Source organism: Hyaloscypha bicolor, assembly GCF_002865645.1.
Source record: "Hyaloscypha bicolor E unplaced genomic scaffold K444scaffold_183, whole genome shotgun sequence".
Taxonomy (NCBI): Eukaryota; Fungi; Ascomycota; class Leotiomycetes; order Helotiales; family Hyaloscyphaceae; genus Hyaloscypha; species Hyaloscypha bicolor.
The window spans coordinates 1-140,900 of record NW_020194685.1 but is presented as its reverse complement, the minus strand read 5'-3'; the positions used below and the strand labels follow the sequence as shown (position 1 = coordinate 140,900).

Here is a 140,900-nt window from a genome sequence, read left to right as displayed (position 1 = left end):
AAAATAAAGAAAAATATTACTTAATATTAATAAATTACTTTTATTAATAAAATAATTTAGAATTAAAAATAAGAATTTATTAAAATAAATATAAATATTATATAAAACTTAATAAACTTTTATTATTTTATAATTTATATTATTTTATAATTTATATTTTAATATGATTATTTATAATTTACCTATCATTTTATAATATAATATTTTAGAATCTTATAATTATTTTATAATTTATATTATTTTATAATTTATACATACTATCCACTAAATTAAAATTTTATATTCAAGTTTTTTTAACTTATTTATTTTTATTTAAAGTATTTATATTATAAAATTTAATATTATTAGACTTATATTATTAAGTTTTAATAATTATAAATTTTTATATATTTTATAATAATATTTTAAATTTAATATTTAAAAGAATTATATTAATATTATATATTTAATTAAAATATAAATAAAAAATAAAGAAAAAGCTAAAAAGCTTTATAAAAATAATATTATTTCTTATTATAATAAAAAGACTTTTTATAAATTTTACTTAATTTTTTTATATAATTTATATTAGAAATAAAAAATAAAAATAAACTAAATTTAATATATTAAATATAAGTTTTTATATATATAAATAATTAACATATATAATTAATAATTTTAATAAGTTAAAGAACTTATATTAAGTTTAAAGTTTAAGAATTTATAAGATTATTTATTTCAAAATATAATATAATATAAAAAAGAGTTTTATAAATTAAATTAATAAAAGAAAGTTTATTATAACTTAATAAGGTAATATTATATATAAGAAATATAAGAAATTAAATTCTTTTATTAAAAGTAAATTATATTAAGTTAAATTTTATTAATTTATAAAAATATTATTTAATTATATAATAAATATTAAAATTCTTATTAAAATAAGTAATATATCTTTAAATATTTTTATTTAAAAAAGATTTTAAAAGCAATTTATATTTTTAATATATTTAATAATATAAAGTTTTTAAAAAGCTTTTTTAATTAAAGTCTTTTATATTTAAAGACTTTTTTTTAAAATAAACTTATATAAATATTAAAAGATTTATTAAAAGATTTTTTTTATATTTAATATTAATAAATTGCTTCTAAAAATAAATAAAAAATAAAAATAAAAATATTATATAATATTTAATAAACTTTTACTTTTTTTTAAATAATTTATATATATTAAATTAATATTTTTAAAACTTATTTAAAATACTTATATTATTAAAATTTAATAATAATTATATATATATTAATTTTAAATCTTAGTTATTAAAATATAAATTAAAAGAATAGTTTTAGCTTATTTATAAATAATTTTATATATTTATAAGCTATTTTCTTTCTTATATAATTTATTAAAAGTTTATAAAAAGTTTATTACTAAAAAATATTATTTAAAGAGCTACTCGGGACGAGTTTAGGGCAAAATTATTGCTAGCCCCGGAGCTTGCATAAGGCCGCTAGCGATAATTTTAGTAAAGCGGCCCTAAACTCGTTATTTCTTAATATTTAATTAATTATGCTTTTATATATTATATATTATTTATATTTTATTATTTATACTTTTAATCTTATTATTTTACTATTAAGTTATATTTTATATTCTAGTATATTTTATATAGGTTTTTGTTTTATTATAGTTTCTTTCTTATATATTTTATAATAAATAATATAAGGAGTTCGAAACTTTATAATTAAGGTAATATTCTTATAAAATTCTAAAGGATTTCTATAATACGGATTATTAGCTTAGTAAATTTGGGAAAAAAAAGGCTATTATAATACCTTAAACCTAAGGCCAAAATATTAAAGATATATAAGTATTAATCTTAGTATCTTATATTAATTTCTAATATATTTAGTAATTTGAAAATAAATTAGCTATAAGATATAATTACTAGTATAATATATAAAAATAATAAAAATAGAAGCTAATTATAGAAGAAAAAGAAATAGAGAAAATAAAATAGGAAATATAATATTAAAATAATATAAGTTAGATCTTAATTAGGAATAAATTTTAATATATAGAAATAAAATTATATTATTAATTTATATATTATTTTTAGTTATAATAAAAACCAGAATAGAAATAATATTAGTTTTAGTAAAAAAGCTTATTTCTAAATCCGGAAAAAATAATTAAAAGAAAAAATATTTTTAATTTAAAGCAAAATAGTAAATAGAAAACAGAAATAAGAATTAAAAAGAAAACAGAAATAAGAAATGAGAAATTATATAAATAATTTAGAGAAGCTCCTAGAAAAAATAAAAAATACTAAATAGAAATAAAAAAGAAAATTTAGAAAAGTTAGAGAAATTAGTAAAATTATATTTATTATTTTTATTATTATTTTTAATAATACTATTAAATATATCTAGTTTAGTAAAACTAAGAAAAGATATTATAAATATTAAGCTAATAGAATAGAAAAAAGAATATAAATAATAGAAATAAAACTAGAAAAGCTATTATCTTATTATTACTAATATTAAAACTCGAATTTAGACTATATTTATTATTATTAACTAATTTCTTTTAAATTCCGGGTTTTAAACTAAAAGATATATTTAAATAGAAAATTAGTCTTTTAAAAACCTTATTAGTAGAAGTTTTAAATATAGAAATTTTATAATTAATTATAAAAGAAATTATTAAGATTAATATAATTAAAAATAAATATATATTAATACTAGGTTTAAATCTACTATTTATAAGAGCTTCTAAAGTATTATAGTTTTAGGAAAGTAATATTTTTATATTTTTAAAATAATATATAAATATATATAAAAACTATTATATTTCTAATAATATTAAAAGAAAGAAAATTACCTATTATATCTTTTCTATTTATAAGAATTAGATTAAGGTTATACCGGAATACTATATTAAGAATCTAGGAAATTACTAGAAAACTAAATTCTTTAAGGCTTTATTAAAGAAATTCCGAAAATATAACTAGGAAATATTTAAAATTAGCTATAACTTTCTTAATTAGATTATTATATAAGCCCAGAATAAAGAAATCTCTTCTAAGTTTTATATTAATATATTTAATAAAGTATTAAAAAAATTACTAAAAAGAAAAGAAATAAAAGAAATTATTTAGTATTAAGAATTTATAAAAGAATTATTTATTCTAGTAAGAAATTATATTTTTAAAAATATAAACTTTAAATTTATAAACTTTAAATTTATAAATATTTCTATTTATAAATATAATAAAATATATAAGAAAGTAATAATATTTTATTAATATAAAAAGAAGAAATACTATTTTAATATTACTAATAATTCAGATATATCTAGATTTAGATAAGAATACTTAAATATAATAATCTATAATATAGTTTCTAAATCAGAAAATAATTACTTTTTACTAGTTCCTTCTATTATATTTTCTAAAGCTATTATAAATATGAATAAGAAAAGAATCTAGTTTATAGCTAATTATATAAAACCTATTAAAAGTAGTAAATTTAAGAGAAATAATATTAACTAGCTAATAAAAAGTCTAGAAAAACTATTTATTATTATTATAATTTAAAAAAACCTATAAAAATAACTTAATATAATTACTATTATAATTCGGAAAGATATTTATAGCCTGTTTATATAATTTAGCTAATTATAATAGATATAATAGTATTAATAGCCTAGTAAATATAATTCGAGTTTTTGGAAGAAATATACTAGAAGCTATAATAGAGGTTATAAAGAATATTATAATAGCTATAATAATTGAGCTAGAATAGATAAAGAGTCTAGATAATAATATTTTAGAAAAAGTTAGTTTTAAATATAATTAGAAAATACTATTTAAGTTAATATAATTTATAATATAGATCTAGAATTAAGGAAACGAATTTGCTATAGATATTATAATAGAAATAAAGATAATAATATTAATTCAGAATATATTTATATTTCTTAATTCTATTATTTAGTAATAGAAGAGCTTATAAATTATAGATATATTTACTAATTTAATAGAAGATAATATAAAGAAGTATTTAAGCCTAAATAAGAAAGTATTTCCTTTTTCTTTACTAATAAATAGTAGTAGTTTAACTAAATTATTTCTCAAGTTTAAAAAGAAGAATTTAATTATAATTTAAATATTTAATTTAAAAATATCTAGAAATTAATAAGGAATATCTAGTTTATTAAATAAAAAAGAAAAAAGAAAACTAGCTAACCGGGATTTATATATAAAAGTAAATAAATTATATTAGAATTACTAATATTTCGGGTTCTGGAATTAATAAATAATATTAAGATTTGGCTATAAATAGTATTTCTATTAATATTATAATAGGTTTTTTATTAAAGAAAAAGGAAAAAAAAATAGCTAAAAAGGTATTCTAAAAATAAACTAGAATAGAAGAAAAGCTATTTTATATAAGAAATTAGAAAAATACTATTCTAAGAAGTAATAAATAAAGAAATGGCCTAGCTAAGAATATAAATATTAATACTTCCGGAAATAAATAGAATAAATTAGAAATTTAGTATATTCTTAATTATAATAAATATAGAACTCTTAAAATTAATAATATTCTAATAAGGCTATTAAAGAAAATAACTATTTTATTTCTAAAGATTTAAAAAAGAAATAAGAATATTTATTAATACTTTAAAAATACTAGATCTAGTTACTATATTTTCGAATTAATAAATTAAGAATAATACTTTCTATTTTACTATTTTATAAATAGGAAATACTATTATATTAAATATAATTAGATATACTAGAAGATTTATAAAGCTAGTAGCTATAGCTTATATAATAAATAGAATATTTAAGAAATTAAAAATACTAGCTTAAATATCTAATACTAATAGAATTATTTAATTTAAAAATAATAGTATTAATATTCGAATATTACTAGCTTGTAAATATATTATATAATTCCTATATTTCCGATTTGTATTTTAAGGACCTTAAAAGAATATTAAATATAAAGAAATAATTAATATTAGAGCTAAAATTAATATTTTTTCTAAAAACGTTTCCAAAAATATTAATAAAATAATATATAATATTATAAATTATTAAATATCTATTATTACTAGAACTAAATTTGGATTTATAGAAATAATAAAGCTTAGAACTAAAATTATAAATAAAATAGAATATAAAAATATATTTTTCCTAGTTAAAAGAACTTTAAAAATCCTATTTAGTTAATTATTTTTAATAAAAATAAAAATAAATATTATATATAGAAATAATAGTTTATATAATAGAAGATTTATTAATCCTGAAAATAACTAGAATACTTATATTATTATAATTATTTTATCTTTAAAAAATACTAGAAAATAAAAGAAAGTAATAATTTAAAAATATTAAGTTCCTAGAATTAAGGAATTAAGTAATATAAAAGAAAAAACTAAAAAAAAAAAGAAAAAATAGAATCTAATATTATAACTAGTAATAATATTAAAAGAAATAGAAAAATACCAGGATTTTTTACTAATTCTTTTATTTTAGATTTAGAAATTTAGGAAATTAATAATATTTTTAAAGAAACTAAAGCAGAAACGATTCTAGTTAGAGTATTATTAAAAATAGTTCCGGATTTAATAGGAAAAAAAATAAAAAGAATATTAAATAAAGATATTTCTAAAAAAAGAAAGAAAATAGTATTTTCTAATAATAAAGAAATATATTTCTAAAGCTATAAAATATAGAACCTAAAACTAGAAAGAATTCTAAAATATATAAAAGCTTAAGAAAGATATATTAGAATATTAAATAAAAAAATACTTTTTATATTTAAATAAAAAGAAATTAAATAGTAAAGTTATAAATTCTAGAAATTAAATAAAAAGAATATTAGAAAAAATAGTTATAGCTTTAAAAAAAATAAAAAAATATAGTTTATTTCTAGTTACGGGAATATATGAAATAAAGAATAAGAAGATTTAACTAGTAAATACTAATAATAGAACCGAAAAAGGGTCTAATAAATATTCGTACTAGTTTAAGAAATCTAAAACTAGAAAATATAAGAATTATCTTTTATTAAAAATATTAGCTATTTTAAGAGATTTATAACTTATTTTAGAATATCTTAAATAATTAAATATTAGAAACTAGCTTTAGAAAAAAAACTAATTATATTTCAAGAATTAATAATTAATTAAAAAGAAATAGAAAAAGTTTATAAAAATATTAGTTTACTTATTCTAATTAAAACTATTAAATATAAAGCCTAATAAGAGAAGAATTTTTTAGATATAATTAACTTATATTAAATACTTATAATAGAGATTTAATTATATTTATAATATTTTTAGAATTATTAAAAATAATTATATTATTTTAGAAAGCTATTAATTCTATTATATAGTTTATATGAATTATTATAATTATTCTAGAAAATGTATTTTCTAAAATTACTATATTATTTATTAATAATATTAGAATTAAGGAACTTTATATAAACTATAATAGATAGTTTATTTTATCTAGTATTTGGTATTTTATATTTAAATACTTTTGAAATCTAGATATAATCTTAAATAGAGTTAACTAAGCCAGAGCTAATATTAAAGAAAAATTATAATTCTATTATAATAATATAATTATTATTAGCTTTATTTATAAAGTATTTAGAAGAAGTTCTTTAAACTTAAGAACTATTAAGATTTTAAAATAGGAATATTATAATAATATAACTAAAAATAAGGCATTTATTAAAATTATTATTTATTACTATATTTGGATTAAAGGCTTTATAATTATTACTAAATCCACTTATTACTTAATAAGAAAAGATATAATATAGAAATAAAATAATAAATAAATATAAGTTATGTAAATTCTTTAAAAAAAGCTTACTATTATTTTAATATTTTATAAGTTATATTATAATCTATTAGAAGATTAAGAAATAATTATATTAGTAATAAATACTAGTCTAGTTAAATAGAATAGAATTCTTAGCTAATATAATAATAGAAGAAAAAAGATAATTATATAATATAAGTTTGAGATCTGAAATAATATTAAATAGAAATATAATACTATTAAAAAAGAATATAAAGAACTAGTAAAATATTTATAGAAAGTATAATTTTGACTATATAAAGTTTATTTTATCCTTAAACTAAATATTAATATACTTATTATATAGCTAAATAAAGTAGTTATAGATTTTTCTAAAGCTCTAGTTATTTACTAGTTAATATAAATTTAATTATTTAATTTTAAAGTTAAATATATTAAAGGAATTAAGTATATTACTATTAATAGATTATTGAAATACTTATAGTAAAAAGGCAATATTAAAAATAATAAAGATATTAATAAATAATTAGTAATAAAGCTTAATACTATTAGAATAGTATTTATTAGACAGAAAGTTTAGTTAAAGAAAGCAGTTCCGATTTAGTTATATAATATTATTTTAAGGAATTAGATTTCTAAACTCTTTACTAGATATTTAAATAATAGTATCTAGTTACTAGAGATTAATAATTAAAATTTTATTATATCTAAAAGCAAATTAGTAATATTAAAAAATAATAATATTCGGAAATTATATAATAAAGGCTATTGCCTTTTATATATAACTTCTAGTAAAATAATAAATAATAATACTAACTTCTATATTTTATTTAATAATCTAATATTTTTATTAGATTTTTTTAAATAATAGCTATTTTAAATAATACTAGAATATTATATAATATCTAGAGTCGAGTTTCGAAAATTAAATAGAGAAGCTTTAAATTATAGTATAAAAAATTAATTATTATAAAGAATTATATTTGAAATATATCTATTTTAATTTATTATTAATAACTAAGAATAAAAGACAATTATTATTAAAGAGCTATATAATAAAATTAGATATATTAGAAAAGAAAATTCTTTTTATATAATAGCTAGCTATTATTATTAAAAAGGCTACTATAATTATATATAAAAATATATTAGTATTTATAAAGTCTATTAGTATAAGAATAAAAGAAAATAAAAAAAAGCTTTATATTTAATAAAAGCTATATTTCTTTTCTATTACCTTAAGATTAATATAATTAAACTACTAGACTATAAAGAATATAACTTATTAATTATTACTAAAAATAATTTCTCAGAATAGATTAAAGCTAGATCTTTAAAAAATCTAATTAGTAAAAACATTACTAAATTTATTTAGGACGAAATTATTTATAAATATAATTTATTTAAATAGCTTAAAATAAATAGTAAATCGAAATTCAAAAAAATAGTAATTTAGAAACTTAATAAGCTAGGAATTAATAGAATTATTATTTCGGCCTATAATTCTAGAGAAAATAATATAATTAAAAAAAGATATTAATTAATTATTTAAGTATTTATTATATTTATAATAAATAAAAAGAAACCTTAAGTAAATTTACTATTATATATTCAATTTACTAATTAAATTACTATATATAAACTAACTAGGTTTATTTCCTTTTATATAATTTATAATAAGAACGCCATATTACTTATAGAAATATATTTTCTAACCTGAAAAATATTTAAATAAAATAAAATCTATAATAGAGAAATACTTCTAGAAATATATATAAAGTAAATATAAATAAGAAATAAAAATATTAAAGAAACCAGAATAAAAAAAAATAAAAGATATTAAAAGAAAAAAGAATAATTTAATACTATTTACTAGATTCATTTAAAACCTATTTCAGAAAAGAATTTAGTTCTTATATATAATATTAAATTAATAAATTAAAATAAATTAAGAAATATAAAACTATTATATTACTAGTTTAACTTATATAAAATAAGGTATATAAATTAACTAAAGAAATACTATATATTAGAAGAGCTTAATAGTATTATATTCCGAAAAATATATACCGGAAATTAATTTAAATAGTTTATTAAAAGAAATAAATTCTGGTATTTTTCTAAAAATAAAGTTAATAATAAATATTTCAAAATAAATATAGAATTAGAAAAAGAAATAATTATAGAATACTATAAGTAAAATAGTATTTAGGAAATCGAGAAAGTTATTAGTATTATTATATATATTTCGGAATTACTAGAATTAGAAAAAATAAAATATATCTCTTTTATAAAGAATTAAAAAAGGTATTTAATAATAGAAGCTTTTCTTAATCTAAAATAAAGCTTATTATTTTTAATTCTTTATATATCTTTTATTTTTTTATTTTAATTATTATTTATAGCTTTTAAAAAATATTATTATTAAATTACTATTCTGGAAATCGGATAAGCTTTATTATTATTTATTTCTTATTATTATCTAATTATTATTACTGGATAATATTTTTAATATAAAATATCTTTTTTAGTATAAAAATAAATAGGGAATTAAGAAGTTATTTTATAGATTCTTGATTCCGAATTATAATACTTCCCAGAAAGTTCTTATAATATAAATAGTTACTATATATAAAAAAGAAAAAAGAAGGCCTTTTATATATTTTTAGAAAAATAAAAATACTATACTAGAAGCCTTTTAGAAACTTTATTTATTCTTTTAGCTAATTATTCTTGCTGCTTATATTAGTTTAAAGCTTAATTATAATATTTATAGATCTCGATTTTAATTTAAACTACTATTACAAGTTTGCTTATAATATTCAAATAAACTTTCTAATTAGAAGTTATATATAAACAAAAAAGCCAAACTAGAAGTCTTATAAAAGAAAAGAGAAACCTTATTAAATCTAATAATTATTTCCGAAAGTACTTAATAATATATAATTCTAAAAATCCTTTAAATATTAAATAAACTAAATCTATTTATTTAAAGCCTATTTTATATCTAGCCTATCTTATATTAAGAACCCTATTTTCTTTTCTATATAATTATAGCTGTATTTAAAACCTATACCGAAATTTAATTAGTATATTATAAGTTCTTATTTCTATATAAAAAGAATTTCTTTTATATAAAATCCATTTTCTAATTATAATATTATTTTATTATTAGGAATTAATTACTCTTTTAAAAAAGCTAGTATAATTTATTAATTCTTATTATTAATCTATTTTTTACTATTAGATATTATCTAAATAATTAAAAAGATATTTTTAATTTTATATTTTTAATATTAATTCAAAATACTTAATTTTTCTATATTTTATATTAACTTTAATATTAACTATTTTAAACTTAATAATAGTACTATAAACTCTATTTATATTATTTTATAATTCTTTTTTCTATAATTCCCGAAGCCTTTAATATTACTTTTATAAATATAAATATTACTTTAAAGTTCTAACTAACTAAATAGTTTTATATTATATAAAGTCGATTTTAATAAATACTAAATAAATATAATTAGCTTTTAAAAGAAATACAAATTAGTTTTATAAAAAATTATTCTAAATTATTCTTTAATTTGATTATTCTAATTTCTTTTCTATTAATATTTCTTTTATATTTTTCTAATATTTTTAATATATTTATAGACTTTTTTTTTATATATTTTTTATATTATTTTTTTTTATATATTTTTTTTAAATTAATAGAAATATTTTCAAATAAATAGGAAATCGAAATATATTTATATTATAAAATATTTATTATTTTCTTCTATATTTCAATAGTTTAAATATTATTATTATATTTATATTTCTATTATATTACCTTTTTATTTTCTTATTATTATTATTTAGTTCAATTTACCTTAATTATTTCCTAGATTATATTTCTTTAGATATATATTTATATTCTTTTCTATAATAGAAGTCTAATTTTATATTTTATTTTCTATAATTATTTTTAATTTATAATTATATTATTTTAAATATATCTAATTATTATATTTATTTTTCCTATAATATATACTATTATTTTAGCTTTATTTTCTTATAAAAAAGAAAGAAAAAACTCGAATATATATAATACTTTTATATAATTTAAATCTATTCTAATTTATTCTTTGTTTTAAAAAATAATTAAAAGAAATTCTTATAATTTTAAGAATTTTCAATTCTATAACCTATAATTATTATACTAATAATATTTATATAACTTCTTTAAAAATAATAAAATGGCTAAAGAATAGATTTCTCAAACTAGTAAAATATAATAACTAGTTCTTATAAGCTATAGTATTATTAAAAGCCTATAAATTAATAGTATTAAAGTTTAGAATATTAAAGAAGCTTAGATAGTTATAAAACGCTTACTAATATTAGTAAAAATAGTTATAATTATCGAATTTAATACGAATATTTTAGGTAAGCTAAATAGTATATATAATAAGCTCTTAAAGTAGAAAACCTTTATTAGAAACGGAACTAGACTAGAATTAACTAAAGAAGAGCTAAAGAACTATTAAGCTAATAATAGAGAATTCGAGAATATTATTAAAAGCATTTCTAAAAATAAATAAGAAAAGCTTAATAAAATTAAAACTATAATAAATAGTTTTAAAATCGTGAACTAGAATAGAATTATATAATATAATAAAGCCTTTAGCTAATATATTAATAATATCTATAATAACCTTAATAAAAATATTTATAAAAAGTTATATTTTCTCTTTAAAATAAAAGCTTTAATATATAAAGCTATTTAATTAATTAATAAAGCTATTTTAGAATATATTAAAAATAAGAAATATTAGAATACTAGTATATTTACTAAATTAGATATTACTAAAGTATTTAAGTATATTAAAGCTATTTTAGAACCTAGAGAATTAGTTTTTAAGCTATTATTAGCTAATATTCTTAAAACTAGATAATATATCTTTAAAGCTTTCGGAATTCTAATTAAAGAAGTTTATAATAATAAGTCTTTTCCTGTTTTCCGAAATGAGCCTAAAAAATAGACCCCTATTATAATTTTAGCTTTAACTTAATCGGATTTAGCTAATAAGAATAGAACTAATTTAATATAGCCTAATAATAATTCTACTAGTAAAATTAGTAGAACTAATATAACTAGATAAGAAGAACCTAATAAGAATAGAGAATAAGCTAAACCTAAAACTTCTAATAAATAATAAAAATCGGAGTACTAGTCTAAATATAAGGCTAGTAAAATAAAGGAAAATAAAAAAGAAATAAGTAAAAAGAAATCCTTTATTCTAAAGAGAAAAATACTATTTAGAAAGACTTTTATATTTATATCCAGAATTAAAAAGCAAAAGACTAAAGATATTAAATTCGGGAAAATTAAAAGTAATAAATATACTTATAAAATACTAGTTAAATAGAAATTAATACTTATTTAATAAAATAAATATACTTTTAAGGAAATATATAATAGTATTTTAGAATTTATTTATAAATAAAAATGTTATAGAATTACTAATAAATTCTTTAAAGCTCTCTATAAAGTATATATTTAATAGCTTATTAATACTTTCTCTATTAATATAAGAAATATTTATATTATCGAGAATACTTTAAAGCTAGTTACTAAGATTTATAAAATTACTAAAAATAAAAAGTATATTTCTAGTATTTAAATAAATAAAAAATACAGAATTTCTTTTTAGAAAACTAGGAAATTAAAGAATATAAATATAAGTATTATATTTCTAATTAATTTTACCCAAATCTATAGCTTTAATTTAATATTATAATTTTTATTCCTGAATCTAGTATTACTAATCTGAATATAAATAGTTATATTTATAAAAAAGATTACCTAAAATAGATTAAAAAGCTTAGTATTTAAAAGCTTTTAATATAGGAAATAGAAATATTATAATTCTATTTCTGAAAAAATAATATAATAAAATATAGAGATTTAGATAATAGCTATTTTATTTTAATCTCTTAATTCTTAATAGCAGATCTATTAATATAGCTCGCATTTTATAAGATATTAAATAAGTATCTTATTTATCTAGTTATTTATTATTAATTAGCTAAATATTATATTTCTAGAAATATTAATTATAATTAATATAAAAGTAATATTAAAGATTTGGCTACTATTAAAGCTTTAAATAGTAAATTTTACTTTAATAAAAAGTATTAGAATATTAGCTATATTTTTCTTATAAACTATAAAAGAACTATTACCTTTAATAAAAAGTTCTTTAAGAACATTAATTATTTCTCTATTTCCGATAATTTTAAGCTAGAAATAGCTAAGGAAATAGATAAATATTTACTAAAAATAATAAAAAAAAGATTCCGAATATAGTTTATTTAACTAGATAAATAAATACTTTTAGCTAGGTAATTTATAAGTCTAGAATTATAGGCAAGTAATAATTCTCGAATAATATAGAAACTAAAAAATAGCTTAATAATAATTTGCTACTTAATAGGCCTTTTATTATAACTCTAATAAATCTAGTTATTATTAAGAATAGAATATATAAAAATAGAATTTCTTATAAGGTTATTAAAACCTTTTATCTAGAGCTTTCCTCTTTTATTAAAGATTAATTTAAGAATACTATAAATAATACGAAATTCGAAAAAGCTATTTATTTAAAGTATATTAATATAATTTATAATATAATTTACTATAATAAGCCTTTTTAATATCTAGTAATAAAGGCGGAAATTAAATAATAATTAAAGGCAAATACTAATTAATATAAAGAACTATATCGGATTTAATATAAGAATATAGCTAAGCGGATTCGAATTACTTTTAAATAAGTTCGGGAATATAAAATAAGACTATTTAAAGATAATAGATTTTATTTTAGGTATATTAAAAAGAAATTAAATTAGTTAATAAAAAAAAATCCTAATTATTTTATTATTTCGAATTCTAAATAGGATTTTTCTATTAGTTTTCATATTTAGGAAATAAGTATAAATAAATAAAAAGTTAGATATAGTATAATAAACCGTATTTTTTAAAAATTATATTATTTTAGCGGTTTTAAGATTTTAGTTATATAGTAAAAACTATAGCCTTTTATATATAACTTATAAGAATTATATAAAAAGGCTAGTCTTTCTATAATTCTGAAAAATAATTACTTTTTAATATTTAATTAATTAAGCTTTTATATATTATATATTATTTGTATTTTATTATTTATATTTTTAATCTTATTATTTTACTATTTAGTTATATTTTATGTTTTAGTATATTTTATATAAGCTTTTATTTTATTATAGTTTCCCTCTTATATTAAATCTTTTCGGGACTAGTATATTATAAAATATATTTATTTCCTTATAACCTTTTATATTCTAGTTTTTTTCTTCTTAGCTTTAAATCGTTTTTATAAGAAATCTTTTATTTTACTTTCTAAGCCCTAAATACTATACTCGTAATAGTATTTAAAGCTTATTTCCTTTAATTCTATAAAGAATTCAAATAAACTAATTTAGAACTATTAGAAATATAAGTATTACTAAGATAATAGAACCTTAGAAATACAAGTAATAGATTTTAGAATAATAAAAGTAAAAAGCTTTAGAATTTTTAAAAGAATTAGATATTTATATTTTTATAAATATATATTAATAATATATTAGAAACTTTTCTAAAAATCCCGAAAATTAAAGAACCTTATATAAAGGCTATTCTTTAACTAAGTTCTAGAATAATAGGTATTTATAAACTAATAATTTAATTACTATTCTTAAGTCTTATTCTATAACTTTATAAGCCTTATATATATACTAATAATAAGACTATCAGAAAGAATATAATAGAGAAAAAGTATAATAAATTAATTTCCTAGAATATTATATAATTAGGAATTATATTAACTTCTATTAAGGCTTCTAGTAAAGCTTTTACTAATTTAGATTATTCTATTAATAGCTCTTTTCAAATTAAATATTTTATTAGTATTTCTAGAAAGTTTATAAATAAGTTTATAAAAATAAAATTCTTTACTTTTATTTTAAAGCTTCTAGAAACTAATAATTATATTACTACTAGAAAGTTATATAAATAAACTAAAAAGCCTAATATTCTACTTTTAGATATTAATATTATTATAAAGAGTTATTAGAAAAATATCTATAAAACTATTTTATATAAGAATATTTATAATTATAATAAAGCTATTTTTGAAAATATTAAACTTTATAATATTAAATTCGAAAATAATATTAAATACTATATAGCTATAATAAATTAATTTATAATAGCTCTAGTTATTTCTATTTCGTTTATTTCTATTATTTCTATAATTCCGACTATTCTAAATTCTTTTCTAAAGAATTCCGAACTATTTCTTATTTATTTCTATTTAGGATTCTTTATATCTTATATTTACTTTAGAAATACTAGAATTACTAAGCTTCTAGATCTAATTCTCTTTATTAGAGATTATATTATCTTTAATAACTAGCTAGTTTAGATTAAGAATAAGCTATAAAGAAATACTAATTTATATTTCTTAGAAAATCTCAGAATTATTTATATTTCTAGTAAACTTATAAATAATACTTTTATTTTAATTAATTCTTATATAAATAAAAATAGTTCAAATTAGTACTATTAGCTTTTAGAGCTATATTTCTATCCAAAAAAGCTATATTCTAACTCTAATAAAATATAAAATATTTACTATAACTTTAATAAGCTTTAAATATATTTTAATTAAATATTTTAGGAATTCTATATTTTCTTTTTATAATTATTTATAAAAGGCAATATTAGTTTTTAAAATATTAAATATAAACTAAATAAAAAGCTTTTACTAAAGCTTTAGGAATTAGTATATATATATTATAAAAATTCTTTTATTAATATTATATATTTTATTTAATATTATATTACTAATAATTAATAAATTAAAGCTATATATAAGAAAACTAAAAAGTATAAAGAAATAAAAGCTATTTTAGTTAAGTTTATTTCTAAGAAATATATTTCTAAAAAGAAACTCAAGAAACCTATATTAATTACTTTTATTAAATATATATTTTTTTTATAAATATAAGTAATATTTTATAAAGATTAAAGATTATAAGATTATTAAATACTATAATTATAATAAATTCGGCTATTATATTAAATACTATCTAGTTAAATATAGTAAAAAAACCAAGATAACTTTTTTTGGAATTAAACCAGGCTTAGTTTCTATTTTATTAGAATATCTAGTTTCTATTCTAGTAAAATATTTAGAGAATTCAAGTTCTAATTCTAGTATAGAACTATAAAACGAATATTTCTAAAGAAAGTTTCTATTTTAGGAGCTTATAATATAGATTTAGTAGAGATTAATTTAACTTGTCTAACAAAAGGAAATACTTTTATAATATCTTATATTATTAGTATAAATAAATTAGGAATTAAATCTTTTTCTTTTATTAATACTAGAGTTAATAATTACACTTTTATTAATATAAAGCTTATTTAATTTATAAAGTAATTCTTAGAAATAGAACTATAATCTCTTTTCTTATTTTATATTATATATGATTTTAATAAAAAGCTAGCTAAATTTACTAAGAAATATATAAAAGTCTTATTTCTAATTAATAAATAAAGTATTAATATATCTATAATTATCCTAAATTTTAGAAATTATAATATTATTTTTAATAGAAAATAGGCTATATATATTAATATTCTAGTTAATTATAAAACATATAGGCTTATATAGCTAAAGAATAAGCCTAAATCCATATAATTTAGTTATATTATTAGTATTTCCTAATAATAGCTAGAGAGATAACCTAATAAGAAGTATTAAAAAGATACTAATTAGTAAGATTCTATTATAAGCTATTTCTAGAAACTTATTATTCTTAGATAGTTTTTCTTTTTTTAGACTAATTAGAGAGAATTATATAAAACTATAAAAAAAGCTTTTATAGTCTAATTAAAATATAATATTTAAATAAAAGCCAAAGAAATAAAAAGAAATCCTTAATAAAAAGTAAATATTAAATCTAGCTATTTTTATTTTTATAATATTTAATTATATAACTAAAAAAAATAAAATATTATTAGTTAAATCTCTATTTATAAGATTAATAAAAAGCTTAAAACTCAAGAGAAAGAAGCTATTTCTGGCCCAGAAAATTAATAACTAGAAGAAATAAAGATTTAATAGCTTTAAAAAATATTACTTCTAGAATTTAAAAAATACGTTTTTATTTTTTTTAAAAAGAAATCTAATATTCTTTCTTTTTATAAACTATATAATACAAGATTTAGATTAAAGGCCTAAAGAGAACTAAAAATATTAGATACTAATCTCTTTAGTAATAGTTTATTTAAGAGCTTCTAGAAATTAAATATTTCTTAGAAAATAATCTATCTAAAAGCTTTATTAAAACTAGTTAAACTCTTTTTATTTTACTAGTTCTATTTATAAAAAAAGTAAATAAAGATTTATATTTTTATATTAATTTATACTATTTAAATAATATTATCCGGAAGAATTAATATTTCCTTTTACTTATTAATAAGACTTTAAGTTAATTATCTAAAACCAAGATCTATATTAAATTAGATATTTATTAAGCTTTTTATTATATAGCTATAAACTTAGATTTTTAGAAGCTAATAATATTCCGTATTTATTATAGAATATATAAATATAATATTCTTTAGAAAGGTCTTATAAATAATCTAGCTATATATTAATATTATATAAATAATATATTTTTTAAATATCTAAATAACTTTTATATAATATATTTTAATAATATTCTTATTTATTTAGAAAACCTAATAAAATATAAATAGTATATATAGAAAGTACTAGACTACTTATATTTTACTAGCCTCTAAATAAATATTAAGAAATCGGAATTTAAGATTATATATATAAAGTATTTAGGCTTTATTATTTCTATATCTAATATTAAAATAAATTCTAATAAAATCGAAATAATATATAACTAATAATTTCTAAAAATAATTAAAGATATATAATTCTTTTTTAGCTTTTATAACTTCTATAAATGCTTTATTAAAGAGTATAAACGAATTACTAGATCTTTTATCTTATTTATAAAAAAGAATATTTCTTTTAAATAGTCTAAGTAATATTAAAAGGCTTTTAATTATCTAAAACAAGCTATAATTTCTATTCTAGTTCTATAATATTATAATCCAGATCTTCTTATAATAATAGAAACAGATATATTTAAAGAAGTAATTACTAGCCTACTTTTTTAATAGAACCCGGAAATAGGCCTTTAGTATTTTATAGCTTATTTTTCTAAAACTATATTTCTAGTAAAGCTTAATTATAATATATATAATAAAAAAATATTTATTATAATATAAGTATTAAAGAAATAGAAAGCTAAGTTAAAGAACTTTTAGAATACTTTTTTTAAAATCTATTCTAATTATTATATCTTAGAATATTTTATAATTACTAAAAAGCTCTTTTTTTAATAAGCTAGATAGGCTAAGATTTTATTTTATTATTATTTTAAACTTATATATTATTCTGGAAAATTAAATAAAAAAATAAATACTTTATTATAAAAATAAAATAAAATAAATATTTAGGGCCAGATTAAGGAAAAACTATAAACTCAAGTATTTTTTTTTCTAGAAATAAGATTAATCTAGAGATTATTTATAACTTATAGCTTATAGTAATACTTTATAAGATTAGTTTATTTAATTCGAAATTCGGTTCTAAAAACCAAATATATACTAAAGACTTTCCTAAAATATATATTCTTATTAAAAGTATAATTCCCCTAGAAAAAGATATTTTCCTAGAAGCTTTATTAATAGCCTTTATTATAATTGCCCTTATAAAAGTATTATTAGAAGCTCTTATTAAATATAATAGCTTATAACTAGTAAATAAGATTTTATAAGATAATTATATATTATTAGATCTAGAAAAGCTATATATAATAGCCTAAGCTAAAAGTAATATCTGGATATTATAAAACGGCTTTCTTTTATATTATAGAAAATGAAATAATTCCCGAATTACTTTTATATATTATTCTAATTTATAAAACATATAATAAACTTCTTTCTAGATATTCTAAATATATAAAGCTCTATTAGCTATTTAAGAAGTAATATTACTACTTATTTATAGGCAAAAATATTAATTAATACTATAGTAATTATTATATTTATAGGAAATTATATATATCTAGAAATAAAAAGCCTAATTTATTTTATTTTCTTCTAATTCCTAATTACTTCTAGTAATATATTATTATAAACTTTAAAAGCTATTTAGAAAATAAAGCAGGCTATAATATAGTTATTATATTCGTAAATTACTTATTTAGGTACCTGATTATAATTCTCGTATAAGATATAATTATAGCCAAATAACTAGTATTTCTATTTTTATTTTATATAATATATTAAATAAGTATTTCAGAAATAATTATATTAGATTAGAAACCCTAATTTATATCCGATTTTTAAAGCGAATTCTATATAAGAATTAGTATAAAGCTTAAGCTTTTAATAACTAATTATTTTTAAATAGACAAATAAATAGAGATTATTATTACGCTTTACTGCTTCACTGGTAAATTTAGCGTCACGTGACCGCGATGACGCATGCGGCTGGCTAGTATTTAGAATACCAAAGCTCCTGTATTTACGAGCTTCCTTCCTTAGTTTAGAATCCTCGGATTAAGAGCCACTCTACCTTGCTTTCCAAGCCCAGAGACCCGGTTTCGTGACAATTATTAATTAGTATTTTAATTAGAAATTATATTTATGTATTAACTATTATTAGAATAACTAGAATAAATAAATTACTATAATTAATTATTAATAAGCTTTCTTTTAATATAAAACTATTAGCTAGTTTCTATTTATAACTAAAAAGAGCTATAAGTCTTATATTTCTCTAGACTAGAATTCCTCTATTAAAGCTAGTTTACCTAAAAAGAAATTAAATAAAAATAAAGCTAAAGTATTAGTAAATTAATTATATGAATTATAATAACTTACTTAAGGTTATATAAAGTAAATATAGAAATAATATATAATATAAGCTAATAAATACTACTATTTAATTAATTTCAAAGTCGGGAATAAAATATAAATTATTATAAAATACTAGAAATCTAATTATTTGAACTAGAAGCTAGAGAACTAAATAAAGAGTCTATTTGAGATTCTAGAATAGTATAGCTATTTATTTCTTCTAAAATTACTAGAAATTATAAAGATATATCTAGTTTTTTATATAAAGAATTTATAAAAGAATTCTTAGAATTCCCTATTAGATTAAGTAAACCCGAAACCGCTACTATTAGTATTAGAGAATAGTAAATAAAAATATAGTATTAAACGGATTATTATAGTTAAGCTAATAAGTAATAAGCTAAAGTATAGAATCTAGTAAATTAGTTAGAATAAGAATCTAGTATAATATCTAGCTTTAATATTAAATAATAGCCCCCTGGTTTTATAGAGCTTCTATAATAATAATATTAATATACTAGAACTTTTCTAAAATCTATAATACTAGCTAAATTATATAAAAAATAATATTTATTTAGAATTATATAAAAATAATAATAAATTCTTCTAAATTATATATTAAAGACACCTGCCTTTTATATATAATATCTATATTCGAGATATTAGTTTTATTTTAAGAAAAGAAATAGTATAAAATTAGATAAATTAATAGCTTTTATAAAGCTCGGAAACAAGCTTATTTTAAAGAAGGAAATAATATTATAATTTCCAAATATCTAATATTTAAGATATCTGGCCAGATATCTAGATATTTCCTAGATATATATAATATAGCTACTTTACTAGAAAAGTATACTTGAAATATACTAGAAATATTTAGAAGGCTAAGTTCTTTCGGAACTAGTATATTATAGGATATATATATTCTAGTTTTCTTTTCTTTAGTTTTAAATTATTTTTATAAGAAACTTTCTATCTTACTTTTCAAGTCCTAAATATTCTACCCGTAATAATAATTTCTTTATTTTAACTAAATAAACTGCCTTTTAGAAACTCTTATACTATTCCAAAAGCTTTATATAAGAATTAGTTTTATTCTTTCGAATTAGGACCTTTTAAATATTTATTAGACTAGCTAAAAAAAAACTTTTATATTTCTTTTTTTATTTCTTTTTATTAAATAAAAGAATAAAACAACCGAGACTTATATATAATTTATTATTTATAGGCTAAAAGTTAGTAATTTATTTATTTTATTTATTTTATTTTATATTAAGGTTTTTAATAATAAAACAAATAACTTTAATCTCGAATTATAAATTTATATATCTTATAAATAAAGCTATTATATATCTAAAATTATATTTGAGCTAAAAATCTTAGAAATTATATAAAAAGAATACGAGATTTATAATAGCTATTAATATTTATATTAAATACTACTATTTCTCTAATTATATCTAGTATTATTTTATTAAAAGCCTTTATTTATTTAGAAGTAATTAGTATATACTAGAAATTATATTAATTATTTTATATAATATATATCTAATATTAATAAAAGTTTATATAAAATACTTTTTATTAACTATTATTAATATAAAAAGAAAAAAGTCTAATTATATTTTTTTGAAATTATTTCTAAGCTTATTAATCTAATTCTATTTATATATATTTCTAATAGCGACTTTTATTAAAAGCTAGTTTTTTCTCGAATTAGATAAATTTAAATTCTTTTTATTCTTATTTCTATTTTTATTCGAAATATTAATATTCTTTTTCCGAGCTATTTTTATTTTTTTTAGAGCTATTTTTAATATTTTTATATTTTTTGCTTTTATTTTTAGCTATTTCTTTTATTTTTTTCTTCTTTTTTTACTAGTTTAGAAAAAGAAACTTAAATATAGCTTTATTTAATAATTATATATAAAATAGTTATTTTAATTATACTAAAAATAAAATCTTTTTCTTTTTTATTAATTAATTTTATTTCAAGAAGCCTAATTAAAAATATTCTTTAATTATTATCTTATATTACTTATAATAAACTCCTATTCTATTAGCTAGATAAAAAAAGTAGTTTTAGATAAAAAAAGGCTTTTAGGCCTCTTATTTAACTAGTTTAAATAATAGACTTTTATATTTTTAATTTTGGCTAGCTAATTATTAATTATTTATAACTAGAAATAGTATTTCTTATATAACTTTTTTTCTTTTATTTCTATTATTTCTTTTATTTCTATTATAAACTTAATTATAATAGTAGCTTTAAGATACTTTTTTTAATCTTATTTTACTATTTCTATCTTTTTATTTCTAGAATTAAATAGTTAAAATTATTTAAGAATTTGCCTAAGAAATTAACTTTTATTAAATTCGATTTAACTTTTCTAAAGCCTTTTATTATTTCTATAAATTATAAAAGACTAGATTTATTTATTTAAATAGTTCTTTAACTATAAACTTTTCTTTCTTTTAAATATATTCTAGCTATAAATATATTTAGCTTATTTATAATAGCGCTAGCTAGGGGCTAAAGGAGAGTAGCTATTATATAACTAGTTTTACCTAGCTAGCCGGTATTTTAGTAGTTTTAGCTAGTATTTCCCTTCTTTTATTTCCTTTCTTTCCCTCTCTTTCCTTCTTCTCTTTAGCTTAGTATTCTTAATATATGGGATTTTCCTGGATCTTTGAGCCTTTATATTATTACCTTAATCCCGCCGTTATATTATACTAAGCTCACTTGACTTAACCTATAAAGGTAATATAATACTACTAGCAAAGGACCTGTACTTATCCTTAGGAAGTAAAGGCAGAATACCGCTCCTGATATTCGGATTCTTCCGAACTTAAAGAAGGCAGAAAGACCTATATCCTCCAAGATCCAGTTAACCTTGGAGTCTGGCCCTTAACTAGAGCAAATGATATCCCTGTCCTCTATAACCTAGTTAATCTCGGAGTTTGGCCCTTGACTAGAATAGACGATAACCTAATAGTCGGTCCTCTACCGACTTAAAAGAAGAAAGATTCCTGCCCTCTATGACCCAGTTAACCTTGGAGTCTGGCCCTTAACTAGAGCAGACGGTACACTTTCCTTAATATTAACGAGAGCAAAAGAACTAGTACCCCCTTCCAAGAATCGGCGATCCTCCGGTTTAAAACAAGAGATATGCTAATCGGTTTCGGGTTCCCGATTTAAAACGGAAGAAACCCGGTAATCGGTTCTAGTTTACTGATTTAAAACAGAAGCAATTATCTCACGTTCGCCCTTTCCTCGTTCGCCCCTTCCTCGTTCGCCCCTTCCTCGTTCGCCTCTCCCTCGTTCGCCCCTCCCTCGTTCGCCTCTCGTACGGCCGCCCCTTATACGATATTACTCCTCTAATTCGGACGATTCGGATAATTCTGCCCCAGAGGCTTATATACGGCGTTCTCTTACCGGCAAGTTATCCTCTTCTAATAACGGAAGAACGGAAGAGTCTGGCTCTGCAGACGATTTGGGTTCTGCGAATAGTTCTATAGATAATTCTAGCTCTGTAGACAGTTCTATAGACGATTTCCTGGACGAGCTCGGCTCTCTAGACGGCTTCCTAGACGAGCTTGGTTCTCTGGACGGTTTCCTGGACGAGCTTGGTTCTGCGAATGGTTCTGGGGACGATTTGGACTCTGTAGATGATTTGGGCTCTATGAACGGTTCTGCGGACGGTTCTGTGGACGATTTTGGGTCTGAGGCTAGTTCTGAGGCCTCAGGTAGAGGTAGTGGCTATTAGTCAGACAGTGACTATTAAAAGCTGGCCGTTTTAGGGGTTTCGTTAAAACCCTATTTTCTTTATATACCTGAATGAGGGCATTCAGATTTGGTTTCCGGGGGGGTAATGTGACGGCACTGGCTGGGGGCCAAAGGGGGGTAGCTGTCACATGACTGGTTTTACCTAGCTAGCCGGCGTTTTAGTGATTTTAGCTAGTATTTCCCTTCTTTTATCCCCTTTCCTTCCCTCTCTCTCCTTCTTCTCTTTAGCTTAGTATTCTTAATATATGGGATTTTCCTGGATCTTTGAGCCTTTATACTATTACCTTAATCCCGCCGTTATATTATTACTTTTTTAGATAAATATTCGAATTTATATTAAAAATTCTTTCTTTCTTTTTACTAATTATCTTTTTATTAATTTCTAGCTTTACTTATAAGAGTTTTTTAAACTAGAAATACAAAATCAAGTTATCTCTATTAAATTTATTAGAGTTTAAAAAACAGGCTTTTGGTTACTTTATAAAAGAAGATTAAGGAAATATATAAAATAAAATAAATATTTATATTTATAAAGAATTCGGGATTATTATATATTTATTAATTAATTTAATTTATATAGCCAGATTTATTATTAAGTTTGCCTGCTATATTACTAGCTCTAATAGCTATTAGAACTATATTATAAAGGCTTTCTATAGTTATTAGAGAACTTTATTTATTATTTTGGCTTTATATAGCTATTTATTTATTTAACTAATATAATACGGCAGGCTATACTCGTTAAAAATTATATTGTTTTGGCGGTTTTAAGGTTTAGGTTATATAGTAAAGGCTATAGCCTTTTATATATAACTTGTAGAAATTATATAAGAGAGCTAGTTTTTCTATAGACTTAGAAAATAATTCTTTATAAGTATTTAATTAATTAAGCTTTTATATACTATATACTATTTATACTTTATTATTTATACTTTTAATTTATTATTTTACTATTAAGTTATATTTTATACTCTAGTATACTTTATATGGGTTTTTGTCTTATTATAATTTCCCTTTCATATATTTTATAATAAGTAATATAGGGAGAATAGAAACTTTATAATTAAGATAATACTTTTATAAAGTTCTAAGAAATATTTATAAGGCAAATTATTAGCTTAGTAAGTTAGAGAAGAAAAAAGGCTATTATAATACCTTAAGCCTAAGGCCAAAATATTAAAGATATATAAGTATTAATTTTAGTATCTTATATTAATTTCTAATATATCTAGTAACTTAGATATAAGTTAGCTATAAGATATAATTACTAGTATAGTATATAGAAATAATAGAAATAAAGGCTAATTATAAAAGAAAAAGAAATAGAGAAAATAAAATAAGAAATATTATACTAAAATAATATAAATTAGATCTTAGTTAGAAATAGACTTTAGTATTCGGAAATAAAGTTATATTATTAATTTATATATTATTTTTAGTTATAGTAAAGACCGGAATAAAGGTAATATTAGTTTTAGTAAAAAAGCTTATTTCTAAATCCGAAAAAGATATCTAAAAAAGAAAATATCCTTAATTTTAAATAAAATAATAAATAGAAATCAGAAATAAGAAATTATATAAATAAACTAGAGAAGCTTTTAGAGAAAGAAATAGATATTAAGTAGAGAAATAAAAGAGAATTTAGAAAAGTCAGAAAAATTAGCAAAATTATATTTATTAGTTTTATTATTACTTTTAATAATATTAATAGATATGCCTAGTTTAGTAAAATTAAGAGAAAATACTATAGGTATTAAGCTAAAGAAATAAGAAAGGGAATATAAGTAATAGAAATAAGACTAGAAAAGCTATTACTTTATTATTACTAATACCGAAACTCAAACCTTAACTATATCTATTATTATTAACCGGTTTTTCCCTAATTCCGATTCCTAAACTAAAAGATATATTTAAATAAGAAATTAGTTCTTTAGAAATCTTATTAGTAGAAGTCTCAGATACAGAAACTCTATAATTAATTATAAAAGAAATTATTGAGATTAATATAGCCGAAAATAAGTATATACTAGTACCGGGTTTAAACCTACTATATATAAGAGCTCCTAAAGTATTATAGTTTTAGGGAAGTAATATTTCTATATTTTTGAAATAGTATATAAATATATATAAGAACTATTATATTCCCGATAATACTAAAAAAGAAAGAATTATTTATTATATCTCTCTTATTTATAAGAATTAGATTAAGGCTATACTAGAATACTATATTAATAACCTAGAAAATTACTAGAAAACCAAGTTTTTTAAGGCCTTACTAAAGGAATTCCGAGAATATAACTAAGAAATACTCAAAATTAGCTATAACTTTCTTAATTAGATTATTATATAAGCCTAGAATAAAGAGACCTCTTTTAAGTCTTATATTAATATATTTAATAAAGTATTAAAGAAATTACTAAAAAGAAAAGAAATTAATGAAATTACTTAGTATTAAGAATTTATAAAAAAATTATTTATTCTAGTAAGAGATTATATTCTTAAAAATATAAACTTCGAGCCTATAAATGTTTCTATTTATAAATATAGTAAGATATATAAGAAGGTAGTAATATTCTATTAGTATAAAAAAAAGAAATACTATTTTAATATTACTAATAACCTAGATATATCTAGACTTAAATAAGAATATTTGAATATAATAGTTTATAATATAGTTTCTAAACCAGAAAATAATTATTCTTTACTAGTTCCTTCTATTATATTTCCTAAACCTATTACTAGTATAAATAAGAAAAGAATCTAGCTTATAGCTAATTATATGAAATCTACTAAAAGTAGTAAATCCAAGGAAAATAATATTAACTAGCTAGTAAAAAGTCTAGAAAAACTATCTATTACTACTATAACTTAAGAAGACCTATAGAAATAACTTAATATAGCTATTATTATAATTCGGGAAAATATTTATAGCCTGCTTATATAATCTAGCTAACTATAATAAGTATAATAGTATTAATAGCCTAGTAAATATAATTCGGGTTTTTGGGGAAAATATACTAGAATTTATAGTAAAGGTTATAAAAAATACTATAATAGCTATAGTAATTGAGCTAGAATAAATAAAGAATCTAAATAACTATATTCTAGAAAAAGTTAGTTTCAAATATAATTAGAAAATACTATTTAAGTTAATATAGCCTATAATATAAATCTAGAACTAAAAGAACGAATTTATTATAAGTATTATAATAGAAATAAAAATAATAATATTAATTTAGAATATATTTATATTTCTTAATTCTATTACTTATTAATAGAAAAGCTTATAAATTATAAATATATTTACTAATTTAATAGAAAATAATATAAAGGGCTATTTAAGCCTAGATAAGAAAGCATTTCCTTTTTCCTTACTAGTAAGTACTAATAGTTTAACTAAATTATTTCCTAAATCCGAGAAAAAGAATTTAATTATAATTTAAATACTTAATTCAAAAATATTTAGAGATTAATAAGAAATACCTAGTTTACTAGGCAAGAAAGAGAAAAGGAAACTAGCTAACCGGGATTTATATATAGAAGCAAGCAAGTTATACCTAAAGAATCTAAATAACTACTTTGCTTTAGAGGAAATTATATTGAAATTACTAATACTTTAGGTTCTGGAATTAATAAATAATACTAAGATTTGGCTATAAATAGTATTTCTATTAATATTATAATAGGTTCCTTATTAAAGAAAAAGAGAAAAGAGGTAAAAATAGCTAAGGAAGTTTTCCAAAAACAAGCTAGAATAGAAAAAAAGCTATTTTATATAAGAGGCCAGAAGAATACTATTTCGAGAAATAATAAATAAAAAAATAGCCTAGCTAAAAATATAAATATTAATACTTCCGGAAATAAATAGAATAAATTAGGAACCTAATATATTTTTAACTATAATAAATATAGGACTCCTAAAATTAATAATATTCTAATAAGATTATTAAGAAAAGCAATTATTCTATTTCTAAGAATTTAGAAAGAAATAAGAATACTTATTAATATTTTAAAAATACTAGATCTAGCTATTATATTTTAAAACTAATAGATTAAGGATAATACTTCCTATCTTATTATCTTATAAATAGGAAATACTATTATATTAAGTATAGTTAGATATATTAGGAAATCTATAAAACTAGTAACTATAGCTTATATAATAAATAGAATATTTAAGGAATTAGAAATACTAGCTTAAGTACCTAATACTAATAGAATTATTTAATTTAAAGGTAATAGTATTAATATTCGAATATTACTAGCTTATAAATATATTATATAATTTCTATATCTCTAATTCGTATTTTAAGAATCTTAAGGAAGTATTAAATATAAAGAAATAATTAATACTAGAACTAAAGTTAATATTTTCTTTAAAAAGATCTCTAGAAGTATTAGTAAAGTAATATATAATACTATAGATTATTAAATATCTATTATTACTAGAGTAGAATTTGGATTTATAAGAATAATAAAGCTTAGAACTAAGGTTATAAATAAAGTAGAATATAAGAATATATTTTTCTTAATTAAAAAAGTTTTAAAGATTTTATTTAGTTAATTATTCTTAGTAAAAATAAAAATAAATATTATATATAAGAATAATAGTTTATAGAATAAAAGATTTACTAATTCTAAAAATAACTAGAATACTTATACTATTATAATTATTTTACTTTTAAAGAATACCAGGAAATAAAAGAAAATAATAGTTTAAAAGTATTAAGTTTCTAGAATTAAGGAATTAAGTAATATAAAATAGAAAACTAAAAGTAAAAAGAAAAAATAGAGCCTGGTATTATAACTAGTAGTAATATTAGAAGAAATAGAAAAGTATTAGAATTTCCTATAAATTCTTTTATTTTGGATTTAGAAGTTTAGGAAATTAATAATATTTTTAGAGAAACTAAAGTAGAAAAGACTCTAATTAGAATATTATTAAGAGTAGTTCCGGATTTAATAAAAAAAGAAGTAAAAGAAATATTAAGTAAAGATATTTCTAAAAAAAGAAATAAAATAGTATTTCCTAATAATAAAGAAATATATTTCCGAAACTAAGAAATATAAAACCTAAGACTAGATAGAATTCTGGAATATATAGGAACTTAAGGAAAATATATTAAAATACTAGATAAAAAGATATTTTTTATATCTAACTAGGAAGAAGCTAAATAGAAAGGTTATAAATTCCGGAGATTAGATAAAAAAAAGTACTAGAAAAAATAGCTATAGCTTTTAAAAAAAAGATAATAATTAAAATTTATTTCTAGTTACGAAAACATATAAAATAAAGAATAAGAAGATTTAACTAGTAAATACTAATAATAGAACTAGAGAAGGCCCTAGTAAATATCCGAACTAGTTTAAGAAATCTAAAGCTAGAGAATATTTATAAAAGTATATTAGGAAATATAAAAATTACCTTTTATTAAGAATATTAGCTATTTTAAGAGATTTATAACTTATTTTAAAATGCCTTAAATAATTAGATATTAGTAACTGGCTCTAGGAAAAAGAACTAGCTATATTCCGAGAATTAATAATTAATTAAGAAAGTATAATTATATTTAATTAGAAAGAAATAGGAAAAGTTTATAAAAATATTAGTTTACTTATTCTAATTAAGACTATTAAATATAAGGCCTAATAAGAGAAGAATTTCCTATATTCTAAAGCTCTAATACTAGTAATAGTAAAAATACTATTAGAATACTTAGATTATAGAGTTTTTAAGAAATATAATAAACCTTACTAAAATCTATAGTTCTTAATTACAAAAAAGATTACTAGAACTTATAAACTAATTAATATTACTATAAAGATGAATTTAGTAATCCTATAAAATACTAACCTATTCCCGTTTACTAATAAGATCTTAAAGGAATTTACTAGATATATTTATATTTCTTTAATTAATTTCTTTTCCGGATATAATTAACTTATATTAGATACTTATAATAGAGATTTAACTATATTTATAATATTTCTAGAACTATTAAAAATAATTATATTATCTCAGAGAGCTACTAATTCTATTATATAGTTTATATAAATTATTATATAAGGTATTTATTAGTAAGTAATAAGATAATAGAATGAATTAGTGAGTTATAAAACTATAGTATTAAATTTAGTATAGAACTAATCTCTGTTCCTTCTATAAGGTCCAGAGAAGCCCCCTCTAAATAGAAGACCCTAATAATATATATATAATTAGTAATTTATAAGCCTAATACTTATAATATAAATAGTAATTAGTTATAAAATTAAAGGGCCTCTAATTTCCCTAATTAATACCTGTAATATCCGAGGTTCGTTATATACTCTTAAGTTATATATAACCCTATATATATTATAACTATATCTCTTTTCTAGAATCTTATTCCTAAGATCCATTAATTTATCCTAGTAAATATTTAATTAATTATTTATTTAATTGAAGTAAACTTCTAGTATCTTAGGAGGTGGTTTTACTAATATAATCTGGATAATAGATATAAAAATCATCTAATTAGATTAGAGCTAAGTAAGTAAGAAGAAAGGATAATTATATCCCAGATATAGGAACTAGCTAGTAATTGCAATTTTATTTGGGATCTGAGTATTCTAATTAGCTTAATTCAAAGTACTAAGATACTATTCTATAAAATTAATACTACTTATTAGATCTCGTATTAGAATAATCTAAATAGCTATATAGAAAGAATTTAATAAATATTTATATAAGAAACCTATATAAATATTTCTGAGATCCTAGAAATTATTTATAGGCTTCTAAGAATATATATTAATTAGTTATACTAGTTTCTAATTAGGACTAGTACGAAAACTAGTAATTAATCTAGGTAGTTCTCTATTTTTATAAAAGAACCTCTTTATATTACTATATATTTTCTTTCTTTCTAATAATTATATATATAATAACTTTTTTTATTATTACTTTCTAGCCTTTTTTTCTACTTTTCTCTAAGCCTTCTTTAATTATTTTTAATTAATTTTATAATATTTTCTTCTAACTTTATTATTTACCTATATAATAATAAATATAAAAGTAATCTTATAGCCTCTTTTCCTATTACTAATAAATACTTGAAATATTTCAAGTATTTACTTATTAATTTCTTTATCTTATATATTATAGTACTTAGTAAGAAGAATTATAACTATTATAATAAGAGTTCTAAGTCTTATATATTAGTAAGTTCTTTAGCTTTAATATTTATTAAAGCTAATATAATTTCAGATTTCTTATTACTTATTAGAGGCTTACTAGTTCTGGGAAGATACTATTATAATCTTTAAGAAATTTCTTAAAATATATCCTAAATAATATTATACTAATAAGAATAATACTATTAATTAGGTTTTTAAAGACTAGAAGAATACTAATAAGCTTTGGAATTCTTTTTCTTATCTTAATAAAATAGATAATAATACTACTTGGGTTAGTATTCTAAAAATAAGTTTTTTCTAATATACTTAGGTACTTACTAATTTCTTAAAGAAATACTATAATATCTATCTTTAAGGTATTAATCTTATTACTAAGCTTATTACCGAAATTACTAAATAGTTTATTACTAGTACTTTAAATACTAATAATATAATACTTATAATTATTCGAGACCTGACTTTAGAAGTTCGGGCCTTTTATAAAATATATATAACTATTATAAGTTCCTTACTTGCTTTTCTTAATATTCTTAATACTAATATTATTATAATATAATTATATCTTATTAAGAAATAAGCAAATTCCGGAAAGTATTAGCTAATTTTTTACTAAGTCCTAAATAGGGCCGGTATTTAGTATTCTTGCTTTAGGAATTAGAAATTTATAGAAATTAGAGTTTATTTATTTGAGATACCTATAACTAGTTTACCTATAATAAATTTTTCTTAATTCTAAACCTTTTTCTAATAATTTAAATATAATTCTTATAAGCCTTAATAAAATCCTGGAAAACCTTTATAGGTAAAAAACCCAGGAAAAAAGTATTTCTATTACTATTTCGGGTCTTTTCTTAGCTATTTAGGTTCTCTCTTTCTTTTAAATAGTCTTTTTCTTAATAGTCCAGAATTCTTTTTAATTTTAAGAAATTATTAAAAGGTAGTTTTAGATTCTAAACTATAATTTTAATTATATGATTTTAGAAGTTCCTTAGAATTTTTAAGGTTAAGAAAAGTAAATAATTAGATATTATAATTTTTAGGCCAGGCTTTTTATTTAATTAAATACTATTACTTCTTATTTCTATTATTTTATTAGTAATTAATAATAGCTTCTATTTTTTATTTTTATTTTTTATTATTATTTACTAATTCCGGAAGTTCTCTAGAGAAATATAAATATAGCTCCTAACTCTTTTTTATTATATATTCTTTAAGAAAGAAAATATAAAAAGTTAAATATAAATAATTATATATATTTAATAGTTTTAACTTATATACTAAATTACTAATATATTTAAGAATCCTAAATAGACTTATAAATTTTGGTTTAAGCTTTCCTGCCTTAAGTTTAATATTTCTTATTAATAGTATTATCTAAACTTCTTTAAAATAGTATTTAGCTAACTAGTACTTACTATAGTAGGTTTCCTAATTATTTTATATATAATATTATAAATCCTTAAGCTTTCTCTGCTTTATTTTAAGAATTTCTAGTTTTTTATATATAACTAGTACTTTTTCTATAATTCTATTCTCAGGATTCTATAAAAGTTAAGAATAGTATCCGTAATATATATAGAAAGATATATCTTATAAAACCTAATATTTTAAGTTATTATATATAAATTCCATAAAAAATAACTTTTTAAACTAGTTATTTTTTTTAGGTATTATAATAATATCTCAGATAGTATTTTAGGGCCTGGTTTTGCCTTTTTATCTAACTATTTATCTAAGAATAATAAGCTATATTCAAATACTATTTATATATTAAGTAGAAGCAAAAAGCGGACTAGAACTAGCTAGTAAATACTATTTCTTAATCGGAAATAATTCTATTAGGGGAGCTAAAGATTAAGAAAACATATTCTTATATAATCTTAGTAAGCTCTAGAGAATTAATAGTCTTATAATATATAATATATCTCGCTATTTTAAAGTACTAGTTAATAACTATAAGAATTATATTAAAATTGGGACCTCTTATCGGGTTCTTATATAATGGTAGACCTATAATAAAATCTATAAAGATCTTACTCTAGGGTCTTTCAGGCTATAGTAAATTATTAAATAAACTATATAATAAATGCCTTTTTATCTTAATTCTCTAGTAAATATTATATTCTTAATAATAATTATAAATATCTTTTTCTATATTCTTCTAATACTAGAACTTTCTAAAGAGCTTGAGAGTTTTCTTTACTTTATAGTATCTAGTTATTAGGTTATTATAATAAAGCTTTATAACTTCTTAATATAAAGCGGAATTATTAGGTATAATAATTCTTAAATAATACCTAAATAAGTCCGAATTATTTTTCCAGATTTCTTTTCTCTTAGTATTTTTCTTACTAAGCCTCTATTTTATAATATTCTAATATTAAGAATTATTTCTCTAAGCTACCTAGATAATATCCAGAAGGAATTTAGATAGAAGGGCTAGTATTATAGCTCTTTTAGTAGCTATATATATCTATATATAGGGAATTAGGTATTTATAACTATCTAATTCAAAAACTCGAGAAACTGAAAAGTCTTTAGTTCTATTAAATAATATAGTTATAGATATCTCTATTATTTTAGCTATAGTAATAGAGCCTTTAAGGTATTTCCCTATATTTTGCTTTTTAACTAATTCTATAATTAAGAGATTTATAAAATAATTTATTTACTTGTCTTATAGTAAATATTTCTTCTTAGCTACTATAGATATGGCAAGTATTAAATAATACCTATTTTAAAAAAAGAGCTTTTTAGATATTTATAAGAACTTCTAAATTATAATTATAAAAGCTTCTTTTAGCTTATTCTAAAAGGTCAGAAGCCAAATTATATTAATAAAATCTTCTTTATAATTAGGTTTTTTACTAGGTCCGTTTATTAGGTTTAAGGCGCCTCTATAATAAATAATATTAAAATTATATATTATAAGATATATTATCTAATATATTTAATAGTTTTCTAAATACTTTATTTCTATAAAATATTAGAGATTATTATAGTCTATAATAACCTTAATTATAAACCTGGATCTTTTAAGGTAATAGTACTAATACTTAAAGGCTTTAATAATTATAAATAGCTCTTTATTATAGATATTATAGTTATATTTGGCTCCGGAAAGTTTCCGGGACCAGAATACTACTAGATACTAGTATTTTTTTGGGCTATTACTAGAATTAACTTATTATAAAATAGTACTAGTAATTATAAATTTTAATATATTAGTTTTAATATAAATCTTCTTAAAAAGATTAAAATAAACTAGAATAGATATTATAGTAAAAGCTTTTTTTAAAGTTTTAAAGCTTTTAGCTACTTTATTTATTTATATAAAGGAACCGGATTTCCGGCCCTTTTCTATTTCTTTTAAGAGATCTATTAAGCCTATAGTTACCTGAAAGTAATAATAGATAAACCTATAGTAGAAATTAGTAAATCTAAGAAATACTTAAATATTATAGAATAATTCTGGTTCTGGCTATTTAATAATATTATAGACTTATTTAGGATTTATATAAATACTTTTTATTCTAATAAGAAAGCCCAAAAATTTGACTTCCTTAATATTAAACTTATATTTATTAAGTTTATAAAACAGGTTATTTTTATATAGCCTAGTAAGTATATAGTAAATATAATTATAGTATTTATTCTTATTTCGGGAATAAATAAGGATATTATCTAAATAAATAATTATGAAATAATTTAGGAGCCCTATAAGTATAATATTAATATATACTTGAAATATAACTAGTATATTAGCTAGCTTAAAAGGTATTATAAGATATTTAAAATAGCTATAATAAGTCCTAAAAGCCGTCTTTTACTTATATTCTTTATGAATTCTTACCCAATAATATATATTCTTAAGATCTAGTTTTATAAAGATCTTAGCTTCTCGGAACTAGTTAAGGGTTTTATTAATAAGAGAAAGTAAATATTAATTCTTGATTATAACTTAGTTAAGTCTATAATAATTAATATAAAGGTATAGCTCTTTATTCTTCTTAGAAACAAAAAGAATAAGTACTTTTACTAGGCTTTTACTAGGCCTTATCTAATATTTATAAAGTATATCCTGTAAATATAAATATAATACTTCTAATTAGGTCTCTAATAGATTATATAAAGGCCTATATAGGACCGTATTATCTATATTAATAAAGTATTTAATATTACTAAGATTAGGAAGTTCCGAAGCTTTATTAGAGTTAAAAACCTCTAAGAAGTCTTTATATTTATTATTTCGGAAATAGATAGGTATTTCTAAGGCTTCTTTTCGAAGGATATTAATTTGCTATATTAAAAACTCCTATTTAGTATTACTAGAATTATATAATAAAGTAGAAATCTAGTAATTATTACAAATATATAAAGCCTATTATTTAGGATAGTTATATTTGCCTTTAGTTAAAATAAGACTTGAGGTATTAGCTTAGAATACCTGTTAAGCTTCTTATTAAATTCTTTTAGTATTAGGATCTTAATATTATTAGATTATATAGGTATATATATCTATTATTTCTTAATATAGTCTATATATTATATAAGAGTTACTTTATAAAATTCTATACTAAAGACAAGGCTATAAGAACTAATATTCTTATATTTATAGAACCGGAGCTTAAAAGAATATATTTTGCTATAATTATTTATAATAAATATCTTAAGATTATAGGCTTAATAAATCTTAAATTAGTTCTTATAAAAAATTATAAATTCTTAGTTATATTTAGCTAAGATAATAAAGTCTTGGCTTTAAGCTCAATTATTATTAAGGAAGTTATAATCTAATCCGGTATTACTAAGTCTATTATATATCTCTGAGATATTTACTTCTGGCTATATTAATCTTACTTAAATAGTTATATAAAATAATATACCTTTTTTATTATAGCTAAAATTATTAATATTCAAGATTTAGCCTTTTCTTTTCTTTATTTCTTAGAAGAATTTTCTCTAAAGTACTTCTTTATAGTTATAGTATTAACTTGCTTCTATAGACGCCTTAATTCTTTTATAGTTTTGGCCTTATTAGGGTTCTGCCGAGCTTATTTAGTATATTTAAAATACTTTATACTTTCTGAGAAATATTCTTTCTATTTATAAGTTTAATAAACTATACCTAAAATAGAACTAGTACTTTATTAAGGCCTTAAAGAAGCTAAAGTACTATCTAAGGATTTCTTATATAATCTTTAGAACTTATTCTTTCTTTTTTAATAGCCTTATAAATTAGAATTTACTAAGTTAGAGTTTTTGGAGATAAAGTTATTTTTACTAGATTCCTTTATCTTTACTTTTCTTAATTTAGAATAAGTAGTATACTCTACTTTCTAAGCTTTCTTAAGCTATTCGGAAATAAATATTGCCTTATTTCCTAAGAAAATAGATATAAATATCTAATAAGTCTTATAGTTAGATAAAGTAGTATTAAGAGTCCGGATCTGGTTCTTTTTAGGATATAGGTTCTAGTTAATTTCGAGACTAATTATTCGAGTATATAATTCGGTAACTATCTTGCCGTTTTTTTTAATAAAGATCTCGGAGTTTCTTAAAGGTATCTTATTAATAGGTTTGAGATATTTAAAGTATATTAGCTAAATAGGCTTTAAATTACTTCTAATAAACCTTATATAATAGTAGGCTTTACTTTATTATAGCCTTTTAAGTATTATAAGGTTTATTTCTAAGAGTACTTATAATAGAGTTAATTCTAGAAGAATATTTATTATAAGTTTAAAATTAGGTCCTAAAGACTACTTTTTAGGAGAATATAAATATTCTTTATTTCTTAAGGAACTTTCTATAATATAAGTCAGATATCCGGACCTTAAGAAGCTTTTCTCAATCTAAATATATCTTTAGAATATTATATAATAGCTCCTAATAAATAGTATTAAGATTACTTTTAAAGCTTATTATATTAGGAAAAGGGGTAAGTTCTAATCCTATTTCAGGAAGTTCCCTAGTAAGAATTACTAAGAAAGATAGAATAGACTTATAAATAGAGTTTCTATAAAATATAGTAAATCATAAGATATTTCTAAGAGTATTCTTATATTACTCTAACTATAGGATATATTAGTTAATTATATTTACTAATTCTTGCTTTTATTAGAGTACTTTGACTTTAGTATATAAGCCCTATTCCGTAGCTTGGGCAGTAGTAACTCGGATATTAATCTTAGTATCTTAATTATTACCGGGATTATTTCCGTTATTATTACTAGCTCTCGGAGGCTTCTGAGGGGCCCTATTAAAAGTATTAAATAAGCCTTTATTATTACCCGTATTAGGGTTAATCTGGTTGACTTCCTCTATAGGAATAGCTTTAGTAAGAGGTTATATATTTTATAGATTTCGAGATATAATTACTTATTAAACTATCTTCTTTAAGAATAGAGAGATTAGCTTATAAGGTATTTATTAGTAGGTAATAAGATAATAAAATAAATTAGTAAGTTATGAAACTATAATATTAAATTTAGTATAGAACTAATCTCTATCTCTCCTGTAAGGTTTAGGGAAGCCCCCTTTAAATAGGAGGCCCCGATAACATATATATAATTAGTAATTTATAAGCCTAATACTTATAATATAAATAGTAGTTAGTTATAAAGTCAAAGGGCCTCTAATTTCCCTAATTAATACCCGCGATATCCGAGGTTCATTATATGCTCTTAAGTCACGTGCGACCTTATATATATTACATATTATAACTATTCTAGAGAATTCGTTTCCTAAAATTACTATATTATTTATTAATAATATTAGAATCAAGAAACTTTATATAAACTATAATAAATAGCTTATTTTATCTGGAATTTAGTATTTTATATTTAAATATTTTTAAAACCTAAATATAACCTTAAATAAAGTTAAATAAGCTAGAGCTAGTATTAGAGAAAAATTATAGTTCTATTATAATAGTATAATTATTATTAGCTTTATTTATAAAATACTTAAAAGAAGTCTTTTAAGTTCAGGAATTATTAAGATCTTAAGATAGAAATATTATAATAATATAACTAAAAGTAAGGCATTTATTAGAATTATTATTTATTATTATATTTAAATTAAAGGCTTTATAATTATTATTAAATCTATTTACTACTTAATAAGAAAAGATATAATATAAAACTAGAATAATAAATAAGTATTAGCTATATGAATTCTTTAAGAAAAGCTTATTACTACTTTAATACTCTATAAGTTATATTATAATTTATTAGAAGATTAGGAAATAATTATATTAGTAATAAATACTAGCCTAGATAAATAAAGTAGAACTCTTAGTTAATATAATAATAAAAAGAAAAAGATAGTTATATAATATAAATCTGGAATCTGAAATAATACTAAATAAAGATATAATATTACTAAAAGAGAATATTAAGAACTAGTAAAGTATTTATAAAAAGTATAATTCTGGCTATATAAAGTTTACTTTATCCTTAAACTAGATACTAATATACTTGTTATATAGCTAAGTAAAGTAGATATAGATCTTCCTAGAGCTCTAGTTATTTACTAGCTAGTATAAATTTAACTATTTGACTTTAAAGTCAAATATATTAAAGAAATCAAGTATATTACTACTAATAAATTATTAAGATATTTATAATAAGAAAGTAATACTAAAGATAATAAGAATATTAATAAATAATTAGTAATAGAGCTTAATACTATTAGAATAATACTTATTAGACGGAAAGTTTAGTTAAAGAAAGTAGTTCCGGTTTAGTTATATAATATTATTTTAAGAAATTAGATTCCCAAAATCTTTACTAGATATTTAGATAATAGTATCTAATTACTAGAAATTAATAATTAAAGCCTTATTATATCTAGAAACAAATTAGTAATATTAAAAAATAATTATATTCGGAAATTATATAATAAAGACTATAATCTTTTATATATAATCTCTAGTAAAATAGTAAATAATAATACTAATTCCTATACTTTATTTAATAACCTAACTATTTTACTAGATTTCTTAGATAATAGCTATTCTAAATAATACTAAAGTATTATATAATACTTTATATTACTTTCTAGACTAGAAGAAATATCTAAAGCCGAGTTTTAAAAGTTAAGTAAAGAAGCTTTAAATTATAGTATAAGAAATTAATTACTATAAAGAGTTATATCTAAAATATACTTGCCTTAACTTATTATTAATAACTAAGAATAAAGAGAAATTATTATTAAAGAGCTATATAATAAGATGAGATATACTAGAAAAGAAAATACTTTTTATTTAGTAACTAGCTATTATTACTAGAAAGATTATTATAACTATATATAGAAATATATTAGTACTTTTAAAGTCTATTAGTATAAGAGTAAAGAAGATAAGAAGAAGTTCTATATCTAATAAAAGCTATACTTCTTTTCTATTATCTTAAAATTAATATTATTAAGCTACTAGACTATAAAAAATATAACTTATTAGTTATTATTAGAGATAATTTCTCAGAATAAATTAAAGCTAGACTTTTAAAGAACTTAATTAGTAAGAAGATTACCAAGTTTATTTGAGAAGAAATTATTTATAGGTATAGTTTATTTAGCTAGCTTAAGATAAATAGCAGATCGGAATTTAAAGAAGTAGTAATTTAGAAACTTAATAAGCTAGAAATTAATAGAATTATTATTTTGGCCTATAATTTCAAGGGAAATAATATAATTAAAAGAGGATATTAATTAATTATTTAAGTACTTATTATACTTATAATAGGTAAAAAGAAGCCTTAGATAGATTTACTATTATATATTCTATTTACTAATTGAATTATTATATATAAACTAACTAAATTTATTTCTTTTTATATAATCTATAATAAAGAAGCTATATTACTTATAGAAATATACTTTCTAATCTAGAAAATACTTAAATAAAATAAAGTCTATAATAGAGAAATATTTCTAAAGATATATATAAAATAAATATAAATAAGAAATAAAGATATTAAAGAAGCTAAAATAAAAAAGAATAAATAATACTAAGAAGAAAAGAAGTAATTTAATACTATTTACTAGATTTATTTAAAGCCTATTTCTAAAAAGAATCTAGTTCTTATATATAATATTAAATTAATAAATTAAAATAAGTCAAGAAATATAAAGCTATTATATTACTAGCTTAGCCTATATAAAATAAGATATATAGATTAACTAAAAGAATACTATATACTAGAAGAACTTAATAATATTATATTCTAAAAAATATATACTAGGAATTAACTTAAATAATTTATTAAAAGAAATAAATTCTAGTATTTCTCTAAAAATAAAGTTAATAATAAGTATATATCTATAAATAAATATTTTAAAATAAATATAAAACTAGAAAAGAAAGTAGTTATAGAATGCTATAAGTAAAATAATACTTAAGAAATTAAAAAAGCTACTAGTATTATTATATATATTCTAGAGTTACTAGAATTAGAAAGAATAAAATATATCTCTTTTATAAAGAACTAGGAGAAAGTATCTAATAATAGAAGCTTTTCTTAACCTGAAATAAAGCTTATTATTTTTAATTCTTTATATATTTTTTAAATTTTCTTTCTAACTATTATTTATAATTTTTGGAGAATATTATTATTAGACTATTATTCTGGAAATTAGATAAACTTTACTATTACTTATTTCTTATTATTATCTAATTATTATTACTAAATAGTATTCTTAATATATGAAATTCTATTATTAGATCTTAGGAATTAAATATAAAGTATTTCTTTTAGTATAAAAATAAATAGGAAATTAAAAGGTTATTTTATAGATTCTTAATTCCGAACTATAATAATAAATAGTAATTATATTTGGAATTAGGAAAAGAAGAAAAAAAGGAAAAGGGCCTTTTATATATATCTTACTAAAATAAAAACCTTTTAAAAGCTTTATTTGCCTTTTTAACTAGCTATTCTTGCGGCTTATACTAGTCTAAAGCTTAATTATAATATTTATAGATCTCGATTTTAACTTAAACTACTATTATAAGTTTCCTTATAATATCTAAATAAACTTCCTAATTAGAAGTTATATATAGATAAAATAGCTAAACTAGAAGCCGTATAAGAGGAAAAAGAAACCTTATTAAATCTAATAGTTATTTCTAAAAGTATTTACTAATATATAATTCTAGGAATTTTTGAAATATTAGATAAACTAGATCTGCCTATTTAAAGCCTATTATATACTAGAAAACCTATTTCTTTTTTAATATAACTATAACTACTTTTAAAACTTATACTAAAACTTAATTAGTATATTATATATTTCTATTTTTATATAAAGAGAACTTTTCTTATATAGAACTTATTTCCTAATTATAATACTATTTTATTACTAGGAATTATTTGCTTTTTTAAGAAACTAATATAATTTATTAGTTCTTATTATTAACCTATTTCTTACTATTAAATATTATCTAAATAATTCCTATATTCTTAATACTAATTTAGAATATCTAATCTTTCTATATTTTATATTAACTTTAATATTAATTATTTTAAACTTAATAATAGTATTATAAACTCTATTTATACTATTTTATAGTTCTTCTTTCTATATATTCTAATATCTTTAGTATTACTTTTATAAATATAAATATTACTTTAAAGTTCTAACTAACTAAATAGTTTTATATTATATAAAGTTAACTTTAATAAGTATTAAATAAATATAATTAGCTTTCGGAAAAGATATAGATTAGTTTTAAAAGAAGTAATATCTTATTCTGAATTACTTCTTAATTCTATTATTTTAACTTTTTTTTTATTAATATTTACTTTATATTTTCCTAATATTTTTAGTATACTTATATATCTTATCTTTTATATATTTCCTATATTATTTCCCTTCTTTTATATTATTTTTTGAGTTAATAGAAATATCTCTAAATAAATAGGAAATCGAGATATACTTATATTATAAAAATCTTATTATTTTCTTCTATATTTTAATATTTTAGATATTATTACTATATTTATATTTCTATTATATTATTTTTTTATTTCCCTATTATTACTATTTAGTTTAACTTGCCTTAATTATTTTCTTAATTATATTTCCTTAGGTATATATATTTATATTCTTTTCTATAATAAAAGCCTAATTCTATATTTTACTTTCTATAATTATTACTAATTTATAATTATATTACCTTAAATATACCTAATTATTATATCTATTTTCCCTATTATATATACTATTATTTTAGCTTTATTTTCTTACTAAAAAGAAAGAAAAACTCGAATATATATAATACTTTTATATAATTTAAAACTATTCTAATTTATTTTTTATTTTGAAATATACTTAAAAGAAATCTCCTATAACTTATTAAAAATAATAAAATGGCTAAAATATAGATTTCTTAAGCTAGTAAAATATAGTAACTAGTTCTTATAAGCTATAGTATTATTAAAAGCTTATAGATTAATAGTATTAAAGTTTAGAGTATTAAAGAAGCTTGGGTAATTATAGAAAGCTTACTAATACTAGAAAAAATAACTATAATTACCGAATTTAATACGAATATTCTAGATAAGCTAAGCGGTATATATAATAAGCTCTTAAAATAGAAAACATTTATTAGAGACAGAACTAGAATAGGATTAACTAAGGAAAAGCTAAAGAATTACTAAGCTAATAATAGGAAATTCAAGAATATTATTAAAGGCATTTCTAAAGATGAATAAGAAAAGCTTAATAAGATTAAGACTATAGTAAATAGTCTTAATACTAAGAATTAGAATAGAATTATACTATATAATAAAGCTTTTAGCTAATATATTAATAATATCTATAATAATCTTAGTAAAAATATTTATAAGAAGTTATACTTTCTCTTTAAGATAAAAGCTTTAGTATATAAAGCTATTTAGTTAATTCATAAAGCTATTTTAGAATATATTAAGAATAAGAGGTATTAGAATACTAGTATATTTACTAAATCAGATATTACTAAAATACTTAAGTATACTAAAGCTATTTCAGAATATAGAGAATTAGAGTTTAAGCTACTATTAGCTAATAATCTTAAGGCTAGATAATATATCTTTAATATTTCCGGAATCCTAATTAAGGGAGTTTATAGTAATAAGCCTTTTCCTGCTTTCCGAGATAAGCCTAAAGAATAGGCCCCTATTATAATTTTAGCTTTAACTTAACTAGATCTAGCTAAGAAAAATAGAGCTAATTTAATAGAGCCTAATAAGAAAACTACTAGTAAAGCTAGTAGAACTAGTATAACTAGATAAGAAGAATCTAGTAAGAATAGAAAATAAGCTAAGCCTAAGACTTCTAATAACTAGTAGAGATCTAAATACTAGACTAAGTATAAGATTAGTAAAATAAAGGAAAGTAAAGAGAAATCCTTTATTCTAAAGAAAAAGATACTATTTAGGAAGATTCCTATAGCTATATCCAGAACTAAGAAACAGAAAACTAAGAGTATTAAATCCGGAGAACTTAATAAAGGTATTTAGTATACTTGCTAAATAGAAGTTAATACTTATTTAGTAAGATAAATATATCTTTAAGAAAATATATAGTAGTATTTTGGGACTTATTTATAAGCGAGAATACTATAGGATTAATAATGAATTCCTTAAAGCTTCCTATATAATATATATTTAGTAACTTACTAATATTTTCTCTATTAATATATAAGAGATTAAGGATACTCTAAAGCTAGTTATTAAGATCTATAAAGTTACTAAAAGCAAGAAATATATTTCTATTATTTAGGTAAATAAGGAACTACGGGATTTTTTCTTTAAAAACCAGGAAATTAAGAAATATAAATATAAGTACTATATTTCTAATTAATTCTGCTCTAATCTATAGCTCTAATTTAATATTATAGTCTCTATTTCTGAGTCTAGTATTACTAATCTAGGTACTAATAGATATATTTATAAAAAGAATTACCTAAAATAAATTAAGAAGCTTAGTATTTAAGAGCTCTTAATAAAAGAAATAGAGATACTATAGTTTTATTTCTAAAAAGATAATATATTAATATATAGAGATCTTAGTAATAGCTACTTTATCTTAATCTCTTAACTTTTAATAGTAGATCTATTAATATAACTCGAATTTTATAAGATATTAAGTAAGTATCCTATTTATCTAATTACTTACTCTTAGCTAGCCCGATACTTTACTTCTGGAAATATTAATTATAATTAGTATAAAGGTAATACTAAAGATCTAGCTATTACTAAAGCTTTAAGAAGCAAATTCTACCTTAGTAAAGAATATTAGAATATTAGCTATATTTTTCTTATGGACTATAAGAAGGCCGCTACCTTTAGTAAGAAGTTCTTTAAAGACATTAATTATTCCTCTATTTCTAATAAATTTGAGCCAGAAATAGCTAAGAAATTAGGCAAGTATTTACTAAAAATAATAAAAGAAAAAACTCCGAGTATAGTCTATTTAACTAGATAAATAAATATCTTTAGCTAGATAATCTATAAGTCTGGAATTATAGGAAAGTATTAATTCTTGAATAATATATAAGTTAAATAATAACTTAATAATAATTTACTACTTAATAGGCCTTTTACTATAATTCTAATAAGTCTAGTTACTATTAAGAATAGAATATGCGAAAATAAAGTCTTTTATAAGGTTATTAAAGCCTCTTATCTAGAGCTTTCTCCTTTTATTAAAGATTAATTTAAGAATACTATAAATAATACAAAATTCGAAAAAGCTATTTATTTAAAGTATATTAGTATGATTTATAATATGATTTACTATAATAAGCCTCCTTAATACCCTATAATAAAGGCGGAAATTAAGTAATAATTAAAGGCAGATACTAATTAATATAAAGAACTATATTGGACTTAGTATAAGAATATGGCTAAGCGGATTCGGATTACTTTTAAGCAAGTTCAGGAATATGAAATAAGACTATTTAAGGGTAATAAGTCTTATTTTAGGTATATAGAGAAGAAATTAGATTAATTAATAAAAGAGGATCCTAAATATTTTATTATTTCGAACTCTAAATAGGATTTTTCTATTATTTTTAGTATTTAGAGAATAAGTATAAATAAATAGGGGGTCGGATATAGTATAGCAGGCTATATTTATTAAAAATTATATTATTTTAGCGGTTTTGAGATTTAAATTATATAATAAAGACTATGGCCTTTTATATATAACTTGCGGAAATTATATAAGAGAGCTAGTTTTTCTATAGACTTAGAGAATAATTCTTTATAAATATTTAATTAATTAAGCTTTTATATACTATATACTATTTATACTTTACTATTTATGCTTTTAATTTATTATTTTACTATTAAGTTACGTTTTGTATTCTAGTATACTTTATGTGGGTTTTTGTCTTATTATAGTTTCCCTCTCATACTAATTACTAGAAGCCTTACTCCTAAATCTTTATATAATAGGGAAATCTAGTAGTTTTCTTTTTTAAATCAAATTTAGAAAAACCCAAATAATTCCTAGTATTAACTAGTTAAGTTAATACTCTGGTTTCTATATATAATTTCGGGTACTTCTTATTACTAGCTTTTATATATTCCAAACTTTTATTAAGGTATTAGCTTTATAAGTAATTTCGAATAAAGTCTATTTCTAGCTTTATATATATATATATAATCTCTAGTTAGTAAAGATAAGAAAGAGAGAATTCTAATATTATAAGCCAGGCCTTTATATAAAGAAAACTAGTAGTTCGATTAACTAAATAGAATTCTCTAAAGAGAAAAGAAAAAGAAAAATAAGAGAAATAGAACTATATTCTTTAAGGTATCCGAACTCTCTAAGTAATATATAGTTCTTCTATTAACTCAAGGAGGCATATTATATAACCTAGTATAGGCTTCTAGCCAAGTATATAAATCGGGTCTCGACTTGTTATAATAATATACTAATTTAATTAAGTAAAGCTCTTATTCTAATATTATTTTCTTATTTAAATAATTAAGAAAAAAGCTTATTAAAATAATTCTAAAGCAAGATTCTTATTTAATAAGGCTAGCTACTTATATATTATAATTATATATATATTAATTAAGATAATTTTTAATTTTTAATTTTTCGCGTACTAATTATAATATATTATAGACTTTAAAGCTACTAAGAAATAAAGAAGAGAGTTCTAATACTTATTCGATTATTAAGGTCTATACTCTTCGAGGTAAAGAACCTATAAAAATTATAATTAGAGATTATTATAAAGAGAAGAGTAGCTAAATAATTAGTGAAGTATACTCGATGCAACCCTCCGCCGTTTTGCCATTTGAATGGCTAGTATCGACCGCGGGAAAGTTAGAAACGTTGGCAAAGTAAGCTTGATTGGCCGAATATATATCCGTATAGTAAATTGTACTAATACATGGGGCTGTCCGGTCTCTACCAACTCGACGGCTTGCCGATTATCATTAACAATGCTTCGACTATTAGCTATTGTAAGCATATAGAGAGACTTTTGGAGATTTCTGGCAACATTATTCAGAACTCCAACTCGACGTCCATGCCCTCTACTTATTTGAATAGTGTAACAGTGGTATTGCTATACATACTTGATTTAAGCCTTGAAGCCCCTCTATTGCAATAACTTAATAGATATGAAGAGAGCTACTCGGAGATACCTTGGTCCGCTCTAAATCTAAGCCCTTTTATTGAAAGTATACGGGTAGAGTTCTTAGTAGATTGCGTTCTAGCGTAGGTGAGAAATACCCTTGGGATCAGGGTAGGGAATAGTGTGACCTCAGTCCAGTGCCACCGCGGTGCCACTGCAGTGGTGCGGTCTAGTGTAGCTATAGTCTAATTTAGCGGAAGATATACTGCACCGCAGTGGGTGTGGTCCAACCGCTGTTTAAGGGGTAGTCTCGCTTAAAATTACCTAAGGATGTCAAGGACTTATAGTAAATAGAAAATACTTAAACCTCAATATAATTAAATAACTCTTTTATTATTGGAAAGGGTAAATCTAGGGCTTTTAAATGAATTAATAATCTTAATTATAGGTGTGCTAATTATGGAAATATATTTGTGCGCTTAACCGGGAATTCTTGAAGCTATTTACCGAGTTCTCGCTCCGGCTCCGGAAGAGAAACTTTCTCCAACTCCAGCCTCTCTTGAACTCAGCCCAATCAAAACGCGTCCTGTTAATTAACCACTACGAAACGATGCCTCCAAAGGCTCAATCGAGACTCCCAAAGGATGGGAAGCCGAGTCAGAGCAGTTAGAGAAAATTATTGGTATTGAAGCTGGTGTAATCGGGTAAAGTCACGTGTAAACTAGTCAAACTGCAGTTTAAACCGCGGTTTTGAGAATATAACTCGTGGTTTAGTTTAGTGGAGAGATGCCTCAGTTTAGTGTACTTAAATCGCACCGCAGTTTGATAATAGAAATCTGCACTGTAGTCTGAAACCGCAGTTTGCACTATACCCTACCCTGCTTGGGATGAGATACTATCCAGTCTTGATGCTGAGTGTTGTTTGGAAAAATCACGATGTGAAGTATTTGACAACGACAAGCAGCACGGATTACTGAATCAATAGCAATTTGGCTTTGCTTTTCAATCACATGGGATATCTTTTGATTGGTCACTACATAATATTGTAACTAGACAGAGCGCTAGTTCTGGGAGTTCTAAAGCTTATTTCTCTACTAATATTAGGACCTTAATAGGCTAGGGGCACCCCGTTCGGCGCCTTCGGCGCCTTACGGCGTGTGGGGCACAACTGTATATAAAGCACATCTATATTTAAAGTATATTCTCTACTAATACTAGGAGCTTAGGAGGCCAGGGGCACGACGTTCGACGCCTTCGGCGCCTCACAGGAGCGTATATACACATATCCCTTCGTCCGGTGAGACATAGTCCATGCTAGTAAGGGGGCCCGGCTCAGGACGAAAAGGCGATGGATGACTAATAAGTTTTTAAGCAAAGGTACGACTTTACAGTCTGAGCCAGGCCCCCTTGTTAGCGTGGACTATGTCTCGCCGGATGAAGGGATAGGAAGCGTATGTATATCCTTGAGGATATACTTCCTAAGCGATTACAAGTAAGGGACAGAGGGACGTGCGTCTTGCCCACCTTTTGTACGCGTGCCGGGTGCTAAAGAATAGCCGAAAAAGAAAGCCTTACTTTATGATAAAATTATAAAATTAGCTTGCGAAATGCGGGGGAAGGGGGCTAGAAGGGAATTTAATTCTCAATGGCATAAGCACCCGTTCTAGGGTTTACCCAGAGAGGATGCTTATGCATTCTAATCAGAGTTGGCCTCCTGTTATTTCCCCTTTGGGCGTACACCCATGTTTTAGGAATGCTACGCGAGCAAAACAGGGGTGTTGCAGGGGTTGGCAGGGGCACACTGATTTTCTTTCCAATCATTTGAGATAGGACGTGGTTTCAAGGTGGACTTGAGTGGAAGACTTGCAAGCTTTTTTTCGATTTGGAACATCGTATCGTTGGAATGGAGTCTAGGAAACATCTGGGTTAGGGGTCTGACTACAGTCACAGGAGTACAAAGATCGTGTGGTAATACACGCCTCAGCTGTTGACACGGAAGGGGTTCATGGTATCTAGCTGTGCTATTTGTGGAATTCGGAATCAATCAACCTCCTTGTGGTCTCGTTTTCTTCCGCGCTGTAACGGCAATTTCCCCTCTGGCGTACTCTCCATCTGCTCCTGGGCAAAGCGCCTAACAGCCTCGTGAGTCGCAGCTACAACAACGAATCGTCTACCCTCCCATTTTGCAATAGAGTGTGCCAGCTCACGACCACGCATGAACTGAATACATCCAGATGGTGCCTCAATTCGGAGGCCCAATTCCCGCAGAAGTAAATCTCCTCCTGTGAAATCACCAACAGGTACCAAGGCTGCAAACCCGAATTTCCAATCGCTCAGATCCTTGTGCTCATTCGTCATAACATTAACCAATAGAGCTTTGATGATGAAGGGATCGATATCTCGCCTAGTTTGGAAGGGGATGTTCTCGAGCTTCGCAATCTCACGAGCGACCTTCTCGTATTCCTCTAGGAGCTCCGGGTCCAGAAGCCGAAAGAAGAATTTAAGAACTTCAATGCAAGCTCCCAAGGCGCTGTACCGGAGATGCTCTTGCTGCTGCGCAACATGAGGCCATTGAGTCAACCTCTCACCAGAGTCGGCAGTTGGTGTTACCCCAAATCTTTTACCATTCCAATCGGCTGTCGCACAATGGCCGCCAAAATGGTAGACACCAGACTTCGCTTTCCGAATATCGCCGTCAGGGTTTCTGGGGTCGAACTGTGAACTCTGCGGCAAGAAATCCGTCCAATGAAGGCCGTGTCTGGTAATATCTGGAAGAGGAACTGCAGCCAGAGTGCTGTACTTCTCAAAGGAATCTATAATCATTTGTTGAATTACTTTACCAAGTAACTGGCGGATAGCGTAGTTGCATTGGAAGCTGATAACATTAGTGTTTTTGTCTAACACCATCACGATATCGGCATTCCTGATGTAATAGAATACGCTGTTGTCAACCGCAAATTGGTCTCTTCTTTTCTGGTGGTAGGAGTTGGAGGAGCTATTGGGGATTGCTCTCTTGGCAATCTTCAGCATCTTTTCAAGTGCAGGGTCTTTATCTGCCATTAACTGCTCTTCTGCAATTTCTGCCAACTTTGGATTGAGATGGAGTTGTTGTTGGGCTAGACTGCGAGCCTTTCGCCATAGATAATTCGTTTTCCCGCCAATCTGGGGAACAAGAGAGTCAGCAATTACTTGAAACTATAGCAATGGGGGAACGTCACAATACGGTTTCAAAATTGGAAGGGACTTACACTGCCGCCCGTACAGAGCAGGATATGTGCTGCAATATATTGTTCGAGACGAACATCTGGTTGAAGCCCAACTCCTTTGTTGACTTCTGCCTCAAATGCCTTGCAGGTACTCAAATTTGAGTATCCACCCTCACCCACGGATGCTTCATCGAATATCGCTTTTACCACCACTCTGTTGTGGAGATTAAAGGTCTCGATCGTTCTGTGTAGGGCAGTCTCTGACTTGAAATCAGAGTCTGCGATGCTGGAGGAAGGTTTGCTCTTGATATCCAGGATGTCTTGAGCAAGTTGTATGACTGCGGGGTCTTGGTTGTTGATGTACGTCTTTTCTTCAAAAGGCTCGATTATTATGGATGGGTCGTCAGGGAATCCTACTCCGCTCCATGCCCAGTTCTTGCCTTCAGGCTTTGTTCCCTTTTTCCATTTCAATTTCTCGTCGTATTGCAATTGAAGTGGCAGCGATACGAGGGGTATGGAGTTAGTTGTAGAAGGAATAGAAGTAGCATCGCCGTTATCCTCGGCTATACCAGTGTCAATGTCTTTGGCTGACTCTGGAGAGGTGTCGCCATCGTCTTTGCCCTCGTCTTCGTCTTCATGGCCCTTGGCTCGAGTGCCCTCAAGGCGTTTGAGGCATTTTTCGGCTCGTCCCAAGGCTTCGAGGTCATTCGTTTCTGTTCGATCCTTAAATAGCGTACCTATTTGATAGGTAGGCTGCTTGATAATCGCAGAGCTCGGCATATTGCTCTTTGAGTGTGTTTTGAATGTTCTGAAATGGTAGGTACAATGCAAAAGAACTTGCGCTCCGGAGAGGAGATTTTATTGTTGTGGTTGTTGTGGTTGTTGTGGTTGTTGGATCTGTTGTGGTTTGTGCTTGTTTTGAAGTACACTTGAAAATGGCATGCCAAATTCGACAATTGTCCAATGAGCGTTAAATAAACCAGAATTAAGCTGTTTCGTTCTTGAAATTTAGGGGGCGGTACCCGGAGGGAAAAGCCGCCGTGACTAAATAAATTACCGACTGTCAGCCTCGTTGTTGACAGCCTCGTCCCTTCTGGAAATTAAGAAAACAGTATTCCAATATGACAACGGAGAGTAAGACCCCACAAAACCAAACCTGGAAGTTTGTTAATCCTGTTCGCGGATATATATATATATATTTTTTCCTTTGACTTTAGCAACTAAATTGTGATGCTACTAGCAATCTTCCTTTGACCTTCGGATTTGCTGCTTTTCCTTTCACTACAACTGACAAATAAGTCCATGTGAAGTACCGTAAATGTGAGTCGCGTTCTTGGTTTCCTTTAGCCCGTCTTCTCTATTCGCTTACTTTCATGTATATAGGTGTTAGTTGTTATGTGCAAACATAAGCTCCTGTCAAGTTGTGATCGGGCGGACCAAGACCCACTTGAAGGGCAGCTGAAAAACAGTAATGTTGGGTTTTCAATCATTCACTGAATCTTCCCCCACGGTGCTTGACTTCTTATATTATCTTTGATTGGTTAACTAAGAGGAAGTGTTGAAAAGTCGAGTAAGGATTGGAGGATTTTCTTAAGTCAGGGGCTTGCTCGGTTGAGTCCTTAGCACTGAGGAACCTGCTGCTCAATGGAATGATATATTTAATTAACCAGACAGCAAGAACAAAGAGAACTGACTTTACGATTAATGTGAGTGGCTTGCGGGAGGGATTAAATACAGTCTGGTCAGACCCAGCCGTTTGCATCTGACAAAGCTTTGTGGCGGTTGTAAGACAATCGACAAAACCAATTCTTTGTTATGTTAGCAAACTCGCAACCTCTGTTAGCTCAAGTACTTCATCGTTTCATTGTTTCGGTATTTGCTAATAACCAAAGCAAGCTGTGTGCAGAGGGCCATGTGATCTGCCATCAAGGCATCGACGTCATACACATGCTATGTCAAATCCTCTGCATCCCTTTGCTCGCAGCTCAAGTACTGCTTAAACCAGCCAATGGTCCACTTGTTTCTCGGGCTCACTTATTGACTTATTCCAAATTTGTCTCTCTGAGATCTTCCAAACCCGACATAGAATTCTCTGAAGCAACATTCGATTTCAAGGTCAAAAAAAAGGGAGGGGGGGGGAGGAGGGCACACAAATAGAATCAAAATTCGGATTCCTCGAGCACGTCTTTTCCCCTGTTCTCCTTCAATATCTTCGAGCCGATGACCCAGGATATTTTCGCCATGGGTCGCGAACTCTTGGCTAGGTGGTGATAGGTCTGGGCGAACTGCTGGAAACGTAGCAAAACATTTGTTATTGTCACAATGTCAACCCCTTTATCATTGTCACTTGGTCCTGGCGAAGACGAAAATCGTGCCCCATCTTGCGACGAGCCCTATAATTCGAATTCAGAAAAGGATTCAACGAATCCATTAGCTGCCGGTCGTCATGGTTGGCTGAGAGAAAATGAATGGAACAAATTGAAGTTGACAATAATAGAGTAGCAAAGACGCGGTAAATTAATTCCTTATTTGGACTGTTTAGTTTAATTAAAATTTCCGATTGTAAAAATTGGCATCCCATGTGCTAAGGTAGACAGACCCTTGGTCCATACGACATCGCTCTTATGACCTGGGAAAATATTCGAGTACTCCGTACTTTGACGTCCAATGATTTCACGACACCCAATAAACTCCCAGGTCACACTCACTATCAACGCAGCTTCCAGCCCCCTGCGAAGTAATTGGCGCACAAAACCCTATCTTCGCGCCTTGCTGGTGAAAAGTGAAGTTCCCCCGATGCTTACGCCCCGATCCCCCTGTTGCCAAGAACCTGCCACGCCCGCAATACGCTGAATGCGAGAAGTGCTCGAGTGGCGCACCAATCATCATTAGCTTGAATCCGTGGTACGAAAATCAGATGTGGATAATATGTTGAGATTGGATTGGCACCGGATTTCGTAAAGCTAAACGCGAGGAAGAATGAGGGATGGGAGGAAGATGGGAGAGGAGGAGAGGAGGACAAGAGATGAACGCGAAAGCAGTCGACGAAGCTTCAAGATGGGGATGTGATTGGGGTGAGGAATCTTATTTTTGCACGGAACTGGGAGGCAACGCAATCCCTTCAACAAACGAGAAACCTTGGAGCAAGAGAGATGGACATAAAAGGCCTCAGAGCCGTCTTCAAAAGGAAGAGCATCAACTGCATTCGACTTCTTCTTTCAAACCCCAAACTCAGAACTCGCCAGAAAAATGACGAACGCAGATCCAAACTCCATCTGGCCTTCCGACACCCACTTTCCGCTAGCTATAGTCTTTGCGGTCATTTACTTGATTCCGTTGATAATCCAGTTCTACCAGACGATAGTTAAGTATAAGGCGTACTACTTCATCCCCATCCTTGTCGGTGTCTGCTTCGAGTTTTTTGGATATATCACTCGTGCTGTGTCTATCAAGCTCCCTGATCAGATCGTAAGTGCATCTCTCCATCCGGCTTGTGTGCGGATTACTGATGACAAACAGCCTCCATACGCAGTATCCTCCTCCTTAATAGTCCTCGCGCCCCTCTTCGTCGCAGCAGGCAACTACCTCCTCCTCTCCCGCCTCTGTCTCTCCGTCCTCCCGTGCCACATCACACACATCCACTACATCCCCTTACGCAAGCTCACGAAAATTTTCATCATCTCCGACGTCATTACGTTTCTGATACAGGTGTCAGGAAGTGGTATAGCGAGTTCTGGGAACTGGGAAGGAAGCACGACGAAGATTGGCGTGGATGTTTTGATGGTGGGGCTGGGTGTGCAGCTTGCTACTGTTGTATTTTTGTGTGGGGTTGTGGGGAGGTTCGACGTCTTGACGCGGCGCGGCGAGGTCAGGCCTGAGGTTGAGGATGGATGGCGGAAAGTGTTGAGGGCGGTGTATATCTCGAGTGGATTGATTGTGGTGAGTTGGATTCCATAGAGTTTTGGGGTGTGACGGAGTGGAGAGGGTAAGAAGGCTGACGAAGGATTTAGGTGAGGTCGGTGTACAGGCTGATCGAATTCGCGATGGGTATCCACGGGTATCCCTTCACGCACGAGTGGATGTTTTATACGTTTGAGAGCCTGCCGATGGTGCCGGCTATTGGGGTGTTCTGTGTGTGGCCTCCAGGAGCATATTTCGTTCGGCAGGGAAGGAAGGCGGGTGGGGATGTGCGGATGGAGAGTGGTGATGGGATGGGTGCTTGAATTGCATCCATTCCGGCGGCCGAGTAGTCGGCAGTGATGGCGGCAGGGTCTGAAGTTGGTTCGGGTGAGGAGGTAGAGGATTGTTGTATGAGATGTCGAGGAAGTAGAAGTAGAGAGAGGGAAATGGGTTTTTAGAAGCTCATGAAAGGGCGTAATTTCGAAGTACTGTCAAGACCATCCCAGAACAGCACTCGCAGGATCAGCCCACTCCTTGTTCCTCAGTATTGGAACCCGTGGAACCAGAGGTTTCTTGCCGGCTACTTCGTCCATGACCGCATCTGCAATTGCCAAGGGCCAGGCCAGATGGCTCTTGTATGAGTCTGGGATACCTTTCGACAATTGGTAGATCTGATCTAGTCGAAATCTGAGCGGGGTTGACCTCTTCCTCCCAGCCCATTCTCGGTTGATGATTGGTGCGACGACAAGCTGGAGAGCAAAGAAATGTGCAATTAACAGCTGCACAACGATGTTGCTGGGATCCATGAACTCGTGGAACATCTCGAGATCCATATCGATGATTCCTCGGTATATAGAGATAAATTTGAAGTACACTAGGAGGTCAGAAATCATCCGTATGCAACTGCGAAGAGAACTTACCGCGCAACGAAGACAGTTTAATTGCCTCAACACATTCGTGCAGAAGCTGGTAAAAGTCGGTCTGAGAGGGCATTGCGCAGAGGGGCTGTACGGCTACAAGCGATGCTTGCGCGCCTTCAACCAGCTTGGGGCTGATAACGGGCAGGTTCAGAAGTCGATCTTCCATGAATTGGAAGTGGTCCTTTTCTGTGAGAAAGAAAGCCATAGGCAACTTCTCTGCCCTCAATTGATTACTGAGGAGACTACAGCCTCGAACCATTGTAAAGAACTCGGAGAGGCCATCTTTCATGTATGAAGCTTGGAAGGCGAGAAGGTAGCAAGCTCCCAAGAGAGCATCACCATCGCTGCCGGTGCGAACCCTCCTGGAAAGTGCGGCATTCGATCCTTGAACGGCAAGTAGTCGATGATGGATTGCTACGGCACCGAGCGACTCTCCGGTGAGAAGCTCTAGATGTGACGCTGACATACCAAGAATGGCGTGCATGAGGTATGCGTTCTGCATGGCGAGCATTAGTCGTAGGATGGAGATGAAAGAGGGAGAGCTCACATGATGTGCGATTAAGGGCACTTGAGTAAGCCATGCCAAGTCATTTCCAACGGGCAGGTGTGGGTATGCATCCATTAAGAAGTGGTGGAAAAGCCGCATATCCGTCAAGGAGAAGATGGTTGGCGTACCTTGCAGATTGACGGAGGCGATCGGGTTTGATGAGTAGAGCAGTGATCCTTGGAGAGCTTTCAAGGTCTTTGGAGCGGGGTAGGAGCACTGGAGGTTCTTTTTCGTACAATTCTCACATGCTGGCTGAGTTTCTTGGCACTGGACCAGTTGTCAGCTTGAACGTCAACTTGAGGCTGATGTTTACCTTGATCTTCCGCCGCTTGCAGTTAAAACATCCCTCACGGGACTTTTTGTGGCCTTTTCTGGACCTTTGATGTATAAGACCCCCATCCAATGATCCTTCACCATTTTCGGCAACAAATTGATGGGCCGGTTGAAGAGGCGCTGCAAGATCATCAGACCCCGAGGCAATCGTCGTTGGGGTTACCTCCGACTGTGCCCTCTCGCTTTCAGCAGCCGAATGCGAAGACTCGGATGATCTGAAGGGGCTCAAGTGGCTTGAAGAAGACGCGGTAGATGGATCAGACTCGGTTCTCCTCCGGGATGCGCCGAGGAGGGCGTTCGTCAACCAGCTATTGTTTAAGGCTTGTTCCGCCATCGCATTCTTCCGTCGTCTGAAGCCACTTTGAATCACGCGGAACTCCTCACGAAGGTCACTGAAATTGGTCGGAGGGGAGTCATGATGCATGCTGGGGCTGAGTCGCTTGACGTGGGACGAATGCTGATGCATTTGCGGAGTTGGGTTCATCCGAAGGGAGGTTGAGATGTAAGCATCACGTGCTCGCATTTGCCAGCATGGGCCCCTGCGTACATCTGCCCCTATCCCCCTTTATCGGTCGACAAGCAAGCATTGTGATGATTGCAAACAGCGACCTGCAAATGGATACTGGGCAAAGGTTCTTCAGTATCACGAATGTTGATTACCGCCTTGCTGCTGCTTCCGAAGCGGTTGCTGTTTTCATCGCAGGGTCAAGATTTTCTAGCAGCTGTCCAACTTCCAAAACGGCCATATCTTAGCTATTACCGACACTCTGCCAATTGATGCTAGAGTCGGGTAAGGTACCAGCAGATTTCACTTGCGGGTAGAGTTGACAAACAAGCATAATGTGTTCGCATTGCCAGCATAGAATCCCCGCCTAAATATCCCCCTTTACCACCCCTCAACAAGTGAACATTGAAATCATTGCTTTCCCAGCACCACGACCGTTAATCATTGCTTTTCTGCTACTGCTGCTAAAGCTATTGCTGTTATCATCTAAGGTCTAGTAGTTGTCCTACCCCTAAAATGGCGATATCTCAGCTGTCACCGATACTCTGCCATTTGATGCTAGAGCCAGGTGAGGTAGATTTCACTTGCTGGTTGGGTCGAGAAGCAGGCATCGCGTGATGGGAGCGCCTTAAAGGAAGGATGGGCGTACATGCTCCATTTGTTCAACGCGCTTTGATACGAAACTGGTGATTGAAATCGTCTCGGACAGGAACACACTCTGTAGCAATGGTCGTTCTTCCATCACATGGCATTTTGTCTTTCTATAGAGCGTTGTTGTATTTTCCACGGTGTTTCCTCAAGATCTCTCTCTTCAGAAAGGAGGCCCGACTATCGGCGACGGCAAGCTCCGCTCCTTCCCACAAGCAGGCCTTTGTAAACACTCTTCCTTCTGACGCGCTTTCGATGCCTCCCTCTTGTCAAAAACACCAAAAGCGTCATCGCGATCTCCACTGGTGCGATCATCCCTTTAACATCAACGCAATCCCCGCTAAATCATTCAGAGGACTGTTGTTAATCCTTGCTTCAGGTCTTCTCCAGCTCTGTGCGAGAGGCTAGATGGTTCAAGTTGAGCAGCATGTATCCTCCCAAGTACGTTATCCTATCTGATCGCTGGGCTGGGATCCATTCCCCAACTCATTCGAATGTGGAATCTTCTACCCGATTCTCCAACAAAGATCACTTCATCTCGTTCAGGGATAGATGTACTGGGCTAATTGCTTTTCGCGGCAGCCAAAACAAACACTTTCAGCAAGGTCCTTCTTATTGGGCTCCTGCAACGTCTCTTGTGAACCCGCAATCGTCCTCGCTTTATGGACCCTCGACGCCCTATACACAAGCTCAACAATACCCTGAAGCGTATAATCCCTCCTCAACGATGCAATACCAGCAATCCTACGTCCCATATCAATCCCCAGCGATACATCCCCCGTCTTATAACACGGCCGCTCCTACACCTATGCAAACGTATGGAACAACAAATTCCGCACCAATGCCATCCTATAACATGCCGACTCCTGCTCCCATGGAATCGTACGGCGCTCCGACTTACACTTTTGTGGCTCACGGCAGCACGGGGAACAGTTACGCGGCACCTTAATCATACCCTACGCCACATACACCCCAATATTCGCCAGCCTATACAAATAGTAGCTACAGGCTTCCAGGCTCTCCAATTCAGCAAAACGTGCCCCAAATGTCTTTGAACCCCTCTATTGCTTACTACAATAAAAATAGTCAGAATCCACGAAACGCATCTTATCACCCCGAGGGCACTCTTTCACAAGCCACTTCTCTTGGCAGCTGTAACTCAAGGAATCTCACTCTAAAGCGTACTCCTTTTAAAAATATACCAACAATGGCCTGGCAGGCTCCGATTGGGAAACCAGCTACGCCGTCTCCACCAGCCAACCAGCAGCCTATCAAATCTCCCATCAACAACCGCGAGCAGTTGGCGCAGAAATCTAAAGGTGAACTCAAGCTCGCACTTGAGAAGCTGTCCATGAAGAAGAAAGAGCTCCGAGAGAAGCAGACTGTGAAACGAACTTCGCTGGAGGATGATTTGAGCTACATGGACAATTTGCACACTTCAAATCCAGGCCTTTCGGCATTGCCAAACAAATACTCTTCTGATTTGCAGAAACAATCTTCTAGGGAAACAAGCAGGCTGCAGTTCGATGGTAACTTCCAAGAGAGGAATACCATCAACCGAAACGATGGCACCAATGAAGGATTGAAGCAGAGTTCTGGGGTGGGAATCAAGCCTGAAACCAAGAGAGAGGTCAGAATCAAGCTTGAAGAGGTCGCGGAGCCATCTTTGGGTCGGCAAAATGTCCTGGAAGGCTCAGTCGGTTCATTTATCCCAACACAGACGAGCGAGGGCACCGTGCTTGGTAAAAGAACCCGGGCAAACGAAGCCGACAATCATCTTGCAAGGCGGTGGAAGTAAATGATTCAGCATCAAAGAGCTTTGATTGATGACCTCGAGAAATACGTTCAAACTCAGGGCCAAGTTCATGTGCCACCAGCAGACAATTTTCTCGAGACAAGCCTCAAGAGATTGAAACTTCCACCACAACAGGAATTGGTAAATGTCTATCTCTGTTTCTTGCAAAACTTATCAAGCACTCTCCGCTAACGCTATTTTTGTTAGAGCGTCCCAGAACCTACCATTCCGAGCCGCGATGCCTCTCCTACACCTGCGAGTAACGTCGATAAGTTCAAGTGGTCTAAGATTAGGGATCCGATGGATTCTCTGGTCAACTCCTCCTTCACCAATCAAGTCTCAGACAGTGCAATTAATAATCCTACTCCTTTGGGAAAGATCCTGAGCCATAGCAATAAACAGGTGATGGCCGTCTGGCCTCTAGTCAACGACGTCCCAACTGGTCCTCATACTTGGGCAAACCGTCCATCTTTGGCGAAACCAGAGAGGGATGGTTTGACTTTGAATGGTCCAAATCATCTGTCTTCTTGTGAAACTCTCGAGGAACATCCAGACAAGGATACCCTCACCAGAGAGCAAACAGTAGAGAAGAAGACCCCCTCAGTAGCCGGATCTTCCAAAGCATCGGTAGCCTCATCCTTCGAACCAGACTGGTGCTTGAGATATGCGAGCATGGAGGAACATCAAAACCTTCTTCGCTCAGTCGACGAGGAGAAATACCAAGCGCGCCTGAACGGAAGCTACCTGCCACCCAAGATTCCGGAACATTGCTTCGCAGACCCAGATTGGCTTCCGTATCACTGTTTCACCTGCGACCAGACCAGGAACACTTGTAACGGACTCAAGACCCACCTGCGACTGCGACACTCTACCATCATGGTGGACAAGGTACAGGCTTGGGAGTGCTTCTATCCCGGTTGTTCGAAGCGGTTTTCAAGCTGGGAGAAGGGTATAAAGCATGCCGAGGCTGATCACTGCTGGGAATGAGTTGCTCGCCATGTTAACTACGAATATGGTAGGACGACTTCCGAAAAAGGCTGGGAGATCACGAGAGACGAGAATTGACGCTGCATATCGTGCCGGTAGTTGTGTTACTTCGAGACTCTTGATTTGCGGCGTTGTGCTTTGAACGTTTTTCTTCCGGTAGACTCAGCCTGTGTTTTTGCGCACACGAAAAGATGCAGAAGACGGATGAAGACTGTAAATGAGCTTGCTCGACGATTCCCGTCTCCACTTTACAGTTTCCCCAGAATAAAATTCACAACCGCACTGTCACAAAGGAGGACCTCGTTCCTTCTCCTCGACGAATTTTGTGGCAATGCTTAGGGTTAACCCTTATCCGACTCTAATCAAGAAAGTCGTACGACTTGCCCCCTTGTCATTGCCAACTGACCACACAGATTTCGGCTTACTTTAAAAGACACTGCACAGCACAGACCCGTCAGCATCACTAGTGAATATCTATCCCCAGAGCTGTGGCCCTGCTTTGCCCCCACGAAAGAATTTAGCTCCTGCAGCAACCTCACCTCAGCTCATCAACCTTTCGCGAATGCGACAAAATGCTCGTAATATAAATACAAATGAATTTTCCCGACGTTAGATATTCCCATTACTATCAACTAAATTCAAGTCATAACGCAGCCAGCCATGGCACCTCTCTCCAGCTTCCCAGTTTCCCTCCCTTTCGCACCCATCCCCCCTTCCACAGACGCAGAGGAGACATCTCTTGCATTTCTCCCGAAGCTCGCTTTGCTCACGCAATCATCGTTCATCCAGAAAGCGGTATGGCGTGACCTCTACGCTCTAACCGGAACCCTGCGAACCTTCTACAGCCCCTCCTCAATCTGCACGGCGTGGGAGGAAACCAGTAAAAAATTGTTAGAACCAGGAGATTTCTCCCTGGTCCCGCACTCTGCCCAAATCTTCCGCGCAGGACCCACAGCCTGGGTTCAAGCCACCTTCAGTTTTGAGATCGCGGAGAGGAAGTGTCAGGCAATTGTTGCGTTGGTACGAGACGATGATGGGGAGTGGAGGATCTGGTTGCTGCGCACTGTTCTTGTGGGGCTCAGGGGTGGTGGCAGTGCTGACTTTCTTGAAGTGAAGGATAAAAGGGTGGACGCTGGAGATAACATGCACAGCAGCCATTTTGATTGTGTGGTCGTTGGCGCTGGGCTGTCTGGCTTGAGCGTTGCTGGGAGACTGGAGGCGTTGGGACTGAGTTATGTTGTTCTGGAGAAGTACCTGAGGTGGGAGATAATTGGAGGATGAGGTATGATTCTGCTAAATGTAAGCTCGAAATCTGTCAAAGTGGGCTGAAGACTGATGGGTTGTAGTGCATTTGCCCAGAGAAACTGGTAAGTGAAGGATGAGGGAGAGGTGGTTGAAGAAGGCTGATGCGTAAAGCCCATCTTCCATTCGAACGAACCTTTGGACCGGGATGTCCCGAATACCTCCCAAAGAATATCATAGCCCAAGGATACCAAAACTGGGTTGAGAAATATAACATCGTAAGACTCGATCCCACAAGGCAGTGGAGCATTCGACTAACGCCTGGAGAACGTACGGACGAACACCAGGCTCGAAAATGGCGAATGGAATCCCTCTACAAAAGAGTGGACATTGAAGATCCTGCAAGGTATCGATAGCAGACAAATAACTTGTTCTCATGTTGTCATGGCTGTAGGAGGAGGCGGCCAGATTCCGAAGATGCCGGAATATCTGGACAGAGTACGTGCACCATTGACTTTCTCCACAGCAACTTACGGCGATGATAGGAAATATTCAAAGGCGAAACCATCCACTCAGTGGATTACAGAAATCCGGAGGTTTGGAAAGGGAAGCATGGTGTTATTATCGGAACTGCGAACACAGCCCATGATGTAGCTGAAGACATGCTCGCCGCAGGCCTCGCTTCCGTGACGATGGTGCAGCGTTCTCCAACCTGTACTCTCCCCCATCTCTTCGTTCTCATACCCACTTGGATTGACTAAAACGGAATAGATGTCCTCCCAGCAGAATACATCCGCGGAGTCCTCTCTCAAACCTACAGCGCCCAGATCCCCACCTTCCTCTCTGACCAAGCTTTCTGGTCCCTGCCGTGCGCCGTCATCGGCCAGCTCCAGAGAGCGGCCTGCGGCTACCGTGCCTCGATGGAGCCAGAGCGTTTCGACGCCCTCGAGAAAGCGGGCTTTAAGCTTGAACGGGACGGAAGCATAGCCGAGTACGTCTTGGGACGCTTTGGCGGACATTGCGTTGATGTTGGCTCATGTGCTAAAATCACCAATGGGGAGATCAAAATCAAATCCGACTCTCTTCCCGTCAGGTATCTGGAGGATGGTCTAGAATTCGCGGACGGATCTCAGCTCAAGGGAGATGTGATCCTTTTTGCAACCGGTTTCTTGCTCAACATGAAGACTCAGGTATCCTCGCTGTTCTCTCCCGAGATCGCGGAGAGGATGGGTGATTATTGGGGCGTGGGTGGGGAAGGGGAGATTAAGGGGGCGTTTAGGCCTTGTGGACGTAAGTTCCCTTTTATTTTTCTATGAGCAACCCGTCCCGAGTGATGTGGGAGAAGAAAAGGGCTGATGAAGGGATAGAGAAGGGAATGTGGTATGTTGGAGGTGATCAGAGCCAGTCCCGGTATTTTTCGAGGTTTGTTGCGTTGAGTATTCAGGCAGATGTTATGGGTGTGCCGTTGAGTGTTTATAACAAAGAGATATGAGGTAGGCTAATTGTTAAAGAGTTAAAGCGGATAATAAAATAGAGAACTGTTTCCCGAGCAAGCTCCCCTTAGACTCAGAATCCCCACAACACCCGGATCCATTGTTGCCCAATGCGTAAGGAGGAGACTGTAGTCATTTTCCGCAAATTCCGTAAAAGGCATGTCAATCCAGCCCACTCTCCAACCCACTCGGTCCGAGCTCAAAAGTGACGCCGTTAACGGACCGGGCTCCTGTCGGTGAGGTGAAGAAAGATCCCCTTCCGCATGCGATAGGCAGTATTCCCTTGTTATGCGAGGGGCGGAAGAGTTAGGGCGGATGGTAGTGGATAATAGGCTGCATAAATTTACCTCCCCTCCCCCCGATTGCTTGCTGGAGCCGGTGAATTGCCCGTTCCTCGCCTGCGCTAAATACCAAGATCGCACCTTCCCGAGGCCACCCAAAGTGTGGTAGTGTGGAGCTTATTGGCGACTTGTCTGCGCAAGTCGCACCACCGGTGGTTCTGAAAAATAGTGGCCAATTTGCTATGTTGATTTCCTGTTGATTTCCTGTAGTTTTCGTAGCGTTTTTTTGGTATCACGGCTAAAGTAGGGTACGAACAAGGGGTCATGGTAGCCAAGAATACATTATGACTCTGAGGCTCTATCAGCAGAGAAATGGTGTAACTTATAGCAAACAGAGAACAAAATATGCTTCTGCTACAAAATATGTGTTGCAAAGATATCCTCGCCCCATGCCTTTGCGAAATATAATGTCGGCCCTTCGGCAAGTCATGATCTCCACCGTAATCTTTGTCAAAAAGCCCTCCATATCCCCCTCTTGCATGTTCACATAGCCACAGCGCACTATGTGGTGGTAGTCTGCCAGCTTGTTCTCAGTCTTTTTGCCCATCTGCATCGCCCGGTGCATTTTCCCCCACTGGTACGAACAATGCGTCCTGTGGTACTTGAGCGAGGTGAAGAATTCCTTGCCTTCTCCGACACGGTACTACAACTCCTCTTCAAGCAATTCTCCTGTCTCATTACGGTCGGCAAATAACTTCCAAGGTCCTTGGGCTCGAAAGTCATCCGTGAGTTCCTTGTCTATGCACGCTGGGGGAAGTCAGGACGCTGCCAGCAAATCCCATGTGCAATTCAGCGCTTTCGCTTCCTTGATCGTGCTTCCGCAACTAGCGACAGTATCGACCTTTGATTTAGAACAAGGGGAGTGGTCGTAGGTGCCGTGATGTTCGGAGTGGTGTGGGTGAACCGGATGGGCTGAATGACCGGAGCGATGGGAATGGTTGAGCAGCTTGAATCAGAGCAGGCCACCAGACAATGCCGGTGATGCATGCTGCCATCAATCCAGCAGCAACGACTGCCGAGACCAGAGACCAAGTTTTGATTCCTAGAAAAATCTTCCGTCCCTCCTTTCCTAATGGGAATCCATCGGTTGACTCCTCGTCCCCGATTCTCTGATAAACATGCTCATGCTTCCACTTCTGCATGGCGAGCTGCTTAAGCAAAGGAAAAGATGTGCTTGAAATATGGCAGTTGTAGCGATCTGAAGTTTGTTCTGCGAATGCCTTAGTAATATATTCCATTAGGTATCGGCTCACTTTCAGCGACAAGAGAGGCCAATGGTGAAGCAATGGTAGACCATTACTTAATAGCCTCTACGCATGAAACGACAGAGCCGCCGCCATATAATCGGATGCAATAATAGCATCCGAAGGCTTGACTGTGGACCTGGTAAAATGTGGCGTGTTGAATTTCCGCATAAACTTCCGAGTCCGACTATCAGGCTAGACATTAATCGTGTCTCAGGACTTGCACAAAAGCCCCTACGTCCCTGAGGGCTTAGTGCGTATCAAACTCGCAGGACGTAGGGGCTTTTGTGCAAGTCCTGAGGCACGATTACATGCATGGCCCCTAACCCCTAACCATGTCTACTATATTTCCGGATAATCCAGGCCGCTAGAGTGGCAATCGCTATGAATTCCAAGTGTATACCTCGATTTCCGAGCTAAGCTGGGGTTCGTTCCGAGAGCAAAACCAAGCTAGAAACGCCCCTTAGTATGGATGAATGCTGGACCGAAAAAGCCAGTTCGCGCGACAAGTGGAATACATCCTGGAGCATTGATAGGGCAAAAAACTGCAATACTCTTAGTTCAGCGCACCATAGCGCTCTTGAGCTGTGCTCTTACACCTCAAGCTAGCTCACATCTTCCACCTACTTCGATATATCAGCAGCGCCGTTCATCTTTCATGCCTCTGTTTTTGAACGCAAATATCCAAACTAGCACACGGCCTCTGTATTTTTAATGTATTCGCATTTCGCCCCTCCGCCCCTGCGAGGAGCGAAGAAGATATTGTTCTTCCTGGCCCTGACCGGGAGTCTTGGAGGGTAGGTAAGCCTCTGCAGCGCCGACCTTCTCTCCCATAACTCTACTGATCATGGCAAATGTAGTTTGCAAGCAGTGTTCTCAGTGCAAATGGCTATGGGATCGGTAAATTTCCCCATCTTCCATCCAACTCCACGCTGACTGAAAAAAAACAGCCGTACCTCATGTCCCTGGGTTTCAGCAAACCTCTAACGGCCGTCGTCTGGATTGCTGGTCCACTTACCGGTGTTCTTGGACAACCATATTTTGGCCTGTGCAGCGACCAATGTCGTATTACCTGGGGCAAGCGAAAAGCTTTCATTGCGGGTGGTGCCTTGGTCATTATTTGTTCTCTACTTGCGCTGGCATGGGCCGGGGACATCGTGTATACGGTTTCATGGATTGTGGGCTCAAGGCAGGATCATCGCATCCTGCAAACGATCACGATGATATCCGCAGCTATTTTCGTTTGGATCTTGAATTTCGCAACACAGCCTCTTCAATGCGGGCTCCGTGCTCTTATTGTCGAGAGCTGCCCGCCGGAGCAGATTGATAGTGCCAACGCATGGGCTAGTCGCATGATTAGCATTGGGAGTCTACTCGGCTATGGTTCTGGCTTCGTGGATATCTCTCTCCTGATGCATACTGAAGGCGGACATACACAATTCAAGGCCCTTTGCGTGCTCGCAACATGGAGCTTAGCCTTCACGGTTTGTGTGTGCTGCTCTACGATACGGGAACGGGACCCAAATCAGGATGGGCCACCAAGCGTGGAGCTTAAGAGTATAATTGGAAAAATTAAGCACATATACGGCAGTATTTTCAAAATTCCGCCACTGGTGGCGATGGTCTGTAAGGCGCAGCTCTGCTCGTGGATCGGATGGTTCTCATTCATGTACTACATAACGACGTAAGCCATATTTCGAATCCTCCCTCTACGTAAGCATCATCATTGACCTGAACCGGTAATAGATACATTGGAGAAATCTGTAAGGAATTCTAATAACCCCATCATCTTAGTGAATCCGCACTTACAAGAAGCAGACTTACAGAACATCCAGCCTGTGGACCTCGTAGAGGCCCAAAAGAGCGCAAATCGACATGGCTCGCTCGCACTGCTCATGTTCGCATTTGCTCAACTACTTACCAGCGTGGTAGCCCCCTCTCTAATCACCAAGCATCAATTGGGCCTGTCAAATCCAACCATCGCTAAAACAGCACTATCCCGATTCCTATCTCGGCAGCTCCATACCCCATGGTCCTCACTATGTGCCCTTTGGATGCTCTCGCACGCCATTTTCGCAGCCTGCATGTTCAGCACGCTCCTCGTTAGCAGCGTCGTAGGCGCCACCATCCTTGTTGGGTTCGTAGGCATCAGTGCCGCGCCGTCGCAGTTTGTGCCTTTCACCCTCATCAGCCTTATCCTCTCGTGGCACCAGACCACCTACCGCGCCACTAGGGACCTCACAACAGATACGCCCACGAGCTACGTGACCCAACCCGGCATCGTCATGGGAATCCACAACATGTCAATTGCAGCCCCGCAACTCATTGCGGCCGTGGGTAGCAGCGCTATTTTCTGGCTACTTGGTGCCGATGGCGGGGGTAAAAGCAGGAGCACTGGCTGGGTTCTGCGTGCGGGTGGCATTGCGGCGCTGGCGGCTATTTGGATGACGCTGAAGGTGCAGGATGGGGCCGAGGATGAGAACGAAGATGCATTGGCGGCCGAGCAAAGCTATATGCTGCTTCCTGACACGATTTCGGAGCTGGACTTGGGAATGGACCTGTAAAGGGTGTCTTGCCCAGAGAAATGGATGTATATATCCCTCACTGCACGGTAACCCCTGTATATAAATCTGCATTATCTTCTGCCATAGATAAATCGGATAACGGAGCTGGATAGGATGATTAGCCCGCATTTCCATTCCAAAACATTATTACCACGTACATTCATCTAAGCACAATCCACCACAAAATACGAAGACCGAGGTCAAAAGTCTGGAGATTACAGGGCATGCCCTTGTAGTGCGGGGAGTAGGTCGCTAAAACCACAGGGACTTATAGGCTGCTTTAGCGAGTGCTACGCTATCACGACGCGGTGTTAGCTGTGCGCAAATAAACAAAGACGCTTCTCATATAGGGCAGGATTTTAGGCGGTGAAGGGTCAAAACACTCGAGCACTCGAGCACCAGAACACCAAAATCACAAGATTGCAAAACCACCTCGGTTTGCGTATATAACTTTACTAAAATCTAGGTCTTTCGTAAATTTTTCTATTTAATTGCTTCTCCAAACTCCTCGCGATTAGTTTTTAACATAAGCTTAACATTGATTATTTCTTTGGCAAGATTCCAAGCAGTCCGGCTAGTAAGCAACCATACTCGTTAATCCGTCCAGCTCACGCTTGAAATTTCGATGCTGGGAAATATTAAAGGCGTAAGCTTCCAAGAACGTCTTTGCCCCCTTCACCATCCTCAATCCCTCCGTAATTCCAGCCGGCGTTCCTATCCCCGCAGCAGTAACAACACCATAACTATCCACGACCTCTCCACTGGCCCCAGCACTGAAGGTCATTCCCTCAATTTCGCATGCCATCTTCACAAGTGCCACTCCTTCCCCGGTGGCACCGATAGCCTTGCAATGTCCAAACGCCTCTCTCACCCAGTGGATCACTCGTCCCTCCTTCATTAGAGAAGCGACATGTTCTCCGCCTGGTATGTAGAGAGAATCAAACATCGTGCTCCGCATCCCCTCGAAATGATGATCTGGAGCCACGCTCTGACCGGTCGAGGACTTGACTGGCTGTCTCTTGGGCCCAATGGTAAACACGAACGCACCCGCCGCGCTCAATGCAGCTTTCACAGCCTCGTACTCAGCAAAGTTGAAACCATCGCCTATGATGATCGCAATCATGCGGCTCGCGATAGTGGCAGGAAGACCCATGGCTTCAGGGGTAAAATCGAGCTGCGAGAGGCCCTTGGCAGTCAAGCCGTGATTTTCATTGGCAGTCTTCGTAGGTGTCGGAGAGCCGGCTTTCTCGGCAACAGCTTGAGCGAGCTCCAGTGAGATATCGCAGAGCCGAGTCACCATCCTTTCATATACAACCGGGTCGTCACAATGATCGAGCTCAAAGCCCAGCGCGGCAATTATATGGCTTTTCTCAATCTCACTCATGCTATTCCAAAAGAGTTGTGCTTGTGAGAAATGCTCCGAGAACTTCACCGAATGCAGACGTTGCTTCATTGCAACGACTTTCTCGGGGTAGTCGAGGTAGCCGCCTTCTTCTGGCTTGGCTGGTGGGATCACGGATTTCCGGTTCGGCCAGTAGTTGATGGAACCCCTGGTTATCTTGTGCTGGAGCTGCCCGTCGCGGTGATTGTTCATGACGGGGCAGACGGGCCGGTTTACAGGCAGCTCTTGCCAGTTGACGCCGAGGCGCGAGAGCTGAGTATCGAAGTAGGAGAAGTTCCTCCCCTGTAAGAGCGGATCATCCGAGAACCCGATACCGGGAACGACATGTGCGGTGCAGAAGGCAGCTTGTTCGGTCTGCGTGAAGTACTCGTCGACGTTCTTGTTGAGTTGCAACTCTCCGATGTATCGGACGGGAAGCAATTCTTCTGGCCAGACTTTCGTGGCGTCGAGGATGTCGAAGTCGAATTCGTCTTGGCGGCTCTCGGGACAAATTTGGATGCCGAATTTCCAGGTCGGGTAGACGCCCATGTCAATCGCGGTGTAGAGGTCTTTGCGGTGGAAGTCAGGATCCTGGCCAGCGAGCTTCAGGGCTTCGTCCCAGACGAGAGAATGGACCCCGAGTGTGGGCGTGAAGTGGAATTTGACGAAGTGTCTCTCGCCGCCGTCGTTCTTGGTCAGCGTGTAGGTGTTCACGCCGAATCCTTGCATCATGCGGTAAGATCGTGGAATTCCACGGTCAGACATGGCCCACATGAACATATGCGTCGCTTCCGTGTGCAGGAATTGGAAGTCCCAGAAATTGTTGTGCGCGGATTGAGCTTGTGGGACTTCTTTATCCGGCTCCGGCTCTGCAAATATCAGTTAAGGCCTCCTCGAGTGGAGATGGTCGGAACTCACTCCCAGCATGAATAACGTCCGGAAACTTCATAGCGTCCTGAATGAAGAAAACGGGGATATCGTTCCCAACAATATCCCAGTTTCCCTCCTCAGTATAGAACTTGACTGCGAATCCCCGAACGTCTCTCACGGTATCCGCACTCCCACGGGATCCCAACACGGTCGAAAAGCGCACGAAGACGGGCGTGGTTCGAGAAGTATCCGTGAGAACACCCGCACTGGTGACGTCTGCTGCACTCTCATACAGCTTGAACGTGCCGAAGGCTCCAGCACCACGTGCATGCACGACTCGCTCTGGGATACGTTCATGGTCGAATTTCATGATCTGGGGTTCCGTTAGCTCAGACCGCAGACCGCAGACTTGCCCGGATTGGAAAGTCTTGCCTTCTCCCGCCCAAAGTTGTCTTCTAGAAGAGCAGGACCTTTGCGCTCACCTGTCGAGGCGGAAAGCCAGATGTCGTGGTTTGTGCTCTTGGCGCCGAAATCACTTGTGAGAGGGACGGAGGAGCTGGGCTCACGGATTTCTGGAGCCATGTCGGCAGACTTTTGATTCGATGCCATTGCTCCTGTAACGAACTCGCCTGCTTTTCCGAGTAGTTCAAGGAAAGGCGTGGAAGATGTGGATCACAGAACGCAAAACTGTGAAATGTGACAAGTTCAAAAGTATCAGGCTAGGGGGTATAGACCGTTCGGACAGAGAGGAGATCAAGGGCCTACTTGAACTCGCGAATATCTCATGACGTTGATGTTTTGAGCAACGTTCGCTTGTTGACGTACCTCAAAACGCAGCTATCCCTGTAACCCCACACCTCTTTCCCGAACTTGCACCCAACAATGCCTGTACTGTCACAAGTTCCACAACCTCTTTAGAATCAATACCCAAATATTCAATACTTTGTAGCCAATAATAGTATAGCTGTTACCAAAGTGGTTCCTGATCTGATGAGATGGACCGCGGCATGACGTGGGGCTCCGATGGATACCGAACCCTACCCTGCGCCTAGAAACTAGAGTGAGGTGGTCCCGTAGATGACAGCGGTTGAAGGAGGATGCTTGCTTCCTTCTTGCCTTTCATAGGACTGTATGTTTGCGTCCCAAGGTGGAAGAGATGGAGCTTCGACGGAGCAAAGCTCCGGGCATGAGGAGGGGCCTTTTGACTAAACTTACGTACGTCATTCGTTGTCAGAGGTGGGGCTGCGTCATGGGAATTCGGGAATGCTATGTTGAAGCCACGTGTCTTCGTTCTTATCGACGAGAAATCTCAAAAAATTCCCCTCTCTTGGTTTCTTGTCTACATAGGATGCGATTCGGTGCGTCGGCCAACTTACAGGTGGCTGGATCTGCCCCCTTTTTGTTCGCTTAACAAGCGATTATATTCCTCCCCATCCACCTAGAGTGACAAGTTATTTCGGTCTCAACACTAACGCTATGCCTATATAACAAGCACAAAACAAACAGCGCAGCCTGTCCGGCCGCTACCACAGCATTTCCAACAGCAGCATTCCCGCTACCAAGATACCAAATAGTAGTATTTTTCAATCGCAATTGGATCTTCGCTGGCCATATGTAAATCAAGGTTAGGTTCCCATATCCCGAGACCTCTTCACTCTGTGTCCCTCCTAAAATCTTTGCTAAGCCCCACTCCCACTGCCAGAGAAAGTAGAAACAACGTCGGAATTTGCAGTCCGAACGATAGGATACTAAGTCCCGACCCAGACTTGGTGCGTATGATGGCGATGAGTTGAGAAATTAATTGGGTGATTGACAGTGCGAAGTTTAGATCTGGATCGATTTCCCGGGCCAGGAGCATGGATGTTGAGTTGCAGAACAGAAGGAGGGAGGGGCGAAGTGTGATGAGCGGTATAACATAAGTTTGAATTGAGTATCCTGGGACGACTACTCGGAAAGAGGATGGAATGGGGTCTTTGGTGCGAGTGGCGAGAAATAAAATCATACTGGTAATAACTCTTGCTGTCGATTAGAAATGTAAGATCCGGAAGGGAGAACGGCCAATACATATGAAAAAAGGTGCAAAGCCACTGAGTTGCCATGAGGGTGTAGTCGAGGAGTGAGGGTAAATCCAGAAAGAGCATTGTCTATCATCGCGTTCCAAGAGCAGGCAAGTATTGATATGCGGGGAGTAGATGCGGCTGATGACTTGGATGGCACTGAATAAAAGCAGCAGGGTAATGTACCACGGTGATGTTATGCACGGACCGTGGAGGATAAGACGGAAATATTGGGGGATTTTGGAGAGCAGGAGTGCTGGGATGAGGAGTCTGTGGTAACAGTCAGATGAAAACGTCAGTTAGTGGAGCGTGGGACGAGAATTAGGTTTTAAGCACACTGCCTAATGGTCGAGTTGAATATTCAATAGGTTTGCTTTTTGCATTTGAGAGCAGAGGCATTGTCGTGTTAGAGGACCTTAAGGTTCCGCCCGAAGTGGATTGGGATATTGTAGAAAGATGCTTCGGCGGAACACAAAAGAATATTAGATAATGAAAATATGCAATTTCTCAAATACGGATATTAATTGTGAACTGGGAGAAACCATGAGGTGAGATTTGGGTCCTCAGAAGAAAAGGTGGTATGATCAATTTGAACTGCCATGCGGCGCAGCAGAAAATCCGACACCTTGAGACTTCGGTGACGTGACATGTGATGACATGCTGCACCCCACAAATACATCTTCTAGTGATGCTCCTATTACTGGAGTGGTGAATGCCGAACATCTCCTGCTGAATGCAGAGTTTCCGGGCTGAATTCGGAATGCTTCCCAGCCATCGGCCTCGTAAAGATGAACTACTTTAACCCTCTGCTTTATTGATGCCGGCCTCATCCAACTCTAATTCCCTCGCCCCAAACTCACTACTCTTAGGTAAGTGCAAATGGAATGAGTTGCTCACGGCAAGCTCCAACAGGACATCCTCTTCAGCGCACAACTCAAGAATATGACCACCCGACTTCCTCTCTTCATCAATGAAGTGCGCATGAACTCCCACGACCGATACGCCAACACTCCACCCGGGACTTCGTAATCCCACAATTGTTCCATTTACAGAATGAAACTCCTTGATCATTTGATTTTCCGTGAGTTGGGTCAGCGGTTGTCCGGGATAGCTTTGTGCATGAATCGCCCTGATCTTGATTCTCTCAAATTTCCCATGGACCTTGAACAACACAAAGGCATTCTTCGCCTCGGGAAATGTGCGCTCAATTTCTTCCTGCAGAGTCGCTTTCGTTATGGGATTGATGGTCTTGGTGATTTGCGGAACGAATCGGGACACCATTGCGAACGGCGCCAGCTGGTCCGGGGACACCTCGTGGGTGCTTCCATCGCCTCGAAATTGGTATCCCTTGGAGTCGGTGACGACCATTTCACCGTCCATTCCTTCGAAGGTACCAACGCCGAAATCGCCATGTGTGAGAAGCTCGGAGACAGAAATTGATGATGCTGGGGAAGCCAAGCCCGACATTAGGGCCGACATGACAGAGAACTGGTATATCTCGTTATTTGCCATCATTTGAAATTATGTGCTTTCAACACAGAACAAATGCTTCCAAGGACCAGAATGAGAATATTTTGACTCTTTTATCCCAGATTCAGGGGCTCGGGATTGTGAGTTGAGACGAGACGGAGAGAGAAAGGCCTCAGTTGTGATACTGTTGCTTCGTAGAACACCACCATCAATCGGTATGGGTTCTCATCTCGTTGCCAGCTAGAAACGCTTGCAGTCTTAGGAATTTAAGGAAAGAACGGTAAATCCGGTATCGCCAAGCTCCCCGCTACTTATGCATACTACTGAGTAAGAACATCGTCATACTGTCAGCAGCACAATCCACAAAACCAAAAGCGGATTTGAACTACTGCAAACCTGCACAAATATATTTCCCGACGAAGTGCAACTCGTGCAGAGATCAGCGGAAGAGCAGGAATAGAGATAGATTCCGACTGAGACTTCGAAACTATAAGAACTTACATTCGTGGTATGCTGCCTCTCCGTTTGCATCTCCAAAGTTCTAACTTTACAGACCGAAAAATCACGGGAAATTCCTCGCCAATCTTCTATTGAATTTGGCCAAGTAGCGAAACTTAACAGACGTATCTCTGCTCGATCATCGCCATGTCGGAAATCACAACAACAAAGCCAGCTAAGATCGTCGTCCAGTCTCTCATCAATGCTGGCGTCAAGATGGTCTTCGGAATTCCAGGTGCGAAAATCGACGCCCTTTTCAATGAGCTACTGGATCATCCTGAAATCAGACTCATCGTTTGTCGTCATGAGCAAAACGCTGCATTCATCGCCGCTGCCATCGGACGATTGACGGGTGTTCCAGGAGTCTGTGTTGCAACATCTGGTCCTGGTGGAACCAATTTGGTCACTGCTCTTGCGACAGCCAACACGGAAGGAGATCCGGTTGTAGCATTGGTAGGGTCAGTACCTCGAAGTATGTCCGCAGCAAGAACGCACCAGTCCATGCATCTGATGGAAGTTATCGCCCCTATCGCCAAGAAGACGCAGGCCATCGATCACCAAGACCAGGTTGCCGACATCATCCTCGATGCATTTAGAACAGCGGGGACATTTCCTCAAGGAGTGTCAGCTATTGCTCTTCCACTCGACATCATGAGCGCATACTCAACCAGGTTTCAAGCATTCCCTAACAAAGCATTCAAACCTCCAGTCTACGGGTCTGCACCACCCGATTTGATAGCCAACCTCGTGGTTTTGATTGAGTCTGCCAAACTCCCGGTCCTACTTCTAGGGATGCGTGCGAGTGATCCCGCCACAGTTTCGAGTATCCACATACTCCTCAAAAAGCACCCAATTCCTGTCTTAGAGACATTCCAAGCAGCTGGTTGTATCTCCCGCGACCTGGAGCACCTCTACTTTGGGCGGCTTGGCCTTTTCCGTAACCAGCCTGGAGACCGGCTGCTAGCCAAGTCTGACTTGGTCATTACAGTTGGGTACGATCCCACAGAGTATGACCCTGCGTCATGGAACGTCAATGGAAGCATGAATATTGTCCACTTGGATGTTAAGAGCAGCGATTACACCTATTACTACCAACCAGAACTCGAACTGGTTGGTCGTATCGGGTCTACTCTTGATTCTCTGACAGCCCAACTGAAAGCGAAAACGAAGACAGCCAGCCACGATATCTGTTCTGCAATATCCACCGAATTCCACGCCTGGAAAAAGACAACCTATGTTACTCCAACGGCGAATAGTGTACTCGTACACCCATTACATCTCATATCGACTCTGCAGAGCCTAGTCCTCGACACCACCGTGGTGTGCTGTGATGTTGGAACAGTCTATATCTACATGTCGCGTTACTTCTTCTCCTATTTACCACGGCACTTCTTGGTTTCGAATGGTCAACAAACTCTTGGAGTTGGTTCGGCTCCCTTTCTTCAATCTTCACGACCTTGAACGGCGGCACATACTGACTTCATCATAGCTCTTCCTTGGGCAATCGCCGCCTCGCTTATTCAGTCCCCCAGCGATCCCACCAAACGAGAGAAAGTCATCAGCATGTCTGGTGATGGTGGCTTTATGTTCACCTCACAAGAACTTTCGACTGCTGTGCAGCAAGAGTGCGATATCACGCATTTCATCTGGAATGATGGCACCTTCAACATGGTTGCATTTCAGGAAGAGGCCAAATACGGACGCACAGCAGGTATTGAGCTTGGTGGTGTGGACTTCGTCAAATTTGCCGAAGCGTTCGGGGCCAAGGGATTTCGGGTCGAGAAAGCCGAGGATCTGGAGCGCGTGATGAAGGAGGCGTTGGCCTACAGGGGAGTTAGTATTGTGGATATTCCGATTGATTATTCACATGTCTCGGAATTGATGGGAAACATTATTGGGAAGGATTTTAACTGAATACGAGCGGGATGTTTGGGACCATGGCACAAGAACTGGAATCGAAACCTAGAATAATAGTGTTTTCTTCCAAGAGAGCAGAACCGAAAAGGGTGGTGCAAAATGTGTCCTGACGATCGCAGAAGCAAAGCTTAGCCAACAATCTTCTATCATCTAGTACGCCCTGGTTTTCAGCTTCCCTTTCATACACCAAAGCCCGATGTCGTACGAACATAGGGTTTTAGCATGAACGTCAGCATGGTACGACTAATGTCTTTCGCCAAGTCTGTTGAGGCGGTCTAAGCCCCTGAAGAAAACTTACTGCCACGCAAGATCCTCTTTGAAACTGATTACATCCTAGTAGTACGGTATCGTCGCTCTGTTAGAAAGAATTTAATCCCGGCGCCGAACCTCCCTGAACATCGAGTGTTATCTCTCAATCCGTGGTCGGAATTGGAACTTGATGATACGCCAAGTTCGCTTGGCATACTTAATCAACACTTTCTTGATCGGATTGCATTGGCGACCTCTATTTTGTTCTCCACTTATGTGAACGTCTGAGCGGTAAAATATGGCCTTCCTGTGCTTTCAATGTTATTAATGTCTCCACCATTGGTCTAAAATTTCAAACTTTCGCGCCATTCTGGAATACTCGACTTCAAAAATCAGAAACCGAGTTAGAAATTCGTCGCAACCTCTTAACAAACCTCCAATTCTTGCGCGACTCTTCGCGCTTGGAGAAACTTAACAAGCATTCCGCACAGAATATTGGGATTCTACGTATGCGTGCGGCCGTTGCGAAGGCAAAGTTGCATTGGCCGGAGATGGCTGTTAAATCATTGCCGGGTGGCAAGTTTGGAGCCCCTAAAAACTTTATGCGCGAAAGGTTTATTCTAATGGCCATCAGGTGTGTTCGCTGGCATGGGTGGCCTCTTCACATTATCGTCGCCAGCGGAGTCGTCGGTTTCTGCGAGTCGAATCCCTCTATAGCAACATTGTTAGGAGCCTCGGTCTTCTGTCTGGAATTTTGCTGGGCAAGCTCTGAAATCTTGAGTGTGTTGTGAAGCTTGATGAATTCTGTCTAGCGAGAAGTTGCTATCTGAGTAAGGCTAAGCGAGATTCCCTAGCGTACGTGATTCCCTAGCAGATTTGTCCTGATTACTATCACTAACACCGAGCTCGTCCACGCTGAGAAGTTTGTTATGATATACACAACTTTATAATGAAATACCGGTGTTCTTGAAATTGTACGCAAGCTCTTAGAAAGTTATATATTTAACATGTGTGGTTGTTTGTTCTTCGCATGGTTTCTAACATACTGGACGGATATACTAAACATCCCGGCCGAGAAGGGTTTCGCTGTGGCATAAGTATAGGCTCGAGTCCTGGTCCCAAATTACGGGTCCACGGAGTTTCTGCGCAGGGTAGGGCATAGTCTAGACTGTGGTCTGAGACCATAGTCTGGGAATTTTTTTTCAAACTACGGTCTGATTTTAATAGACTAAACTGAGGGTATTCGGGACTAGACTAGACTATAATTATATCTTTTAGACTATAGTCTAGACTGCGGTTTACTTAGTCTATACGTAATCTACTTCCATTTTCTTAACCTTAGCTCTAATAACTTCCTCCAAGTACTTAAATTCTCCTTTCTATCCTTTAATCTTATATTATAAATTCAAGTATTTAAAAGCCTTAATAATATCTATATTAAGCTTATTTCGCAAGTACGAAATTAGTAACTTTATGCAAGAAAACAGATATTCTGGATTAGCTAATATAATAGAAATACTTAAAATATCTAATATTAGATAACTAAGATTAGAATAGCTTATTTATTAAGTTTTTTTAAACTATTATAATCTCGGATTAATCTCGTATATATACTCAAAGATATAATATCTCTTATATTTCTTTTCAGAATTTGTTATTATTTAATAATACTTCTTTTACTATAAGAAGGCATTTTTACTAGAGACTTCTAATACTAGTATACTAGTTATTAAAAAAAGTTAAAAACCAGGTTTATAGTTATTCCAGAGGCTATTTATTATAATTTATATTCATATAACCTATTTTTTCTTCTAATTAGACTTAATATATTTCTATTTTAAATTAGGGTCTAAAATAAGTATAATAATATAAATAGAACTTTTTTCGCTTATATTATAATACTTCTTTATCTTAGTCTAATTTGAATTATATATTAATATTAATATTTTATTTTTCTTATATTATTTCTTATATTATTTAAATTACTTAAAAATAAAATCTATTATAAATAAAATATTATTAAATATAAATATAGTTTAAGCTAATTTATTAAGGAAATCGCAAATATTATATAATATAGCCTAGTTCTTATTAGAAAACTCGTTTTTACTAATTTCTTTTATTTAATAGAATTTAATATAGAATTTAATATAGGAATTAATAGCTTTATAAATAAGAAAAGTAATTATTATCTTAATTATATAAGTAATAAAGTTCCATTTTATCTTATTATTTTATATAGAGTAATTCTGCTTATTTAATACTATAAACTCTAATATTTTTAAGTATTATTTTATATATTTATTATAATATTATATATTTATTATAATATTATATATTTATTATAATATTATATATTTATTATAATATTATATATTTATTATAATATTATAATATTATATATTTATTATAATATTATATATTTATTATAATATTATATATTTATTATAATATTATATATTTATTATAATATTATAAAGCTTTTTAGGCTCTTTTATCTTTTTCTAAATTCTCTTTATTAGTAATATAAATAAAGGAGTTAATAAATAAGTTAATTATATAGCCTTAATAGTAAAGTTTTTAAGTAATATAATAGGAAATCAGGTAATACTCACGTGGTTGGGTCACGTGCTCTCGGCTGTCTACTGCCCCTATATATATAGCTCTCTTTTCCTCTCTTTCCCTCTTTTCTATAAAAGATAGTATCCCGAGTACTCAAATTCTTAATATATATTTAATATTTCTATATGTTCTTTTTTAGTAATAGAATTATAAATAATTTTAGCTAAATTAGCTAATATTTATAAAATTACTATATAAAATATATATTAGTTAAAAAAGCTTATAATATTATATTACTATTATTTATGTCATTTATAATAATATAATTAAGCTTATATATAATTTTCTAATTATAAATTATATTTATAAATACTAATATAAGATTTTTCTTCTTATAATTATTTTTAATCTTTTTTATAACTAATATAACTTATTTTAGAATCCCTAAATTTAATATATAATAAATAATAATATTAAGAATTAGCTTATTATTTAGAAATATTTATATACTTAAAAATAAATATATTTTAATTTTTATATTTTTAAGCTATAGCTTAATCTTATTTTTCTTAATTTTAAATTAATAAAATATCTAATTATAAATTATTTTATATATAGAAAAAAGCTAGTAATTAATATTCTTATTTAAGTAATAAAGAAAGGCTCGGAATTTGAAATATTTAACTAATTATAATAATATATTATAAGTAAAAATAAATTTAATATAAAGAGTTTTAATAATATCTTTATTTAAAAAAAGGCTTCTATTATTAAAATTAGTTAGTTTTTAATACTTTTAGGAATTCTCTATTATAAATTAAATAATTTTTTTAATATTAATTTAAATGTTTTTTGCTTTAATATTTTAAATAAAATTCTTTATAATATTATATAGCTTTAAATAATTAAATATTGTATCTATTTTTTTTATTAATATTATAATTAGCTAAATAGAATTAAAAATATTATTTCTTTTTTCCTAAATATTTAGAAATATATATTATTTATTTATAAACCTATAAATTTCTTAGAGTTTTTTTATTTTATTTCTTTAAAAGAAAAATAAATATATTAGAGAATTTAGAGAAAGTTATAGAATTTAATATATCTTAAGAGCAAAGATTTATTTTATTTTAAGAAATATTAGGAAATATAGCTTTCTTAAAAAAAAGCTATATTTAATATTTAAGAAATATAATTAGAGTTAAATTAGTTATAATATAAAGAGAAAAGAAGATTTTTTTCAAGTAAAAAGAAAGTACTAATTTCGCTTAGTTCTTTATATAAAATATTAGTAAATTAGTTCTAGAACTCGCTTTTTAATATTATATAATAAAACTATAATTACCTAATAGAAAAATTAATAAATTAATTTATTCTAAAGCCCTAGGTCTAACTTATTTTTTAATTTAAAATTTATTTTAATATATTAATAATTAAGTATTTTAATAAATAGAATATTAAGAATAATTCTCTTATAAATTAAATAAGCTTTCTCTTTTAGATTAAAATTAAACTACGGTTTAGATTATAATCCGGGGCCCTAAACCTTAGTTCTAATTAATTAGATTAGACTAAACTGAGTTTAGACTATTTCCTAATAATAATACTAGAAAATATATATTTAATAATATATTAAAGAATTTATTATATTAATTAATTAATATAATTCAGATTAGAATAATTAATCTAATAATTAATTTATTATATAATTATAATAAGTTACTATTTACTTAATAAGTATTAAATAACTAAGGCACTTGTTAGGTAGCCTTATTTAGACTAAGCTAGGGCTTATATAATAGTAGCTATATACTAGCTTTTAATAATAATAAACTAGTTATTCTCTTATATTTCTCCTTTTTTAATTTATCTTCGGGTTACTTACTAAGTATTACTACCCCTAATTAATATAGTACTAGAGCTAGAGCGGGCAGGAGCATTACTAGATTAGGCTAGTACGGTTATATATAGGATTACATATATATTAATTAGATTAGATTAATGGCTATTAATCTAATCTAATCTAATTATTTGACACACTGGCACTACCCAAGGTCTATGCTGTGTCCTTTCCTGTGCGGGCTTTTGGTGCCTTGGGGTATCAGTATTTGATTGCGAATTTTGCACGTTCTTTTGCATTGACGCTAGCTGAAATGGGCAGGAGCGACCGGATTCGAGTTTTGATTCTGATTGAAATATTTCACGGTACAAAAGTTTGGCATTAGCGAAATAGATCCAAAAGGAGTATGCGCCTGTTAAATCCATGTTTAACTCGTGTCAGCTCGCGTAGTATCTCTAAACCAGATTTATTTGCTCAAAGTATAGAGGGTAGTAATTTTCGTATATAGCTAGACCTTAAATCTCTTTTATATACATACTAGTTAGTACTCTCCTAGGGTTGTCATATGAGAGTGCTTATATAATTAAGAATTTGTTCTCTTTGAGTACTCTTTCCCCGCTCTTAAATAATCTAATTCTTATAATTTTATTATAAAAAAATGCTTTCCTTTTGGCTAGATTTTCAGCCCCTGGTATATATATAAGAAGCGCGTCCTTCTCTTACTCTTACAGCTGCTCAAGAAGTATATCCTTTCTTTTAATATTCATGTGATATAGAGCCAAGTACGGGAGCGTGCACGTGAGTAAAGCTAGCTATAATCTATCTACGTGCGGGTGAATGTAGGTCCCTGTAAGCAAGCTGCCAAGTATGGTACAGACAAGCTTAAGAGCTCCATGTTTAAGAGCACTTTCTAGTTCATCTACAAATCTATTATTCCTGTCACATTTGGTGACTTGGTCGACGCTGGCGTTTTCGCCGCTCTGTCCCTTTGGATATTGAACGGTGGGCACGATGCTACGATTGACGGCTCACATCAACCCCATGACGAGGAAAAGGGATTAGGGATGCACGATTTATAATTATTACAATTATATAATAATCAAGTCCGGCGTAATTATATAATAATCAAGTCGCCAATATTATAATGCATAAAATACTGCATAAAAGAGCGTATAAACCGTGCATAATTCGGCACGTGGAAAAGGGTAAATTAGTGGATTTGATTATTGGGGAGGAGCACGAAACCGCGCTAGTCAAATGGAGGCTTCTGATTGGCTATGTCTCATATGCAAGATAATATCACCATAATCAAGTCGGAGTGATTATTTTACGATATTACGTATTCAAGTCCTAAATTATATAATTTTAGCATCCCTAAAAGGGATTAATGAGGGACTAGTTCTCAATCCAAATGGACACTAACTCGCGGGCCGTAAAGTTGCTTGCAACTGGAGATTCTGAACGGAGGTACCCCGGACGCAGCTCGGGGACTTGACTCGCTCTATAGAATTCACAATTTGTTCTTTTCATAGCCGACTGCTATTGTGGAGCAAGAATGTGTGTATATACTATCTGAGATAGCTTCTGGCGAGGGAGACGAATGAATGAGCGGTGAGCAAATTGGTATGGGAGGGAAGAGTTAAACATGAGGCCCTGAGTATAGGGAGATAAGCCTGTCGCTTGTTGGCACATGGTGGCTGAATGCGAGGCGTACGCTCGGCTCAACCAGAACCAATTGGGTATCCCTTCGTCCGGCGAGACATAGTCCACGCTAGCAAGGGGGCCTGGCTCAGGGCGAAAAAGTGATAGATGACTAATAAGCTTATTAGCAAAGGTACGACTTTACAGTCTGAGCCAGGCCCCCTTGCTAGCGTGGACTATGTCTCGCCGGACGAAGGGATAAGAGCGGTGAACTTGGGTTCACCGCTCTTGTAGCCTGATTAAACGATTAACGCCCAGGCCATCCACCCCCGTCTAGTTGTCCGTCTGTTATCATGTGGTCGAATAGGAAGATTGGCGTCAAAGAAAAGAGGTTGGAAACGGAGTCTCTGATTGCTTGTAAGCTCTGATTCTCTTGGTTTCTCGGGAACGGGGAGTGGAAATGTGGTCTCCACGTGGAGATTCTGCGCTGCAGTAGAAAATGGGGGCTGTCAAAGCAGCGCACGCGCAATTCAAGTTTATTGGTGGACCACCACTTCCTAGCGTAGAACCTACTGGGATCCAGTAAACCTCTGTTTGGCCGAGGGGGAAGTATAACACAAGCTCAAACCATGTTATAGCTGGAATAGGAAATTGTCAAATGCGCGATGGGCCTTAGCCCTAGGATACCCCCAGGAGGTGGATCCCGTGGTTAAATTCGGGCCGAAAATTGGGGTCCTCCTTGACTCTTCCTTATCCTTTGTAAACTTTATATCTCCGAAGGGCACTATTAGAGTTCTACCCGAAAGCCTTAATATGACCTCAGATCCCTACCTTTGGTGCTTAGATAAACAAATGTCCCTCATGCTAGTCGGTCTTGCGACTAGTCAATACACCAGCCAAGATTTCCGACACAAGCTTACAACTCAAACGATTTCTGATGTTAAATAGCGCTGTTTCTCAATTTCTTCTATTAGGGTTTTTCTTATAAACACAAGATTTTCTTTCTTCTTTGTCCCAGGGCCAGTCAGTAAGCCTGGCCGCTTCCACTCGGCGCTAGTTACTCTCGGCTCACCTTCTGTTTCTTTTCTGTACCCTTTCATAACAGAAAACTTCCTTGCGAAAGCTTAAATGTTACCACGCGACGTTATTCATTTTCTGGGCCTGAACCACCCCTTTGGTCGTCCTTTAAGTTTCCTGTGGCTGTTAGAACCCCTGCAGCATGCATTTTGTTGAATGTTTAAATAAAGTTTACAGAAAGTTTCTACAAAAGTATAGATGAAAAGAGTTGCGAGACCGTGGGGCTCGAGCGCTATAAGCCCGCTAAATGGCCGATAACGGTAAACGCCGAAGTCTTGTACATACAGGGCGGCTCAAATAAGACTTCAGACTCAGTCCCCTAAATTTCAGGCCTACGTGCATTAAAACAGCCTATCAGTCCCCTTTGGTTGCTGTGCATGGGCGCACTTCACTAAAAGCGCACGTGCACCAAAAGTCAAAAAGGTCGTTAAACTCAGCATAATAAAAGGGCAGCGGAAAGTTAATATATTATTCTCCACGAATGCTTCCAGGAGAAATTTAGGAGGTTAGACTCAAGTGAAATCGTCGAGTCAAGTGCGCGTCTGGTGGCGGTAGAGGGAATAGTCTCGCGACTTTTGCATCCGTTCTTTGCTCGGGTGAAAGAGCATGGCGTTCATCCACTAGAGTTGCCGATTAGCTACGCAGCTAACAGGGCAACTATGGCACTTGGTGCGCCGTAACCCAGACTGTTTATAGATAAACCCGAAAGCTACAGCCTCTTAATAGACTGATAGCGATCTAGCGTATGCGTTTATAGGGCCTTATGGGGTATTACCAGGCCAATACCTGTGTTTATCATACCTTTTATAGTAACCTCCGCGTGGCGACTCTAAAGGATAAGTTCTCCCGCGGTGGGAATCGTGCCTAGAATGCCGCCAGATATGTCGCTCAATTAGACGGCTCCTATGCAAAGGTCGGTGAGGTTGTATATTAATAAGAAGAGCTATAAATCTCCCAAAACTGAAATTGGGAGAGTGTGAAACTTCGAGCAGGGGTCGACAAGTAGCTGTGGGCCAATATAAACCGCTAGCTAGCATATTAGTGCAGATTAGCGATACGACCGAAAATCGGCGATACGATCACTTTTTTTCTCTAACAAAAAATGTTCAGAATTTTCAATGCAACACAGGATTTCATAAAAATAAGGTTTACTAGTGTACGCCCGAGGATTAGGTAATTTTGGCTTCTTACGATTATTTTGTGAATTTGTAGTGATTATTACAAAAGAAGGACCGCATGGCTATAAAAAAAAAAATTTACCCCGTGTCGCTAATACGCACCAAACCCGTCGGGACGTGGGGGCTTTGGTGCAAGTCCTGACGCACGATAGTGGCATTTTCGAAGATTCACCCGTCTGCTCTCTGCTCTTTTTTTATCAGCTCTGCCTCCACTGCTTTTGAAACGGCGAAGATGCAGGCACCTCTAACTTCAACTTTCAATATTGTTCATTATGCCCTCCCTAAGATGCCTGGAACATTTAATACTTTCTCTGTTGGTTTTCACCTGTTTAACTTCTGGTTATGATGCGTCGTCGAACACGAATATTGCCATGTACTATGTGGGTAGAGCGAATCACTCCCGTCCGATGAACATGAAGCTGACGAGGATTCCAGGGCCAAGGACCTGGTGAAAATGAGCTTGGACTCGCCCATTTCTGTGAAAGCAATGGTGTTGACATCATCCCTCTCGGGTTCATGAACCGCTACCTAGCGCAAGCTAATGGGTACCCTGGGACGAACTTTGGAGGCTCTTGTTTTGCAGAAAACTTTACCGCACCTGGATATAATGGCGTAAATGACCCTGCACTGAATGATCTTCAAAAGAAATGCCCAACTATGGTTTCTGGAATTCCACATTGCCAGTCTTTGGGAAAGAAGATCCTGCTGTCTTTAGGCGGCCAGGTGGTCACAGAGAATTCTTACGCGCTCACCAGCGTTGAAGATGCCGAGTACATGGCCGACTTCTTATGGGGCGCCTTTGGACCGCTGAATCCTTCAGCGAATTGGTCACGCCCATTTGATACTGAAGGGGTAGTTAACGAGGTTGATGGCTTTGATTTCGATATTGAGCACGTAAATCCCGGTAAGAAGAACATACATGGCTGCTCCAGAATGCTGACCAACGCGATGTGCCAGGCGAGCAAGAGTATTATATCATTCTAATTACCCGACTTCGTAGCTATTTCGACACTGCGGACAAGCAATATTTAATCACGGGTGCTCCACAATGCCTCTTCCCAGACCAGCAGATGGGCGATATAATCAACCAAGTCCAATTTGATATACTCTTCGTTCAATATTACAATACGCCACAGTGCTCGGCCCGCGAATGGGTGAGCAGCAACCCGGGATTTGGTATTTCAACCAACATGGAGAACTCGAGTGGTTTCAAGAAAAATTTCGACGCCTTGGTTACCTCCTTACCAGGGTCGAAGAGTAAAGACACCAGGGTTTACATTGGCCTGCTGGGATCTACTAGTGCTGGCCTCTCAGGAGACTATCTTAATCCTGCATCAGAGGTAGCACCATTAATCAAGGCCCATTTCTGCAATCCCTATTTCGGCGGAGTCATGATTTTTGACGCAGGACACTCTGAGCAAAATGTTGAGGAAGACGGAAAACCTTTTTATGAGGAGATCAAAGATATTCTAGTCTCGGATTCTACAAACACGCAGGCGTTTCCGTGTGGCACAACAGTGACACCTACGACGCAGGGTATTTACCCAACGGGCGAACGAGTGACAACTATTACAATGACGTTATGTCCTACCGCCCTGGGATCTTTCCCCACGCCCTTCATTTACGCAAACTCCTCTTCATACAGTACAACACTATCGCCTGCTACAGTAACGTCCACAACTGTATCTTCTCTCCCACCAGCAGGGTCTTCAACCATTGCCTCAAATTCGAACCTAGCCAACCAGACATTATCAATCGACAGCAATACCGGCGCAACTCCAACATACTCCTTTAATCTCAGCGCCAGAGATTCCTCTTCTGTTACCAGTGGCAGTAACTGCTTTATTGCCGTTGTAACAATGACCGTCCCAGTTGCTGTAGTGCCTTGCACAAGCAGTCCACCCGTCACTGCGAGCGGCTCGAGTCCCTTATCTATAGGCAGTCGTCTATTTTTCGTGTTTTCAGTAGGTGTGCCTGGAACTTTTGGTGTATTTTGGTACATTCTAGGTAGAATTGTACTGTGATTATGAATGCGGAAACTGGCTGATGCCTTGACTTGTTTTGTTTTGTCAGTCGTGCTCAAACCCCGCGAATGTGCCTGATAGACGGACACTGCAGATTTTATGGTGTGCGCAAGCCACATACAGAGGCCTTGCTAAAAAAAAGACCGCAGAAAATCCTTTGTGATCACCAGGTCTCATGTAAATAAAGACGTAAACAAAGTAAATAATCATTTGAAATCAGTATACAAAATACCTAAGACGAAGCTTAAAGTTGCTATTTCCCATTCTATAGACCCCACAACAGTGTGCCCGGATTTAATGCCCGCCACAGTCACGGGGACAAAATTTTAACCAGCGCATCTCCCGGATCACGCCGCTAGCGTTAACCTCCCTTCATATCTTGCTCCTAACTGAAATATCGCTATATAACTGTTATAACTATTATATTTATTTATAGATTTATATTTACTAGCAAATAGTATTTTAGGAATACGAGTAATATAGTAGTTTAAATTAGGTAAATGTTGTAATAGCTGGTATAAGGACATAATCTGCTAAGAACAGGATATCAGAAACAGGCACAAAACGAAGCTAAGCCGGAATTATTTGGGCAGAATAATACTAAAAGTCGAGGCATTCTCTCTACTTTATTCTATAGCTTAGTATTTTCTAATATATGAGATTCTTTAAACTTTAAGCCTTTAACTATTATATTAATCCCGCTATTATAAATATACTCGGAAATTAAATGCATTTGTATTATATAATAGTAAAGCTAGAGTATTAGTATTAAATAGAAGTCACGTGGGTAGTAATATAAGCCATGTAAATAATACTGAATTAATTAATATTTTATAGTAATAAGTAACTTATATATATAAGCCTTAAATGCTTTAAGTTATATATATTAAACCCTTAATTTACTAAACCTTTACTTATATTAGCTATAAGGGATTTATCTATTAACGGCTGTTTTTTCCCTTAATCCCATTTTTCAAAACGGTATTTGGGTTTCTAGAAAGTTGATTCTGCATTTAATATAGAGGTTTAATTAGCCCAGCCCCTAAGTCTAAAGGGTCACCTAGGACTATAAATTGAAACCTTGCAACTGAGGATACAATTCCTAATATCGGAAATTGCACCCTCAAGCATAAATCCCCAGCCTCCAGGTAGCCGTCTGAAACTAGCGCCCGTCAAAAGCCTGCAGTCGACTTCGTGTTTGAGTGTAGGGAGTCCGGCATTGGACTGGTGCACGCTTCCTATTCCAGGCTTATCCCAAATTGGGATTAGTATGGAAGTGGGATGTGTTCCATCCCATCTATCAATACGAGCGGTTTAGGAACCGGGCGCTGCGATTAATCAATCGGCCTTCCGATTAATCAATAGGAAATGGAATACGATTCGCAAGCCACAGTGGGTTCCGATTACCTAATCGGGTAATATTGAGGTCTCGGGAATAGTAAAATAGTATATAGAATACTTCATCTAAATCAAGCTTTATTATATATGCCTCCCACTATATCTAGGTACTTCCATAGCTATTCTAGCTCTTTTTAGTACTCTCTCCTCTACTTAATTACCTGATTCTCCTCTTTCTCTAGCTCTATTCTTATATACTTACTCCTTAGCTATTTTCTTCTTTATTTTCTCAGATACTTTTCTAGTCCTCTAAACTAATATAATTGAACTACGATTATTCTTTTTTACTACCGCTTTAGGAAAGGTGATTTTATTTCTCTTATAGGTTATACCAGTAGTAAATAAATCAGGATAAATTAATTAAAAGGTAATTTTATTAAGGGTACTATATAACTAGAAAATAATAAGCTTATTATATTTAGTAATTAGATAATAGCCCTATTTTAATTAGCTTTTATTAAAAGTAAGGCTTATAAATTATATATTTTTAAAGTTTTTTCTAGAACTCTTATAAGAATCCTAGCTATTTCTATATTAAATCTATATTACTTTAGAATCTAGAGAATTATAATCTCTTAAATATTATATTTAAGAGCTTTAAAATTAGCTCTCTTTATTATATTCTCTCTTTATTCTCTTATATATTCTATAATTCTCTTAGTTAATTTAGATAAAATTATTTTTTTAGCTATTTCTTTTTAATCTATTTCTTTATTAATAAATAAGCTATTCTTTCTATTCTTAGAACTATTATTCTTATTATTCTTAATCTCTTTTCCTCTCTCTATATCTTTTAGAACTATATATATATAGTAAGTACTTTCCTTATAATTTAGGAAATTAGTAAATAGCTTTTATATAGTATATTTCCCTTAAAAAAGGCCCCTATAGCTATAATATTAATTACTTATATAATTAAAAGAAATAATTATATTTATAATTAGATACTAATATTTACTTATATGGCTTATAGCTATTTCTTGAAAATTCAATTAGCTATTTTAATAAAGCCCTAAAATTCAGGATAATAAGTTTATCTATAAATAATCTTTATTTCTCTTTTCTTATAAATTTTAATTATTTTTCTCTTAAACTTCCCTCTATTATTATAGGCTAGAATAGAAATATATCTATTATTATTTAGCTATTTAATAAGCTTATCTATAGCTTTATTTATAGTCTTAGCCTTAAACCTATAGATTTAGACAAACTTGGAAAAGTAGTATTTTAATTACTAGATTTATATATATTCTTTATTCGGATTATATTATAATAGTATTAATAATAGTAATACTATAATATTAATAAAATATAAATAAAAAGATTTAAAATTTACGAAAATTACAGAAATTATAAAAATTATAAGAAAAGCTTAAAAATATAGGAAATATAGGAAATATAGGAAATATAGGAAATATAGGAAATATAGGAAATATAAAAAATATAAAAATATAAAAATAAATTATATAACTTATGGGATACTTATATGAAAATCTATTAAATTCAAAACTATATACTTACTAAAATAATAAAATTAAATAGATATAATCTCCTTATTATTCTTCTAAATTTTTCCTTATTATAGTAAATAGAATAAATACTTATTTAAATATAGTTATTATAGGATAGGCTATATTAAATTTGTCTTATATACTCAAATATAATATTAGGAGCTATTATATAAGTAATTAATATAAGAATTAGTATATTTCAGGAAAATTTACTTATATATATTAATTTTTTATAAATAATAGTTAAAATCTTAAAGATATTATTATAGTAAAAAGTATAATAAGCTAGAAGAATCTTATTATAATAAGTATTATAATATTTCTTATAATATATCTAATTATTCTAAAGCTTGTATAATTAGAATTTATATTTAATATTAGTCTAGTAATATTCACTGCTTTTATTTTACTAGGAAATAAAATATTAGAATTTTATAACTACTATCTAATATTTATATATTTCCTAGTAATAAGAATTTTTTTACTACTACTTATATAGCTTTGTCTTTAGTAGACTAATTATTAGTAGACTCCTTAGTAATAGAAGAGAATAAGATCTAAATACTAGAGAAATATACTCCTGATATAATAATATTAAAATATTACTCTGCTCGGCTATAGGTATATTTACGAGATATATAAGGGGCTAGAAATAAATAAAGAATTAAAAGAAATATAATAGAAATAAGATAATAATTAAGAAATATATAAAATTAGTAGTTTTGCTTAAAAAGCTAATACTTATATAATAAACTATATACTATAAACTATATTTAGATAATAAAAAGGGAGCAAAAGCCCTATATATATCTAGAAGCTCTAGAGAAGTATCTTTACTCTTATTATATACTAAGAACTAAAGGGTTTTAGCTATTAGTCTTAAGGATATATTATTATATACTGAGAACTAAAGGATTTCAGCCTCCTTAGGCCCGAAATCCCAATATTATACGATTAATTAATTGGCCCACTAATTAATTAATCAGGACCCACTATGGCTTGCGAATCGTATTCCATTTCCTATTAATTAATCGGAAGGCCGATTGATTAATCGTAGCGCCCGATTCCTAAACCGCTCGTATTGACAGATGGGATGGATCAGATGGAGGTGGCAGCTACCAACACAATTTCCCCAGCACACAAATTCGATAAACAAGCAAATTTAACTCAATTATCTATGTGCATGCATAAATTTATGTGAATCCTAAAATTATCACTTCCTGACGTTTCCGAACAGTGGACTGGTCAAACTCTGGGGCTAGCTTGCAATGCGCCAAATTAAAAATATTCTCGCTAAAACTATAGGGGTTTATCGCTAAATTACAGTTATCACATATTAAAAACACACTTTTCAAGTTGAGTAGTAAGAACAGAACAACATGTGACGTAATGAAGTGCTTTGGAGCATGAATATCAACATTGAAGTATGTAGATAAAAAGGTAACATGGGAAAACAGCGAGAGGCCTAAAGTACCAACCGACATTCGCGTTAAGCAACCCGTCACACATCATCATTATTATCACAGTAGCATAAAAATCAATGAGGACCAGTCCCCCACCCAATACCCCTTACGCACCCTGATTCTGCACAAACACCACTAGAACCGCCGAAAACCTGCGCAAAGGTTAGTAACGTCTCACAAAACACACAACTCTTCCTCGAAAACTTACGCGGCAGTAGCAGTAAAGATCTCTGTCCTCGAAGTAGCTGAAGGTGTAAGTACCATGAGACCAATTGCAAAAACTCCGGTAAAGAGTGCAATGAAACCGATCGTTTTAGCCTGGTCGTTGTTGATGGTTGCAAGTACTGCTATGGCGACAATGGGAAGTAGACAAGCGGCAATAGTTGTGACGAAAGATGTAAATTTGAGCATACCACTGATCTGATATTTTTCGAGAGTTGGTCGTTCATCAGGAATCCTTCCACCATTGCGATCTCGTGGAGACATCCATCCGAATATGTTCACGTTCGACAACCGCTGTGAAAGAGTGGGCGCACTAGACGTATCTGAAGGCCGTCTTTTCTCGTCGTCACTAGCTGGGGAAGTTGTGGGGAGTACTCCGTTCCTTCGAAATTTATCTTTGAAGCTATGCCAAAAGGGGATCCAATCATGGGCTACCCATCGGGTGAGTCCGTCGGTCTCTTTACGAGGGTAGGGGACAACAAGGTCCGGGTGATTCTTCTTGGGCTGTTCCACCCAGAAGATGCTCACACTCCGTAAGAAATGTACGAAGTTCTCTCCGATAGTCCTCTTATGCGGATCGGGTGCGGCTGGGTCACCCCAGCTCTTTTGGCCAGGGCCTCGCACGTTGAAGTCTCCCAACTTCTACTCCCCGATCCATGTGCGGAGACTGTTGACATTGAATTCATCAGCCTCTAGGAGCCCGTTGATTTTTGCATACAGCAATAGTGCTTCATCTGTGGAGGTAACGCGCTAGTATTAGCATGTGCCGTGACACTCGCAAGTGGGAATCCTACTATATTCTTTCAACACTTTCCGCATCTTCCTCACCAAAGTTAACTGGGTCTTCGCTTTCAGAGTCCCACTATCGGTCGATATCAGGAAGTCTACTCTTGCGCAGAGCTCGTCCGAAAATTGGAAATCGCCACTGCGGTGGTCCTTCCACTCAACCTCATGGAGCTTTTCCCTCAAACTAACCAGTTCAGCTTGATAGTAGAGCAAACTTTTGATATTGAGGTCTCTGAATACTTGAAAAGACTCAAAACCGGGACTTTCAGCCATTAATTTAACAAGAGCAGGCCAACCGTGGCATGGGAACCCCAGGTTTTTCTCCGGATTTTGCCTGTCATGGCGGTCGAAAACCTGGCCGCACTGAGGCAAGACGTCACATTTAGTTGATGGGCTTCGCGCAATCGATTCAACCGCTGTACCAGATTCTGAAAGCGAAGGGCTAGACGGTGTATATGAGCTACGTGTTGAAGAATGTAACAAAGGCCCCGTACTCTCTGCGTAGGTTGACATCGTTGATTTAAATAAGGGTTAATGAAAGGGTGAATGAGTGCTGGAGAATATCGAAGTACGGGATTCGAAATAATGGGATGTTGAGTCAATATGGGGCGGGAACGCCACCATCTGGAAAACCCCGGCGATTGATGGTCGGTCTTACGACTGTTCCATTGCCGGAGCCTCAGCCCTCTTGCTGCCTATATGCAATGCTCTCCATCAAGACGAGGAGTGCCAGTTGTAGATTCTTCATTGGCAGAGATACCCCGCACATGCGCATGAAGTGAGAAAGCCGTCTTACCGACTAGCAGTCGTGATGCGAGAAACTGAGAGAATCGTCAGCCTGTATTTTCTAATGTGGCTTTGCATTTACATGTGCGAACATTTGATAGCTCATAACTATACTTACACGATATTTTGCGAAAATATTGAAGTCAAATATTGCTAATTTAGTAAGCGTTTGATTGATTTCAAATCATTCAACTGTTCAACTTTGTGTGGTGCTTTAACACAACCCGGCTTTCACTTCAAGAAAAACAAACTAGAACATAGTTTTAAAATTGGTCATGATTCAAGGCTTCAAACTTGCATTAAGCTAGCCATTCACGTAAGTTGTATTGCTGGGGCTGAAATTCGTCGAATAAAACAAAGCGGATATGATGAGGATACGCCTCCATGCATCAAGTGTGGGTACCCCGGGTCCCTACTCGGTCTCATTTGACGCTCTTAATAATCACGATAAAGCAGTGCACTGTAGAAAATCATACCGCAGGATATGTATAACGACCTAGAAATGACCAAACAGGCTTTGTGAACATTGAACTATCCGGGAATTTCATGCCGACGTAGCCGCAGTCTGGATAATTCGCAAATACTTCACGATCGCAGAAACAGAAGCAAGGTTCTGGAGTCATCAACGCAGAATAGGCTCGATATATTCCCAAGCATTTGGAATCAGAAGAAGGTTGCTACATTCGAATAGGAGCTCCCGATTCTGTTATTATTGATGCGCTGGCACTGCGGGCGGCCAGCCAGTCGCTGAACCGCGGCGTCGTGGGGATAGAATGTTCAGAACAAAAGGGAGTAGTGCAGATGCAGGCTCATGCACGACACCCAAAACAAAAAGGTGAAGAGGCTCTGAGATGAGGAGACCAATCGCCGTGTCCATCAACGATCATTGGATGCCTTGCTAAAAATCGCTCGATGTCATATAAGAGACCGCGACTGCTACTGGGGCTGAAACAGCTGGTAAAATACATTTTCGAATCGCAATCCAAATAAACGAAACGACATACCCTACACAGCGCTCGGAAGTTCAATGCAATGATCTCCACAAGTCTCGGAGGAATGAAAGGTGAGTGTCTTAACACCGCTCGATTATTCAAATCTTTCGCTCATTACTTCAGCACGCCTCATACCGAGGTCTGCGACTAAGACGGGATAGTGTTCGTTATTCAAGGCTTCAATACCTTAGAAATATCTATCGTTGAAAAAGAATGCGATGTACCCAAAGTCCAAGCCATGTTAACACTGTCTTTTGAACGGAAATTCATTCGCACACTGGTGCACCTGGAAAACCATGCAAAGATCGATGGCGGTGAGTTTCTTCTTGATCCCTCGGCAGTCCTTGACTTGCGAAAGCCGAGCGTCGTTGCTTCGAGAGAGCTGACAAATCGACCCTCCTCTCGAGTCCTTGTTTCCAGCCCCGACGATCGACGAGGAGACCCTTCGAACAATAAATGGTGGGCCTCAAGGGTCTATATCTTCGGTCAAGCTGGCAAGCCATGATCTCAATGGAATTTGAGAGTGATTTGGGAGCCCAAACCACTTGGAGATTGTGGATGTTGATGCTTTTGTGTGCCATCCAACATCGCACCTTCCAATTGAATCGCTCCGCATGTTTCACTTCGACCTCTGAGTTCCGTTCTCGCCCGGTTGGCGTTGAGGATGTTTGGCTGTGGTCGTTTGGGAGAGAAGTGACCCCTCTTTTGGCGCTCCAGCTGAAGAAACCGTAAGCCGCATTTCCCTGGTCCGATCTAGGTTGCTAGCAACAATCACCGTCGCCTTGACGCTGCCTTCCAAGTCTGTCCGAGAAAAAGCAACGAGAGGCAACCTTGACAAGCGCCACCGTCTCCATATGGCCAGATGCCGGCCTCATGATCAGATATGACACAAAGAGACCCTTGACCGCAAATATTTGTGCAACCCCAGCAATTGTAGGTTGGCCCCATAGGTTCTCGAGCACGGCAAACAGGACGGGAAAATGTGTTTTCAGTGCGGGGCCTTTTTCGGAGTAAGGAATGGCCAACGAGGCTCTGTGTTGGTTAAGAAGTCTTCGGGAAGCAACGGTCTGGGTAGAAGAAAAAAACTCTGCTTTTGTGGAAAATAATTCTCGCATTAGGTAGTCTGAAGATTGAAATCTGTTCCCTAAAGGCTTCAAACTAGCTCAGTATACTAAAAACTGTATCATTTGTTAGAGGTATACGATCACACTCTCAGAATAAGCTTCAAGCTACTGATCAAACCTCAGTTGTCTTCTGGTTCTTACCAAATCTCACAACACAATGAGCGACCAATATGGTTTCCGCACCCTCTCTCTTGGTACGATAGCTGTCATATCCACCGTTCCACCCACAACGACTGATCAATAATTAAGACCAAACGAGGAAGGAGTTGAAACGTATCTGGGAAGAAAAGAAAAATGATCTGGACAATGCAAGGGTCGGCAAGGTAGACCTCGGAGCGAGGCAGCGTGAAGCCGCCGCGGAAGGCCTTCAGCCAGATACAGAAGCGCAAACTGAGATGGACGAACTCGACAGAGACATTGTCATCTTCGGGAACGAAGAGAAGATTCTCAAATGTCTCCTCAACATTTACGACTTGATAGCGAAGCCAAATAAGACCCCTGCCGACGAGGAGAAGCTCAAGGCCTCCCTGACAGATCTATATCAAAGTTACCACCCGGATAAGTTGAAGATCAAGATCCAGTATATAGTGGACAAGGCCAAGGTCGATGGTTCCTCCAAGTAGAAGCATTGGGTCGCCCTAACTTATACCACAATCCAATGATCTCAACCATCTCCACCTTCCCTGGACTCGTTCACCAAGTGCAAGTCACTGCTTGGTTTAACATTTTCGAACCTTCTCTTTGCTTCATAACGATCCCATACCTGCTATTCGACATGGTCGGGTGCTCTCAACCATTAGTCAATCCCTGCACCACCCTCGACCCACCTCCTCCTCTAGGCACTGGTACTAGGTGCAGGTCATCTATTCGGTTTTATGCTTGCGAGCCTTCTTCCATGTTTCGTTTCGACTCAATACTTGAGATTGTAAGCTTAATCAGATTGTCTATGATTTCATTTGAGGTGATTGTTGCTGAGCCTCGAAGGGGGGCTGTCTTTATTACCTAGGTCGCTCGGCCACAAGGCCTCTTGTATCTATTCTGCGTTCGTAATGAACTTGACCACTTAGCTTCATAAACAATGAGCAACGATACTTTATTCACGAATGAGAAAACACATGCATGCTAGAAACTTGATTTAATTCAGAGCGAAACTGTGCTCAATTCACCCTCTCTTACGACAAACCCCTTCTAGACACTAGCCTCAGGAGCCGAACCCTCTCTCCTCAACTCATGGCTGGGATCAAAGCTCTCACTCTGTGCCAACTTATACTCAGTCTTCTAAGGCGATTAAACTATCTTCTCACACAGATCCCTCGGATACTGATCTGGACCTTCTCCCTTCCCAAACTCGCGACTAAGAGTGAGCATTTCCCACAAAGACCTATACGCAGTCTCTATATACTCATTCTAAGAGCTTCTCTCTTCGCCCCAATCCACAATCAAGACTAGAAATCGGGAATCTCTAGCAATGAGCTGGTAATTTAAAACTATATATTCTTATAATTTAATTTAAATTATACTTAAGTTAATTTTAAAGAAGTATATTTAAAGAAAATATTATATAAATTTAATTGCTTAAAATTAAGTACTTATATAATTTATATAAAATTATATAAAAAGTCTTTAGCTTATAATAAAATTAGAATTAGTTAATATAATATGAAATTTCTTATTTGTGACGGCAGGAACAGAGCAATGGAACGAGGCTCAAAGATCAATGATTTCCTATGTCTTGAGAATTTAAAGCTAAGGAGGAAAGGAGTGAGGTGTGGCAGTGGATAAGTAGGTATGGCCAAGACCACTGAAACGCCGAGCTTTGGAAGCGAGCTTGGTTTGAACCATAGCTTGGAACCTTAGCTGAAACCAACTATGTGACACCAACGGTCACATTATTTAAAGTTATATATATTATAATACATTAGAGTTTTATTTATAAATATAAAAGTCTTATTTATTTAATCATTTATGCTTTATATATATATATTATATAACTTAATTAAAACTAAATTAATTAATATTATTCTCGAAAAATCAATTTGCTTATTATTTAATAGTAAATATTCTAGTAAATTAGTAAATTAGTAAAAAATAAAAAATAAAAATACGTGTTTTTTTTATTAAAAAATTTCTTTTCTTTTCTTTTATATACTAATAAAGTTTTAAATATAAAGAAATAAAAATGCTTTTATTAATAAGCTAGTATAATACTTATTAGTACTGGTATATTTTATTTGAATTAAGTAAAGTATTTATATATAAGATTATTATTGGCTAAACGTAATAAAGAAATACTGTTTTATGATAAGATAAGGGCTGGGGCTCCCCAGTCTTAACTTTAACTTGAGTGGCAGAATTTCCTCTGGTCAGCGGTCTTATAGCATGATTTAAGGGTAATAGTTGCTAGTCTTAGGGTGTATAGAGAAGGATTGTAAATAAGGGGATGCTGTGTAAGACCGACAAATTGCGCGTTGGCGCGAAGAATCGTGGCAAGGTGCATGCAGATGTCTAATTGGGCCATTTTATTGTGGGGTCATGTAGCAATTTTGGCCGCTGTCCATTTTCTCTCTGACTACATTCCTGTCTTCCGCGTAGCCTGCCGACATTCATCGAATCACTCACGAGTCACCACATGTGACAATTTAAAATATTCTGTGCTTCTACCTTAACACCCTTCCTACTATCCTTTGCTCAACATCTCTCTTGCAATGACTGATCTTGCTTCTTCTGCCATTATCGGAGTGGCGACCAAGCCTGTGGTCAAGGACGAAGAAGCCGCAGCAAGATATCGTAAATACGTGTCGGATATAAAGACTAGAGAAGCTTTCGAGCATGGTCTTCTTGCGAAAGAATCCCTTCTGCCAGAGTCTGCTGATCCGGCGTCAATTCGGACGGGTATGAAATGGCCCCAAATCCCGCATTGTCGTGCCGGCGGGTACACCATCTCGTTTCGCAAAGATGTCGAGCCTAATTTGCCATGGGTCGCCTATGCTTGGGATAGTGGTCGACTCGGGCCACTGAAGCGAGATGAAGTGGATTGGAAAGCCTATCTTCCTGTTGTAAGATCATGGCTTGATGAATGCTCGGACTTGCACGAAGATTGTCCCCGGGACCAAGCTGCTGAACTTCCATCACGTGTTCTGGATGTTGGTCCTTGTGATGGATCTGAGGAACCAAAGCTATTCGAGACCAACGGCGGATCTGAACGATACATGGCGCTAAGTTATTGCTGGGGGTTAGGACAAGCTCTCACAACCACTACTTCGAACATCGAGGAACGAAAACGCCGCATTCTTCTATCAGACTCCCCTCCCACAATCCGAGACGCCATTCTGGTTTGCCGGGAGCTGTCTTGCCGGTACTTGTGGGTTGACGCATTGTGTATCATCCAGGATTCGGCCACAGAATGGGAATATGAAGCTTCGAGGATGCAATCTGTGTATAAGAATTCCTGGGTCACTATTGTCGCCGAATCAGCTGACAGCACAGAATGTGGTTTTCTTCATGGACGAGATACTAGAATATGGGACCAGAAAGCACCTCTAAAAACACGAGGCTGGACCTTGCAGGAAAATCTTCTCGCACCTAGAAGATTGACATATCGTCATGACAGTCTCTCTTTCGAATGTCAATCGATCCTCGAAGAGGCTGATCTCTTGTCTTCCTGTCGAAAACTGGAATCTTTATCTAAGGGGCAAAGCTACGATGTTTGGAATACAGTTGTCAGGGAATACTCCAAACGCTATCTGACGCAGGAGAAAGACATATTTCCTGCTCTGTCCGGCCTTGCCAAGAAATTTCAATGCATTAACCAAGATGTCTATCTAGCGGGGCTCTGGAAGAAGCAGCTCCTGTCCGGCTTACTCTGGACTGGAGAAAATTTCCTTACTTCTCGTCCTCTTCTGAAGGAATATCGAGCTCCTTCGTGGAGCTGGGCAAGCCATAACGGCAGAACCAGCTATTTTGTCGGTAACAAGGGATCAAAAGAGATCTATGAGGCTGTGGTCTTGGAAGCCGACACTGTTTTAAAAGGGAATGATCCCTTTGGCCAAGTAACGGAGGGAAGAATAAAAATTCGGTCACTGCTTTCAAAGGGTCGAGTTTTTCGTCAAGATGAAGCAGGTTGTTCTGAAATTTCTTCTGAATGGAACAACCTCTTTGAGTCGGAAGATTCGTGGTATTTTGAAGCAGATGACTTAGCCGAAGGCTCGAGAGCGACGGATACGTTCCCCAGTGTATTCCTGGATGACAATACCTCTGACACTGCCGACCCCCTTGAGCCTGTTTACCTACTCCTCATTCGCACAGATAAAGAATGGGATGATGAAAGCAACGATCACGGCTTGGTTATCAAGAGAACCTCAGAAAACAATTCCGAGTATCAAAGGATTGGAGTCTTCATTTTGCGGACAGATAGTCGAGATACTTATTTCAAAGACCATGGTGAGACTGTTTTTATCATTTAACGGCTCAGGAAAGGCGGTGTTATGGTGATGTGAATGTGGCCGAACAAAGTAGAATATAATGTCAATACGGTTGAAATTATATAAACATTCTGCCTAGTCCGACGAGACCAAATACGTCAAACGAAACCTGTTAGAAGGCAAAGGTCTCAACCTCAAGTTTCCGTCATATTTCGTTTGGTATCAATCAAGACACAAGCTAAGAGAGTCGATTTAAAGATATTATATATTCAATTGCCGAGTCACGATAATTATATTAAAATAACGATATAATATATCATTATATTTGTTGAAATTGGTACGCTACCATAGCTAGCTTACCAGTCCTTCCAGCACCAGGTTCAACCACTAATTTAGGGTTCTCCACTCTCATTTGTCATGCGTCACTCGCCGAGCTTACCAAGCTTACTAATATATCGTCATTTTGATTACCTTTGATTTATCAGCTAATTAATAATACATCGGAGAAAGCGGACTCGGCATTACTGGTATTGCCGAAGGGTAATGGGAATAAATCCCTTACTTTAGATACTTTTTCTCTGTTTTTAGACTTTATTCTCTTGTATTTAGTTATTCTACAGACTATTAATCTCTAATATATCGATTTTCTATTAATACATCAATTTTTATATATTACCTAAGATAAAGCCTATTAGCTTATTATTATTAATAAATCTTTAATTTAATAAATTATTTATATAAACTTCTTAAATAAGCTAAATATTAAGCTACTAAGCTTTATATAATAATTTTAATTATTTCTTTTAAATAAATAACTTTTATATATTAAAGTCTTTATATAAAAGAAATATATATATTTTTAAGTAATAAAAACTTTAATAAATTAACTTTTTTCTTTTCCTACCTTTAATATTAAACTTTAATTTCATATACTTTTCAGAAAACTTAAGCAAATCTAAAGAATAATATTATTTATAATTAAAAGAATATAATAAACCTAACTTAATAATTAAATATATATTAACTTCTTTAATAAAAATAAAGTTAATTTATAATAATTAATTAAACTTTTAAAGTATTAAAAGAAGAAATAAAATCCGTTTTATAATAATTAAATATTATAATATATAATAATAGAACTTTATTAGTTCTCGAAAAATATAAATACTTCTTAACTTTTCTTTAATTATTTTTTCTTTTAATACGAGAATAATTTAATTATCTATTATATTAATTAATTGCCTTTAAGTAATTACTTAAAGCTTATTATATATATATTAATTACTAATATTAAATTAAAGTTATATAAATAATATTAAATATATTACTATTATATAATAATAAATATCTTTTATATATAAACCTTAAATACTTTAAATTATATATAATAAGCTTTAATATATCTAATAACTAATAAATAATTAATTAATTAGTATTTACTTTATTTATATAAATTAAAACGATTTCATAAAATAATAATTAATTAATAAATATAGTATTTATAAAGTATTTAAAATAATTTCTAATAATCTTAATTTTAAGGCTTACTTTTCTTTAATAATTATTAATATTATTTATTAAATACTTTAAATTACTTTCTTTATATATAAAATATTATTTATTAAATACTTTAAATTATTTTCTTTATATATAAAATATAACTTATTACTTTTTAATAATATTTTCTTATTCTGTTTTGAGATCTTAAATGTGGGAATTATTAGTATATTTAAAGATGATTCTATTAATTCTATAGGGATTCTAGTTCTAGTAACTATAATTATATTATTATATACCTCTCATTGGCCTAACAAATGCCACTCTTGAGAACTTTATATATCCTTATATAAATAAACAAGAAAAGGAAAACGTACTTAATAGATAGTATAAAGAGAAAGGAAAACGTATATAATAAAGTAGTTAAAGACAAAGGAAATAACCTGAAATCCCAGTAAAATAACCACCTAGCCCCAGCCAATTATGGAAATATTAGTACTAGTGGTCCCCGTATAATCGTACCGAGATTATTAATTGCTTATAGAAGATGTAACCAGATATACTTATCTTATTAATAGTAAAGGTAATTATAGTAAAAGGAAAAATATATATATATGAAATACCGTAATAGTACTTAAAGATATAAGAGGAGAAGATATCTCGTATCCGTAATAAAACGAATTTGTAATAAGATACTATAGGTATAGTAGATATATAGTAAATTAGTACTTAATTTTCTTGATAGGAGTTCCTTTATAATAATCGAGAATTATTCGGACTTTATTAAATATTAGAAGTATATTAATAGAGGGCTTATTATACTATTTATATTTTGGCTTCTTGAATAATAATAGGTATCTATACCTATATAGGGATAGTATAGATAATTCGGTATCCGATTTGGAAGATAATACAGAGAATAATAAATCGGATAGAATTATAATAGGCTTCTTTGTCTTTTACTTCTTCTTACTATATTTCTTATCGAATTTTGCTATCTTATGCTTTTATAATATTATAAAGTCGCCGCCTATATATTTCCGAAGCTTATAAAGGTTATCTTCCTAGAGAGATATGCCTGCCTTTATTATATCTAATATATAATAATATATATGGCTCTATAAAGGTACCGCTAATTGGCCCTTCTTTAGTAGTACTTTTCCTTAGATATAATTGGACTTATTAGATAATTACTTTATCTTGGTATTCTTGGCTCTATACTAAGAATATTAAGGGTTAATAGCTTTATTATTCTTTATAGAAGATATATTAATCTCCTTAGCTTTGCCTTTGGAATTGGCCTTAATTCGCAGGATATTAGCCGAGGAATTATTAGAATTATTAATTATTATTTTCTTTATAGGTAGTTCCTTACTTACTGCCTTCCTGCTTTCCGGGAGGTAACTATACTTTCTTTTATTACCTATTATAATAGGTTCTTTATTAGATAGGATAGCTCTAGTAGAATTAATAACGGATTAGTTATTAATATATTATAGGTAGTCCTGTTTAGGGAGAAGATATAGGTAATTAATAATAAGATATAAATAAATATATAGGTTATAGGTTTAATAGGTTTTAAAGTATTCAAGATATTATTTATTAGAATATAGACTAATCTCTAATATATATAAGTAGTTCTTATTATTCTCGGCTTATAATAGCTTGTAGCCAGTAATTGAAATACTACTATACCGGTAAGAAGTACTTATATAGTACGAATATAATATAAGATATAAGATATATAATATAGAGGTAAATATAATTACTATAAATATAAATAAGGGAAAGATTTATTAGTAGATATAATATATATAACGAATTAAGGGTTAATAAGTTAAGGTAGTAGTAAATTTGAGTATTAATAATACTTTTAATACTACTAGTAGAACCGAACCCTTATATAAGAGGAAGCTTATAAATACCGTATTAAAGTACGAGCTCTTTAATATAGGACCGGTAAAGCTACTAATTTTTCTTTATATTCCGTAATAAGCTTATAGGTATCTTAGAGAAGTTCCAGAGAGTACTAGTTATTATACTAGTTTCCGTAATCTTTAAACTTAATAAGATATTTAATATAATTCTTTCTGCTATACTATATAGTATATCGGTTAATTATATATTCTAACTTATATATTTTCCATTTATTATTATTACTCTAACTCTTAAAAGGCTCCTAATATTAGGGAGTAGTCTTTTAAAAAGATTATTACCGAGTAGTACTAGTACCAAGTATATAATCGAGATTACTGGATAGATCTTCTAATAAAGGGGCAGATCCAATTTATATACTAGCTTCTCGATTCTCTTTCTAATATAAAAAGGGCCTATTCTCTACTCAGAAATCTTATAATTCGGTTTTCCGGGTAATTAGTATCCCTTATATAGTTTAAGATATACCATATTACTAATATTTAATTTAACGGGAGTATAATATAAATTATAGTATTCCTTTATCGTATTAGTAGCGAATTCAATAGCTAATTCGGTATTAATATGCCTCAAATTCCTAATAATCTCTAGAATCCTATTATTATCTAGAACTAGAAGAGATAGAAAAGTATTTACCTTTAATTCTTATATAATCTCGTTTGGACTATAGCTAATAGGATATAAAAGGGCATTATTAAATACTGCTTATAAAGGGATTACTTCTATAGACTATACTTAATTAGGGAACTCGTATATATGGTACTAGATTATAATTTCTACTTACTAGTTCTTGATTTCGGATTAGCTATTAGATTATAGATACTAAGCTATAGAAAATAGTAACTTTATATTTATTATAGTCCAAATTACTCTCTATAAGTCGGATATAAATTTTGGATTACAATTAGAGATAAATGCTCTGGAAATACCCTAGTTATAAAGCAAAAGTATATAAAGCAAAATAATAGCCTATTTCTTAATACTATAGGTATTATAACCTGGAATTAGTAGTGATTTCTTACTAAATTTATATATATTTATTATTATATAATTAAAAACGTTATATCTATTAAGTATCTATAATATAACTACTAGAATTTCCGGTAAGGCCAAGATAAAATCTATAGTAATTATATAAAAAGAAAGTAGTATAGTAATAATAGGATATAATATACTATTCGGGCGGGTTTTCTATATATTATTTACCAGATAGCTAGAGTAAAACTTAATATAATTAAGAACCTTTTTTATTAAACGGGAAATGCAAAAACCATAAAGCTTATTATAAGTATAATTAAAGCCGAAATATTAGTTATTATAAACCATAAATAATAAAGTCTTTATATAGGTATAAGGTATATATAATTATAGAGCCCCGGATAGTAAAATATAATAAAGGAGACCGCCCTTAATTTCGAAGTTTATATTATATACCTTGGAAAAGAAATTGCCTTCTGGAACTAATTTGGGAAAACCTAGTAATTATAAAATACAGGCAAAATAGGAGTTCTTTATATATTTATTATAAAGCTCGGTCCTAAATTCATTACTTATACTCAATTCGGAGAATATATATATATTATTAAGTTTGTTATTATAAGAGATATTACAAGACTCGAATATAGTAAGATAAGATAAGATATCGGGAATAATATTTAGTTTATCCGGAATATAGCAGATATTAAGTCAATATTATAATAAGTACTATAAAGTAATAATAAATTTCATATTTGCCTTACTTATATTATTTATTACTAATAATATTTGGTTATAAATACCTCTAGTAATAATATAATTAATTAATATAATAACTGGATCCTAGACTAATTAAAGTATTATATATAGTCTATAGTAGGTATATAGTAAATATACTATCTTGAGCTTAGTAGATTTATAGTTCTTTTCTGCTATACTCAGAAGCTTACTAAGAAATAGTATCGGTTATATGGCTATAGATATAATCTTACCAAGATTCGAGGAAATAATATAATTCTACTTGAGATAAAATACAAGAATACCAAAATCTTTCTTGTTTAAAGTATTAATTTTGAGATATAGCTATCTTACTAGGTTATAGTAAATAAGTACCTTAGGATCTAATAAATAGCTTTTAATAGACTCGAATAAAGCGACTTCCTTTTTACTAGGTTCCTACTTGGTTCTTACTATATATCCTTTTCTCTTTACCCCGGTTGCTTCCTATTTACGGCCGACTACAAGTAACTCTGTCTTTTTCTTTTATAATGGTTCGATTATCTTTATATAGTATAAAATAAATTAGTAAAGCCAACCGGCTATTCTAATAAAGTACTCTAGCTACTAAAGGTTCTCCGGAAATTATATGGCTTTTATAGCAGTTATATATTCCTCTATTATACTCATTCCGAAGCCATTAATATAATAGCTAAATAGCTCTACTAATAGATATTCTAGAAATGTCTTTTTTCCAGAGAGTGAGATATATTTCTCCTTAAATAAGTAAAGAATAGTATAAAAATACTAAAGGTATTCCTAAAGTAACTTGGAAAATATAATAATATTATTAATAAAATAATAATAGAAATAACTATAGCTCTTTAAAAGGCAATCTATAAAATATTAAATATATACTAGAGAACTATAGTAACTTATAAGAGCTACTTTGGAAGTCTCTTATTCTCGGTAGGAGATTATAGTAAAACGCTTTTAATATTCTTCCTTAATAAGGAATTAATAGAAGAATAATAATATATTTATAATAGAGATATACTTGGCTCCCTTAAGTATATTAATAATATCCTGTTATAATAATATAGGATAGTTATTAGGGATTTTAAGGCTATTAAGGACTCTCAGATTAATAACTAGATATCCTTTGGGTTTCTTATTAATATTCTTCTAGATAATAAATATAGGCTAACTAAAAGAAATAGTATCTTATAGGAAATATATCTTGTTTTATATATAAAGACTATTAAATACCTTATTAATAACCTATTAATTATAAACTCTAACCGGATAGATTTTATACTTGATTTTCTTATCCTACTAGCCCTTAATAAGAGAAATCTCTATATACTCGTCCTCTGGTATATTAATCGGGTTCCTGCTATCCTCCTAGTACTATTTGAATTTGATAATAAGACTCTCGATTTGGCTTATAAGGATTGGGTTCTTAGTATAAATATATATCTTATTACCGAGAATTCTCTTATAAACCTCGGAGGGCTTTATAATTCCTGTAATCTTTATAGATCTCAGAGAAGCAAGTACTTCCCTATTAAGTTTCTTATTGAGTTTATTAGGTATAACTATATAATAACTCTCTTTTTTAAAGTCTCGAATTATACCAAGTCTTATATAATATGGGATTATCTATAATTTATTTATAGTATTTATATAGGTAATATAGTTACCGTAATCTATTAATATATTATATATACCTATAAAACAGGTATCTAGTATATAGTTATATCCGGATAATAGTATACTACAAATTATATTAATACGAACCGTATTTCCGGGAGAAATAATAGTTTACTATTTGGTAAGGACCTTATAAGTAACTCGGGTATCTCGGGTATATACCTTAATAGGAGCTATAAGACTATTAATTATACTAAAGGTAATAGTATAACCTAATATATTAATTAATACTTTATACGGGACGAGGAAGCCGTTTCCTAAGAGAAGTAAGGGGTTGAGGTTATCCGTAACCTATATATTAATTATAACCTTACCGAGAACCGAGTAATTATTAATTTTTCTATAAATATATAAATTAAAGATAGCCTAGTCCCGGAGCTATTAGACTAAAGTAACTCTTTTAATAACTCTTTCTTTTATTATATTAATTCTTATAAATGGGTTTTTAATAGTTATTTATAATTTACTAATAGTTATAAATAGCTAGTATCTATATAAATCTGGAATACTTTATTCTCTAGTATAATCTTAATATCTAAGGTAGTATATTTATATCTAGTAATACTAGTAGGTAACGGAATCTCGGTAGGAGTTACTATAATAACCTCGGTATTTATAAGACCGGGCTAAGTAGATTTAATAATACTACTCGTAATAGAAATTCTCTCTACTTTTACTAAATATAAGTTAGAGTATATATACTTAAAGAGTTTATTTCGAGACTTGAATAGGGACTTATACTTTTTATAGACGGTTATAGGCTTAATTATAGAGATTATGGGAATTGCTATATATATATTATTTTCCGGCTTACTAATAGGGTCTAACTTCTTAGAGAAAATGTAGCTATATTCTTGGAGCTTATTATTATATTAGATACTGTATTCTTTAGAGATATTAAGGTAATTATTATTAACTATATTACTACTATTGAATTAACGGAAGTAATAGTAATACTAATTTCTATTAGAGTTATCCTTCGAGAATAATATACTAAAGTGAATATACTTCTCTATATCTTCCTTATTCTTTATAAATCCTGCGGTTAGCTATAAATATAGACGGTAATACGGAAGAGTCTTCTAATTATTCTTTTATAATATATTAGTAGAGTTCTGGAAGCTACCTAATAGCTATAGCTATTGAGATTAAGGATTGAGATTTGAGAAGGAGTAGAACAGGTAAAAGTTTATATTTGGATAGAAGGATTAAACTAGTTAATAATTCCATTTATAATTATAATTTCGATCCCGGTAAGAGAGATATATATTACCTACCGGGCGGCGGTCTATCCTTATTAATTCTCGTAATCTGTTATTCTTTATATAATAGATTTCGGACTACGAGTCTTATTTTAATACTACTATATCTATAAACTACCTGAGTATAGTATTTTTAGTAGATCTCTCGATATATACTCTGAGTTCCGGATCTAAGTTATTCTAGGCTTATAATAGCTACTGGATTAGCTTATTGAACTTGGCGGCTTGGTATATTATATAATAGATACTATATAGGAATATATATTCTTGCCGGTTCTTATATTATCCTTGGTATATACTTCCGATTATAATTTTCTCAAGGTAGTTAATAGAAGATCCTTGAAATATTAAATTAATATCTTTATCTATTATTTAATACCGTCTTGAGAGAACTTGAGTCTGGCTCGGTATAAATCGTCTAGCTTACTAATATACTACTCAAGTACCGCTTCCCGAAAACAAGTAATAAGATTTTAATATATAACTATAGCTCGTTCGCCGGTTATATTATCTTATACTATGTCTATAAAAAGGTATATGTTTCTCTAGTAGATATTGTTTCCGACGGTAATATAATCTCCCTCTCCTTCTGACTCGGCGAGGTCTGGGTCGAAATATCCGATATTAGCGGCTCTCTACCGGGTATCCGTAAGGTCTATATAGTCTTAAGGGGGAATAGGTAGTAGAGTAGCATTTCCTCCTTCGTTTCCGTATTACTATCCGAGTACGGCAGTAACTATATTAGCGATTATGGCCGCTATATCTTCTCTGGAGAGTGGTTCGCCCATGGCTTATAAAGAACCTCGGCGTATATCCTCGGTTTCATTGGTTTGCGGAGAATCTCGGTATATATCCTCTATCTCGTCTAATCCTTGCGAATTCTCCCTTCGTTTACTGGTACTTATATTCGCAGTATATATAGCGAGTAGTAAAGTATGGTCCGCGCCTTCCTAATTCCCAGGGATATTATATAAAGAAGTCGAAGGAGTCGAGAACTCGGGGATCTTGCGTATCTGTACCGAGAATTCGTATAAGGTCTTTCTGAAGAATGATTTGTCGATTGCCCAATTACTGGGAAAGGGGCTTGGTTCTATAGAGTATCGGCTACTTGATACGGAGGAGGTTGAGGCTTCACGTCGAGGGTAATGTACTGTAATCCCCTCAATTGCTCTGCAATCGGTTGTACCAATCTCCTTGGATGAAGTGTGATTTGATACGAGAAAGGAGCGGAATTGATAAGCTTTCTCGATGAGTTCGCTGGGCAACTTGTCCATCGGTGGTTGATAGTAATGTGTGTACTAGCGAGTGTCGTACGACCGAGTATAAATTGTACTCAGTTCGCGGCGTATAACGTCCGGACCAAAAATGGAGGCCTGGAATGGTATCGTAAAGCTTGAATGAAGCCTATGACGATGGTGCACCTGGCATTGCTACTATTTGTGGGAATTATTGGTGTGTTCAAAGATGATTCTATTGATTCTATGGATTCTATGGGGATTCTAGTTCTAGTGACTATGATTATGTCATCATGCACCTCCCATCGGCCCAATATTAAACCCCTTAATTTATTTTACTTTACAAAATCTGTTTTAAAGAACTTATTTAAAGCGTTATTAGTTAATGTTTTGATTTATTATTTATTTTATAACTTACTTCTTTACCTTGTATTTGTGAGACACGAACAGCTGAATCTTAAAAGAATGAGTTAAATGCAGTTCTTAAAGAACAAAAATTGTTTGCTTTGTCGAACCACGGTATAGTGCCTTGGCGAAGCCGAGGCTAGAATATGCTGGCTTAAGTAATCTTACAAGAGTTGCTGTTTAGGGGATGTGGTATGCGAGACTAGATTCCTTCAGTACTTTGATCATAATTGCATCGTCTCTTTTGTGAAGTATTAGCTGAGGCCTTCTCATCCCGAAGTTACCAGCTGATACTGAATGGTCGTAAGTACGAAAGAATTTCAAGAGCTGTATAAGTCGAAAGATTCTCCACTCTTCCCAATATTCTCTCCCGTCAAAATCTTCGAATTACCCTTTCAACCTCGCCCTCATTCCTTCAAAGCCTTATAAACCCACTTCGCACAGATCTCCCTCAGGAATGGCACCTTCTTTGACCAATCTAAGTCATTAATAAACCCCACAACGACCACTTGGTTTGTCGGATCAATCCAAAACCAAGTCCCAAACAAGCCACCCCAAAAGTAGCTCCCCACCTTCTGACTACTCATCCTCTGCACTTGATTTTGCACGATCGCCACCCCGAGACCAAATCCTAAATTCTCAATCACATAAGCACCAGTCTTCAGGTGCACGCCAGGCTCAAGCACGCTCGTGCGCATCAGCTCGATAGTGCTGGGTTTCAAGTACTGCTTCCCCTCGAATTCCCCGCCGTTAAGCAGCATCTGCGAGAAACGGAAGTAGTCGTCGAGCGTAGAGAGAATCGCCATGCCGCCGCCGATAAACTTAGGTCTAGTGGTGTTGTACGTTCCTTCAAGGGGAACAGACACCAGCTGGCCAGTCCCGTCATCCTTGTGGTTGCTTACCAGGCGCTCTAGCTTGGAAGCTGGGAGCACGAAGCCGGTATCGGCCATCCCCAGGGGTGTAAAGAGACGCTGCGCGAGGAAGTCATCGAGTAGCTGGCCAGTGAGCTTCTCGATGATGTACCCCTGGACGTCAACGCTGGGCCCGTAGCGCCATGCTTTGCCGGGTTGAAAAGCCAGTGGCAGCGTAATTAGGATATTAATCATGTCTTGCAGATCGCCTTTCCTCATTTGATTGGCGTCATACTCTCCGCGACCTACAAAGCCCGCTGTGTGGCTCATGAGCTGCTTCATATTCATTGGCGTATCTTGATCTACCAGTTCAACCTCCCCTCCCTCCTTCTCGACTTTGACTTTGAGGTTGGAGACTTCTGGGACGAATTTGGAGACCGGGTCTTCGAGCGCCCAGAGGCCTTCTTCCCACAGCATCATCATGGCGGCAGCCATGATCGGTTTCAGCATGGATGCGATGCGATAGATGCTGGTGGTCTTGGCGGGGACGGGGACGGCTGCTGAGATGTCGTGCACGCCGTAGGCGTCACGATGAACGATCTCGCCGTGGCGGGCGATGAGAGTCGTGACATTAGCCAGCTTGCCGTCGTCTACCAGCTTGTGGAATTGTGTATCCAATTCTGCAAGGCCATCTTTGGTGAAGCCTTGCAGTGAACCGTCGTTTCTCTCCAAAGGATCATTGGTCGACATGTTGATTGAAGTCTTTGAGGTCCTCTTCAGAAGCAGCGTAATGAAATTAAAATGAAGGCATGAGCGAGTCTTTGCGTTTGTATTGAGAGGGGTTGCGGTTGAATTAAAGCCCAGGCTCAGTCAGGGGCAGTCGGCTAAAAATAAGACGGGGCATCGAAATCCCGCTTGTTGGAAGCGTGACTACACAAGAAAGAAAGCAGTGTTGCAATGTTTTGGAGGTTGACGACTTGATTTCTCAGCTCACGCGAGGTAAGCACTCTATATATACATCTAGTATATAAACTACCCTGTACCAGCGTACACCTAGTTCCAACAAGCAGATTCACTTCCATCGTCTCCTATGACTCCCCACCGAAGTGGCTTGCCTGTGCTTATGCACTTCTGCACAACAAGCGGAAATCGACAAAAAAGCTGAATAGTATCGAGTTCTGACGTCATTTTCCTCTACTCATGTTCATTTGGCAATTCTATATTGCAAAAGGTGTCTGAATTAGATGTTCAACAAACTGTGAAATAAAAAACTGATATTACAATTAATTTCATCGAACACATGAACTCATTCATTATTATTATACAATACTCTGCTTCGTGCTCGCTCATCGGGAGATTATCTTTAGACCAATTCATATACCATCTCTTTCACCTCCTCACCCTGCAATTTCTTCACCGGACCCCTCGGGACACGACTAAAACCCACGACACGTATACCTAGCCCCCCTCTCTCCCCCTCGGCATCTCCCGGCCTCCTAGTCACAGGCGGAAGCGGACTCAACGGACTAGTATCCCCCACACTTCTGTATTCCAGGTCCCCAAACCTCTCCCCATCTCCTAATTCTTTCCTTTCCTCAATATTTCCATTGCCATTCTCAACCCCAATATCTCTCCGCGCAAACTGATATTGAGATTGCATGTGAGAGGTTCATCACCCCGCACAGTAGATCCCAGTTGGACGTTTTCATGATTCCATCATGTAGGATGGATTCAAAAGGCGTGTGCGCCTGCCAACCTCCTGTATAGCTTGCGTAGTATTGCCAAATCAGGGTTTTCCGCCGAAAGTAGTAATTTTATATGACTTAAGATCAACTCTATTTTATATATATATACTAGTACCATTCTAGGGCTACTTTAGAAGGGTGCTTATATAAAGAGATAATTAATTGAGCCCTTTTAAGTTCCCACAATAATAAGAGGGGGGTTTTATAGTTTAACTTATAAGCTAAGGCCTTCCTTTTCGATTACGTTTTAGCCCTCGGTACCTACACGTAAAATAGGTAAGACACGTCCCTCCCTTACCCTCATGATCGCTTAAGAAGTACATCCTCATTTTTTTTAACATCTACGTGATATAGAGCTAGGAGTAGGAGTCGCGCGAGTTGGCCTACTCGTATATATGAGTATAGCTCCTTATAAGATAGAGCTAGGCATAAGAGTCGGGCGCTAAAGGCGCGCGACTTAGCCTACTAGTGCACGTGAATCCAGCTCCCGGTAAGCAAGCGGCCCAGTATTGGTAGAGACAAACTCAAGAGCTCTCTGTTTAAGCACACTGTCTAGTTACGCCTATATCATGTATCTATTCCGGATGAAGTACCGTGGCGTTCACAATGTTGCCGCAGAAATGGGAGGGCCAGTAGCGCGCGGGGTTGCGGGCGGCCTGTTCCTGCTGACTTGGATGTAAGTCGGAGTCTCGCACTTGTAGATAGCTCTCAGACAGATATATCTCAGCTTGGCTACCGGCTCTGGATTCATCGCGTTAGCGCAGGGATCGAAGATCCTCGCGAACGAGAAAACTTACACCATCGTCTGGGCAAGGGTTGCTGCACTCTGCACTGCATTGGTTGCAAGCATCCGGACACTAAGCAAATTGGCTATATTGACTTGGGTCGGCTTCGATTCAATCCTCACCGCTGTTTCCATTGTTGTATGAGTGATATTTCGCGCCTCACCAATCTCTTCCATACCCTGTGGATACTCATGAATGGTCTTAAAGGGTGCGGGGGTTACGCAGGTCGACAGGCCAGCCGCTGCTCCGCAAACGGGCCTGTATGGTCTTAGAGTCATCTCCGTCGGGAGCCCAGGATTCATCGCTGGTCTGACTGCCGCCACCAATCTCTTCGGTATTCTCCCTATCAATCCTGGATGTGATGTGAAACTTACCGTCTGGATGTAGCTGGTTACGACTCCAGTCCTACATTTATGCCAGTCATCGCGGAGATAAAAGAGACCAGAGGATTTCCTAAAAGCTTTATGCTCCTCACAGGGAGCGTTGACAGCCTACTATGTTGCTTTTAGCCTATCTATGTATATATGAGCACTTGGAACCATCGAATATCTGGAGCAATCGCTAATTGACTATTAGATATTGCGGTCAGTATTTGGCCAGTCCGTCTAGCAAGTGCCGGGGGTGTTTTTGAGAAAATCGCCTACGGCATATCCAATCCGGGCTTCATCGTCACCTATGCTTTGTGGATTCACCCGGTTGCTAAATGCTCCAGCACGAGCTTGTGTGTCCGTCTTTGACTGTTCTCCGCGCCTCAAATTATATTCTCGCCATTCTATCAACAGAAAATCTTGTCTTGACAAAGAGTCAACGTATTTAGTCGAGCGAAAGCACGGTGGTGTGGCGCGGTATTTTTGACAACACTCTTCTCACCTTGAATGCCCAAACTCTGCACATCAATCAAAAACCTTGAGGTCGTAGGTTGGAGAGATCTCGAAGAATTCTCCATTTCATGTCTCTCGGTAGCCATAGCAAATGCTGCACTTGCGATCTCAAGTTTTAAATTTGGTAATGGACAGCCTTGAATTTGATCCTTGGTGTATCATGGGAAAATCATGAATGATTGGTCTTGGGACGAGGCAGAAGTCGTGCTGAACCGCGTGGACAAAGTCTCAGCCTCAGCTTCCTTTAATTCGCCAGAAGCAACAGAGGATGAGGTTCGCCTTACCCTGCTTCTGAATATCCTGGTTCTCATTTGGGCATGTTCGCTCGGTTTGTCACACTTGAAGCGATACTGATCCTCGCTAGCTTCTGGCATTTGAAGTAGCGGTCTTGTCCTTTAAACAAGATAATTAGAGCCGGAATGGGCTTTGGAACAAGGTGACACTCCAGGAATAACGAATAGGGAAGATGAAATGATGGAAAGCGGCTGGTTTCATAAATCAAGGTTTAAAATTAAAGTTGTCAGTGGTTTACGGCTTTCCGGGTCTGGCACGTAATTCAAAATAGGGGTTGCCTCGCTTAGCATTGCCCCTAATTGTCAAAGACCGTCTTGACCTTACCAAAGTCCAGTCCACCCTTAGACTTGGATCATGGCACAGCAGTCAATAACCCATCTGAAGAACCCAAGGGGGGGTGATCTATAAGGGTAAGAGTGAACGTGTAAGCTATCAATGTGTTATCAAAAGAAAGTAGTCTGGCTGCATACCGAATGGCAGCAGGGCCGCGAGGGGCCAGTTGAAGATGCCGTCAATCTCCCGATGTTGCATTAAAAGAACGTGCCACGCATAGAACTCTACAGTAATGAAGACTTGCAGCAGGTACCAACAACAATTCGATGCGGTGATGTAGAATACTCACGAGCAAAAATCGATGAGAATAACAGAGTTCACGACAGCTTGCTGTTAGCTGGAAACCTGCAACCAAGGGCTCATTTCTCCCCAATTTCATTCTGGAAAGGACACCCCTGAGATTTCACCACATATTCTCAAGAACTCCGCCTGGGTCTTCTCATCATTCGCCGCCTTATGCAGACTCTTTTGATGCTGCGCAACAAAGTAGTTCCCACTCCCCGTCTCTTCCCTCTCATGGGTAGCCACCCAAGTCGGTAACTCAGTCGCCTTCTTCATCGATCCGGAGGCATAAGCCCCACCCATCTTCGTGCTGACCCAGCCTGGCGAAACGGCGTTGCTTGCAACTTCAGGCCAGTGTCTCGCTACTGCGAATGAAAGCAGTACATCGAAGAGTCTGAAGGGAAATGTCAATTAAGAGAATGTGACCGAGAGGGAAGGGAAGCTTACTTCGAATCGCTATAAGCCTGAAGCCCATTCCACCGCCTCCCACTCGTCCACGTAACATCCTTTAAACTCGCATCACCACCACTATGCAGCCCGGAACTCAAATAAACCAACTTCTTCGGTCGCTCCATCAAACAGGTCAAAATATAAGGAGCTAAAGCATTGACAGCAAAAACGTGCGCAATCCCATCCCCCGTCACCTTCTTGCTTTCGCCATACCCAATCCCCGCATTATGAATCACTGTATCGAAGACCCCGGTCTTGTTCGCGTCATGAGCTAGCTTCTTGGTTTGCGAGATGCTGGATAAGTCGGCGATGAGGACGCCTTCGGCGCCGTGGACTGAAGCCATAGCCTCTTTGGCGCGCGCAGAGTTGCGGGCGTGAAGGGTGACCTGGTGCCCTTGGGCGATGAGGCTACGGGCTACGGTTTGGCCAATGCCATCTGAGGAGCCGGTGATGAATATGCGAGCCATTGCGAGGTGATTCGTGTTGGCTGGGGCGTGGTCAGTTGAAGTGAGGCGAAGTGTGAAGCTTGAAGTTGATGGTAAAGAATGGAGGAGATGGGGTATATGTAATTAACGAAGGCTGCTGAGAGAAAGATGAGATAATGAGAAGATATGGAAAGTGATTGAAATGTATGGTGGCAAACTCGATGAGCACTGTTCGGAGTTAAGGGGGTTAAATCCGACTACGTTTGTGCTGCAGAACAGGAAATAATTATTCATCTCCAATGATACTTCCGAGCTGCAGGATTGCCATTCCGAAGTATTGGAAGCTTGCTCCGCAGAAGATGGCAGCGGAGGCAACAGCGCGAACTTCCGGTTGTTGAGTTTGATGTTCGGGGCTATCATCTACTTCCGTGATCATGCAGGAAAAGGGCGTAGACGTTCTCATACTCCAGAGCCTTGGGTAGTTGGAATGAAGTTGTTGGACCACTTCAGAAGGAACGATGTACTTTTCGATTCAGCGCAGGGACACGCATGTGTCGCGCCTTTCCCCCAGCCACCACTCCACCTCAAAGATGTCTCGACGATCACGATGTCCCATTCCATGACCGCAAATATTTTTCTCCATCCACATAGCCCTATTTCGGCATATCTTATGGGCGTCGACGCTGAAGACATTGATCAAGTGTTGAAATCGCATCTTTAGACCCCTGACCATTAATCATCTGGGACGACCCCGGTACAATCACCTACATGGCATTGCCCAACGTTGTCACATCTCCTGTTGGTACAATAAAAGAGTCTCATATCTGGAACCTCGCACTAACGTCTGGCAGTCACGCCTGCACGAAAGTGTGCTCCGAGATAGCCAGCGAGACGGGCCTCAGCTCATGGACACCCCCCCGTACGACTTCTTGCTCCAAAGCGACCCTGTTCTACGAGGCCATCCGGCACAATGGAGCTGGGACACACTTTGGGTCATCGGGATAGCTGTCGTTCGGTATGTAAAGGTCGGCGGGGTGGTGGTGCGGAACTCCCGTGGTCCTGTTGTCGAGATACTTGTTGGGAAGCGTGGATACGCTACCATCGAATCTGGCGACGACGTGTTCCGTGGTCCCGGAGATGGTTACAATCCAGAAGGCTACTGGGCCATTCCCACGGCCTTTGTTGAGCCGACAGACGCGAACGCTATTGGTACATTGGCAAGGGTGCTGTGGATGGACCTAAGGTTTCAGGTGAAGGAAATTGTTGGATGCTGCAGTGATATCACTGAGGTTTCGGCCGTCGATGGCAAGAGGTTCCGGAAGATTACATACATTTTGACGACCGACGAGGTTGGAGAGGTTACGCCACCGAGGTGGTCGGAATACGAGGGCCTAGAATGGATGCAGCTTGACCATTTCGATGGTAGGCGCGTGTTAGGTTGACAAGTGACGGGAAAGAGGCTGTCGGGAAAGCTATCGGATTCGCTGATGTACAAACTAGAACCGGGCCAATGAGGGGCTGAATACATCATCTGCTTCAAGGGGGGGCATGATAGCAAGAAAACGATCGTAAGAGTGATCAGGAGGAGATGCGGACACAACAAATAATCAAACAATAAAAACTAACTTCTTGTTCCGATGTGACGATGCCCCAGGCTTTACGATGAATGGGAGCACCGGACCTCGATGTTCGGCTTGGGAAAATGTAAAACGACCCCCCTCCGAGTGTCGATTGGGGGCCAGACTAACCTAAAGTAGAAGCGCTCGGATAGGAACACCAAAACTCTGGCTTTTTCTTTAATTTAATTCGACTTTATAAGGAATTAATATAATTTAATACTTGTTTTATTTCTTATTGCGATAATTAAGCGCTATTTAAATATAAACTTTTTAAAAAGTTTGGATTAGTAATAACCGATATCCAAGGTCAACGCACAACCAGAGTCAATGCACGATCATTTTACACCAAAACTCCCGATTTTTGAACTTTAATAAATAAGGAACTAATAACCTAATTGACTTTAAAATTTCTATACTACTAGTATACTATTTTTCAAAGATAATTATGATATAAAAAATCAATATTTATATATAAGGCTTCTTTTATATTAAAGCTAAAAACTGAAAATTAGTAATATATAATATTTACAAAATAATAAATATAATTAATCTTATATTAATAATATATTATAAAAAATAGTTCTAATTAAAAGTTAAAGTAAAATATTAATATAATAATATAATTTATTTAAAGTTTTAAGAGTTTTCTTAAAATATTATTATTAATAAAAAAAATAGTATTATTTATTAAAAAATTTAATAAAAACTTTTAAATATATTATACTTTTAAATTATATAAAAAGAAATATTTACTTTAATAGATAAATAAATTATAAAATATATTTTATTTAAAAATAGTTAAATTAAATATATATAAAAGCATTTTTAATTATTTTTTCTTATAATATTATAATATTATATAAAATAAAGAATATATTAAATATAAATTAATATATAATAATATTTAAAAGCAAAAGATTATTATTTATATTATTAAATTATATAAGTATTTAATATAAGAATTATAACTATTTTAAGTAAGTTTTATATAAGAAAGCTTTTATTATATAATTTTTCTATTATTTCCTAATCTAAGCTTCTTTTAAGAATTTTTAATATTTTATTTAAAAATTAAATTTAAAAGTAATATATAATAATATATGCTTTTTATATTATATATTTATATTTCTATATATAATAAAGTACTCTTATTAATATTAACGTTAAAAGACTTATATAAATATAATTATTAAATATTAAATAAAATTTATTAATATTTTAATAAAAGCTAAATTTAAGGTTATTAAAAATTAAGAATCAATTAAAAAAAGTTATATATTAAGTCTTTGGCTTCTTTTCTTTATAGAGCTTAAAGAAGTTTATTATTCTAATTAGTAATTATTTAATAATTAAGTATTTAATATCGAGTACTCGGCTAAACTTGAGCGTGTATTAATCTTGGGCGTGTATTTACCTTGGATCTCGGTTAGATCTTTAAATTAAAGAAATTAAAAATTTCGTATTATATAACCTAAAGGCAAGCCTAAAAAAGCCTAGAAGTTTAGCGAATAAGTCCCTAAAACCAGATATAAGAGCCCTATAAACCTATATTTTATAGGGCCTTATAAGGCTTAAAAACTAGAACTTAATTAATTAGTATATAAACTTCTTTAAATTAAATTTTCATTTTAAGAACTCTTTTTATTATAAGTTAAGAAGCACGTTATTATAATACTAGGGTTATAATATACTAGCTTATACTTATATTCTCGTATAAATACGAATACTAGAGAGTTTAACTTAGCTTACTTAATAGCTTCTTTTATTTAGCTAGATTCAGAGGCTCTCTTTAGAGCTTCTTTTAATCAGGCAACCATTCATGCAAATCACTGTTCCTTGCTCTCTGCGTATATATTAAAAAATATAACTTAAGATTTTTGAAGAGCTTAGATAGCCAATTACAAGTTTATTGATACCCCTCCCCCAATCGACACCCCTAATCGACACCCGGGGGGGGGAGGTCGTTTTACATTTTCCCTTCGGCTTCGCCTAAATTATTTGCACTCGCTTAACGTCTAAGATTGTGCTGAAGTCGCCAAAATGCAAGTTCTCGCCCCCTGTGCTTTTATGGCCTCTGCCGCTGTAATTTCGGTTTGAGCCGGAGGTGCGCCTGTTGTGTGTTAGCTGAAATACACTCTGCTCCTCTCGTCATTGGTTCTTGACCGACCTGAAACGCTCATGAAGAGACGCCAATACGTGAAATGCCTAGAATTCCGGCTCCTCCGGTCCATATCCTCAATTTATACCACCGAGCTTCTGGCCCACTGCATCTGATCGAGGGAATTACAAAATCGTTGACGGGGTTACATTTTTGCAAAGTCCTTCCTACAACCCCCTGATCAACGGGTCTCTCGGGTTCTAGGAGCTTCTTCCAGTTCCGCAACATGTGTATCGTACTGTTCTTTCTGCGCCCCCATCTCAAATCCCGGGTGATCCAATGTCTCCTAAATTCCTTCTTGCTGTTAAAAAGCAATGTTTTCCGGCGGGACTGTGTATGGTTGTAGCCTTCGTCTGAATAGAAACCAGGCGCCCAGAAGGGCAACAAGCCCAACAACTCCAAGAACAACCGCAAACCCAATGCCTGCCGAGTATCCCCGAATATGGCCCTAGTGTTCTTGTTGGACTCGTGGGCAAAGTATTCGACGTGGATGAGGTGGAACTTGAAGGTTATCGTTGTACCCGCCGGGTTAGGGAATATATATCCAATAATATGCACAGCCCAGGCAGTGTACGGTGGTAGGAAAGCAGAGCTTGTCGTTGTCTACGGGGCCTGATTCGGTGGTCCGGACTTGGGCTGAAGGTAGGTGATTACCTCAGCTCGAATTACGGTATTGCATTGACTGGGCAAGCCATGAGCATCTAATTGTGGAAAGGAGTAGGCACTGATCGCAGTTCGTTAGCTTTTCTCGGGAACAAGCATATGGAAGGTGCTGAGAACGAACGATGGACATACCCTATGGTTTTTGTTTCGGTGTTAGCAGCGATACTGAGTGCGGTGGTATAGGCCTTCGGTCAGTTCATAGTGTGCCCGCTCAGTTCAGTTTTGACAGTCGTCAGTATGCTCGAGTCCTGGCTCCACCACAGCGACACGTCTGGAGGCATGCCTACGGGTCCTCCACTGTAACCGAGGCTTACTTTGAATTGTAGGCAAATAATTTGGAAGCGCCTCTAGATGGTGGATTAGTGTTGTTTTCCGGGAAGAGGGGAGAGCATGCCGTTGGAGCTGGATAGGCCGTAGTCAGGGGAATGAAGGAAGTCGCTTTCCCCGAACCCGTGATGGGGCAAATGTTGACATTTCAAAAATCTGGAGAGTCGATCAAATGACGTCGAAGAGGTCTTTTGGTGAAATATGTAGATTGCGAGGGGATACTCGTTGAAGAGAGGTTCGAGGGCAAGCACATCACACGTCATTTTACCCCTACACGCGAAACCCCATCGCCGCATACTTAACAGAAGGCTTTATCGGGCGGTGGCTTTTCTGACACAGGCGGACTCAGGAATTCTTTTCATCCAATTTGCCGAAGTTCGGGTATCCATTGGAAAGATTGAAAGAAATCTGTGAGCTTAGGTAAGATCTGCTCAGAAGACAAAGGGGAACGAGAGCGGGCGAGAAAGAGAGTTCGACTGTGGCTGAAACCCTCTAGAGCGAACTCTGGGCGCTCGATGATAGGAGCACTCACAGCTGATCGTCCTCGGAATAGGCTGCACAGAGGAACAGCCGCGCAATTTGAGGCCGGCAGGAAGCTGCGAGCCACACTCGACAGAAATGGCGACTTAGCAAGGCTTCAATACAGACATCCGAGGAGACCGAGGAGGGAACTATCCCTCAGCTCAAATGCGAGACACCTCCACCAGCCATGACACAATCTGAGGATGCAACGGTGAAAATTCGACAAGATGTTGTTCGTGGAAGTTGCGACAAGGTTACGAGGAATCTAGAGGAAGTCTCAGACGACATTTCTTCACTTTCGCTTCTAATCTGGTTAGTTAGCATCGTCACTCTGCTCAGGCGCTACTCACCCTCCCCACCACCCTCTACTCAGGTTGCTCAGTCGCGTTCCTGCTCTCGCTTCTAGTAACCAATTGTACCCGCCATATAAAGTTATTAATTCTACACGACCATGTTTAGGAGGACTACCAGGCTCATGGCCTGGTATTTAAGGGGATCACTAACGTACGGGCCAAACTCATACGCGGCCCTAAGTGACAGCGAGCGGGTACAGGTTAGCACAAACATTCAAGAGGCCCCTAATAAACGCCACGCTAGAAGATGCTAGAAGTCCAGTAGCAATACTGGAGTACTATAAAGGTAAATGCTCCCCTTAATCCTTTATAACATAGGGGAAAGAAAATAATATTAACTTATATATTAAAGGCAAAGCCACTCTTATGGGTCTATCTAAACCAAAGCTTTCCAGATAACTATATGCCTTTTATAGCTTCTTTTTCTGCTGTACTATTTAAAGCCTGTACATTTCACAGTGCGTACGAGAAAGCCGTAATTTTCTTCATACCTTGCTAAATACCGATGTATTAGGAATGTGCCAAAGGGTGGCTCTATTATGTTTATATTATAATCGAGGTATTTCCTCTCTACTTAGGTACAAGTTCGCTCTCGAGTTCTCTGCGATTATTAGCGGTAGCTCCGAGGAAATTTGGGGGAACGAAAATCGAAAAGTTTATCCTAGCAAGCCAATTGCAACAGGCTCAAGTGCGGAGATATTCAAAAAGGAACTAGCCATCGTGCTAATTCTGGGAGTTCTAGGGTTTATTTCTACTAATACCAGGACCTCAATGGGCCAGGGGTACGGCGTTACGCGCCTTTGGCACGCGACGGCGTGCGGAGCGTATACGTATACCTTGAGTGTGCGTATACTGAGCGTGTGCGTATATTGAGGATATACTTTTTTAAGCGATTATAAGGAGCAAGAGAGGGACGTGCTTCTTACCCGCCTTTAGTATGCGTACCGGGGGCTAAAGAATAGCCGAAAAGAAAGCCTTACTTTACCATAAAAATTATAAAAATTAGCTTGCTAAGTACGGGAGAGGGGGGCTAGAAGGGAATCAAACTCCCAAATGCATAAGCACCCGTTCTAGGGTCTACCCAGAGAGGGTGCTTATGCATTCTAATCAGAGTTGGCCTCCTGTCATTTCCCCTTTGGGCGTATACCCATGTTTTAGGAATGCTACGCGAGCAAAACAGGGATGTTGCAGGGGTTGACAGGGGCACACTGTTTTTCTTTCCAAAATAGTTGCAATAACATGTACTAGAGCACAGCGGGGATGTGGTAGGACTTTTGGAAGCTACCTTGTATAGGAAATGTCAGGGACACGTAATTTATTCTTGGGTTGTAGCTTCACGACTCTTATTCCACCTAATTCTCGACTTGTTTATTATTTGCTCACGTGTCTAAGGTATTTTTGTTGTGCGGCATTGCACGTTCCATAGGAACGCGATGGATTGGTCAAAATAGGTATCACGTAGATCAGAGCTCCCCCTCGCCAGAACTTGTCCGGCCGTTTGAACGCCTGCTTCGTAGCCGCGACCATCTTAGGGGGGTTTCCGGAGTCGGAATAAATTGAGATGAGACAGGGGCATCGTGGTACCAACTAGGAAGGCGAGGCTGAGCTGTTGGCTCAACATCACTTCTCGATCAGCACTTCCCAACAGCAACATCACCACTTCCCTCAGACACAACAACGCTCAAACTTCTACATCTCGTTCACTCAAGCTTTTGTCTTTCTTTATATGGTCAATCATGTCTTATCCTAGGAAAATATCCTTCATCGAAGTGAATATTAAGCATCCGTGGCTATAAACCTCACCAGTCAGCCATTTCATGAATCATTCATCGCGGATGAAGTCTCTGTTCGTGGACTCACTTCTACACCGAGACTTGTTCTACCCAGCGGAAAAGTTGCTGCAATAGTTTCTATATGCTTCGGGAGATTTACAGATCATGCTGAAAAAAGGGTCGAAAATGGAGTCAAACGTCAGGGAAAGAGAGCAGCTCAAATTTCTTCAGCCAAGAACCGGAAGAATCCAATCAGGTAGGATTTTCAATAGAGATCGTGGATTTCTCGCTTGGATATGGTTGTTTTCTTTCAAAAACAGCTAGTCAATAGTTTGATGTGCGGAATGATTTTGTTTTGATCAGCTGCTAATATCACTGCCCACGACTTCATCGATGAAGGAGAAGACACCGAAGTGGTCCTTTCAAGGTGGTCCGACTTCGCTCCCACGTCATCATATCTTAGTCGCTAATCATACAGTACAAAATCCCTGATACAGCACATATCGCGCATCTGCCAGTGCAGCAAGGGTTTGGTTAAACCCTAGTCCGTGCAAGACATCTGTTTGGCCGCGGTTACCTGCTTACGCCGGGTTGGTTATCTCCACATATATTGGATGTATCTCCGCCACAAGAACTCTTGGACCCTCCGCAAATCCGCTCTTCAGATTAGAGACAGTGTCTCGCATTGCAGATTGGAGATCATGGCCCAATTGATCGTCGTAAATTCGACGTCAGTCCTTGCTGCGCTCGTAGTCGTCTACGGTGCAGCTCTTGCATTCTATCGCCTCAACCTACACCCTCTGGCAGAATTTCCAGGCCCCACTCTCAGCATCATTTCTTACTGGTATGAATTTTACTTTGAGGTTTTGAAAGCGCCTCAGGGATAATTCATTTTCGAGATCGAGCGACTTCATGATATTTCCGGTAAGCTGGGTTTCCTGTTTTCGAATGCTGATGGCTAATCTCCACACACACAGGACCTATCATCCGCATTAATCCAGACGAATTGCATATCAAAGATGCTGATTTCTTTAATATCCTTTACTCTAGCAGCGGTGGCGAGCAACGCAATAAATACGCCCGCCATCAGAATGCGAATGAGTCGCCTGGATCCGGTAACATCAAATCCCGACTGCGGCCAAGTATAAATTCTGACTCGTCATAGTTGCTTCCACCGGACCAGCCGATCTTCATCGGCTTAAACAGTCAGCTCTGAATCCGTTCTTTTCAAAAGCTTCAATTACACGCCTCGAACCACTCATCCAAGAGAAAGTTGAGCTACTATGCAATGGTCTAAGGAACCTTATGGAGAGGAAAGAGATTGTCTATGTTGGCGCCGCATACTACTCTTTGTCCTTAGATGTGATTTCTGATTACTCTTTTGGCACATCTTGGCACTGCCTTGATACGCCTGGTTTCGCGACCGAATGGGAGAAGACAATCATATCGGTACTCGAGTCAACTCCTCTCAGTAAACAGCTGCCTTGGATAAATTTGCTTATACAACGACTTCCAGCAGCCTGGAGGAAACGGCTCACTCCCGACATTGGAGTCCTCATTGCAACGAAACAGAAAATTGGAAAGCAAATTTCTCACATCAAGAATTCTCTTGCCCTTGTTGAGTCGACACCAGCGGAAGAAAGAATAGCGGGGTCTAAAGATACAATGTTCCACGCCATTTTAACCAGTTCTCTTCCACCACTCGAAAAGGAACTTCGCCGTGTTATTGATGAAGCATTCGTTCTCCTCATATCCGGAACTGATACCACGGTTCATGCTCTAGCGATCGCCACATACCACCTACTCGCCAATCCCTCCATACTCTTCACATTGAAGGAAGAGCTAAAAGTAGCGATCCCCGACCCTTCATCTCCACCATCTTGGCGGGAGCTTGAACAACTCCCCTACTTGCGCGCCGTTATCAGCGAGACTCTTCGCATAGGAGCAGTGGCAACTATCCGCATCGCAACACAGGCACCGAGTACTCCAACCAATTACAAAGACTGGATAATTCCAGCCGGGACTCCGGTTGCTATGAATACGCGCTCCATTCTTCACGATCGTCAAATATTTCCCGAACCAGAGAAGTTTCAGCCAGAGCGGTAGATACGTGCTGCTGCCTAAGGGTCAGGCTCGGCAAAAATACCTGAGGCATCGATACCGGTATCGATAGTATTAGGTATTTTCAGGTATCGTAAGAATCGATACGTATTAATACCTTATTAATTCTTACCCCTAAAAAATTATCTCTTTATTTTGTTATTTTATTTATATAAGAATATATTCATATATAATTCCTTTCATTTCTAGTCTTTCTATTAAAATTTTTATTTACTATTATTAATAAAATTTAATAATATCTTAAATTTAAAATACCTCTCGTATTCGGAGAATTAAGCCCCGTATTCGTATTTCTTATCAAGGCACTAAATATATAAGCGAGCCTTACGAAAATCTCAAAAGCTCATTTTTATTTAAAATAGCCGTATTGAGATTAGTTTTAGCCTAAAGTATAAGATAAGTAGCTAGATAGAAAGCCTAAATTAAGGAGAATATTTGCGCTACCAAAAGTTTTCTTATAAGAGAAGTAGTTCGAAAGTTAATTGTAATTGAAGGGGAAAATTAGGTTCAGGGAATCGATACTACTATCGATACTATCAATACCTTACGATTCTGGCATTAATACGTATTGATACCGGAAATTTAGGTATTTTTGCCGAGCCTGCGAAGGGTGGAGACTGGATAAGTATTTGGTAGCATTTTCAAAGGGTTCAAGAGCTTGTCTGGGATTGAATTTGGCATATGCAGAGATGTATTTGGCGCTGGCGAATGTGATGAGGAGGTTTGAGATGGTGCTTGATGATGTAGTTAGGGAAAGGGATGTTGATATTGTGAGGGATTGTATCATTGGGCTCCCTTCCAAGGGGAGTAAGGGTGTAACGGTTAGGATTCTAAGGGAGAATTGACGTAGTTTAAAGACGAGTGGCAAGTGTTCACTGAGCGGCCGAGCACATTGTTCATTTCGGTCCTCCGAAGCATTTATTTAATGATGGTTTTGCAGAGTGATTACCACTGTATGCGCTAACAAAGCCTGTTCCAGGCGCAAACTGTACCCGCAATTGTTTCCCCCATTCATCATCTGCTCTTCAAACACCTCGGTTTGCCAGTGCCGCCTTTAACTTCTTCTGAAACGAATATACATGCGTCGGACTTATCATAGTATAATGTGCACCATCAACCTCATGCAGCCTCGGCTTCGTCTTCGAAAAATCCGCCCACTTCGCGAGGTGATTTGTCTTCCAGTCCTCAATATCCTTTGCGACGGCGGCTAGAGGAGTAGCACAGAATATGTCGATGCTTTCGACCATGCCACTGGGCTCGTAGTCCGTTGCAGAGCTTTGCAGAGAGTATGCGAGGTCCGCCCAGTTGGTGAGCTTGTCTTTGTCGAGGCCCAGCTCCTCCATGCGGTCCTTGGAGACACTAGGGTCAGCTCGCGCTCTGGGGGAATACCCAGTATGGGGTAAATTGTGAAGGGCCTTCGAGATCATACCTTTGGAGCAACGCTCACGACATGATTGAGCACTTCCTCGCGAGGGAGCAGGTTCAATTTAGGATGTATCATGTGTGCATATTCCTCAGAGAAGAAGTCGAGGAAGTAGGAGAGATGAAGCAGGCAGTTCGTCCTGTGAGGAAGCTGTTAGCCCCGGTAAACCATTTTGGATGCGCATTCTCCCTCACATACCAGTCTAGCTGGCGCATACGGAACTTGATATGAGGTGGAAGATTGAACGCGCCGAGGAACTTGACCTCATCGCCATAACTATTGAGGAGCTTGGTGACCTCAAAAGCAATCATGGAGCCGTACGAATACCCTGCTATGGCATAAGGTCCTTGCGGCTGTATGCTTTTGATCTTCGTATGATAAGTTATCACTGCATCTTCGATATTGAGAAAATACTTCTCTCCCTGCTCGAAACCTCTGGCTCGCATTGCATAGACTGGCCGGTCATTCATGTGTGGGGCCAATGACAAGAAAACGAGTACTTCTCCTAGGCCTGGATGAATGAGCCAGAGAGGAGTTTTGCTTCCTTCACTCTGCAGCACAACCATTGGGTTGTATTCTCGCGGCTTCTGAAGAGTCTCGAGCGCTGTCGACAGGCTTCGAATTGTCGGGTTGGTCATGACGATGATTATTGGTACGTTTTCAATCTTCAGTTCAACTTGAAGTCGTTTCTTGACTTTAATAATATCAATAGAATTGACACCCATAGTAAATATATTGGTATTGACGCCAAGATCGTGCTGCGGGACCTGGTAAGACCATGAGTTAGCAATAATCTGTCCGGAAATGAGTTTGCTTCCTCCATGTTCATGCCATGCTTCAACTCCAGGTGGCAGTTATTCTAGGTCAAATATCAGTTTGCTTGAAGGAGATTCACCTCGAATATCTCTTGAAAGACCCCCAAAACTAGCTGTTCTGTATGGTTTGCTGGACCCTCATATTTGGCTCTACGATGCTGCACCATGACTTCTTCGTTGACCGTCTGGAAGGTTTGGAAATCTCCCTTCTCGAAAGAAGAGCGGATTTTGGGTCGAGATAGTTTCCCAAGCGTCGTCTTCTGTAGCTTCGTTGCGTTGAGTGGAATAACATAAGGTCGAACACCAGTCTGCAGCATTGCTGCTTTTGCAATGGCGTCGTTAGCTTCAACACGCTTCTCCACATCTTCTGGATTATAGGTGGGAAGGTAGATGACACATATATTCTCCGTCTGCGAGCCTTTGCGGCGGTAGGGAAAGACGACTGTGTAGCTAGGTACTGCACCGGGTATATCTTCTAGAACCATTTCGAGCTCTTGTGGGAGGTAGTTTATACCATTGATAATGACCGTATCTTTGGCTCTTCCAGTAAGATTCAATTGACCCAGAGAGTCAATGAACCCTCGATCTCCAGTTATGAACCAGTCGCCATTAAAAGAAGCCTGGGTAGCCTCAGGGTTGTTCAAATACTCTCGGAAAATGATAGGGCCGCTAACTTCCAAATTTCCCACAGCATTGTAACCGATCTCTTTCCCATTTTCATCTGTAATGCGCATCTTCATACCTGTGATTGCTGCGCCGACAGTTGCAAACTCGTTCTTACACTCAATATCACGTCGAGGACAATCCTTGCTGAAAACAGAACCGGCACATGTTTCCGTCATACCAAAACCGGGGCTTAGAACATTGTTTGGAGCACCCCGCTGGTGGAGAATCTCTGTCAATGCCACGCATGTCTCTACAACGTTTGCCTCGCCTCCAGTGGTGATGGTTTTGAGGCAAGACAAGTCCAAAGCAACGTTCAATGCTCCCGGCACCTCAGCTGCACGTCGGAGGGCGGCAAGGAAAAAGTTTGGAGCGAATGAGTATGCTACACGATGTTTGTAGATAAGGTCGAGGAACAGAAGCGGGCTGAGAACGAGGTCTGCTGCCTGGATGTGGACTTGTTCGGCTCCCACGTAGATTGCATACATGTGGGTTTCCGTCAATCCAGCTACGTGATCCACGCCGATCCAGTTCAAGAAAGGCCCACTCCCTGCAATATTATGGGCCTCTTCCTTGCCAGCAATCGATGTGAGAATATTTGCATGCGTCAATGAAACAGCTTTTGCGTTGCCAGTACTTCCAGAAGTAAGCATCAATACGGCAAGTTCATCTCCGGTCTTCAAGATCCCTGGTGAGGCAGTTACATTCTTGTGTCCGTTCGTGGAGCCATTTAGTTCTCCACGTTCAGTGTGCTGGAGACCACCATTCACAAGCTTGTCGATCGTACGGACCCTTAGAACATCCTGGCCGGAGAACTCGGGAAGCAGTTCTTCGCTAGTAAGGCATATGGGGTCGTTCATAATCGAGTTAAGGTGTAATATATGTTTTCGTCTCTGTTCCATGTTGTTGGTGAAAGGAGTAGAAAATGCAGGGACATGTCCTGCATAAATGACAGCCCAAAACCATTCGAGGTTGTCGATGTGGTTATTGAAATGGAGAAGAATGATATCTTGAGCACGAAGCCCTAACCCCTGGATGAATTTTGCATTTTCCTTCGCAAGTGCCAATAGACTTGGGTAAGTCACATATTTTCCTACCACTTCCAACCTTCCTGGGAGATAGAAATGGAGGCCATGCTCGGGGTATATTTTGGCGGCCTTTTCTAAAAGCTGGAGGAGATTGTTAACTTCCATGATGCTGTGAAGCTGGTGGAGGTTCCTCAGAAATGTTGATGGAAATGAATGATCTTTACTCTGTATTTTGAAATTATACTCGCAGCAGATCTCGAAATCGAATATTGCTAATACTATCGAAATTTAATTTAACTATTCGTTTTTGCTCCCTGCTCTATGCTTCGTTATCTTTCCTATTGTTGTCGTTCACCTCTCAACTACTCCCTTACCATTCGTTATCCCCTACGCCGGTCCGTTCGGACCTTCCACTCGTAGATACGCATACGTACGGCTCTCTGCTGGCCAGCCGAACGTAGTAGATACGTTGCTTTACTCCGTAAAAGAACGTAAGGCAAAGACTACGGCAATTGGGCAAACCAATCATTTGATAGGTCTCGGGTACTCAAGGTGCCCTCTGCTACAGAAAACAAGAACGCGGGCCGAACCAATCCACACAGGTACCCCAGACTTCTATCACGTACCACGGTACCATATTAGCCGGCCCGGGAGACTCCAAATGATTGCGCCGCACGCAGTGAGACGTCGTTATCTAAATCTTTGAATGATATGGTACCACATGATTGAGTGACTTCGATCGATTTACCACACAATATCCTTCTCACTGTACAGTATATCAAATAATTTAATTAATTATAATTATTGGCCGGTAATCAAATTAAATTAAGTCAGAATCGTAGTAATCAAATTATAATTAATTATTTAGTCATGTGGTATTGCACGTAATTGCGGAGATAGCAAAAGCGTTATGGCGTAAAATTAAGGGTTGAGCTAGCCTAGTTTGGACGCCATCTTACCGCAATAGGCTTAGCTGCAGCTATGCCCGATTGGTAAGCAAGCCCAAAGGCGCTAGAACCCCTCGACTTTTCAGTAATTTCTTGCTACCTTATAAATAATAGAATTATAAATAATAGAATTATAAATAATAGAATTATAAATAATAGAATTATAAATAATAGAATTATAAATAATAGAATTATAATAATAGAATTATAAATAATAGAATTATAAATAATAGAATTTTATATGAATTATAAATAGAATTATAAATAATAGAATATAAAAATAGAATTATAAATAATAGAATTATAAATAATGATTATAAATAATAGATTATAAATAATAGAATTATAAATAATAGAATTATAAATAATAGAATTATAAATAATAGAATTATAAATAATAGAATTATAAATAATAGAATTATAAATAAGTAATCTTAAAAATTAATAATTTAAAATTAGAGAAATATTTCTAATTTAATACTTATTAAAGAATCTTCTAGTTTTTGGATATTTTATATATAAATAATTAATTCTTCTCGATTTTATAGTAATTTCTTTTATTTTAAAATTATATATTAAATTAATTACTTATTTTATTTAAAAGATTTCTATTATAAAATAACTTAAAATTATAATTCTTATTTAGAAATATTATTTATTAAGCTTAATATCTTTTAAAATAAAGAGAATTTTGAGCTATATTTACTAAAATAATAATCTCTTTTATTTTTTCTCGTAAATTATTTGAAAACCCTTAATTTTCTTAAAAAGAACTCAAAGAACCTAATTAATTATTAAATAATTACTATTAAATACTTATATTAAAAGTTCTGGAATTTATAGCTCTTTTAGTTCCTAAATCCGGCTTAAGAAAGAAGTTATATATAAATATAATTAATTTATATAAATAAGTTCTAGTATATATATATTAGATATTTATATATATTTAGTAAAATAGGAGTTTTTAACTAATTATACTATTTATATTTATTTATCTTTTATATTTCTTATTTTATATCTTTTAATAATTTATTTAAAAGTTATAAATGAGTTATATTAATTAGAATTAAAATAATTGAAGCTAATATAATATTAGTAAAGAATTAATATTATTATAAATAAATTAAAATTAAATTTTAATTTTAAATTTTTTTTTTAAAAAACTTACTTTATTTTAAATTCTATTATAAATAATTTAACTAAATTAAATTAAATATTTATTATAAGTTCCTTTAATAAAGCCTTTAGTAATATTAAAAAAGCCTTTATTATAATTTATTTTAAGAGATTTTTTAATAAGCTTTTAAAAGCTTTTTAATTATTTAAATTAATAAGTTATTAAAAATCTATTTTATATATTATTAAATTAATTTCTTAATAATAAAATATGGCCTTTATATTCTTAAATTCTTATAAATAAACTTATTTTAAGATTTAATAAAAATAGTAATCTTATAAAAGAAAGATTATTAGAAAATATTTTATTTACTATTACTCGAAATAATACTAGTTTAAATAATATTTTATTATAAGCTTTTATAAAGTATTAAATTTCAAGAAATTATTTCTTATATAACCTATATATTAAAATTAATAATTTAAGATATTTTAAAGGCTTTTATTAAAAATAATTATAATATTTTTTATTTTATGAATTTATATAAATAAGAAATAAATAAAGATTTTTAATTAAATATTAATTAAAACTAATTATTTATAAATTAAAAAATAAAATAATTTTTAATTTATTATATATTAAAAGATTTTATATATATAAAGCTATTAGAATAGTTATTAAAAAATTAAAAATTAAAGTTTTTAAAAATAAAAGTTTAATATTAATTAATATTAAAATTGCTTATTATGGGAGGGAAACTATAATAAGACAAAAACCCATATAAAGTATACCAGAGCGCAAAACGTGACTTAATAGCAAAATAACAAATCAAAAGCATAAATAGTAAAGCATAAATAGTATATAGTATGCAAAAGCTTAATTAATTAAATATATATAAAGGATTATTCTCTAAGTCTACAGAAAAACCAGCTTTCTTATGTGATTTCTGCAAGTTACATATAAAAGGCCGCGGCCTTTGCCATGTGACCTAAACCTCAAAACCGCCAAAATAATATGATTTTTGACAGGTATGGCCTGCCGTACCACATTATTCAAATAATATTTTAAATATAATTTCAATATTTATTATAGCTATTATTAAATTATAAGTCAAGAATTACCTTATTATATATTATATATAAAATATATAATAAATTCGAAAATTTTAAAACTAATTTTAAAACAAGTTTTTTTTAAATCTTTTTATATTAATAATATACTAATTTAAAATAAAATAGAACCTTTAAAAATACTATTAATAAGAAAGTAATTAAATTGCGAAAATATTATTTTAAATAGGTTTTTTAGATAATAAAAATAAAGCTTTATATTTAGCTTTTATTTTTAATTCTTAAATTAAAGAAATAAAACTAGCTATAATTAGCTTAAATTCTAATATAATATATAATATATATAATAAACTTAAAACGAGTTATAATATACTAGTATATATCTTTATTTAAATTTTTAATTAATTAATTACTAATTTTCTTATAAATATAAACGAGATTATTTTATAATTAATTCTTAAAAATCTAATTCTAATATATTTATAAATAATTTAAATAAGAATAAACTTAATATTTATATAAATAATTTAGATAAAAATAAACTTAGTATTTATTTAAATAATTAAAAGAATAAAATAAAAAACGAATTAATAATATATTTAAAGAAAAAAAGAATAAATAAAAAAATTTATAAAATTTATATACTTTATTTTAAATTCTATTAAGAACTATTATTTCTTTTATTATAATTTTTTTATATATAAATACTAATTTAGTTCTAGATTTAATTACTTAATTATTAAAAAGCTAATTAAATTAAGTTTTTTATATTATTTCTTATAGTAAAAAAGTATTTGAAAATACTTGCTTTATTTATTACTAGTAAGTATTTCTTCTTATAAGGGGCTTTTATTAATACTAAACTATATAATTAATTTAATAAAAGTATTTTTAAGAAAATTATATACCTTAAAATCTAGAGGGTTTTTATAAATAAGAAAAAAGAAATAAAAAAGAATTTCGAGCTAAAGAATTAGTTTTTCTTTCTTAAAAAGCTTAGTTTTATAATATTATATATATTTTAATAATCTAGTTAATATTTTATTTAATAGCCTTATATTTATTTAAAGAAAATAAAAAGAATTTATTATTTATACAACTTTTATAAAATAATTAGAAATATTTAATTATATATAATAAATTACCTTAATTATTTTTTTAATATACTATTTTTATATTAGCTTTATAATAGAAACAAATATTTATATTTCGGGTTTAATTTTACTAAATATAATATAACTTATAATAGAACCTTAACTAGCTTTCTTAAAAATAAGTACTATAAGTAATATATATTTTTTCTTTATTTTTACTAATTCTAATATATACTAAATTCGAGTTTAGGCTAGTATATTAAATAATTTAATTAATTATAATTATTATCTTATAATTAAATTAAATTAAATTAGAATTATAGTAATTAAATTAGAATTAATTATTTAATTATATAGTATTATATGAGATTATAAAAGTAATACATGTATTATAATATAAAAATAAAGTTTATTCTAGCCTAATTTAAATATTACCTTATTATTATAGGCTTAATAGTTAATATATTACTTTTATTTGCTTTGCTTATTATTATAAATTAATATTATAATAAGAGTTTAGGCTCTTTTAGTTATATAATATAGTTATATAACATTTAAAGTAAATAGTTCGCATATATTTATTATCTTGCTCTCCGTTTCTCTTTTTAGGAAATTAATTCTCCTTTATTTCTTTATACTTTAATTATATATTATTTAAAGAAAAATAAGAAAACTTATTATTTATATAACTTTTATATAATAAATAGAAATAATTAAATATATTTAATTATAATTAGTCTAATAATTAAGTTCTCGTTTAGAAGTCGATAATCAAATTATAATTAATTAGAAGTTTAATTTAATTGAATGTAATTAATTACCTTAATTAATTTTTTGACACACTGGTTTAGGCTATAAGCGAGAATTTAGTCCGGAATGGCAAGCTTGTGAAACCTATCATTTTATGGAATCGCACCGCTAGTCTTGCCAATACGCACAGTTCTCAAATCGGCCACTCTGTTGTTGCCGAGGCGATCAGTGATGCTGTGTCCAAGTCGGATATGGTGTGGTCTTGCTTTGCTGATGAGCCAGCGGTAATGGGGATTTTCGATACAATTCTCCAGGGCGATATCAAAGGGAAGCTGTTCGTAGAATGTTCTACCAACAGCCCAGAATCTACCAATGAACTGGCTCAAAGAGTTATTGAAGCCGGGGGAGAGTTTGTCGCTATGCCCGGTAATACAAATTCTCTCTATATATAACCTGAGGTTAGGGGTTGCTAACGATCCATGCGGATATTCAGTCTTCGGAGAACCTGGGATGGCAAAGCGTGCCACGGTAACCTGAATCCCCGCAGGAGCTGCGGAATCTGTACAAAGAGTAGTGCCTTACCTAGTAGGAGTGTAAGTTCACCAAATCGCATCATCTGCATCGACTCTAGAAAGTCTATATACTGACGAAGTTTTCAGCATCGGCAGATCAGTTGTTGACTTGAGCGACCAACCACCAGGAACGGCATCCCATGCAAAATTGGTGGGAACAGTAATGGTCATTCAAATGATTGAGAGTGTCTCAGAAGCCCACGTGCTTGCTGGGAAGACCGAGCTACCGGCAGAAAGTCTCCACAAGGTTATCAATTCTGTCTTCGGCGGCTCCTTCAGCGTCTACTCCGATAGTATGACGTCGGGGAGTTATTACCGAGAAGTAGGGTACACATTTGTTTTGGTCTAATGAGGAAATTGCTGACTTGTATAGCCTGTGATAATTATTAGAACTGCAACAACAGTCACGGATCATGTTATGTCGATTGCTAAACAATCTGGGACGAAACTGGGCGCCTTCGAGGTGGCATCTAGGCACATGGAGATGGTAGAGAATTATGCAGGAGCTAAAGGAGATATTGCTGGCATTTATGGAGATGTTCGGGTTGAGAGTGGATTGAAGTTTGAGAATTAATGTATAAACAGTTAATACCGTCCAGGCTAAGCCTCATGATGAACACGAAATGCGCGGTTTATTAGCGAAGGTGTCCCGGACAGTGTGTCAAATGATTAGGTTTGATTTGATTAGACCCCCCTACTCAAATCAAATCAAGTTAAAATCAAGCTAATGAAATCATACTTAATTATAATCAAAGATAATCAAAGATAATTAATTAGATTTATCACGTGACTACGCACATGACTCTGGAGCTTCGGAAGCCGAGATAAGGCTAAAATAAGGTCTAGGCTAGCCGTATTCGGTATTACTAAAGGCGCTCTTTACTAAACCAGGCCTAGCGCTAATTAGTAAGCGAAGCCAAAGGTGCTAGAACCTTCTTAATTTCCAGTAATTTCTTGCTACTAATAAAAGAGCTATAAATAAATCCTTATAGTAATTAGGGAAGAAGAAATAAGAAAAGAAGAAAATAAGAAGGGAAAAGAGAAAGAGATTTCTAAAGAAGAAAACTATTAAGATAAGGTAATATTATAGTACTAGTAAAGAGCTTAAATTGAGCTAAAGACTATTTGCCAAGCTAAGGAAGTACTAGCCATATACTAAGTCACGTGTAATAGTATTATATAACTAGTACTATATAATAAAAACTAGTTTATTATTTTATATTTAGACTAATTTTATATTCTTTTATATACTTTATAGATTTTATTTATATTTTATTAATATAATTATTAGTTATTTAATAATCTTTAAAAATGCCTAAGAAAATATACTTTTATATTATTATATAATAATTAAATTTAATATAATTAATTATAATAAAAATCAAACTAATTAAATTATACTTAATTCTAATTAATTAGCCTTAATTATTTTTTGATATACTAACTCCCGGATAAAGAATAAAGAACGGAAATAAGAGAATATAAAGCTATTTGAGGCAATATTATTACTATATATCTCTCTCCTATTTAGCTAGCATTTTACTCCTTTTTACTACTATAGTTTGGGTATTAATACCGGTATAATTCTGCCTTTTCTAGGGTCTATATAAGTCTACTAAGCCTCTACTACCTATAATATAACTCCTGCTTAATATAATACCATATAGTATAGGAGAGAAACTATAATAAGATTAAAATCCATATAAAGTATACCAGAGTATAAAATATAACTTAATAGCAAAATAATAAATTAAAAGTATAAATAGTAAAGTATAAATAGTATATAGTATATAAGAGCTTAATTAATTAAATACTTATAAAGAATTCTTCTCTAAGTCTATAAAAAAACTAGCTTTTTTATATAATTTCCGTAAGTTATATATAAAAGGCCATAGCCTTTATTATATAACCTAAACCTTAAAACCGCTAAAATAATATAATTTTCGACGAGTATAGCCTGCTATATTATATCCAATCTCCTATTTATTCGTACTTATTCTCTAAATACCAAAAATAATAGAAAAATTCTACTTAGAGTCTGAAATAATAAAATATTTAGGATCCTCCTTTATTAATTAATCTAATTTCTCTTTTATATATCTAAAATAAGACTTATTACCTTTAAATAGTCTTATTTTATATTCCCGAACTTGCTTAAAAGTAATCCGAACCTACTTAGCTATATTTTTATACTAAATCCAATATAGTTCTTTATATTAATTAGTATTTGCCTTTAATTATTACTTAATTTTTACCTTTACTATAAGATATTAAAGAGGCTTATTATAGCAAATTATATTATAAATTATATTAATATACTCTAAATAAATAGCTTTTTCGAATTTCGTATTATTTATAGTATTCTTAAATTAATCTTTAATAAGAGAAAAAAGCTCTAGATAAGAGGCTTTAATAATCTTATAAGAAAATTCATTTTCGTATATTTTATTCTTAATAGTAACTAGACTTATAGGAATTATAGTAAAAGGCCTATTAAATAGTAAATTATTATTAAGCTATCCTTTAATTTATATATTATTCGAGAATTAATACTTTCCTATAATTTCAGACTTATAGATTACCTAGCTAAAAGTATTTATTTATCTAGTTAAATAAATTATATTTAAAGTCTTTTCTCTTATTATCTTTAGTAAATACTTATCTATTTCCTTAGCTACTTCCGGCTCAAATTTATTAGAAATAGAGAAATAATTAATATTTTTAAAAAACTTCTTATTAAAGATAGTAGCCTTCTTATAATCTATAAGAAAAATATAGCTAATATTCTAATACTTTTTACTAAGGTAGAATTCGCTACTTAAAGCTTTAGTAATAGCCAGATTTTTAGTATTACCTTTATACTAATTATAATTAATATTTCTAGGAATAAAGTATTAGGCTAGCTAAGGATAAGTAATTAAGTAAATAAGATACTTACTTAATACCTTATAAAATCCGAGCCATATTAATAGATTTACTATTAAAAGTTAAGAGACTAAGATAAAGTAGCTATTACTAAGATCTCTATATATTAATATATTATCTTTTTAGAAATAAAACTATAGTATCTCTATCTCTTTTATTAAGAGCTCTCAAATACTAAGCTTCTTAATTCATTTTAAGTAATTCTTCTTATAAATATGGCTATTAGTATCCAGATTAGTAATACCAGACTCAGGAATAGAAACTATAATATTGAATTAGAGCTATAGATTAGGGCAAAATTAATTAGAAATATAGTACTTATATCTATACTTCTCAATTTCCTAATTCTTAAAAAAGAAATCTCGTATTTCCTTATTTACTCAAATAATAGAAATATACTTCTTGCCTTTAGTAACTTTATAGATCTTAGTAACTAGCTTTAGAGTATTTTTAATCTCTTATATATTAATAGAAAAAGTATTAGCAAATTACTAAATATATATTATATAGGAAGCTTTGAGAAATCTATTATTAACCCTATAGTATTCTCACTTATAGATAGGTCCTATAATACTATTATATACTTTCTTAAAAATATACTCATTCTATTAAGTAAATATTAACTTCTATTTAGCTAGTATTTTATAAATATACTAGATGCCTTTATTAAGTTCTCCGGACTTAATATTCTTAGTTTTCTACTTCTTAGTTCTAAGTATAATTATAGAAGTTTTCTTAAATAATATCTTTCTCTTTAAAGTAAAGGGTTTCTTCTCGCTTTCTTCTAGTTTACTAACCTTATACTTAGTCTAGTACTTAGATCTCTGCTATTTATTAGGAATCTTAGGCTTAGCTTATTCTTTATTCTTACTAGGTTCTTCTTATCTAATTATACTAGTTCCGCTAGCTTTACTAGTAGTTTTCTTACTAGGCTCTACCAAATTAGCTCTATTTTTCTTAGCTAAATCCGGTTAAATTAAAGCTAAAATTATAATAGGAGCCTATTTTTCAGGCTTATCTCGGAATACAGGAAAAGGCTCGTTATTATAAACTCCCTTAATTAGAATTCCGGAAGTATTAAAGATATACTATCTAGCCTTAAGATTATTAGCTAATAATAGCTTAAACTCTAATTCTTTATATTCCGAAATAGCTTTAGTATACTTAAGTACCTTAGTAATATCTAATTTAGTAAATATACTAGTATTCTAATACTTCTTATTCTTAATATATTCTAAAGTAGCTTTATTAATTAACTAAATAGCTTTATATACTAAAGCTTTTATTTTAAAGAAAAAGTATAACTTTTTATAAATATTCTTACTAAGATTATTATAGATATTATTAATATATTAGCCAAAAGCTTTATTATATAGTATAATTCTATTCTAACCCTTAATATTAAGACTATTTATTATAGCCTTAATCTTATTAAGCTTCTCTTATTTACCTTTAGAAATATCTTTAATAATATTCTCGAATTCCCTATTATTAGCTTAGTAGTTCTTTAGCTCTTTCTTAGTTAATCCCAGTCTAGTTCCGTTTCTAATAAAGGTTTTCTATTTTAAGAGCTTATTATATATACCGCTTAGCTTATCTAGAATATTTATATTAAATTTAGTAATTATAGCTATCTTTTCTAGTATTAGTAAGCCTTCTATAACTGCCCAAGCTTCTTTAATACTCTGAACTTTAATATAATTAATCTATAGGCTTTTAATAATACTATGGCTTATAAGAACTAATTACTATACTTTACTAACTTAAGAAATCTATTCTTTAGCTATTTTATTATTTTTAATAAGTTATGAAAATATTATTAATATAATAATTATAGGTTATAAAATTAAAGGTTTTCGAGATTATAAGGATTTCTTTTAAGTATATTTTAAAATAAAGAATAAATTAAAATAGTCTTAAATTATATAAATATATTATATATATTCGAGTTTTTCTTTCTTTCTAGTAAAAAAACAAAGCTAAAATAGTAATATATATAATAGAGAAAATAAATATAATAATTAGGTATATTTAAGGTAATATAATTATAAATTAGAAATAATTATAGAAAGTAAAATATAGAATTAGGCTTCTATTATAGAAAAGAATACAAATATATATATCTAAGGAAATATAATTAAGGAAATAATTAAGGCAAGTTAAACTAAATAGTAATAATAAAGAAATAAGAAGGTAATATAATAGAAATATAAATATAGTAATAATATCTAAAGTATTAAAATATAGAAGAAAATAACGAAAATTTCATAATATAGATATGCCCTAATTCTCTATTTATTTAGAAATATCTCTATTAACTCAAAAAATAATATAGGAAATATATAAAAAATAAGATATATAAAAAATAAGATATATAAATATACTAAAGATATTAGGAAAAATATAAAATAAGTATTAATAAAAAAGAAATTAGAATAATAGGATTAAGAAATAACTTAAAATAAGATATTATTTTTCCGAAACTAATTCGTATTTCTTCCGAAAGCTAATTATATTTATTTAGTACTTATTAGAATTAACTTTAAATAATATAAAACTATTTAATTATTTAGGACTTTAAAGTAATATTTATATTAATAAAGGTAATATTAAAAGTATTAGAATATATAAAAAAGAGAACTATAAGATAATATAAATAGGGTTTATAGTATTATTATTGAGTTTGAAATAGTTAATATTAAAGTTAATATAAAATATAAAAAGATTAGATATTCTGAATTAGTATTAAGAATATAGGAATTATTTAAATAATATTTAATAATAAGAAATAAATTAATAGTAAGAATTAGTAAATTATACTAGCTTTTTAAAAAAAGAATTAGTTCCTAGTAATAAAATAGTATCTTAATTAGGAAATGGGTTCTATATAGGAGAAGTTCTCTTTATATAGAAATAGAAATATATAATATACTAACCAAGTCTTAGTATAAGTTTTAAGAGTAACTATAGTTATATTAAAGAGGAAGTAGGTTTTCTAATACGAGATAGGCTTTAAATAAATAGATCTAGTTTATTTAATATCTAATAAATTCCCAGAATTATATATTATTAAATACCTTCGGAAATAACTATTAGGTTTAATAAGATTTCCCTTTCCTCTTATAAGGCTTCTAGTTTAGCTATTTCGTCTATATATAATTCTTAATTAGGAAGTTTATTTAGGTATTATAAGGAAACTTATAATAGTAGTTTAAGTTAAAGTCAAGATCTATAAATATTATAATTAAGCTTTAGACTAGTATAAGCTATAAAAATGGCTAGTTAAAAAGGCAAGTAAAGCCTTTAAAAGATTTCTAGTTTAGTAAGATATATATAAAAGACTTTCTTTTTTCTTTTCTTTTTTCCCTAATTCCAAATATAATTACTATTTATTACTATAGTTTAGAATCAAGAGTTTATAAGATAACCTCTCAATTCCCTATTTATTTTTATACTAAAAAAGATCTTTTATATTTAATTCTCAAGATCTAATAATAAAATTTTATATATTAAGAATACTATCTAGTAATAATAATTAGATAATAGTAAGAAATAAGTAATAGTAAAGCTTATTTAATTTCCAGAATAATAGTTTAATAATAATATTCTCTAAAAGTTATAAATATTAGTTAGAAAGAAAAAATAAAAGATATATAAAGAATTAAAAGTAATAAGCTTTACTTTAGGTTAAGAAAAGCTTCTATTATTAAATACTTCTTTTTAATTCTTTATAAAAGAAATATACTTTGCTTTTTTAATTCCGGTAACTCTGGAATATATATAATAATACTAGTAGCTTTCTTAATTTCCTAAATACTATTTTACTTATAATATTTTATAACTATTTCTTTTTCTAGTTCTATATCTATTTTAAAATATTTATTTATAGGGATATATTTATTATTAATTTTATTTTTAGGAAAATACCAGAATTTATTTCTTTTAATAAATTATTTAAATTAATTCCCGGTATATATTTTTTAAAATATAATACTATTAAGTTCTTCTAGTATATAATATTCTTTTAGTTAATTTATATATCTTACTTTATATAAGCCAAGCTAGTAATATAATAGCTTTATATTCCTTAACTTATCTTAATTTATTAATTTAATATTATATATAAAAACCAGATTCTTTTTAAAAATAGACTTTATATAAATCTAGTAAATAGTATTAAATTACTTCTTTTTCTTTTAATATTATCTATTTTTCTTTATTCTAGCTTTTTTAATATCTTTATTTCTTATTTATATTTATTTTATATATATTTCTAAAAGTATTTCTCTATTATAAACTTTATTTTATTCAAGTATTCTCTAGATTAGAAAGTATATTTCTATAAGTAATATAGCTTCTCTATTATAGACTATATAAAAAGAAGTAAATCCAGTCGATTTATATATAATAACTCAATTAGTAAATAGAATATATAATAGTAAATTTATTTAAGGCTTCTTTCTATCTATTATAAGTATAATAAGTACTTAAATAATTAGTTAATATCCTCTTTTAATTATACTATTTCTCTTAAAATTATAGGCCAAAATAATAATTCTATTAATTCTTAGCTTATTAAGTTCTTAAATTACTACTTCTTTAAATTCCGATCTATTATTTATCTTAAGTTACCTAAATAAACTATATCTATAAATAATTTCTTCTTAAATAAACTTAATAACTTTTTTACTAGTTAGGTTCTTTAAAAATCTAGCTTTAACCTATCCTAAAAAGTTATTTCTAGTAATAACTAATGAGTTATATCCTTTATAATCTAGTAGTTTAACTATATTAATCCCAAGGTAATAGAAAAGAAATATAGCTTTTATTAGATATAGAGCTTTTTTTTATCTTTTTTTATTCTTATACTAATAGATCTTATAGGTATTAATATACTTCTATATATAGTTATAGTAATCTTTCTAGTAATAGTAACTAGCTACTAAGTAAAAGGTACTTTCTTTTCTAGTATATTTAATTTTATTATATAGCTCTTTAATAATAATTTCCTTTTATTCTTAATTATTAATAATAAGTCGAGATAGATATACTTTAGATATAATTCTCTAAAGTAATTAATTTCTTATATTATAATTCAAAGCTTCTTTACTTAATTTTTGAAATTCGGCTCTAGATATTTCTTCTAGTCTAAAGAATATTATAAGATATTATATAATATTCTAGTATTATTTAGAATAGTTATTATTTAAGGAATCTAGTAAAATAGTCGGATTATTAAGTAAAGTATATAAGTTAGTATTATTATTTACTATTTTATTAGTAGTTATATATAAAAGGCTATAATTTTTACTATATAACTTCCGGATTTTAATATTTTTTAATATTACTAATTTGCTTCTAGATATAGTAAGGCTTTAATTATTAATTTCTAGTAACTAAATACTATTATCTAAATATCTAATAAAGGTTTTAGGAATCTGATTTCTTAAAATAATATTATATAACTAAACCAGAATTACTTCCTTTATTCGAATTTTCTATCTAATAAATACTATTCTAATAGTATTAAGCTCTATTACTAACTATTTACTAATATTCTTATTATCTTTAATATTAC

General features: G+C 32.4%; 21 protein-coding genes across 21 annotated transcripts; 12 read left to right on the top strand and 9 right to left on the bottom strand.

Annotated features, from left to right (window-relative positions):
* Positions 1-48,408: 48,408 nt before the first annotated feature.
* Positions 48,409-50,389, bottom strand: K444DRAFT_709559 (uncharacterized protein; the record flags this gene model as incomplete). Its single annotated transcript, XM_024888203.1, has 2 exons — positions 48,409-49,565; positions 49,652-50,389. The coding sequence occupies 2 exons, from the start codon at positions 50,387-50,389 to the stop codon at positions 48,444-48,446; spliced, it is 1,860 nt and encodes a 619-aa protein (XP_024727013.1). The 3' UTR covers positions 48,409-48,443.
* A 2,469-nt stretch (positions 50,390-52,858) lies between these two features.
* On the top strand, positions 52,859-53,832 carry K444DRAFT_547504 (RTA1 like protein; the record flags this gene model as incomplete). The annotated part of the gene is made up of 3 exons (XM_024876311.1): positions 52,859-53,077; positions 53,129-53,548; positions 53,620-53,832. The coding sequence occupies 3 exons, from the start codon at positions 52,859-52,861 to the stop codon at positions 53,830-53,832; spliced, it is 852 nt and encodes a 283-aa protein (XP_024727012.1).
* On the bottom strand, positions 53,784-55,643 carry K444DRAFT_709552 (uncharacterized protein; the record flags this gene model as incomplete). The annotated part of the gene is made up of 4 exons (XM_024888202.1): positions 53,784-54,383; positions 54,430-54,925; positions 54,977-55,243; positions 55,290-55,643. 4 exons carry the CDS (start codon positions 55,641-55,643, stop codon positions 54,001-54,003), a joined length of 1,500 nt encoding a protein of 499 aa, XP_024727011.1. The 3' UTR covers positions 53,784-54,000.
* Positions 55,644-57,669: 2,026 nt separating this feature from the next.
* On the top strand, positions 57,670-59,366 carry K444DRAFT_637534 (uncharacterized protein; the record flags this gene model as incomplete). The annotated part of the gene is made up of 4 exons (XM_024884134.1): positions 57,670-58,158; positions 58,270-58,398; positions 58,465-59,145; positions 59,277-59,366. 4 exons carry the CDS (start codon positions 57,670-57,672, stop codon positions 59,364-59,366), a joined length of 1,389 nt encoding a protein of 462 aa, XP_024727010.1.
* A 538-nt stretch (positions 59,367-59,904) lies between these two features.
* Positions 59,905-62,036, top strand: K444DRAFT_657243 (FAD/NAD(P)-binding domain-containing protein; the record flags this gene model as incomplete). Its single annotated transcript, XM_024886140.1, has 8 exons — positions 59,905-60,464; positions 60,521-60,543; positions 60,591-60,611; positions 60,661-60,764; positions 60,814-60,984; positions 61,032-61,200; positions 61,258-61,776; positions 61,854-62,036. The coding sequence occupies 8 exons, from the start codon at positions 59,905-59,907 to the stop codon at positions 61,976-61,978; spliced, it is 1,692 nt and encodes a 563-aa protein (XP_024727009.1). The 3' UTR covers positions 61,979-62,036.
* A 568-nt stretch (positions 62,037-62,604) lies between these two features.
* On the top strand, positions 62,605-66,252 carry K444DRAFT_657242 (uncharacterized protein; the record flags this gene model as incomplete). The annotated part of the gene is made up of 3 exons (XM_024886139.1): positions 62,605-62,637; positions 64,515-65,248; positions 65,333-66,252. 3 exons carry the CDS (start codon positions 62,605-62,607, stop codon positions 66,126-66,128), a joined length of 1,563 nt encoding a protein of 520 aa, XP_024727008.1. The 3' UTR covers positions 66,129-66,252.
* A 309-nt stretch (positions 66,253-66,561) lies between these two features.
* On the bottom strand, positions 66,562-69,099 carry K444DRAFT_621489 (catalase-domain-containing protein). Its single transcript, XM_024881921.1, has 3 exons — positions 68,812-69,099; positions 68,428-68,752; positions 66,562-68,378 (listed from the first exon to the last, which is right to left on the bottom strand). The coding sequence occupies exons 1-3, from the start codon at positions 68,986-68,988 to the stop codon at positions 66,703-66,705; spliced, it is 2,178 nt and encodes a 725-aa protein (XP_024727007.1). The 5' UTR covers positions 68,989-69,099; the 3' UTR covers positions 66,562-66,702.
* A 1,863-nt stretch (positions 69,100-70,962) lies between these two features.
* On the bottom strand, positions 70,963-72,141 carry K444DRAFT_621487 (alpha-acetolactate decarboxylase). The gene has a single exon (XM_024881920.1). The coding sequence runs from the start codon at positions 71,946-71,948 to the stop codon at positions 71,235-71,237; it is 714 nt and encodes a 237-aa protein (XP_024727006.1). The 5' UTR covers positions 71,949-72,141; the 3' UTR covers positions 70,963-71,234.
* On the top strand, positions 72,131-74,473 carry K444DRAFT_603205 (acetolactate synthase). The gene is made up of 3 exons (XM_024878764.1): positions 72,131-72,414; positions 72,460-73,830; positions 73,894-74,473. Exons 2-3 carry the CDS (start codon positions 72,552-72,554, stop codon positions 74,316-74,318), a joined length of 1,704 nt encoding a protein of 567 aa, XP_024727005.1. The 5' UTR covers positions 72,131-72,414; positions 72,460-72,551; the 3' UTR covers positions 74,319-74,473.
* Positions 74,474-83,143: 8,670 nt separating this feature from the next.
* K444DRAFT_547930 (glycoside hydrolase family 18 protein) lies at positions 83,144-84,346 on the top strand (the record flags this gene model as incomplete). Its single annotated transcript, XM_024876339.1, has 3 exons — positions 83,144-83,251; positions 83,307-83,775; positions 83,829-84,346. Coding segments are annotated over 3 exons (1,095 nt in total), but the record flags the coding sequence as incomplete, so codon positions are not given.
* A 5,027-nt stretch (positions 84,347-89,373) lies between these two features.
* On the bottom strand, positions 89,374-90,788 carry K444DRAFT_637527 (uncharacterized protein; the record flags this gene model as incomplete). The annotated part of the gene is made up of 3 exons (XM_024884133.1): positions 89,374-89,419; positions 89,476-90,131; positions 90,318-90,788. 3 exons carry the CDS (start codon positions 90,786-90,788, stop codon positions 89,374-89,376), a joined length of 1,173 nt encoding a protein of 390 aa, XP_024727003.1.
* Positions 90,789-91,669: 881 nt separating this feature from the next.
* K444DRAFT_621484 (uncharacterized protein) lies at positions 91,670-92,078 on the bottom strand. The gene has a single exon (XM_024881919.1). The coding sequence runs from the start codon at positions 91,936-91,938 to the stop codon at positions 91,771-91,773; it is 168 nt and encodes a 55-aa protein (XP_024727002.1). The 5' UTR covers positions 91,939-92,078; the 3' UTR covers positions 91,670-91,770.
* A 1,064-nt stretch (positions 92,079-93,142) lies between these two features.
* K444DRAFT_258993 (uncharacterized protein) lies at positions 93,143-93,988 on the top strand. The gene is made up of 3 exons (XM_024871386.1): positions 93,143-93,249; positions 93,301-93,371; positions 93,427-93,988. The coding sequence occupies exons 2-3, from the start codon at positions 93,335-93,337 to the stop codon at positions 93,798-93,800; spliced, it is 411 nt and encodes a 136-aa protein (XP_024727001.1). The 5' UTR covers positions 93,143-93,249; positions 93,301-93,334; the 3' UTR covers positions 93,801-93,988.
* A 2,254-nt stretch (positions 93,989-96,242) lies between these two features.
* Positions 96,243-97,148, top strand: K444DRAFT_474529 (HET-domain-containing protein; the record flags this gene model as incomplete). Its single annotated transcript, XM_024872922.1, has 1 exon — positions 96,243-97,148. A coding segment is annotated over one exon (906 nt), but the record flags the coding sequence as incomplete, so codon positions are not given.
* Positions 97,149-107,485: 10,337 nt separating this feature from the next.
* On the bottom strand, positions 107,486-109,154 carry K444DRAFT_621482 (beta-lactamase/transpeptidase-like protein). The gene has a single exon (XM_024881918.1). It carries the CDS (start codon positions 108,936-108,938, stop codon positions 107,745-107,747), a length of 1,194 nt encoding a protein of 397 aa, XP_024726999.1. The 5' UTR covers positions 108,939-109,154; the 3' UTR covers positions 107,486-107,744.
* A 1,399-nt stretch (positions 109,155-110,553) lies between these two features.
* K444DRAFT_637523 (uncharacterized protein) lies at positions 110,554-111,105 on the top strand (the record flags this gene model as incomplete). Its single annotated transcript, XM_024884132.1, has 3 exons — positions 110,554-110,609; positions 110,661-110,856; positions 110,926-111,105. 3 exons carry the CDS (start codon positions 110,554-110,556, stop codon positions 111,103-111,105), a joined length of 432 nt encoding a protein of 143 aa, XP_024726998.1.
* Positions 111,106-112,402: 1,297 nt separating this feature from the next.
* K444DRAFT_603197 (short-chain dehydrogenase/reductase SDR) lies at positions 112,403-113,620 on the bottom strand. The gene is made up of 2 exons (XM_024878763.1): positions 112,956-113,620; positions 112,403-112,902 (listed from the first exon to the last, which is right to left on the bottom strand). The coding sequence occupies exons 1-2, from the start codon at positions 113,423-113,425 to the stop codon at positions 112,602-112,604; spliced, it is 771 nt and encodes a 256-aa protein (XP_024726997.1). The 5' UTR covers positions 113,426-113,620; the 3' UTR covers positions 112,403-112,601.
* A 576-nt stretch (positions 113,621-114,196) lies between these two features.
* K444DRAFT_258974 (uncharacterized protein) lies at positions 114,197-115,035 on the top strand. The gene has a single exon (XM_024871385.1). It carries the CDS (start codon positions 114,289-114,291, stop codon positions 114,823-114,825), a length of 537 nt encoding a protein of 178 aa, XP_024726996.1. The 5' UTR covers positions 114,197-114,288; the 3' UTR covers positions 114,826-115,035.
* A 6,463-nt stretch (positions 115,036-121,498) lies between these two features.
* Positions 121,499-123,763, top strand: K444DRAFT_648146 (cytochrome P450; the record flags this gene model as incomplete). The annotated part of the gene is made up of 6 exons (XM_024885430.1): positions 121,499-121,660; positions 121,697-121,721; positions 121,775-121,912; positions 121,963-122,419; positions 122,486-122,899; positions 123,535-123,763. 6 exons carry the CDS (start codon positions 121,499-121,501, stop codon positions 123,761-123,763), a joined length of 1,425 nt encoding a protein of 474 aa, XP_024726995.1.
* Positions 123,764-123,876: 113 nt separating this feature from the next.
* Positions 123,877-127,012, bottom strand: K444DRAFT_709513 (2-succinylbenzoate-CoA ligase; the record flags this gene model as incomplete). The annotated part of the gene is made up of 5 exons (XM_024888201.1): positions 123,877-124,267; positions 124,348-124,480; positions 124,540-125,108; positions 125,237-126,850; positions 126,917-127,012. 5 exons carry the CDS (start codon positions 127,010-127,012, stop codon positions 123,944-123,946), a joined length of 2,736 nt encoding a protein of 911 aa, XP_024726994.1. The 3' UTR covers positions 123,877-123,943.
* Positions 127,013-131,459: 4,447 nt separating this feature from the next.
* On the top strand, positions 131,460-132,971 carry K444DRAFT_648144 (6-phosphogluconate dehydrogenase-like protein; the record flags this gene model as incomplete). Its single annotated transcript, XM_024885429.1, has 5 exons — positions 131,460-131,482; positions 131,935-132,251; positions 132,373-132,418; positions 132,485-132,719; positions 132,771-132,971. 5 exons carry the CDS (start codon positions 131,460-131,462, stop codon positions 132,969-132,971), a joined length of 822 nt encoding a protein of 273 aa, XP_024726993.1.
* Positions 132,972-140,900: the final 7,929 nt, after the last annotated feature.

Bases quoted from the DNA above. Each gene is read 5' to 3' on its own strand.
- K444DRAFT_258993 (XM_024871386.1), top strand. From the start codon at position 93,335: ATGAGCGACCAATATGGTTTCCGCACCCTCTCTCTTG. The intron at 93,372-93,426 runs GTACGATAGCTG...TCAATAATTAAG, and splicing joins TTTCCGCACCCTCTCTCTTG to ACCAAACGAGGAAGGAGTTG.
- K444DRAFT_621482 (XM_024881918.1), bottom strand. From the start codon at position 108,938: ATGTCGACCAATGATCCTTTGGAGAGAAACGACGGTTCACTGCAAGGC.
- K444DRAFT_603197 (XM_024878763.1), bottom strand. From the start codon at position 113,425: ATGGCTCGCATATTCATCACCGGCTCCTCAGATGGCATTGGCCAAACC. The intron at 112,903-112,955 runs GTAAGCTTCCCT...ATTTCCCTTCAG, and splicing joins CAGGCTTATAGCGATTCGAA to ACTCTTCGATGTACTGCTTT.
- K444DRAFT_621489 (XM_024881921.1), bottom strand. From the start codon at position 68,988: ATGGCATCGAATCAAAAGTCTGCCGACATGGCTCCAGAAATCCGTGAG. The intron at 68,753-68,811 runs GCAAGACTTTCC...ACGGAACCCCAG, and splicing joins ACAACTTTGGGCGGGAGAAG to ATCATGAAATTCGACCATGA. The intron at 68,379-68,427 runs GTGAGTTCCGAC...TGATATTTGCAG, and splicing joins GGACGTTATTCATGCTGGGA to AGCCGGAGCCGGATAAAGAA.
- K444DRAFT_621484 (XM_024881919.1), bottom strand. From the start codon at position 91,938: ATGGACACGGCGATTGGTCTCCTCATCTCAGAGCCTCTTCACCTTTTT.
- K444DRAFT_621487 (XM_024881920.1), bottom strand. From the start codon at position 71,948: ATGGCAAATAACGAGATATACCAGTTCTCTGTCATGTCGGCCCTAATG.
- K444DRAFT_258974 (XM_024871385.1), top strand. From the start codon at position 114,289: ATGGACACCCCCCCGTACGACTTCTTGCTCCAAAGCGACCCTGTTCTA.
- K444DRAFT_603205 (XM_024878764.1), top strand. From the start codon at position 72,552: ATGTCGGAAATCACAACAACAAAGCCAGCTAAGATCGTCGTCCAGTCT. The intron at 73,831-73,893 runs GTTCGGCTCCCT...ACTTCATCATAG, and splicing joins TCAACAAACTCTTGGAGTTG to CTCTTCCTTGGGCAATCGCC.